This window comes from Cervus elaphus, chromosome 21 (assembly GCF_910594005.1).
Source record: "Cervus elaphus chromosome 21, mCerEla1.1, whole genome shotgun sequence".
In the NCBI taxonomy this organism is placed as follows: domain Eukaryota; kingdom Metazoa; phylum Chordata; class Mammalia; order Artiodactyla; family Cervidae; genus Cervus; species Cervus elaphus.
Window position 1 is genome coordinate 6,124,688 of NC_057835.1, and position 141,145 is coordinate 6,265,832.

Below are 141,145 nucleotides of genomic sequence, written 5' to 3' on the forward strand. Positions count from 1 at the left end.
CTTCGTTTCGGGTTGAATTGGCTGTCACTTGCTTGGCTTTTGAGATGGAATATGGGACCCCGGGTCTGCAGCATTTCCGCATCGCTAATGTATGCTTGTCTCCCTACTTTTCCTGCCGGGTCTTGAGGCTGTTTAGGTCTGGTTTTGTTTTGTAATATTTTTATTATCGTGGTGCCCAAAATAGGTTCTGTTTTCTACGGGGAGTGAAGCGGGTGGGAATGAGGGAGGGCATTATTACTTTGGAACTGTGTTTTTAATTTGCAGACGGGGGAGGTGACTCCTATGTTGCTTAATATTCCTGTAGTTAGGAATGGTATTCTTGATTGAGGTTCAGGGTCCCTAATGGACATGAAATCGCCGTCCTCCTTCATCTCTTAGGGTCTTTTTTTCCTGTTACCTTTTTTGCCTACAAGTTCACTCTGCCTGATTTTAACGGAGGCGTTTCCACATCTCAGTTCTATTACACCCTCTGCTTCGGGCTCTAGTTTCATGTGTTTTGTTTCTAACTGGGACGTGCAGTTAAGGTGTCTTGTAGTGGGACCTGCTGGTAAGTAGACAGGGAAACTCTTCTTGTGTTGAAGCATATTCATTTTACCTTCATTTTTGACGTATCATTTCCCTTCATTAGAGTAGAGGTCCTGGTGCACAGTGTCTTCACCCTACAGCATTTGGAAGTGATTGTCCCTGAGGGACAGAAGTTTCTCCTGGCTTTTTGTGGAAAGACCAGACATGGCTGAGGTGGTTGCTGCCCGAAGGTACTGCCTGGGTTTCCTCTGACTCACGTTCAGATTGTCCCTGACTAAGAATCGTGCTCCACAGTTCAGCTGTGGTCTGTCTCAGATTGATCTTCCTTGTGTGAGATTTCCTGTTGACCTGCCATACTGAACTTTTTGGGTTGTGGGCTGATGGCCCAAGTCGTCTTGGGAAATTGTCGTGTCTGGCATTATTTCTTCAGAGATTGGCGCTGTCTCTTTGTCCTCTCCTTCAAGGAATCTGGTTACATGGAGGCTAGGTGTGGGACTCTGACCCATGAGTCCCCCTTTGGCACTTCTGTTCATTCCTTTGTTTTTGTTTCTCTGAGTATCAGTTTGGATATTTTGTGTAAACCTTTCTTCACATTTCCTATTGCTCTGTTTTCTAGCATCTGGTTAGCTGTCGTCCCATTCCGTGAGTTTTCATTTTCAGATATTCTGTGTTTCTGTTCATTTCTTTCTCTTAGTGGAGGTTGTAATGCCTTCTAGGTTCATTTGCCTGCTGTAATCAAGTCGATGTCAGCCGTGATATTAACAGAAGGAAAACCAATTTCATTTTGTAGGTGTGGAGGCCCCACAGCGGTAGGACTTAAGAAGTGACCACGGGAGGCTGTTTATGTAGCCTTTTAGATAAAGAATTAATTATTTGAGAAGAATTTATAAGAGTAGGATTTCTCCTTGGTGTACCACATTAATGAAGAAGTAACAAAGTTTGTTTATGCCCCCGCTCAATCTCAATATCTTCCTGTCGTTGATGATAAGGATGCTCTCCATCCTCCTAAGGTAGGTGGCATACCTTCCCTGGGAGTTTTGCCTCTTGCTTTGAGGGGAACAAAGCAGGGTCAGAGCGTGTCCTCTTGTACTGGGTATTTCTTAAGTCATATTAAACCAAAGTAATCATTATGCAGAGTTTGTGTATTTTGTGAAGGCCTGCCTTGAGCCTTCTTAGTGTCCTCGTCACCTTGCCTGGAATGTTCACACAGTAAAGCTGAGGTGGTAGGTCTCCCCATTTTTCATTGAATTACACTCTTAGTCTTGAACAGAGGTCAGTTAAGTAATTGTAAGTAACTGTGTCTCATTTTAGGATGCAGTGATGCAGCTGACATCCCAAGTTAGCCCTTCATTGTGGGAGAAGCCGGGTGGGTACTTGATGAGGCATTGCCATGGAAACAAAAGGAAGTAATGGTGAATGATGGGAGCCAATAATAAACCAGTTTCTGAGTGTTGAGAGCAGCCAGTATAGCAGAGCTCTCATATTGGATTTGAAGCATTTACCTTGAGGGCAGGTGGTGGCAAATTGACAGATTTTCCTGGTTTGCAGTTTGATGGTCTTGAGTGCTGGTCCTGAGTGGCCCACATGGCAACAGGCACCATGACTGTCTATACATGAGCTGTGGTAATTTCTGAGAAGTGTAGACAGAGTTGTGCACCTGTATTGCATGGCATTCAAAACAGGGCAGCTTTAGTTCTTAATGACCACAAGTCAAGAGGGTGGGAGGGAAACAGGAAATGTTAGTTTGGAAGGATGTAGCCAAATTTTGAGGAATGGGACTAGAAGAATTCAGGGTTTAGTCCAGTTTACAGTTCAGAAACATAACATAAAAGGTAGACAGCAGCAGTAGAACCTGATATTCATTCAGCTGTATTACCAAAACATAATATTCTCTCTCCTCGGTCACCCCCATTTCTATTGGAGACAACCATAGTGAGACCGCGTTTGCCAGTTCGTCTAGTTGCAGTCAGCTTGGCTTGATCATTCCGATGACTGCAACAAGAATAGAGGTTGACCGTGTAGAATTCAAAACACTGTTTGCTGGAACTTTTCATGATGAGTGACTGATTGGACTTCTAAAGCTTGCTCGAGGCTGAGGAGCCAGATCAGATAATTGCCATCAGACATCGTGTGCTGTACCTAAGGTTTGGGTGAATTTGTCCTTTCTCGTGGGTCCCAGACCATCCTGAGGTTCCTGTGCTTGTCAGGAAGTGACCTTCCGTAGTGACCTGGGAAGACTGCCAGGAAGCCTGTAAGCAAGCTGGGTGCGTGCTCAGTGGACTGGCAAGTGTGACTCTTTGCAATCCCGTGGACTGTGGCCCACCAGGCTCCTCTGTTCATGGAATTTCCCAGGCAAGAATGCTGAAGTGGGTTGTCATTTCCTTCTCCGGGGGATCTTCCTGACTCAGGGCCCAAACACACGTCTCCTGCATTGGCAGGTGGATTCTTTTCCACTGAGCCACCAAGGAGGCCTCATGATCATCTCTAGTTCCATCCACCTCTATTGCTGAAGATGGCATTATTTAGTTCTTCTATTGGCTGAGTAATATTGCATCATCTTTTTCACCTCTTCCTTTGTCAGTGGACATTCAGGCTGCTTCCGTGTCTTAGCTGTTGTAAATAGTGCAGCAGTGAACATTAGGGTACATGTGTCTCTTTGACTTATGGGTTGTCCCAGATCTATGCCCAGAAGGGGGATTGCGGGATGATATGCAGGTGTGATTTTCATTTTTTAAGGAACCTCCATTCTGTTCTCCCGAGTGGCTGCATCAGTTTACATTCCCATCAACAGTGTAGGAGGCTTCCATTTTCTCCACACCCTCCCCAGCATGTATTCTTTGGAGGTTTTTGTATGATGGCCCTTCTGACGAGTGTCTCGTGATATTTCTTCAGTAGAGTTTTGGTTTCCATTTCTCTAATAATTAGTGATGTTGAACATCTTTCATGTGCCTTTTGGCCACCTTTATTTTATTTTATTTTTTTTGGTAAATACCTATGTGGGTCTTCAGCCCATTTTTCATTTTTTAATATCCATATTGTGATGTTGATTCTGTTTGTACATTTTGGAAATTAACCCCTTGTCTGTCTCATTGTTTGCGAATGTTTTCTCCCATTCTCTAGATTGTCTTTTCATTTTGTTTATGGCTTCAGTTGCCGCGCGAAAGCTTTTAAGTTTAATGGGGCCTGGTTTGTTTAATTTTGTTTTTATTTCCATTTCTGTAGTAGACAGATCCACAAGGTATCGCTGTGCTTGACGTCAAAAGTGTCCTGCCTATGTTTTCTTCTGGAAGTCTTATCAAGTCTGGTCTCATATCTAGGTCATGAATACATTTAGGTCATGAATATACTTATTTGTGTAGACAGTATGAGAGAATGTTCTAACTCCATTCTTTTACATGTAACTGTCCCGTTTGCCCAGCAGTGCTTAGGAAGAGACTGTCTTTTCTCCATTTTATATTCTTGCCTCTTTCACTGTACATTAATTTACCATAGGTGCATGGCTTTATTTCGGGATTTTTATCCTTTTCCACTGATCTGTATTTCTCTTTCTCTGTCAGTGCCTTACTCTTTCTGAGGACTGTAGTTTTGAAGTATGGCCACAGCTTGGGAGTGTGGGAAGTCTGGGAGTATGATTCCTCCAGCTCCACTATTCTTTCTGAAGATTGATTTGGCTGTTCCAGAACTTTTGTAGTTCCATGCAGATTTCAAACATTTTTTGTTCTAGTTCTCTGAGAAATACCATTAGTAATTTTCTAGGGAGTGTATTGGGTACGTAGATGGTCCTGGGTATGAGAGTCAATTTGACAATATTGATTCCTCCAAAGCAAGAACATGGTCATATCTTTCCCTCTGTTTGTGTCATCTTTGATTTCTTCCATCAGGGTCTTACAGTTTTCGAAGTAGAGGTCTTTTGTCTCCTTAGGTATGTTTATTCCTAGGATTTTCATTCTCATTTTTCTCACTGTTATGTTATTATTTATTTTTGACTGTACAGGGTCTTAGTTCCTGTGTGGACGTCTCTCTAGTTGGATCAAGGGGGGCTACTGTGGCATCTCTTCTTACAGAGCACGGGCTCTTGGTCTGGCGGAGTTCAGTAGTTGCCACTCCTGGTCTCTAGAACACAGGTTCAGTAATTGTGGCACACACAGACTTAGCTGTTCTGCGGCATGTGGGATCCTCCTGGACGTGGGATTCAACCGGTGTCTGCTGCATAGGCAGGTGGACCGTTTACTCCGTAAGCCACCAGGGAAGCCCTGGTGTGTCTTGTCTTTTTTTTTTTTTTCAATTTTGTTTTATTAAAGGATAATTGCTTTACAGAATTTTGTTGTTTTCTGTCAAACCTCAACATGAATCAGCCATCGGTATACATAGATTCCCTCCCTTTTGAACCTCCCTCCCATCTCCCTCCCCATCCCACCCCTCTACGTTGATACAGAGGCCCTGTTTGAGTTTCCTGAGCCATAGACCAAGTTCCTGGTGGCTGTCTTTTTTACGTATGGTGATGTAAGTTTCCATGTTCCCCTTTCCGTACATCTCACCCTCTTCTCTCCCGATGTCTATAAGCCTATTATTCTCTGTGTCTGTTTCTCCATTGCTGCCCTGTAAAAAGTCTTCAGTACCATTTCTCTAGATTCCATGTATGTGTGTTAGGACACGATATTTATCTTTCTCTTTCTGACTCACTTCACTCTGTATAATAGGTTCTAGGTTCATCCACTTCATAAGAACTGACTGCGATGTGTTCCTTTTAATGGCTGGATAATATTCCATTGTGTATATGTACCACAACTCCTTTATCCATTCATCTGTCGAGGGACATCTAGGTTGCTTCCATGTCTAGCTATTGTAAATAGTGCTGCAGTGAACAATGGGTCCATGTGTCTCTTTCAATTTTGGTTTCCTCAGGGTTCACGCCTAGGGGTGGGATTGCTGGGTCATATAGTGGCTTCATTCGTAGTTTTGTAAAGAATCTCCATGCCGTCTTTCATAGTGGCTGTATCAGTTTACATTCCCCCAACAGTGCAAGAGCGTTCCCTTTTCTCCACACCCTCTCCAGCATTTATTGTTTGTCGACTTTTTGATGATGGCCATTCTGAGTGGTGTGGGGTGATCTCTCAAGGTAGTTTTGATTTGCATTTCTCTAATAATGTGAGATGTTGAGCATCTTTTCATGTGTTTGTTCGCCATCTGTACGTCGTCTTTGGAGAAATGTCTGTTTAGGTCTTTTTCCTACTCTTTGCTTGGGTTGTTGTTTTTCTGGTATTGAGTTGTATGGGCTGCTTGTATATTTTGGAAATGAATCCTTTTCCAGTTGTTTCATTTGCTGTTATTTTCTTTCCATTCTGAGGGTTGTCTTTTCACCTTGCTTATAGTTTCCTTTGCTGTGCAAAAGGTTTTAAGTTTACTCAGGTTCCACTTGTTTACTTTTGTTTTTATATCTCTTACTCTAGAAGGTGGGTCATAGAGGATCTTGCTTTGGCTTATGTCATCGAGTGTTGTGCCTATGTTTTCCTCTAAGAGTTTTATAGTTTCTGGTCTTCCATTTAGGTCTTTAATCCATTTTGAGTTTATTTTTGTGTATGGTGTTAGGAAGTGTGCTAATTTCATTCTTTTACATGTAGCTGTCCAGTTTTCCCAGCACGATTTATTGAAGAGGCTGTTGGGGCCTCATTCTATTTTCTTGCCTCCTTTGTCAAAAAATAAGGTACCCATAGGTGCCTGGGTTTATTTTCTGGGCTTTCTAGCTTGTTCCATTGGTCTATATTTCTGTTTTTGTGCCAGTACCGTACTGTCTTGATGACTGTGGCTTTGTAGTATAATCTGAAGTCGGGAAGATTGATTCCTCCAGCTCCATTCTTCTTTCTCAAGACTGCTTTTGCAACTCGGGGTCTTTTGTGTTCCCATATGAATGGTGACATTTTTTGTTCTAGTTCTGTGAAAAAGTGCCATTGGTAATTTGGTAGGGATCACATTGAATGTGTAGTTTGTGTTTCGCAGTACAGTCATTTTCACAACATTGATTCTTCTCCCCCGGGAACATGGACTATCTCTCCATCTGTTTATGTCATCTTTGATTTCTGTCATCAGTGTCATAATTTTCAGTATAGAGTTTTTGGTCTCCTTAGGTAAGTTTATTCCGAGATACTTAATTCTTTTTGTTGCAGTGGTGAATGGATTGATTCCTTAATTTCTCTTTCTGAGTTTTTCATTGGTAGTATACAGAAATGGAAGTGATTTCTGTGTACTGATTTTGTATCCTGCAACTTTACGAAATTCACTGATTAGTTCTAGTAATTTTCTGATACTATCTTTAGGGTTTTCTATGTACAGTATTATGTCATATGCAGACAGTGAGAGCTTTACTTCTTTTTTGCCTATCTGGATTCCTTTTATTTTTTTTCCCCTTCTCTGATGAGCCCATGATCATTATGTAGTGTCCTTCCTTATCTCTTGTAATCTTCTTTATTTTAATGTCTATTTTGTCTGATATGAGGATTGCTACTCCAGCTTTTTTTGCTTCCCATTTGCATGGAATATAGTTTTCCATCCTCTCACTTTCAGTCTATATGTGTCTTTAGGTCTGAAGTGGGTTTGTTGTAGACCGCATATATGTGGGTTTTGTTTTTGTACCCATTCAGCCAGTCTGTATCTTTTAGTCCATTTACATTTAAAGTAATTATTGATATATGTGTTCCTATTGCCATTTCCTTAATTGTTTGGGGCTTTGTAGGTCTTCTTTCTTCTCTTGCATTTCTTGGCTATATAAGTCCCTTTAATGTGTGTTGTAAAGCTGGTTTGGTGGTACTGAATTCTCTTAAGAAATGAGATCCTTGCTGGGTTCAGTAATCTTGGTCGTAGATTTTTTTCCTTTCAGTACTTTAAGTAGATCCTGCCCTTCCCTTCTGGCCTGCAGAGTTTCTGCTGAAAGATCAGCTGTTAAGCATATGGGGTTTCCCTTGTATGTTACTTGTTGCCTCTCCCTTGCTGCATTTACTATTCTTTGTTTGTGTTTAGTCTTTGTTAGTTTGATTAGGATGTGTCTTGGCCTGTTTCTCCTTGGGTTTATCCTGTATGGGACTCTGTGCCTCTTGGACTTGATTGACTATTTCGTTTTCCTTGTCGGGAAAATTTTCAACTATAATCTCTTCCAAACTTTTGTCATACTCTTTCTTTTTCTCTTCTTCTTCTGGGACCCCTATAATTCGAATGTTGGTGAGTTGGATACTGTTTCAGAGGTCTCTGAGACTGTCTTCAGTTGTTTTCCTTCTTTTTACTTTATTCGGCTGTTCAGAAGTTATTTCCACCATTTTATCTTCCAGCTCACGGATTCATTCTCCTGCTTCAGATATTCTGCTCTTGATTCCTTCTAGAGTATTTTTAATTTCAGTAATTGTGTTGTTTGTCTGTATATGTCTATTCTTTAATTCTTCTAGGTCTTTGTTGATTGAATCTTGCATTTTCTCCATTGTGTCTTCAAGGTTTTTGATCATCTTTACTATCATTATTTGGTGTTCTTTTTCAGGTAGCTTGCCTGTTTCTTCTTCATTTATTTGGACTTCTGTGTTTCTAGTTTGTTCTTTCATTTGTGTAGTATTTCTCTGCCTTTTCATTAGGTTTTTTAGACTTACTTTGTTGGAGGTCTCCTTTTCCCAGGCTTCAAGGTTGAATTCTTTCTTCCTTTTGTCTTCTGCCCTCCTAAGGTTGGTCCAGTGTTTTGTGTAAGCCTTTATTAGCGTGAGATTTGTGCTGAGTTTTTGTTTGTTTGTTTTACCTCTGATGTGCAAGGCTGAGTGAGTTGGTAATCCTGTGTGCTGATGATTGAGTTTGTATTTTTCTTTTGTTTGTTGTTTAGATGAGACGTCCTGTTCAGGGTGCCACTGGTGGTTGGGTGATGCTGGGTCTTGTATTCAAGTGGTTTCCTTTGTGTGACTTCTCACTATCTGATACTCCCTAGGGTTAGTTCTCTGGTAGTCTAGGGTCTTGGAGTCAATGCTCCCACTCCAAAGGCTCAGGGCTTGATCTCTGATCAGGAAGAACGATTCCCAAGCGGTTTGTTATGGCACTCAGTGAGATTAAAACAAATATCCCAAAACAAGAAACCAAAGCTGAAGCCCAGACAAATGGGGTTTTGGGTTACAAAGTCAGGCAAATAAGGATTAAAATAATGGAATGTACACATATACATATACACCCTTGAGAAAAGTCAAAATAGTCCAACAAGAATAAAGTACAGTAGATTGAACCGGCAAACAAAGGAAATAAAAAATTATATTAACCAGTTAAGAACAAAACTAATGAAAGCACGAACTGAAAAACAACACCAAAGCAAGGTGCCAAGTGGGGAATAAAGCAATGGAAATAAAACTAACAAATATGTTGAGAGGAAAGGAAAGAAAGAAAGAATAGCTGTGCAAAGTTAAATAGAAGTGGATGAAGAAGATTTATATACATTAAAGATTAACTTCAAGGGGAACAGAATAGTAGGGAAGTCAATGGAAGGAATACATATAGAAAATTTATGGTAGATTTTAAAAAATTAAAATTTAAAATTATAAAAAGGAGAAAAGAAAAAAATCACAGAAGAAAGGAAAAAGGAAATCTCCACAGAACTGCAAAAGCCCAACATAGAGGCAGAGATTTATAACAAGAATAAAGATGTGACTGAGTATACACATATACCCGTAAATAAAATCAAAACAGTCCAACAAATATAAAGTACAATAGATTGACCTTGTGAACAAAGGAAACCAAAAATTATATCTACCAGAACAAAATTAACTAAAGCACAATCTGGAAAGCAAAACTAAAGCAAGGTGCCAATTTGGGAATAAAGCTATGAAAATAAAGCTAGCAAATATGTTGAGACGAAAGGAAAGAAAGAAAAAATAGATGTGTAAAGGTAAGCAGAGGTAGATGAAGAAGATTCAGATACATGAGAGATGAAGTGCAAGGGGAAAAAGAACAGTAGGAAAAGTGAAGGAATAAATGAAGAAAAAATAATAATAGGTTTAAAACATTAAAATTAAAAAAAAGAGGTAAAAAGTAGAAAAGTGGAAAACACAGAATTGCAAAAGCCCAATGTGGAAGCAGAGGTTTTTTTGAAAAAATCTCAACAGGTAAATTAGATATGGTGCCAACACAATCAACAACTATAATGGGGGGGGGGGGTCGGCGGGGAGGAAAAGAAAAAAAGAGGAAAAACCCAAAAGAACCTACAGAAGAAGTCAAATATAAGAATCATAAATGTTTTTCTTGAGTCACTGCTGTCAGAGTCCTTTCCCTCACTGGGAGTCACAGTCCACCTCACCTCCCTAGGATGCCCTCCAACACTTTGCTGGTCTCTGGACCTGCTGTGGGGGCATCTCATATTCTAACCTGGTCCTACTCCCGTGTGTTCTTCTCTTCAATGTCCATAGCTATCAGAACTAGTGCATTTTAACTTGTGGGAGCTCTCAGTGTCCTTTTATACATACCATAGACACAGAGTCTGCCTCGTTGGTCCTGTGGGTTTAATCTGCAGCTTGTAAGGCTGGTGGGAAGGTTTTGGGTCTTCTTCCTTTGCCACACTGCCCCTGGGTTTCAATTGTGGTTTTATTTCCACCTCTGCATGTTGGTTGTCCATTGGGGTTTGCTCCTGAGGCTGCCCTGGAGGACTTGGGTTTGCCCCTGTGAGGGCCAGGTGCGGAGGTGGTGCAACTGCTTGGGTCACAGGGCTTCTGGCAGCACCAGGTACTCAGGGGAGTTGTCGGCTAGGGCAGCAGAAAATATAGTGCCCTGGAAGGGTATGGCAAGCAGTATTAGTCCATATGCTCCAGTATTCTTGCCCAGAGAACCCTCTTCCCTGACGGAGAAGCCTGGCAGGCCACAGTCTACAGGATGGCAAAGAGTTGGACACTACCGCAGTGCTCCTGTGTGCGTAGACGCAAGACTTTTTGTGCCTGCGGCAGCTCTGCCCCAATGACAGTTAACCGTGAGGGTGGCACAGCTGCTTGGCTTGAGATGACCCTGGAAGCGCCAAGTGTGCAGGGACATGGACTGCCTCTGCTGCAGCAGTTATGGCCATATCAGAGTCTTTTTGTAGCTGGTGATCAGAAGGCCTCTTTGGCCAGTCTTTCTCTGTAGCTCTGCCCATTCAGGCACTTAGAGGGCTCCCTTGCCTGGGGTCCATCTCTGTTATTAGGTGCATCAGGCACATAGAAGGGCCCGCGTGGCAGGGGTCCTACTCTGTAGATCGGCAGATTAGGTACGTAGAGAGGCACCCTGGGTGGGGTCCTACTCTGTGGTTCAGTGCGTCAGGCATTTGATGGGCCAGTCTCTCTATTGTTCAGCTGCCCGTGCTGGTGCGTGGAGAGAGAGAGGCTATGGTGATGGCTTCATCCACTACACGTGACTCAGCAGTATTGCCTTGCTTCCATGGCTGCCTGGCTTTCTTCCACAGGCACTTCCCACCACAATCTCCCCCCTCACATCCCCTCGCTGTGCCTTGCACAGTCAACAGTAGCCCTCGCCCTGGGGTTGCTCCACAATCCCTAAGCTCCAGCTCCCAGCCGACGTGCCTTCCAGGGGACCTGTGTCTGTGTCAGGAGTATGTATGGCTGTGGAAAGGACTGTCTGGTTCTCATTTCATTTCGGCGGCCACAGATCAGCTGTTTCACTCTCAACCTTAAATGTTTCTGCTCTGACTCAGACATTGCCCCAGTGTTGGGATCAGACCCCTGCTTCAGTTTCCCCACTGGCTGAGGGCCGGTCCAGTCCTGCTCTTAGTCCTGTTTATCCCTCTAGTTCCTTTGTCCTACTGAGTTTTCCGTGGCTTTGTATATTCTGTTCCACTGGTCGGGCGCTCCTGTCCGCTCTCAGCTGGTGTTCTGGACGCATTTCTGTGTCTAAAGGTGTATTCCTGATGTATCCGTGGAGAGAGATGTACTCCATGGCCACCTACTCCTCCACCGTCTTGTTCTCTCCCTCGCTGGCCTGATGAGATGGTGGATAGGACAGTCTCCTCGGTTTCTCTATCTGAGGCTGCTCTTCGGGAGCACTTGGGGTGGTTCTGGGTCTGAGTTGCTCTTGAGACTGGCAGTGGGAGCACAGGTGGCCTGAGGGAAGGGACAGATGTAAGAAGAGCAGACAGCACCGGGTGGGAAGGGGTCTGGACATGGAGAGGGTGGTACCACGTGGGAGGCTGACTGGCTGGGCAGATCAGCAGCCCCTGCAGGACGCTGGCTCTGACCCCCTCCTCGGTCTTGGTCCCCTGCACCCGGTGCTTCGGCCCGAGTTCACCTCGAGTGGGAGGACCTTTGGCCATAAGCAGGTTGAGGCCCAGCCATCCCTGAGAGAGGACACGTGACGAGAGCCAGGGGCCGAGGGTCAGGACACTGATGGTCCCCACCCAAGGGGTGTGGCTGGCTGATGCACAGTCAGCCCCCATCCTGGGCCTCAGCTGGTCCCGAGGCAGGTACCTGTCAGGGGCTGCCCCCCACCCTGGGTCTCCTCAGGGTGACAGGCAGCAGCAGGCGAGGCATGTCCCTCAGACAGGAGCCCCTGAGCACAAAGGGCAAATGCCCCGGTTGAGAAGGGAGACGGGGCCCCTGGGGATGGGGAGGGAATTTCTGGAAGGACCCTAGACATTGGCAGCTTCAAGGGTGCTGATGAGTCCCCACAAGGAAATGTTTCAGATGTGGGCACTGCCTGGTGCTGGGGGGCTTTCCCTCCAGCAAGTGCTGGTGTGTGGGTCGGGTGACGAGCTGCAGGGCCTCCCCCTTAGTAATGTGGGGCCATGTGATGCCCAGTCCCCGGGAGACATGATGGCATGTGGTCCACGCTTCCTAGCACAGGCACTGGGCTCCTGGCTGCTTCTCCACTAGGTCCTGCACTCTTGTCACTGCCCTCTGCATTTTTCTCAGAGCTCATACAAGTCAGAATTACCGAATGGAGCATGTTCCAGCTCTTCACACAGGTCAGCCTTGAGGTCGGGACACCTCAGGGAGATCAGGGGGTCCATGCGGAGTGTGAGGGTCACCTGGAGACAGCCACAGACCATCTGAGCCTCGAGCTCTTGCCTGATGGAGAGCAGGAGCATGTCTTCATCTAGCATGAAGGCTTGAGCGGGGCGAAGCCACTGTGTGTGGGAAAGGGCTGCAAGCCCGTCATTGCCCAGAGCCGTGCTCAGCCGAGAGCCAGAGGTGCCGGAAGGTGGGAAGGGTGGCCAGGACTCGTGCTGTTCAGATGAGACACCAGACGTGGCTATAAGAGCCACACACTTGCTGACTTGTGCCCTGGCTTCCCTCACCTACAGGTTCAAGCCCCCACAGGGATGATGCTCCTCCTTGCCTTCCTCCTCTTCATGGGATGGCCACTGGGCTTCGTTGAGCCCTGTGAGTATCAGTGCTTCTGTTTCTTGACGAGGATGAGACCTGACTTAATTGGGGTCATTTTAAGGGTCTGAATGGAATTTTTGCCATCTTAGCCAGCTGAGATCTCCATCTTAGCAATTGTGCAGTTGGTGAGCACAGGGTGTCCGGGAGCAGGGGGAGGGTCAGGATGGAGGAAGGCTCCTCTAAGGACCAGTGGACTCAGGGGCCGCAGAGTGAGCCCGGGGGAGTCTCTGGCTGTGGCCCTTCCTCACTGGAACAGGCAGGCATGGTGGGTGCAGGGAACTCAGGGAGCCTGTGGCCCCTCATGACTACAGGCTCTGCATGAAAAGGTGGGTCCATCCACAAAGCAGAGGCTCACACCCCTGAGAGACTGGGACCTTTCCTGAGAGCCTGTCTCTGAGAAGAAGAAAGCTCCTGGGTGTTCCTGGCATCCTGGAGTCCAGGAAGCTCATGCTGCCCCGGCTCAGAGCCCACTGTGGACTGAGCTGTGCATCCTCAGGGAATCCTTGATGCTGAGGGAAGGGGCCGGCTGTGGGCAGATGCGGTGAGTGGCAACAAAGGAGGAGTCTGACTCTTCTCTGTTTATTCTAGGGAGCTATAACGTACAGTGCTATGAGTGTGTAGTGAAAAACACCTTTAATTGTCCAGAACTTAGAACGTGTCCTTATGAAATTAGGCGGTGTTATACTGTCTCCATGCGTAAGTACCAGATTACCTTCTTACTCCAATAAACAAGTCACCCCGCCTAGGCAGTTTCAGGGGACAGGGCCACTCTTTGCTCTCTCTGTTCTGATCCTGAGAAGATGTTTCCAGGACGAGGCAAGGGCAACCAGTAATAGCCTCTTGCAGAGACACATAGCCTGCCACATGGGCCCTTTTGTCCTCAGGTGTCCTGCTGTGTCTCCAGGGCTGGAAGAACTGCTGCCACTCAAGGCCTCCGCTCCTTGGCCGTCCCTGGTCAAGTAGGTAGATTCCCCAGTGCAGCTTAGGCAGTTCCTTGTTTCCCACAAGAGCATGGTCCTCTGGCAAGGTTTTCCAACAAAGCAGGCCTAAAACATGGATGCACCTTAGGTCCCTCAGGAAACTGCTTACCACAGAAAGAGCTGATGTAGAGGTCCATCAGCTGAAGGCCATACTATAGGGGCTTTCTGGTTGAGGGTCTGTGTGATCTTTGGGACATCAGCAAAAGCGTATTTCCTGGTCTCCATTCATTTCTGGGTCCCTAGATTCCTTACGACAAATAATGAACAGAGCGACTCCTTTACATAGCTTCCTGACAAGAGGCTGTAAAATTACTTAGGGCTGCCAGATGCCTACATAAGTTGGCAGTGTAGATGGAAAATCATCCCTAGGTGAAGGTGTTCATGGAGCAATGAGAATTCTAGTGGATTTGAATATTCTTGCTTACTCAAGAAGTTTAGGCAGTGGGGACTTCCCTGGTGTTCTGGTGTTGAGAATCTCCTTCAATGCAGGGGACATGGGTTCACTTCCTGGTTTGGTGAAAGCTTGTAGCTGAACCATGAAAAGAAGCTGAGATTCTTGGCCTCCGGATGAGAAGAATTCAATCCGGGGCCAGAGACGAGGCTTGATCGCTCAGAGCTTTTGTGTAATAAAGGCTTATTAAAGTATAAAGGAGACAGAGAAAGCTTCTGACATAGGCATCAGAAGGGGACAGAAAGAGTACCCCCTTGCTAGTGTTAGCAGTGGAGTTATATACTCTCCAATGAATCAAAAGAATGTCTGAGGTTGTAAAGACCTCACCAGACCTACTCCCATAATTTGCATTTTAAGAGAACAGGGTTAGCCAGAAGGTTTAATCCAGAGACTGTCCTCAGGCAGGATACAGTATTGTTTCATAATCCTTGTAAAGACCTCACCAGACCTACTCCCATAATTCACATTTTAAGATAACAGGATTAGCCAGAAGGTTTAATCCAGAGACTGTCCTGAAGCATGATACTTTATTGTTATATAATCCTAAGGAATGTAGAGGAACAACAGAAAAAAGTTTGTCCTTTCTTCCTCCTTGAGAATTCCAGACCCCTCTCTCCTTGGGGACCCCTAGACTTCTTATCTTATCAAACTGCCTAGGAAATGACTCTCTCATGGGGAACTGAGATCCCACAGGTGGCAGGGCAATTAAGGCCGTCTTCTACAACTACTGAGCCCTCATGCTCTGGAGCCCATGGACCACACTGAGAGAGAAGCCTGGGTGCTGCAAGGAAAGCTCCCACATGCTGCATCTAAGACCTGATGTGGCCAAAACTATGTTATTCGTAAACATTTTTCAAAAGGATTTAAGGCCTTGTGATAAATAAAGAGGAACAAGGGATCAAATTGCCAACATCTGTTGGATCATTAAAAAATAAAGAGTTCAGAAAAACATCTACTTCTGCTTTCTTGACTATGCCAAAGCCTTTGACTGTGTGGATCACAGCAAACTGTGTAAACTTCTTAAAGAGATGGGAATACCAGACTACCTGACCTGCCTCTTGAGAAATCTGTATGCAGGTCAAGAAGCAACAGTTAGAACTGGACATGGAATGACAGACTGGTTCCAAATCAGGAAAGGAGTATGTCAAGGCTGTGTATTATCACTCTGCTTATTTAACTTATATGCAGAGTACATCATGAGAAACGCTGGGCTGGAGGAAGCACAAGCTGGAAACAACACTGCCGGGAGAAATAGCAATAACCTCAGATACCCAGAAGACACAGCCTTACGGCAGAAGGTGAAGAAGAACTAAAGAGCCTCTTGATGAAAGTGAAAGAGGAGAGTGAAAAAGCTGGCTTAAAACTCAACATTCAGAAAACTAAGACCGTGGCATCCGGTCCCATCACTTCATGGCAAATAGACAGGGAAACAATGGAATCAGTGAGAGACTTTATTTTGGGGGGCTCCAACATCACTGCAGATGGTGACTGCAGCCATGAAATAAAAGACACTTGCTCCTTGGAAGAAAAGCTGTGACCAACGTAGACATCATATTAACAAGGAGAGACATTACTTTACCAACAAAGGTCCATCTAGTCAAAGCTATGGTTTTTCCAGTAGTCATGTATGGAGATGAGTCATGTATGGACTATAAAGAAAGTTGAGTGCAGAGGAATGGATACTTTTGAGTTTGGGTGTTGAGTTGGACTCTTAAAAGTCCCTTGGACTGCAAGGAGATCCAACCAGTCCATCCTAAAAGAAATCAGTCCTGAATATTCATTGGACGGACTGATGCTGAAGCTGAAACTCCAGTACTTTGGCCACCTGATGTGAAGAACTGACTCATTGGAAAAGACCCTGATACTGTGAAATATTGAAGATGGGAGGAGAAGGGTACGACAAAGAATGAGATGGTTGGATAGCATCACCGACTCAATGGACATGAGTTTGAGTAAACTCGGGGAGGTGGTGATGGACAGGGAAGCGTGGCATGCTGCAGTCCATGGGGTTGCAAAGAGTCGAACATGACTGAGCAACTGAACTGAACAAATAAAATTTTGTGCGCACCAGGACTCATGTGAAAGGAGCTGTGACCCCACAAGAGACCAAGGCAGACTTGCCTGTGAATGTTTGAGAGTCTCTGGCAGAGGCGTGGGTTGACAGTGGCCTGCTGCGGGGTCGGGGGCACAGGCCGCAGCAGTCCTGAGAGGTGTAGCCTGTTGGCATAAATCCTCTTGGAGGAGATCACCATTAGCCTGGCCATAGAGCCTGCAGCCTATCATAGACACTACAGACTCCAGGACTGGGCTGCCTTAGGCCAAACTACAGTGAGGGTGCACCACCCCACCCATCAGCAGAAAATCGGACTAAAGATTTACTGAGCAAGGCTCTGCCCACCAGAGCAAGACCAGGTTTTCCCCACAGCCAGTCCTTCTCATCAGGAAGCTTGCAGAAGCCTCTCATCCCCATGCATCAGAAGCCAGACAGAATGAAAAGCATAATCACAGAAAACTAATCAAAAAGATCACATGGATCACAGCCTTGTGTATCTCAATGAAACTATGAGCCATGCAGTGCAGGGCCACCCAAGGCGATGGGTCATGGTGGAGAGTTCTGACAAAACGTGGTCCACTGGAGAATGGAATGGCAGACCACTTGACCATTCTTGCCTTGAGAACCCCATGAACAGTATGGAAAGGCAAAGATATGATACTGAAAGATGAACTGCCTAGGTTAGTATCCAATCTCCTACTGGGAAGAGCAGAGAAATATCTCCAGAAAGAATGAAGAGGCTGAGCCAAAGCAGAAACAACCCTCAGTTGTAGATGTTTGGTGGTGACAGTCTGATGCTGTAAAGAACACTATTGCATAGGAACCTGGAAGGTTAGGTCCATGGATCAAGGTAAGTTGGATGTTGTCCAACAGGAGATGGCAAGAGTGAACACTGACATTTTAGGAATCAGTGAACTAAAATGGACGGGAAAGGGAGAATTTAATTCAGATGACCGTTATATCTACTCCTGTTGGCAAGAATCCCTTAGAAGAGATGGAGTAGCCCTAATAGTCAACAAAAGTTGAGTCCGAAATGCAGTACTTGGGGGCAGTCTGAAAAGTGACAGAATGAACTTGGTTTGTTTCCAAGACAAACCATTCAACATCACAGTAATCCAAGTCTATGTCCCAGCCACCAATGCCAAAGAAGCTGAAGTGGAACGGTTTTATGAAAACCTAGAAGACCTTCTGACATGTGTGCGTGCTAGTTGCTTCAGTTGTGTCTGACTCTCTGTAATTCTGTGGACTGTAGTCTGTCAGGCTCCTCTGTTCATGGGATTCTTGAGGCAAGAATACTGAAATGGGTTGCCGGACCTTCCTCTAGGGGATCTTCCTGACCCAGGGATCAAACTCACATCTCTTACATCGCCTGCATTGGCAGGCAGGTTCTTGACCACTAGTGCCATCTGGGAAGCCCCACAAGACCTTCTAGAACTAACACACAAAAAACGATGTCCTTTTCATCATGGGGAATGGAATGCAAAAGTAAGAAGTCAGGAGATATGTGGAGTAACAGACAACTTTGGCCTTGGAGTACAAAACGAAGCAGGGCAAAGGCTAACAGTGTTTTGTCAAGAGAATGCACTGGTCATAGCAAACACCCTCTTTCAACAACACAAGAGGTGAGTCCACACATGGACATCACCAGATGATCAATCCCAAAATCAGATTGATTATATTCTTTGCAGGCACACTTGGAGAATGTGAAGTCGCTCAGTCGTGTCCGACTCTTTGCGTCCCCATGGACTGTAGCTCACCAGGCTCCTCCATCCGTGGAATTTTCTAGGCAAGAGTACTGGAGTGGCCATTTCCTTCTCCATGGGATCTTCCTGACTCAGGGATTGAACCTGTGTCTCCCACATTGCAGGCATATGCTTTACTCTCTGAGCCACCAGGAAGGAAACTTGGAGAAGCTCTATACCATCAGTAAAAACAAGACCCAGAGCTGACTGTGGCTCAGATCATGAACTCCTTATTGGAAAATTCAGACTGAAATTGTAGAAACTAGGAGAAACCACCAGGCCATTCTGGTGTGAGCTAAATAAAATGCTTTGTACAGTGGAAGTGACAAATAGATTCAAGGGATTAGATCTGAAAGACCGAGTCCCTGAAGAACTGTGGACGGAGGTTCATAGCATTGTACAGGTGGTGGTGACCAAAACGATCCCCAAGAAAAACAAATGCAAGACGGCAAAATGGTTGTCTGAGGAGGCCTTACAAATAACAGAGAAGAGAAGTGAAAGACACAGGAGAAAGGGAAAGATGGATCCCTCTGAATGCAGAGTTCCAGAGAATAGCAAAGAGAGATAAGAAAGCCTTCTTAAGTGAACAATGCAAAGAAATAGAGGAAAACAATAGAATGGGAGAGACTAGGGATCTCCTCAAGAAAACTAGAGATGCCAAGGGAACATTGCAGGCAAAGATGGGCTCAATAAAGGACAGAAATGGCAAGGATCTAACAGAAGCAGAAGAGACAAAGAAGAGGCATCAAGAATACACAGAAGAATGATACAAAAAAGGTCTTAATTAGCCGGATAACCACAATGGCATGGTCACTTACTTAGAGACAGACATCCAAGAGTGTGATCACGTGGGCCTTTGCAACCATTACTACGAGCAAAGCTAGTGGAAGTGATGGAATTCCAGCTGAGCTATTTCAGATCCTGAAAGATGATGCTGTTGACATGCTACACTCAATATGCCAGCAAATTTAGAAAACTCAGCAGTGGCCACAGGACTAGAAAAGGTCAGTTTTCACTCCAGTCCCAAAGAAGGGCAACACCAAAGAATGTTCAAATTGCTGCACAATTTCACTCATTTCACATGCTAGCAGGTTGATGCTGAAAATCCTTCAAGCTAGGCTTCAACATTACAGGAGCCCAGAACTTCCAGATATACATGGTGTATTTAGAAAAGGCAGAGGAGCCAGAGATCAAATTGCCAACATCTGTTGGATCATCGAAAAAGCAAGAGAGTTTCAGAAAACCATCTACATCTGCTTTACTGACTACACCAAAGCGGTTGACTGTGTGGATCACAACAAACTGTGGAAAATTCTTAAAGAGATGGGAATACCAGACCACTTTACCTGCCTCCTGAGAAACCTGTATGCTGGTCAAGAAGCAGCAGTAGAACCAGACCTAATAGTGAACTGGTTCAAAACTGGGAAAGGAGTACATCATGGCTGTATATTGTCACCCTGCTTATTTAATTTCTTGAAAGATTATATCCTGTAAACTGCCAGGCTGGATGAATCACAAACTGGAATCAACGTTGCCAGGAGAAATATCAGCAGCCTCAGATATGCAGATGGGACCAGCTAATGGCAGGAAGTGAAGAGGAACTAAGGAGTCTTGATGAAGGTGAAAGAGAAGAGAGAAAAGGCTGGCTTAGAACTCAACGTTCATAAATGAAGTCATTATAGCCTGCAGTCCCATCACTTCATTGCAAATAGATGTGGGGGATATGGAACCAGTGACAGATTTTATTTTCTCGGGATCCAAAAATCGCTGAGAATGGTGACTATAGCCATGAAATTAAAAGATGCTTGCTCGTTGGGAAAAAAACACACGTAAAACAGCATGTTAAAAAAGCAGAGACATCACTTTGCTGACAAAAGTCCTTATAGTCAAGGCTATGGTTTTTCCAGTAGTTATGTATGGATGTGAGAGCTGGACCATAAAGAACACTGAGCACCAAAGAATTGATGCGTTTGGGGGATTTTTGCTTTTTTCCCCCACTATATATGTTCTCTTTATTTTATGTCAGTTGTATTACCTCAATAACTAGGTTTTTAAATTTTTTTTTAATTTTTTTTAAATTGATGCTTTTGAACTGTGGTATTGCAGACGATCTTGAGAGTCCCTTGGATGGCAAGGAGATCAAACCAGTCAGTCCTGAAGGAAATCAACCCCGAATAGTCACTGGTAGACTGACCCTGAAGCTGAAGCTCTAGTACTTTGGCCCCCTGATGCAAAGAACCGATTTCATTGGAAAAGATCCTGAAGCTTGGAAAGATTGAAGGCAGGAGGAGAAAGGGGATACAGAGGATGAGATGGTTGAATGGCATCATCAGTCAGTGGACTTGTGTTTGAGTGAACTTCAGGAGATAATGAAGGACAGGGAAGCCTGGCGTGCTGCCTTCATGGGGTCGAAAAGAGTCAGATATGACTGCATGACACAACAACAACAATATTTAGGGATGGAGCTAGTTAACATAGCTGTGCTCTGATTTTGGATGTTTAATGCATGAAATCTGTGATTTCATTTCTGTTTCTTTTTAGGTTTGAATTCTCGGGACATACTCGTCGTCAAGAACTGCACATTTAACTGCACATTTATGTATAGATCCGAAGAGCCTCCAGAAGCCCCCAGAAGAAAGACGACTCATAGATTTAACAGTTTTTATTGGGTTAATTGTTGTGGTGCGAACATGTGCAATTTCCAAGGACCTAGTAATCTGGAGAGGGACATCACAGCAGAATACACACTTGAAGAGGATATAGAAGATAATGCACAATTGGTGCAGTCAGCTTTGTTCCTGAGCATCGTCTCCATTCTAGTCAGGAACACGCTGACCTGAGAAGCCCCCTTTGGAGGGGCTGATCATCTCCCCATCTCTCACAAGTTAGCTCTCCTTTACTCTCCTGTCAGCCACACTCACAAGAACACACTCTCTTGTGTCCTTTACTATTACTCTCCCTGACCTCTAGAGCCCCCGGTTGATGAGTTCCCCATTTAGCACCTGTTGCAAGAGAGAAATAAACACCAGACTCGTTCAGGTACTGTGGACTCAGAGATTTCCTTGTGGTTTTAATGTTTGATCTTTCTTCCCCTCAGTAGGAGTCACTTCACACATAGTCAACAACCTCTTGCCACTTTAGGAAGCAGAGGCGGAGTATTTTAACAGCAAAAGTGTCACAGGGCCTAGTCTACATGCCCGCCTAAAGAGTGGCCCCAGGTTCGCTCAGACCACATGCCCCTGAGGCAGCCGAGCCTGCACGCTCCCAGTGTTCAGGTGGGGACGGCGGAAGTCCAGAGTGTGCTTGGCGATGCAGTGGAATGAGGACAGGCAGAGCTGCCATGGAGACTGTGCATCGCCCTGCGTGGTGCCGTCAGACACCTTCTGCAGGACTCGAGCCGTCTCCCACGGTGGCGCCTGGCTTCCTAAGAGTGACAGAACGTTTCTCCAGATGCTGCCTACTTAGGAGGGTGAGGGCCCTAAGGCCAGCTTCTGACTGCCTTCAAGTGGCAGGTACAGAAGTCCAGGCGACTACTGTCACGCTCTGTGCTCCCAAGTTCAGTATCAGAAAAAGGTGTTGATGCAACAGAAACTCAGACCATCTTTGCTCTCTTCCTCCTTCTACTCCTTTAAGTCAACCTGAATTGAAATGACTGAGATAAAACAGTGCATCAAATTCACATTTTAACAGCACTCGCTGCCACGTTTAAGAATCTTTCGCCAAATCCAGGATCATGAAGAAGTAGCTTCATGTATTCTTCTGAAGCTTTTACACTGTTAGCTGTTACGATTAAGTCTCTGGGCATTAGAGTTGGTTCTTGTCTGAGTGAGATAAAGGTCCAACTCTTTTTTTCCCCACGTGGCTAGAAAGTTGTCCCAGCAACATTCCTCGAAAACAGATGCTCCCTGTTGAATGGCCTTAGCCCCTCTGTAGAAACTCAAGTGACCACAGATGTATCATTTCATTTCTGGACTCTCAGTTCTGGTCCATTGGTCTGTCTGTGCTTGTGCCAGTACCATCCTGACTTGAACAGGTTTGCTCTGCAGTAAGCTTAGAAATCTGCACACGGGAATCCTCCTGCCTTGTCGTACTTTTTTAGGATTACACTGGCTATCTAGGTTCTTTGCATTCCATGTGAATCTCAGAATCAACTTGGCACTTTCTACACAGGAGAACATGGAATTTTCAGAGCATGCGTGCGTGCCCAGTCGTTTCAGTCGTGTCCGACTCTTTGCGACCGTATGAACTGTAGCCCATCAGGCTCCTCTGTCCATGGGATTCTCCAGGCAAGAATGCTGGGGTGGGTTGCCATGCCCTCCTCTAGGGGATCTTCCCAGACCAGGGAATTAACTTGCATCTCCTGCATTGCAGGTAGATTCTTTACCCCTGAGCTGCTAGGGAAGCCCGGAAATTTCACTGGGATTACATCAAATCTGGAGAGTGATGTGAGGAGAATTGTCCTGGTAGCAATATGCTATCTTCTGATCCATGGATGCAGGAGGCTTTACAACGGTAGCCATCTTTCATTTCTTCAGTGGTGCTTTGTGGTTTTCTCAGGAAAAATTTGAACATCTGTTGCTGAACTCATTCCTAGGTGTGTCCCTCTTTTTGACACTCTTGTAAATAGAATGGGTTTCCTTCATCATCACAAGTGAAGAGAAATGCAGTAGATTTTTATACCCTGCACTTGGATCTTGAAATATTGCTGCACAGCTTTATTAGAAATAATCCTTTGAAGTGATTTCCTTAGGATAGTCTGTAAACAAGATCATCTGATCCATCCCTAGAGACAGTTGTCCTTCCTCTTCAGCCTGGATGACTTCTAGTTGCCAAAGTGCTCTGGTAGAACCTCCAGGACTGGGCTGACTGGCAGTGGTGAGAGCAGACATCCTGTTCCTGGTCTGAGGAGGAAAATAGCCTGTTTTTCACAATGAAGTATGGGGCTAGCCCTGAGTTCTCCATAGATGCCCTTGTTCCACTCCTGGTTTGTGCCTTATCTCTTAGCACAACAATGGTATTGAATTTGGTTAAATGCTCCTCTGTGTCTACAGAGGTGGGGAGGATGTGGATTTTCTTTTCTACGCTACGAATGGGGTCATTGTCCTCTTATGATGAGCGGACCTTTGGATATTGATAAGCACGTGTTAAGTGATCAATGAAAGGGGATACTTAGTCATTTGAAACTGGCCTGCAATCCGACTGGTGTCCGGGGTTCTACAAGCACATAAGACCCCTCTTGCAAGGTAGGCAACTCCTCCCGCAAGAAAGCTGAGGAACATTTTGTGGAGACTTGACAGTTGTGGGATGTTCGGTCATCCCCCAGGACAGCCACAGACAGAAAGCTTCCAGACATCAACTGTCTGCTTAAATGAGTCACTGAGGGTCCTCGGGTTCGAGCAAGGTTCCTGAGCTAATACTCTGAAAATCCCCCGACTCCAGCAACTCTACACAATCCAGAACAGGTAGAAAGTGCATTTCTGTGCTTGTAAAAGGGCAGGATGTCTTCAGGACCCAGAAGCAACACAACCCAGGACCAGGAGCAGGGAGGAGGGAGCACAGAAGCCAGTACAGCGCCTCCAGGGGAGGCTTGGATCCAAGCCACTGAGCCTGATGGTCTGCTGGCCCCAGTTGGGGAAAGGCTTGAAGCACAGGACAAAAGTAAGATTAGACATTGCAACTGGAACCCCGCGGAGAGGCAGGCTTTTAAAAGAAGGCTGAACTTGAAATGCCTGTCAGCTGCATGTAGTTTTTAATGTGAAAAGAAAAAGAGAAGTCGCTCAGTCGTGTCCGACTCTTTGCAACCCCGTGGACTGTAGCCTACCAGGTCCTCTGTCCATGGGATTCTCCAGGCAAGAATACTGGAGTGGGTTACCATTTCCTTCTCCAGGGGATCTTCCTAACCCAGGGATCGAACCTGGGTCTCCCGCATTGGAGGCAGACGCTTTAACCTCTGAGTCACCAGGGAAGCCCAGTTTTTAATGTATTTATTTTTAATTGGAGGCTAATTGCTTTCCATTGTTGTGCTGGCTTCTGCCAGACCTCAGCATGAATCAGCCACAGATACACATGGTTCCCTCCCTCTTGACCCTCCTCCCACCCCACCCCCCTTTCCCTCCTCTCTAGGCTGTCACAGAGCCCCATGTGGAGGCGAGACCTTGAAAACACTACACTAACACTGCAAACTGCCCTCAGCACTGTCAGGCGGTGAGCAGTGAGCTGAGCTTTCCCAGGTGGAATGAGGACGAACCCCCGAATCCCCGTTCCCTCCCGAGAACTGAGACAAGGCCCTCAGTGTGGTCTAGGATTTACACTACTCACGCCCCAGAGGAGACCCGGGGCTGAGCAATGAACACAGAGTGGCTCTAGGAAAGCGACAGCCCCTGTGCAAGAGATGACACAGCCTCAAACCAGACCTCGGCGGCACAGGGAACATAGAGGGCGTTCCGGTTCTTGGCATCGGGCTTCTTAAAGGCACTACCACTGCTACAGTGAAAGACACGCAGAGGCGTGGGAATCATGAGGATCACACAGTAGGCTGCTGAGGCAGTAATAACCAGGCAGGTTGTCAGAAAGAGCCGGACGGAGCCTCACACTGGAAGACACGGGAAATTCAAAGCGGATAATGGAAAAGGGACCCCTCCATAGACTTGAAAGAAGAAATCTGGAGAAACAGGGAAACCCAGGAGAGGATCAGGAAAGCAGCCTTTTGTCATGCTCCGCACTTGCAGGGCCTGGCCTGCTGCCCTCCAGGCCTCCTCTTCTGTGTGGTCCCTGCAATCTCAGCGAAAGCCCTCCTTCTACAGGAAGCCTTCCTAGAGCAGGCACATGCCTGGCTCGCCCTCTCTCACCTTACGGCTGTGTCACATCCCCAGCTCAGGGAGTGTCTCTACCACGAACCTGCGCCTCTGCTCAGGGCCTGGGTGCCTGGCCCTCAAAAACGCCCACAGAGACGCTGGCAGAGGGAGGCTCAGTCTAGAGGCACGACGCTTCGGCTGCACTGCACACCCTGGACCCGGCCCGCTCCCTGGTCTGGCTTCCCTGCCTCCTGAGACGGGGGCCTGTGGCTGAGCCTGCTGCCGGGGTGTCTGCAGACTGGCAGGCGCCCTGGCTGCCACACACACCTCCCCTCTGGGCCCCCTCCGGGCCCCCTCCGGGCCTGGAGGCTTCTTCTGTGAGGAAGGAGGCCGAGCCCCTGGGAGCGGGCCCAGCTTGCTCTGACCGCTCCAGAGTGGGCAAGGCCTCTGCTATGCTGCCCGCCCGCTACCCTCCCCGCACAACGCCTGCCCCTCGTGGCAGAATCCAATCGTGCCTCTCCTGGTATTCCCCACACAGGGCCCAGTGCCCGTGGGGGGCTGCGGGAGGGGAGACGTGCACCCCGCCGGCAGGCCCCTCTGAGCCTCTGCAGGCGCCACCCTCCCTCTTCTGGCCGTGCAGGGAGGGTCCCCAGGTAAGGGTCCCCCCCAGGTAAGGGTCCCCTTACCCAGCCCCAGGGCACACAGGTTGCCCAGGCACGGGCCCGATCCGGAGCCGGTGGGCACCCTCTCCCCACCCACCCAGGTGGGCCCCGGGCAGGCTCGCTTTGAGGTCTTCCCCGTCCCACGTGCTCTCTGCACGCAGGCCGCCCAGCCCCTCCCTCCGCACCCCCACCGGCCCTCACAGCAAGAACACGCCACACTTGTGCCCGCGAGCCTGTCGGTAGGCCAGCCAGGGCTCCAGGAGCATCCGCTGGGGGTGACGGCTGTCCGCCTGCTGCAGCCTCTCCACGTCCTCGGGCAGCATCACGAACACCATGTGTCTCCCTCCCACGTCGTACCTGTGGGGCAGAGCTCCGCGACCTGCTGGGGGACCGTGTCCTGCCCTGGGCCCCGCTGCACAGAGCCAGGCGCTGGCTCAGAGCCGGCGGGCCCTCCCGCAGTCTCACTGAAGCCTCCCCTCCTCTGGAGTCTGCGTTCTGTGCTCCCAGCAGCGAACCGCCCAGGGCTCCTGCTCACCAGGGGCCCCCCGTCTGCGGCAGCTGAGGCACACACCTGCCCTAAGGAGCCCTCCCCTGCCCCTTCCCCACGTCCCGGGTGCCCCCGCCGGGATGTGGGTGGTGGGATGTGGCACAGCCCTGGCCCAGTGGGACTCAGCCACCAGGGGGGACAGAACGTGAGGGTGTTCTCACTGAGGTGAGTGGGCACAGCTTTACCTGAAAATGGGCCCCAGCTCCTGGAAGGTCTGATGCATGTCCAAGTGCATGTTCTCAGAGCCCTGCTCCTTCCAGATCTGCAGCATCCGCATCCACTTGTTGCCAGGACACCGGGGCATGGCTTCGAAGGGCAGCACCGCCTTGGTGGCTGCAGCGCCTCTGGTGCCCAGTAGGCGTGCCCCACGCAGGGACAGCCAGGGCCCTACCATCCACGCTCTGGCCTTTGTCCACAGCGCCATCCTGCTGCCCCCCGCCCCCTCAGCCCCTTCCTTTTATCTCACCGGGTCTGCTGGCCCTGGCGACCTGATCACGTCACAGGCCAGACTGGCTCTGGGCCAGACTAGGAAGCCCAGGGCAGCACTCAGGCTAAAGGCCTCCAGTGAGGGGACAGAGATGGATGGTGCCGAGTGCGGCAGTGACGCAGGCCTGCTGGCGGGTGGCTCTTGGGAGCAGGGCAGGGTTGGAACAGGGACCCAAAGGGGCAGCGGTAGGGGCAAGAGGCCCCCTCCCCCTCCAGTGCAGGACAGGCGAAAGATGGATGGGTGCCTTATCTTCACAAGGGATGAAAGGGGACCTTGGGCATGTTCGTCTCTCTTCTACAAGGACCAGAACAGGGAGTAGTGGAAAGGGCTGGGCTCTCATTTCCCGCAACCCTGGGTTTTGCCTGCTCTTGCCCGGGCCGGATGCTGGGTCCAGGGGTGGAGGCAGGAGCCAGCCAGGGTCCCTCCCAATGGGGGCTTGCAGTCCCACGGGGGGCCCTTAGGGGGATGCAAAGACCCCACTGGCTCACTGGCAGCCAGGGCAGTTTGTGGCCGAGGCCCTGTCTGTCTGGCCAGGCTGCTCCAGCTGAGGAGCAGAGAACCCAGGAGACGGGGTCACCGGCAGGGAGGGTGAAGGTGGTCTGCAAGCCCCTCCTCAGTCAGAAGGTGAGAGGACCCTGCCCCCACGGGGCATGTGCTCAGGGACCCATCCTTCTTTCTTCCTGGAACATGAGCTGCCCCAGTGGGGAGAAAGTCTATGACAGGGGCCTAGTCGTGGGCCCCCACCCTCCCAGGGACCCAGGAGGCACACAGCTGGAGCCCTCCCTCTGCTTGGGGGTCCATAGTTTCAGACCCCGTGTCGTCCACCCAGCCCTGGCAGCTCTCCCAGGAGGTCAGTGTTGCTGTCTCTGGCCCTGCTTTCAAGCAGGAGATGAACAGCAGGTCTTCGGTTCCCCTCCCCAGGTCCCCCTTGTGTCAGCGGGGCCCCAGGGCCCTCATGCTTGGGCCTCTGCAGAGGTGCCCAGGAACCCCAGGCCTGATTTGGGGATGGTGCCCTGAAGACACCGCCGTGCAGCCTCTGGAGGTAGGACAGGGAGCACGTGGGGCTTCTAGTTCAGGGTGGCTGAAGATCTGAGTGTTACTTGTCCTTCTACTTTCACTCATTCCCTCTCTTGACACTTCCTGGGGGATAGTCAGCTGTGGCCATGAGTCAGAACTGCCAAGGTCCCTCATCAAGCCGAGATGCACGGTGGGCCTCAGCCCCAGGTGGCGTAAGAGCTGTCCTCGGGCTGAGACGCAGCCTGGAGCCCCAGCCTGCCCTTGGGGTGCCGCTGCCTCGGCCCAGGACACCCTGGCCAGCCTCCTGAACCTGTTCCTGCCTGTGTGCCCTCCGCCTGCACTAGCACCAAAGGCTCCTGAACTTGTGCCGAGCTCTCGGTACCTCCTAGACCTCCCAAGCTTGAGAGCAGGGTGCAGGTCCCAGGGGAATCTTCACGCAATGACTCCTCACAGAGGAAGACCCGAGAGCGCTCTCAGGGCCCCTGATCCCCACGTCGCCGAAGGTGGGGCTCTGCCTCCCGCATGGGCCTGGCAGCCCCTCCCCGCAGGCCTCCTCTTGTGCTGAGGGCCAGCCAGCTGGGCTGTCTGCCCCGAGGCACAGCTGTGGGGGAGGACCCAGCCCAGCCCCAGAAGGGGCTGAGAGCCCCTGACAGGGGAGCCTCTGCCCTGATGGTCTCCCCCGGTGGAGCCAGGCCAGGGTCTTGCAGAGAAGAGCACCGCTCAGTGGGCGTCCCAGGGCCAGACCAGTGCCCAGGAGCCCTGATACTGTTCTGGGCTGTTGTTGAACAGCCCTGGTTCTGCTGTTTCCAAGCAGAACCCTTCTCCTCCCCCGCATGCTGGGGTCTGAATTCTCCATACTTCATCCCTGGTCCTTACTATCCCGACTCCAGTCTCAGAGCCTGTGCCCCAGTAAGTTCTCAGGCTCCTTCCCCTCTTTCCCTGGGCTGGGGGAGTCAAGGGGAACCCCAGCAGTGGCCCAGCCCCTGCCTCAACCTGCCCACGCAGGTAGAGCCCCGGGATCCTCTGGCCCAGATATCAGAACTCTTTGGTGTCCCCTGAGGGGGGTGGACTGCCAACTCCAATGTGAGCCCAGCCAGGATCGACCGGAACACCTCCTCGAGGAGGCGGGGGCCCCCTTCTTGATGCACTCGACCTCACAGACCTCAGCATCTGCAAGGTCCATGCTGTTCGAAACAGTCTGTGTGCAACAGAAAAAGACGAGGAGTGTGCCAGGATTGCCACTCCTGGGTACATATCTGAGAAAAGTAAACACACTAATTTGGGAAGATGCTAGAACCATAATTTACAGCTGCCAAGATATAGCAGCAGCATGAGTGTCCATCAACAGAGGATTGGATGAGGAAGATGTGGTCTAATTCCATATATATACATATATATATATATATATATATATATATATATATATATGCACACTTGTGGATATATATGAACATATAGAAATATATATGGATATATACATGTATAACATATACGCTATATATAATCTATATATGAATATATAGAAAGTGAAAGTGTTAGTCACTCAGTCACGTCCGACTCTTATCCACCCCATGGATTGAGGCCCACCAGGCGAATTCTCCAGGCAAGAATACTGGAGTTACCATGCCCTTCTCCAGGACATCTTCCGAACCTAGGGATCAAATCTAGGTCTCTTGCATTGCAGGACAGTGCATTTACCATCTGAGCCACCAGAACTATGTGGGAAATACTACTCAGCCATAGAGAAGAATGAAATTTTTCCATGTGCAATAATATGAATGCACTTGGAGGCCATTGTGCTAGAGAAGGAAGTCATACAGAATAAGACAAATACTGTTGTCACTCATATGCAGAATCTGAAAAATAAAACAAACTTGTGATTACAACAAGAAAGAAACCAACTCACAGATATAGAGAACAAACTAGTGGTTTCCAGTGGGGAGAGGGAAGGAGAGGGGCAGTATAGAGGTGGGGACTCTTCTGTATACAGTAAGCTACAGGGACATATATTGTACAGGACGGGAGATGGAGCCAATATTTTACAGTAACCACGAACGGACTATGCATTTAAAAATTTTCAGTCACTATAACGTACACCTGTAACTGAAGTGGTATCATACATCAACTCCAATTTTCAGAAAGTGGGACATTCACCCTATTGAATTTTATGAGTGACATAAACAAAGGTTTACCTTTCATTCACATACTTAGCTCAATAAGTATGAACAGAGAGAACATGGCCCTTTGCTTACAATCACACAACTGAATTTCTAACGATGATGGACAGAATTACTGCAGGACACACAGTAAGAAGGATGACCAAAAATAGAAGGACTAGCTAGCAAGACAATACTGAATGAATGAGAACACATATCAGAAGTTTGCAACATCGTAATACACTTTGTATCCGGACTGAACTAGACAATCATATGCACCAAAGAAAACTGTTTCAAATAGGATGAGAAGCTGAAAAGTGGAAAGATCCTGCGATGATTACTGTGAAGGAAAACTGGAAAGCAGGTCTGCTGAGGACGTGGAGGTTAATGCCTAGGTTTTAGGGCTCGGTGAAGGCCTGCATGTCCAGAAGGTCTGGGCAGGACACAGGGGCAGGCAAATTTCCAAGAGGTCTGGGCAAGACATGGGGTTGGAGGTGTGGGTAAGAAGTTCCAAAGTCTGGAAGGATATGGGACTACAGGAAGGATCCAGAGTTCTTGGCAGGAGGCATCTCAAGGAAGGCTCCAGAAGGTCTTCAAAGAACACAGACCCTGGAGAAGGTTCCAGAAAGCCAGGCAGGACATGGGGGAGCAGGGGTGGAAGGATGTGGTGGAAAAATGTCCCAGACGGTCTAAGCCGAAGCCAAGGCCACAGGGAAGGTCAGTAACCTGAGCAAACACAACTGGGAAGGTTCTAGAATATGGGGCAAGATCTGGCTGCCATGGGGAAACTTCCAGAAGATCTGGGCAGAAAAAGGAGACGAAATATTATAGATGCTCTGGACAAGAAGATGGAAGGGGTAGGGGGGAGTGGGTCAGGGGCTTGAGGAGGGGGGTCAGTCCCCGAAGTTCTGGGCAGAACACGGGGAGTGTCGAATGTTCTAGAAAGTTGGGCAGGTCAAGGGTGGTGGGGGGCTAGAGCCCCAGACTAGGCCTCAGATCAGTGTCGACAGATCCTGGCATTTGACCGTGCTCTCCAGAACAAGGTTGTAGAACCCTGCTGACACAACTCTGCCAGCTGAACGCCAAAGCACCCCCACTATGGGGTCCCTGGGCTTCCCCAGTCCATCTAGCAGCCCCACCCCTGGCTACAGGAACCTCCACCCAACACATAGCAATCCATCCCCATTCCATTCTCTGCTGTTTCTGTTTTAGACCCTTTGTTTTGGGTTGAATTTGCTGTCACTTTCCGGGTTTTTTGAGTTGAAAAATGAGATCCCTGGTCTGTAGCGTTTCTGCATGCTTCTCTACCTTCTTGTTCTTATCCTGCCAGGTCTGGTTTTGTTCTATAATACTTTTCTTATTACGTTTCCCAAATAGTTTCTATTTTCTGCTGGGAATGATGAGGGTGCGAAGTAGGGAGGGCATTGATATCTGGAATTGTGTTCTTAATTTGCAAACAGCAGAAATGACTCTTTTCTTGCTTAATACAGTTAGGAAAGGTACTCTGAGTTTCAAAATCCCTTCTGGATGCAAAATCTCCATCCTCCTTTCTCTCGCGCGCATGTTTTCACCTTGAAGTTCACACTAGCTGATACGAACGGAGCCCTTTGCACATCTCAATTCTATTACTTCTACTTCGGGCTGTAGTTGTCATGTGTTTCATTTCTAAATGGGGTGAGGAGTCAGTGTGTCTTCTAGTGGTGCTCTCAGGTGGCCTTGACCTGCAGCAGCTTGAAGCAGGGCTTCAGTTACCGACCAGAGACTGAAGACGGACTGTGCAGTGAGCACACGGAAGCTGAGCCACTAGACGAGTGGCAGACAGAGGCTCGATCTACAGTCTAGATCTAGAGCAAGCTTTGGCTACACTCCGCGCCCTGGGGACCACTGTACCTACTCCGCTTGGTTGCCACCTGCCCTCTGAGGAGCCAACAAGGATCTCTTCCAATGGGGGCTTGCAGTCCCACGGGGGGCACTTCAGAGACTCTACTGACACACTGGCAGCCAGGGCAGTAATGTGGCCGAGGCCCTGTCTGTCTGGTCTGGCTGATCCAGCTGAGGAGCAGAGAACCCAGAAGACAGGGTCACTGGCAGGGAGTGGGAGGGTGGCCTGCAAGCCCCTTCTCAGTCAGAAAAGTGAGAGATCCCAAGCACAGCCCCCACCCCTCATGGAGTGTGTTCTCAAGGCCCACATCCTTCTTTCCTCCAGGAACATGAGTCCAAGGGTGGCAAAGTCTAAGACAGGGGCGTGGTCGTGGGCTCCCCACTCTCCCAGGGACCCAGCAGGCACCCAGCTAGAGCCCTCCCTGGGCCTGGGGGATCCATAGTTTGGGGGTCACGAGTCATCTCACCGTCCCCTGCCAGCTTTCCCAGAAGGTGCATGTTGGTGTCACCATTCCCATTTTCAAGGAGCAGATGAATGCCCTGGGCTTTGGTCACCTCCCAGAGCTTCCCCCTCCCACCTGTACATCATGGATAAACACACACACACACAGAAACACACACACACCCCCTGCTGAGACTCAGAATGAAATTTCAATGAATTTGTAGGTTAATCCATACTCTATTGGGAATTAGCATTCATCTGCTTGGTTATCTTTCTAGTTTTCAAGTCTTCAACAGAAGACATGGTACCTAATCTTTCAAAAAGGAGTCTGATTATTTCAGCCTACACTCTCATTGTGAGTCAGCTTTGGTTCCCAGTGTTCTTCAGGTTTTAGTCCATTTCATCAGGAATGTGATATTTATCACAGGAAGCCTGCTCATCGCAGCCACTCATTTTCTTTATAAGGTTGATGATGGCTGATTTACACTTCCCTTTCTGTTTCTGATATTGGGAATGAGTATTTTTCTTTGTTGCCTCTTCTGTTTCGCCAATACTTTGAATGCCTCCAGATAACCAACTTTGGCTTTCTGGGTTTACCTCCTGTTCACTTTTCCTCTCCTCTTTGTATTTCCTTCGTCATGTCTTTGGGTAGGTAAGCTAGTCTGACCTAACTTCCTGAATGGAGGCTGAGAAAATTTTCACCCTGTTCTTCTGCTAGATGCCTGTAACGTAATATATTTTCACTAAGCACCTTTTCCACTCCTTTCCCTGCACTTCTAACTTGTGGTAACCTCACATTCCTTAGACCTTACTGTTACCCAGTTTCTGCTGGGGCCTCTCTTCTGTGTAACTGGTTTAGGACTAGTTACTAAGAATGTGGAGATTTGCTGGTTCTCTCTCGAGTAGTGATTCTCCCTCCGTTTCACTGTAACAGAGCAGGAACGCTAGTACTGTCAGTCATGGCAGACTTGTGATGCCGGGGTATGTCACGGCATGAACCTGCCCCGCCACGCCCCGCCACCCCCTGCTCCTGCCCAGACCTTCTGGAACCGTCTCCCCGCTGCGTGTTCCCTAACACTTTCGGGCGTCGCCCTCTGCCAGGCAGTCTGACTAGACTGCCCCTGAAGGCGCTCCCACCCGCGAGCGCGGCGAAACCTTCTGGAAGCCGCGCAAAGCCTGATGGGGAGGCCGCTGAGTGCTTCCGGGTGGAGTGTGGGCGCCGAGCCTGAGCGGCCTGTCCTCACACGCCGGCGGCAGTTGCACTACCTATAGCCTGTGGAACCCCTGGAGGTCGTGTCCAGAAAGGTGCCAGAAGGTTTGGACAAGACAAGGGTGGGGTCGGGAGGAAGTGGAAAGGAAATTCCACGGTCTGGCTGGGACACGGGGGCGGGGAAGTTCCACGGTTCTTGGCAGGACGCGAGGATCAGGGAAGATTCCAGAAGGTCTTCGCAGAACACGGGGACTGAAGGCTCCAGAGGTCTGCCGGTACATGGGATCCCCCCTGGGAGCGTTGGGGACGCCTGGGAAGGACATGGAGCGCGGAGACGTCTCTAGCAGCACACGACAGTTGTAGCACAGAACAAGACGACGGGTGGAGCGTGAAGTCAGGGGCTTGTGGAGGAGCTAGGTCTCCGAAGCTCTGGGCCGGACACGGGGAGTGTTGAAGGTTCTGGAAGGGTGGGCAACGAACGGGAGGTGGGGGCTGTGCCACAGGCCCGGAGTCGGCGTGAGATCAATGTCAGCAGATTCTGGGATTTGGCCCTGGCCCCTGGCCCCTAGAACAAGGTTGCGGGATCCTGCTGGTGCCACTCACACCACGGAACCCCAAAGCACCCGGCGCCCATGGGGTGCCCCAATCCATCTAGCAGCCTCGGCCCTGGGTAGAGGAGCCTCCTCCTGAGACGTAGCACTCCCTCCCTTTCCATTCTCGGCCCGTTTTGCTGTCAGGTCCTTCGTTTCGGGTTGAATTGGCTGTCACTTGCTTGGCTTTTGAGATGGAATATGGGACCCCGGGTCTGCAGCATTTCCGCATCGCTAATGTATGCTTGTCTCCCTACTTTTCCTGCCGGGTCTTGAGGCTGTTTAGGTCTGGTTTTGTTTTGTAATATTTTTATTATCGTGGTGCCCAAAATAGGTTCTGTTTTCTACGGGGAGTGAAGCGGGTGGGAATGAGGGAGGGCATTATTACTTTGGAGCTGTGTTTTTAATTTGCAGACGGGGGAGGTGACTCCTATGTTGCTTAATATTCCTGTAGTTAGGAATGGTATTCTTGATTGAGGTTCAGGGTCCCTAATGGACATGAAATCGCCGTCCTCCTTCATCTCTTAGGGTCTTTTTTTCCTGTTACCTTTTTTGCCTACAAGTTCACTCTGCCTGATTTTAACGGAGGCGTTTCCACATCTCAGTTCTATTACACCCTCTGCTTCGGGCTCTAGTTTCATGTGTTTTGTTTCTAACTGGGACGTGCAGTTAAGGTGTCTTGTAGTGGGACCTGCTGGTAAGTAGACAGGGAAACTCTTCTTGTATTGAAGCATATTCATTTTACCTTCATTTTTGACGTATCATTTCCCTTCATTAGAGTAGAGGTCCTGGTGCACAGTGTCTTCACCCTACAGCATTTGGAAGTGATTGTCCCTGAGGGACAGAAGTTTCTCCTGGCTTTTTGTGGAAAGACCAGACATGGCTGAGGTGGTTGCTGCCCGAAGGTACTGCCTGGGTTTCCTCTGACTCACGTTCAGATTGTCCCTGACTAAGAATCGTGCTCCACAGTTCAGCTGTGGTCTGTCTCAGATTGATCTTCCTTGTGTGAGATTTCCTGTTGACCTGCCATACTGAACTTTTTGGGTTGTGGGCTGATGGCCCAAGTCGTCTTGGGAAATTGTCGTGTCTGGCATTATTTCTTCAGAGATTGGCGCTGTCTCTTTGTCCTCTCCTTCAAGGAATCTGGTTACATAGGTGTGGGACTCTGACCCATGAGTCCCCCTTTGGCACTTCTGTTCATTCCTTTGTTTTTGTTTCTCTGAGTATCAGTCTGGATATTTTGTGTAAACCTTTCTTCACATTTCCTATTGCTCTGTTTTCTAGCATCTGGTTAGCTGTCGTCCCATTCCGTGAGTTTTCATTTTCAGATATTCTGTGTTTCTGTTCATTTCTTTCTCTTAGTGGAGGTTGTAATGCCTTCTAGGTTCATTTGCCTGCTGTAATCAAGTCGATGTCAGCTGTGATATTAACAGAAGGAAAATCAATTTCATTTTGTGGGTGTGGAGGCCCCACAGCGGTAGGACTTAAGAAGTGACCACGGGAGGCTGTTTATGTAGCCTTTTAGATAAAGAATTAATTCTTTGAGAAGAATTTATAAGAGTAGGATTTCTCCTTGGTGTACCACATTAATGAAGAAGTAACAAAGTTTGTTTATGCCCCCGCTCAGTCTCAATATCTTCCTGTCGTTGATGATAAGGATGCTCTCCATCCTCCTAAGGTAGGTGGCATACCTTCCCTGGGAGTTTTGCCTCTTGCTTTGAGGGGAACAAAGCAGGGTCAGAGCATGTCCTCTTGTACTGGGTATTTCTTAAGTCATATTAAACCAAAGTAATCATTATGCAGAGTTTGTGTATTTTGTGAAGGCCTGCCTTGAGCCTTCTTAGTGTCCTCGTCACCTTGCCTGGAATGTTCACACAGTAAAGCTGAGGTGGTAGGTCTCCCCATTTTTCATTGAATTACACTCTTAGTCTTGAACAGAGGTCAGTTAAGTAATTGTAAGTAATTGTGTCTCATTTTAGGATGCAGTGATGCAGCTGACATCCCAAGTTAGCCCTTCATTGTGGGAGAAGCCGGGTGGGTACTTGATGAGGCATTGCCATGGAAACAAAAGGAAGTAATGGTGAATGATGGGAGCCAATAATAAACCAGTTTCTGAGTGTTGAGAGCAGCCAGTATAGCAGAGCTCTCATATTGGATTTGAAGCATTTACCTTGAGGGCAGGTGGTGGCAAATTGACAGATTTTCCTGGTTTGCAGTTTGATGGTCTTGAGTGCTGGTCCTGAGTGGCCCACATGGCAACAGGCACCATGACTGTCTATACATGAGCTGTGGTAATTTCTGAGAAGTGTAGACAGAGTTGTGCACCTGTATTGCATGGCATTCAAAACAGGGCAGCTTTAGTTCTTAATGACCACAAGTCAAGAGGGTGGGAGGGAAACAGGAAATGTTAGTTTGGAAGGATGTAGCCAAATTTTGAGGAATGGGACTAGAAGAATTCAGGGTTTAGTCCAGTTTACAGTTCAGAAACATAACATAAAAGGTAGACAGCAGCAGTAGAACCTGATATTCATTCAGCTGTATTACCAAAACATAATATTCTCTCTCCTCGGTCACCCCCATTTCTATTGGAGACAACCATAGTGAGACCGCGTTTGCCAGTTCGTCTAGTTGCAGTCAGCTTGGCTTGATCATTCCGATGAGTGCAACAAGAATAGAGGTTGACCGTGTAGAATTCAAAACACTGTTTGCTGGAACTTTTCATGATGAGTGACTGATTGGACTTCTAAAGCTTGCTCGAGGCTGAGGAGCCAGATCAGATAATTGCCATCAGACATCGTGTGCCGTACCTAAGGTTTGGGTGAATTTGTCCTTTCTCGTGGGTCCCAGACCATCCTGAGGTTCCTGTGCTTGTCAGGAAGTGACCTTCCGTAGTGACCTGGGAAGACTGCCAGGAAGCCTGTAAGCAAGCTGGGTGCGTGCTCAGTGGACTGGCAAGTGTGACTCTTTGCAATCCCGTGGACTGTGGCCCACCAGGCTCCTCTGTTCATGGAATTTCCCAGGCAAGAATACTGAAGTGGGTTGTCATTTCCTTCTCCGGGGGATCTTCCTGACTCAGGGCCCAAACACACGTCTCCTGCATTGGCAGGTGGATTCTTTTCCACTGAGCCACCAAGGAGGCCTCATGATCATCTCTAGTTCCATCCACCTCTATTGCTGAAGATGGCATTATTTAGTTCTTCTATTGGCTGAGTAATATTGCATCATCTTTTTCACCTCTTCCTTTGTCAGTGGACATTCAGGCTGCTTCCGTGTCTTAGCTGTTGTAAATAGTGCAGCAGTGAACATTAGGGTACATGTGTCTCTTTGACTTATGGGTTGTCCCAGATCTATGCCCAGAAGGGGGATTGCGGGATGATATGCAGGTGTGATTTTCATTTTTTAAGGAACCTCCATTCTGTTCTCCCGAGTGGCTGCATCAGTTTACATTCCCATCAACAGTGTAGGAGGCTTCCATTTTCTCCACACCCTCCCCAGCATGTATTCTTTGGAGATTTTTGTATGATGGCCCTTCTGACGAGTGTCTCGTGATATTTCTTCAGTAGAGTTTTGGTTTCCATTTCTCTAATAATTAGTGATGTTGAACATCTTTCATGTGCCTTTTGGCCACCTTTATTTTATTTTATTTTTTTTGGTAAATACCTATGTGGGTCTTCAGCCCATTTTTCATTTTTTAATATCCATATTGTGATGTTGATTCTGTTTGTACATTTTGGAAATTAACCCCTTGTCTGTCTCATTGTTTGCGAATGTTTTCTCCCATTCTCTAGATTGTCTTTTCATTTTGTTTATGGCTTCAGTTGCCGCGCGAAAGCTTTTAAGTTTAATGGGGCCTGGTTTGTTTAATTTTGTTTTTATTTCCATTTCTGTAGTAGACAGATCCACAAGGTATCGCTGTGCTTGACGTCAAAAGTGTCCTGCCTATGTTTTCTTCTGGAAGTCTTATCAAGTCCGGTCTCATATCTAGGTCATGAATACATTTAGGTCATGAATATACTTATTTGTGTAGACAGTATGAGAGAATGTTCTAACTCCATTCTTTTACATGTAACTGTCCCGTTTGCCCAGCAGTGCTTAGGAAGAGACTGTCTTTTCTCCATTTTATATTCTTGCCTCTTTCACTGTACATTAATTTACCATAGGTGCATGGCTTTATTTCGGGATTTTTATCCTTTTCCACTGATCTGTATTTCTCTTTCTCTGTCAGTGCCTTACTCTTTGTGAGGACTGTAGTTTTGAAGTATGGCCACAGCTTGGGAGTGTGGGAAGTCTGGGAGTATGATTCCTCCAGCTCCACTATTCTTTCTGAAGATTGATTTGGCTGTTCCAGAACTTTTGTAGTTCCATGCAGATTTCAAACATTTTTTGTTCTAGTTCTCTGAGAAATACCATTAGTAATTTTCTAGGGAGTGTATTGGGTACGTAGATGGTCCTGGGTATGAGAGTCAATTTGACAATATTGATTCCTCCAAAGCAAGAACATGGTCATATCTTTCCCTCTGTTTGTGTCATCTTTGATTTCTTCCATCAGGGTCTTACAGTTTTCGAAGTAGAGGTCTTTTGTCTCCTTAGGTATGTTTATTCCTAGGATTTTCATTCTCATTTTTCTCACTGTTATGTTATTATTTATTTTTGACTGTACAGGGTCTTAGTTCCTGTGTGGACCTCTCTCTAGTTGGATCAAGGGGGGCTACTGTGGCATCTCTTCTTACAGAGCACGGGCTCTTGGTCTGGTGGAGTTCAGTAGATGCCGCTCCTGGTCTCTAGAGCACAGGTTCAGTAATTGTGGCACACACAGACTTAGCTGTTCTGCGGCATGTGGGATCCTCCTGGACGTGGGATTCATCCGGTGTCTGCTGCATAGGCAGGTGGACCGTTTACTCCGTAAGCCACCAGGGAAGCCCTGGTGTGTCTTGTCTTTTTTTTTTTTTTTCAATTTTGTTTTATTAAAGGATAATTGCTTTACAGAATTTTGTTGTTTTCTGTCAAACCTCAACATGAATCAGCCATCGGTATACATAGATTCCCTCCCTTTTGAACCTCCCTCCCATCTCCCTCCCCATCCCACCCCTCTACGTTGATACAGAGGCCCTGTTTGAGTTTCCTGAGCCATAGACCAAGTTCCTGGTGGCTGTCTTTTTTACGTATGGTGATGTAAGTTTCCATGTTCCCCTTTCCGTACATCTCACCCTCTTCTCTCCCGATGTCTATAAGCCTATTATTCTCTGTGTCTGTTTCTCCATTGCTGCCCTGTAAAAAGTCTTCAGTACCATTTCTCTAGATTCCATGTATGTGTGTTAGGACACGATATTTATCTTTCTCTTTCTGACTCACTTCACTCTGTATAATAGGTTCTAGGTTCATCCACTTCATAAGAACTGACTGCGATGTGTTCCTTTTAATGGCTGGATAATATTCCATTGTGTATATGTACCACAACTCCTTTATCCATTCATCTGTCGAGGGACATCTAGGTTGCTTCCATGTCTAGCTATTGTAAATAGTGCTGCAGTGAACAATGGGTCCATGTGTCTCTTTCAATTTTGGTTTCCTCAGGGTTCACGCCTAGGGGTGGGATTGCTGGGTCATATAGTGGCTTCATTCGTAGTTTTGTAAAGAATCTCCATGCCGTCTTTCATAGTGGCTGTATCAGTTTACATTCCCCCAACAGTGCAAGAGTGTTCCCTTTTCTCCACACCCTCTCCAGCATTTATTGTTTGTCGACTTTTTGATGATGGCCATTCTGAGTGGTGTGGGGTGATCTCTCAAGGTAGTTTTGATTTGCATTTCTCTAATAATGTGAGATGTTGAGCATCTTTTCATGTGTTTGTTCGCCATCTGTACGTCGTCTTTGGAGAAATGTCTGTTTAGGTCTTTTTCCTACTCTTTGCTTGGGTTGTTGTTTTTCTGGTATTGAGTTGTATGGGCTGCTTGTATATTTTGGAAATGAATCCTTTTCCAGTTGTTTCATTTGCTGTTATTTTCTTTCCATTCTGAGGGTTGTCTTTTCACCTTGCTTATAATATCCTTTGCTGTGCAAAAGGTTTTAAGTTTACTCAGGTTCCACTTGTTTACTTTTGTTTTTATATCTGTTACTCTAGAAGGTGGGTCATAGAGGATCTTGCTTTGGCTTATGTCATCGAGTGTTGTGCCTATGTTTTCCTCTAAGAGTTTTATAGTTTCTGGTCTTCCATTTAGGTCTTTAATCCATTTTGAGTTTATTTTTGTGTATGGTGTTAGGAAGTGTGCTAATTTCATTCTTTTACATGTAGCTGTCCAGTTTTCCCAGCACCATTTATTGAAGAGGCTGTTGGGGCCTCATTCTATTTTCTTGCCTCCTTTGTCAAAAAATAAGGTACCCATAGGTGCCTGGGTTTATTTTCTGGGCTTTCTAGCTTGTTCCATTGGTCTATATTTCTGTTTTTGTGCCAGTACCGTACTGTCTTGATGACTGTGGCTTTGTAGTATAATCTGAAGTCGGGAAGATTGATTCCTCCAGCTCCATTCTTCTTTCTCAAGACTGCTTTTGCAACTCGGGGTCTTTTGTGTTCCCATATGAATGGTGACATTTTTTGTTCTAGTTCTGTGAAAAAGTGCCATTGGTAATTTGGTAGGGATCACATTGAATGTGTAGTTTGTGTTTCGCAGTACAGTCATTTTCACAACATTGATTCTTCTCCCCCGGGAACATGGACTATCTCTCCATCTGTTTATGTCATCTTTGATTTCTGTCATCAGTGTCATAATTTTCAGTATAGAGTTTTTGGTCTCCTTAGGTAAGTTTATTCCGAGATACTTAATTCTTTTTGTTGCAGTGGTGAATGGATTGATTCCTTAATTTCTCTTTCTGAGTTTTTCATTGGTAGTATACAGAAATGCAAGTGATTTCTGTGTACTGATTTTGTATCCTGCAACTTTACAAAATTCACTGATTAGTTCTAGTAATTTTCTGATACTATCTTTAGGGTTTTCTATGTACAGTATTATGTCATATGCAGACAGTGAGAGCTTTACTTCTTTTTTCCCTATCTGGATTCCTTTTATTTTTTTTCCCCTTCTCTGATGAGCCCATGATCATTATGTAGTGTCCTTCCTTATCTCTTGTAATCTTCTTTATTTTAATGTCTATTTTGTCTGATATGAGGATTGCTACTCCAGCTTTTTTTGCTTCCCATTTGCATGGAATATAGTTTTCCATCCTCTCACTTTCAGTCTATATGTGTCTTTAGGTCTGAAGTGGGTTTGTTGTAGACCGCATATATGTGGGTTTTGTTTTTGTACCCATTCAGCCAGTCTGTATCTTTTAGTCCATTTACATTTAAAGTAATTATTGATATATGTGTTCCTATTGCCATTTCCTTAATTGTTTGGGGCTTTGTAGGTCTTCTTTCTTCTCTTGCATTTCTTGGCTATATAAGTCCCTTTAATGTGTGTTGTAAAGCTGGTTTGGTGGTACTGAATTCTCTTAAGAAATGAGATCCTTGCTGGGTTCAGTAATCTTGGTCGTAGATTTTTTTCCTTTCAGTACTTTAAGTAGATCCTGCCCTTCCCTTCTGGCCTGCAGAGTTTCTGCTGAAAGATCAGCTGTTAAGCATATGGGGTTTCCCTTGTATGTTACTTGTTGCCTCTCCCTTGCTGCGTTTACTATTCTTTGTTTGTGTTTAGTCTTTGTTAGTTTGATTAGGATATGTCTTGGCCTGTTTCTCCTTGGGTTTATCCTGTATGGGACTCTGTGCCTCTTGGACTTGATTGACTATTTCGTTTTCCTTGTCGGGAAAATTTTCAACTATAATCTCTTCCAAACTTTTGTCATACTCTTTCTTTTTCTCTTCTTCTTCTGGGACCCTTATAATTCGAATGTTGGTGAGTTGGATACTGTTTCAGAGGTCTCTGAGACTGTCTTCAGTTGTTTTCCTTCTTTTTACTTTATTCGGCTGTTCAGAAGTTATTTCCACCATTTTATCTTCCAGCTCACGGATTCATTCTCCTGCTTCAGATATTCTGCTCTTGATTCCTTCTAGAGTATTTTTAATTTCAGTAATTGTGTTGTTTGTCTGTATATGTCTATTCTTTAATTCTTCTAGGTCTTTGTTGATTGAATCTTGCATTTTCTCCATTGTGTCTTCAAGGTTTTTGATCATCTTTACTATCATTATTTGGTGTTCTTTTTCAGGTAGCTTGCCTGTTTCTTCTTCATTTATTTGGACTTCTGTGTTTCTAGTTTGTTCTTTCATTTGTGTAGTATTTCTCTGCCTTTTCATTAGGTTTTTTAGACTTATTTTGTTGGAGGTCTCCTTTTCCCAGGCTTCAAGGTTGAATTCTTTCTTCCTTTTGTCTTCTGCCCTCCTAAGGTTGGTCCAGTGTTTTGTGTAAGCTTTTATTAGCGTGAGATTTGTGCTGAGTTTTTGTTTGTTTGTTTTACCTCTGATGTGCAAGGCTGAGTGAGTTGGTAATCCTGTGTGCTGATGATTGAGTTTGTATTTTTCTTTTGTTTGTTGTTTAGATGAGACGTCCTGTTCAGGGTGCCACTGGTGGTTGGGTGATGCTGGGTCTTGTATTCAAGTGGTTTCCTTTGTGTGACTTCTCACTATCTGATACTCCCTAGGGTTAGTTCTCTGGTAGTCTAGGGTCTTGGAGTCAATGCTCCCACTCCAAAGGCTCAGGGCTTGATCTCTGATCAGGAAGAACGATTCCCAAGCGGTTTGTTATGGCACTCAGTGAGATTAAAACAAATATCCCAAAACAAGAAACCAAAGCTGAAGCCCAGACAAATGGGGTTTTGGGTTACAAAGTCAGGCAAATAAGGATTAAAATAATGGAATGTACACATATACATATACACCCTTGAGAAAAGTCAAAATAGTCCAACAAGAATAAAGTACAGTAGATTGAACCGGCAAACAAAGGAAATAAAAAATTATATTAACCAGTTAAGAACAAAACTAATGAAAGCACGAACTGAAAAACAACACCAAAGCAAGGTGCCAAGTGGGGAATAAAGCAATGGAAATAAAACTAACAAATATGTTGAGAGGAAAGGAAAGAAAGAAAGAATAGCTGTGCAAAGTTAAATAGAAGTGGATGAAGAAGATTTATATACATTAAAGATTAACTTCAAGGGGAACAGAATAGTAGGGAAGTCAATGGAAGGAATACATATAGAAAATTTATGGTAGATTTTAAAAAATTAAAATTTAAAATTATAAAAAGGAGAAAAGAAAAAAATCACAGAAGAAAGGAAAAAGGAAATCTCCACAGAACTGCAAAAGCCCAACATAGAGGCAGAGATTTATAACAAGAATAAAGATGTGACTGAGTATACACATATACCCGTAAATAAAATCAAAACAGTCCAACAAATATAAAGTACAATAGATTGACCTTGCGAACAAAGGAAACCAAAAATTATCTCTACCAGAACAAAATTAACTAAAGCACAACCTGGAAAGCAAAACTAAAGCAAGGTGCCAATTTGGGAATAAAGCTATGAAAATAAAGCTAGCAAATATGTTGAGACGAAAGGAAAGAAAGAAAAAATAGATGTGTAAAGGTAAGCAGAGGTAGATGAGGAAGATTCAGATACATGAGAGATGAAGTGCAAGGGGAAAAAGAACAGTAGGAAAAGTGAAGGAATAAATGAAGAAAAAATAATAATAGGTTTAAAACATTAAAATTAAAAAAAGAGGTAAAAAGTAGAAAAGTGGAAAACACAGAATTGCAAAAGCCCAATGTGGAAGCAGAGGTTTTTTTGAAAAAATCTCAACAGGTAAATTAGATATGGTGCCAACACAATCAACAACTATAATGAGCGGGGGGGGAAGGGTCGGCGGGGAGGAAAAAAAAAAAAGAGGAAAAACCCAAAAGAATCTACAGAAGAAGTCAAAATATAAGAATCATAAATGTTTTTCTTGAGTCACTGCTGTCAGAGTCCTTTCCCTCACTGGGAGTCACAGTCCACCTCACCTCCCTAGGATGCCCTCCAACACTTTGCTGGTCTCTGGACCTGCTGTGGGGGCATCTCATATTCTAACCTGGTCCTACTCCCGTGTGTTCTTCTCTTCAATGTCCATAGCTATCAGAACTAGTGCATTTTAACTTGTGGGAGCTCTCAGTGTCCTTTTATACATACCATAGACACAGAGTCTGCCTCGTTGGTCCTGTGGGTTTAATCTGCAGCTTGTAAGGCTGGTGGGAAGGTTTTGGGTCTTCTTCCTTTGCCACACTGCCCCTGGGTTTCAATTGTGGTTTTATTTCCACCTCTGCATGTTGGTTGTCCATTGGGGTTTGCTCCTGAGGCTGCCCTGGAGGACTTGGGTTTGCCCCTGTGAGGGCCAGGTGCGGAGGTGGTGCAACTGCTTGGGTCACAGGGCTTCTGGCAGCACCAGGTACTCAGGGGAGTTGTCGGCTAGGGCAGCAGAAAATATAGTGCCCTGGAAGGGTATGGCAAGCAGTATTAGTCCATATGCTCCAGTATTCTTGCCCAGAGAACCCTCTTCCCTGACGGAGAAGCCTGGCAGGCCACAGTCTACAGGATGGCAAAGAGTTGGACACTACCGCAGTGCTCCTGTGTGCGTAGACGCAAGACTTTTTGTGCCTGCGGCAGCTCTGCCCCAATGACAGTTAACCGTGAGGGTGGCACAGCTGCTTGGCTTGAGATGACCCTGGAAGCGCCAAGTGTGCAGGGACATGGACTGCCTCTGCTGCAGCAGTTATGGCCATATCAGAGTCTTTTTGTAGCTGGTGATCAGAAGGCCTCTTTGGCCAGTCTTTCTCTGTAGCTCTGCCCATTCAGGCACTTAGAGGGCTCCCTTGCCTGGGGTCCATCTCTGTTATTAGGTGCATCAGGCACATAGAAGGGCCCGCGTGGCAGGGGTCCTACTCTGTAGATCGGCAGATTAGGTACGTAGAGAGGCACCCTGGGTGGGGTCCTACTCTGTGGTTCAGTGCGTCAGGCATTTGATGGGCCAGTCTCTCTATTGTTCAGCTGCCCGTGCTGGTGCGTGGAGAGAGAGAGGCTATGGTGATGGCTTCATCCACTACACGTGACTCAGCAGTATTGCCTTGCTTCCATGGCTGCCTGGCTTTCTTCCACAGGCACTTCCCACCACAATCTCCCCCCTCACATCCCCTCGCTGTGCCTTGCACAGTCAACAGTAGCCCTCGCCCTGGGGTTGCTCCACAATCCCTAAGCTCCAGCTCCCAGCCGACGTGCCTTCCAGGGGACCTGTGTCTGTGTCAGGAGTATGTATGGCTGTGGAAAGGACTGTCTGGTTCTCATTTCATTTCGGCGGCCACAGATCAGCTGTTTCACTCTCAACCTTAAATGTTTCTGCTCTGACTCAGACATTGCCCCAGTGTTGGGATCAGACCCCTGCTTCAGTTTCCCCACTGGCTGAGGGCCGGTCCAGTCCTGCTCTTAGTCCTGTTTATCCCTCTAGTTCCTTTGTCCTACTGAGTTTTCCGTGGCTTTGTATATTCTGTTCCACTGGTCTGGCGCTCCTGTCCGCTCTCAGCTGGTGTTCTGGACGCATTTCTGTGTCTAAAGGTGTATTCCTGATGTATCCGTGGAGAGAGATGTACTCCATGGCCACCTACTCCTCCACCGTCTTGTTCTCTCCCTCGCTGGCCTGATGAGATGGTGGATAGGACAGTCTCCTCGGTTTCTCTATCTGAGGCTGCTCTTCGGGAGCACTTGGGGTGGTTCTGGGTCTGAGTTGCTCTTGAGACTGGCAGTGGGAGCACGGGTGGCCTGAGGGAAGGGACAGATGTAAGAAGAGCAGACAGCACCGGGTGGGAAGGGGTCTGGACATGGAGAGGGTGGTACCACGTGGGAGGCTGACTGGCTGGGCAGATCAGCAGCCCCTGCAGGACGCTGGCTCTGACCCCCTCCTCGGTCTTGGTCCCCTGCACCCGGTGCTTCGGCCCGAGTTCACCTCGAGTGGGAGGACCTTTGGCCATAAGCAGGTTGAGGCCCAGCCATCCCTGAGAGAGGACACGTGACGAGAGCCAGGGGCCGAGGGTCAGGACACTGATGGTCCCCACCCAAGGGGTGTGGCTGGCTGATGCACAGTCAGCCCCCATCCTGGGCCTCAGCTGGTCCCGAGGCAGGTACCTGTCAGGGGCTGCCCCCCACCCTGGGTCTCCTCAGGGTGACAGGCAGCAGCAGGCGAGGCATGTCCCTCAGACAGGAGCCCCTGAGCACAAAGGGCAAATGCCCCGGTTGAGAAGGGAGACGGGGCCCCTGGGGATGGGGAGGGAATTTCTGGAAGGACCCTAGACATTGGCAGCTTCAAGGGTGCTGATGAGTCCCCACAAGGAAATGTTTCAGATGTGGGCACTGCCTGGTGCTGGGGGGCTTTCCCTCCAGCAAGTGCTGGTGTGTGGGTCGGGTGACGAGCTGCAGGGCCTCCCCCTTAGTAATGTGGGGCCATGTGATGCCCAGTCCCCGGGAGACATGATGGCATGTGGTCCACGCTTCCTAGCACAGGCACTGGGCTCCTGGCTGCTTCTCCACTAGGTCCTGCACTCTTGTCACTGCCCTCTGCATTTTTCTCAGAGCTCATACAAGTCAGAATTACCGAATGGAGCATGTTCCAGCTCTTCACACAGGTCAGCCTTGAGGTCGGGACACCTCAGGGAGATCAGGGGGTCCATGCGGAGTGTGAGGGTCACCTGGAGACAGCCACAGACCATCTGAGCCTCGAGCTCTTGCCTGATGGAGAGCAGGAGCATGTCTTCATCTAGCATGAAGGCTTGAGCGGGGCGAAGCCACTGTGTGTGGGAAAGGGCTGCAAGCCCGTCATTGCCCAGAGCCGTGCTCAGCCGAGAGCCAGAGGTGCCGGAAGGTGGGAAGGGTGGCCAGGACTCGTGCTGTTCAGATGAGACACCAGACGTGGCTATAAGAGCCACACACTTGCTGACTTGTGCCCTGGCTTCCCTCACCTACAGGTTCAAGCCCCCACAGGGATGATGCTCCTCCTTGCCTTCCTCCTCTTCATGGGATGGCCACTGGGCTTCGTTGAGCCCTGTGAGTATCAGTGCTTCTGTTTCTTGACGAGGATGAGACCTGACTTAATTGGGGTCATTTTAAGGGTCTGAATGGAATTTTTGCCATCTTAGCCAGCTGAGATCTCCATCTTAGCAATTGTGCAGTTGGTGAGCACAGGGTGTCCGGGAGCAGGGGGAGGGTCAGGATGGAGGAAGGCTCCTCTAAGGACCAGTGGACTCAGGGGCCGCAGAGTGAGCCCGGGGGAGTCTCTGGCTGTGGCCCTTCCTCACTGGAACAGGCAGGCATGGTGGGTGCAGGGAACTCAGGGAGCCTGTGGCCCCTCATGACTACAGGCTCTGCATGAAAAGGTGGGTCCATCCACAAAGCAGAGGCTCACACCCCTGAGAGACTGGGACCTTTCCTGAGAGCCTGTCTCTGAGAAGAAGAAAGCTCCTGGGTGTTCCTGGCATCCTGGAGTCCAGGAAGCTCATGCTGCCCCGGCTCAGAGCCCACTGTGGACTGAGCTGTGCATCCTCAGGGAATCCTTGATGCTGAGGGAAGGGGCCGGCTGTGGGCAGATGCGGTGAGTGGCAACAAAGGAGGAGTCTGACTCTTCTCTGTTTATTCTAGGGAGCTATAACGTACAGTGCTATGAGTGTGTAGTGAAAAACACCTTTAATTGTCCAGAACTTAGAACGTGTCCTTATGAAATTAGGCGGTGTTATACTGTCTCCATGCGTAAGTACCAGATTACCTTCTTACTCCAATAAACAAGTCACCCCGCCTAGGCAGTTTCAGGGGACAGGGCCACTCTTTGCTCTCTCTGTTCTGATCCTGAGAAGATGTTTCCAGGACGAGGCAAGGGCAACCAGTAATAGCCTCTTGCAGAGACACATAGCCTGCCACATGGGCCCTTTTGTCCTCAGGTGTCCTGCTGTGTCTCCAGGGCTGGAAGAACTGCTGCCACTCAAGGCCTCCGCTCCTTGGCCGTCCCTGGTCAAGTAGGTAGATTCCCCAGTGCAGCTTAGGCAGTTCCTTGTTTCCCACAAGAGCATGGTCCTCTGGCAAGGTTTTCCAACAAAGCAGGCCTAAAACATGGATGCACCTTAGGTCCCTCAGGAAACTGCTTACCACAGAAAGAGCTGATGTAGAGGTCCATCAGCTGAAGGCCATACTATAGGGGCTTTCTGGTTGAGGGTCTGTGTGATCTTTGGGACATCAGCAAAAGCGTATTTCCTGGTCTCCATTCATTTCTGGGTCCCTAGATTCCTTACGACAAATAATGAACAGAGCGACTCCTTTACATAGCTTCCTGACAAGAGGCTGTAAAATTACTTAGGGCTGCCAGATGCCTACATAAGTTGGCAGTGTAGATGGAAAATCATCCCTAGGTGAAGGTGTTCATGGAGCAATGAGAATTCTAGTGGATTTGAATATTCTTGCTTACTCAAGAAGTTTAGGCAGTGGGGACTTCCCTGGTGTTCTGGTGTTGAGAATCTCCTTCAATGCAGGGGACATGGGTTCACTTCCTGGTTTGGTGAAAGCTTGTAGCTGAACCATGAAAAGAAGCTGAGATTCTTGGCCTCCGGATGAGAAGAATTCAATCCGGGGCCAGAGACGAGGCTTGATCGCTCAGAGCTTTTGTGTAATAAAGGCTTATTAAAGTATAAAGGAGACAGAGAAAGCTTCTGACATAGGCATCAGAAGGGGACAGAAAGAGTACCCCCTTGCTAGTGTTAGCAGTGGAGTTATATACTCTCCAATGAATCAAAAGAATGTCTGAGGTTGTAAAGACCTCACCAGACCTACTCCCATAATTTGCATTTTAAGAGAACAGGGTTAGCCAGAAGGTTTAATCCAGAGACTGTCCTCAGGCAGGATACAGTATTGTTTCATAATCCTTGTAAAGACCTCACCAGACCTACTCCCATAATTCACATTTTAAGATAACAGGATTAGCCAGAAGGTTTAATCCAGAGACTGTCCTGAAGCATGATACTTTATTGTTATATAATCCTAAGGAATGTAGAGGAACAACAGAAAAAAGTTTGTCCTTTCTTCCTCCTTGAGAATTCCAGACCCCTCTCTCCTTGGGGACCCCTAGACTTCTTATCTTATCAAACTGCCTAGGAAATGACTCTCTCATGGGGAACTGAGATCCCACAGGTGGCAGGGCAATTAAGGCCGTCTTCTACAACTACTGAGCCCTCATGCTCTGGAGCCCATGGACCACACTGAGAGAGAAGCCTGGGTGCTGCAAGGAAAGCTCCCACATGCTGCATCTAAGACCTGATGTGGCCAAAACTATGTTATTCGTAAACATTTTTCAAAAGGATTTAAGGCCTTGTGATAAATAAAGAGGAACAAGGGATCAAATTGCCAACATCTGTTGGATCATTAAAAAATAAAGAGTTCAGAAAAACATCTACTTCTGCTTTCTTGACTATGCCAAAGCCTTTGACTGTGTGGATCACAGCAAACTGTGTAAACTTCTTAAAGAGATGGGAATACCAGACTACCTGACCTGCCTCTTGAGAAATCTGTATGCAGGTCAAGAAGCAACAGTTAGAACTGGACATGGAATGACAGACTGGTTCCAAATCAGGAAAGGAGTATGTCAAGGCTGTGTATTATCACTCTGCTTATTTAACTTATATGCAGAGTACATCATGAGAAACGCTGGGCTGGAGGAAGCACAAGCTGGAAACAACACTGCCGGGAGAAATAGCAATAACCTCAGATACCCAGAAGACACAGCCTTACGGCAGAAGGTGAAGAAGAACTAAAGAGCCTCTTGATGAAAGTGAAAGAGGAGAGTGAAAAAGCTGGCTTAAAACTCAACATTCAGAAAACTAAGACCGTGGCATCCGGTCCCATCACTTCATGGCAAATAGACAGGGAAACAATGGAATCAGTGAGAGACTTTATTTTGGGGGGCTCCAACATCACTGCAGATGGTGACTGCAGCCATGAAATAAAAGACACTTGCTCCTTGGAAGAAAAGCTGTGACCAACGTAGACATCATATTAACAAGGAGAGACATTACTTTACCAACAAAGGTCCATCTAGTCAAAGCTATGGTTTTTCCAGTAGTCATGTATGGAGATGAGTCATGTATGGACTATAAAGAAAGTTGAGTGCAGAGGAATGGATACTTTTGAGTTTGGGTGTTGAGTTGGACTCTTAAAAGTCCCTTGGACTGCAAGGAGATCCAACCAGTCCATCCTAAAAGAAATCAGTCCTGAATATTCATTGGACGGACTGATGCTGAAGCTGAAACTCCAGTACTTTGGCCACCTGATGTGAAGAACTGACTCATTGGAAAAGACCCTGATACTGTGAAATATTGAAGATGGGAGGAGAAGGGTACGACAAAGAATGAGATGGTTGGATAGCATCACCGACTCAATGGACATGAGTTTGAGTAAACTCGGGGAGGTGGTGATGGACAGGGAAGCGTGGCATGCTGCAGTCCATGGGGTTGCAAAGAGTCGAACATGACTGAGCAACTGAACTGAACAAATAAAATTTTGTGCGCACCAGGACTCATGTGAAAGGAGCTGTGACCCCACAAGAGACCAAGGCAGACTTGCCTGTGAATGTTTGAGAGTCTCTGGCAGAGGCGTGGGTTGACAGTGGCCTGCTGCGGGGTCGGGGGCACAGGCCGCAGCAGTCCTGAGAGGTGTAGCCTGTTGGCATAAATCCTCTTGGAGGAGATCACCATTAGCCTGGCCATAGAGCCTGCAGCCTATCATAGACACTACAGACTCCAGGACTGGGCTGCCTTAGGCCAAACTACAGTGAGGGTGCACCACCCCACCCATCAGCAGAAAATCGGACTAAAGATTTACTGAGCAAGGCTCTGCCCACCAGAGCAAGACCAGGTTTTCCCCACAGCCAGTCCTTCTCATCAGGAAGCTTGCAGAAGCCTCTCATCCCCATGCATCAGAAGCCAGACAGAATGAAAAGCATAATCACAGAAAACTAATCAAAAAGATCACATGGATCACAGCCTTGTGTATCTCAATGAAACTATGAGCCATGCAGTGCAGGGCCACCCAAGGCGATGGGTCATGGTGGAGAGTTCTGACAAAACGTGGTCCACTGGAGAATGGAATGGCAGACCACTTGACCATTCTTGCCTTGAGAACCCCATGAACAGTATGGAAAGGCAAAGATATGATACTGAAAGATGAACTGCCTAGGTTAGTATCCAATCTCCTACTGGGAAGAGCAGAGAAATATCTCCAGAAAGAATGAAGAGGCTGAGCCAAAGCAGAAACAACCCTCAGTTGTAGATGTTTGGTGGTGACAGTCTGATGCTGTAAAGAACACTATTGCATAGGAACCTGGAAGGTTAGGTCCATGGATCAAGGTAAGTTGGATGTTGTCCAACAGGAGATGGCAAGAGTGAACACTGACATTTTAGGAATCAGTGAACTAAAATGGACGGGAAAGGGAGAATTTAATTCAGATGACCGTTATATCTACTCCTGTTGGCAAGAATCCCTTAGAAGAGATGGAGTAGCCCTAATAGTCAACAAAAGTTGAGTCCGAAATGCAGTACTTGGGGGCAGTCTGAAAAGTGACAGAATGAACTTGGTTTGTTTCCAAGACAAACCATTCAACATCACAGTAATCCAAGTCTATGTCCCAGCCACCAATGCCAAAGAAGCTGAAGTGGAACGGTTTTATGAAAACCTAGAAGACCTTCTGACATGTGTGCGTGCTAGTTGCTTCAGTTGTGTCTGACTCTCTGTAATTCTGTGGACTGTAGTCTGTCAGGCTCCTCTGTTCATGGGATTCTTGAGGCAAGAATACTGAAATGGGTTGCCGGACCTTCCTCTAGGGGATCTTCCTGACCCAGGGATCAAACTCACATCTCTTACATCGCCTGCATTGGCAGGCAGGTTCTTGACCACTAGTGCCATCTGGGAAGCCCCACAAGACCTTCTAGAACTAACACACAAAAAACGATGTCCTTTTCATCATGGGGAATGGAATGCAAAAGTAAGAAGTCAGGAGATATGTGGAGTAACAGACAACTTTGGCCTTGGAGTACAAAACGAAGCAGGGCAAAGGCTAACAGTGTTTTGTCAAGAGAATGCACTGGTCATAGCAAACACCCTCTTTCAACAACACAAGAGGTGAGTCCACACATGGACATCACCAGATGATCAATCCCAAAATCAGATTGATTATATTCTTTGCAGGCACACTTGGAGAATGTGAAGTCGCTCAGTCGTGTCCGACTCTTTGCGTCCCCATGGACTGTAGCTCACCAGGCTCCTCCATCCGTGGAATTTTCTAGGCAAGAGTACTGGAGTGGCCATTTCCTTCTCCATGGGATCTTCCTGACTCAGGGATTGAACCTGTGTCTCCCACATTGCAGGCATATGCTTTACTCTCTGAGCCACCAGGAAGGAAACTTGGAGAAGCTCTATACCATCAGTAAAAACAAGACCCAGAGCTGACTGTGGCTCAGATCATGAACTCCTTATTGGAAAATTCAGACTGAAATTGTAGAAACTAGGAGAAACCACCAGGCCATTCTGGTGTGAGCTAAATAAAATGCTTTGTACAGTGGAAGTGACAAATAGATTCAAGGGATTAGATCTGAAAGACCGAGTCCCTGAAGAACTGTGGACGGAGGTTCATAGCATTGTACAGGTGGTGGTGACCAAAACGATCCCCAAGAAAAACAAATGCAAGACGGCAAAATGGTTGTCTGAGGAGGCCTTACAAATAACAGAGAAGAGAAGTGAAAGACACAGGAGAAAGGGAAAGATGGATCCCTCTGAATGCAGAGTTCCAGAGAATAGCAAAGAGAGATAAGAAAGCCTTCTTAAGTGAACAATGCAAAGAAATAGAGGAAAACAATAGAATGGGAGAGACTAGGGATCTCCTCAAGAAAACTAGAGATGCCAAGGGAACATTGCAGGCAAAGATGGGCTCAATAAAGGACAGAAATGGCAAGGATCTAACAGAAGCAGAAGAGACAAAGAAGAGGCATCAAGAATACACAGAAGAATGATACAAAAAAGGTCTTAATTAGCCGGATAACCACAATGGCATGGTCACTTACTTAGAGACAGACATCCAAGAGTGTGATCACGTGGGCCTTTGCAACCATTACTACGAGCAAAGCTAGTGGAAGTGATGGAATTCCAGCTGAGCTATTTCAGATCCTGAAAGATGATGCTGTTGACATGCTACACTCAATATGCCAGCAAATTTAGAAAACTCAGCAGTGGCCACAGGACTAGAAAAGGTCAGTTTTCACTCCAGTCCCAAAGAAGGGCAACACCAAAGAATGTTCAAATTGCTGCACAATTTCACTCATTTCACATGCTAGCAGGTTGATGCTGAAAATCCTTCAAGCTAGGCTTCAACATTACAGGAGCCCAGAACTTCCAGATATACATGGTGTATTTAGAAAAGGCAGAGGAGCCAGAGATCAAATTGCCAACATCTGTTGGATCATCGAAAAAGCAAGAGAGTTTCAGAAAACCATCTACATCTGCTTTACTGACTACACCAAAGCGGTTGACTGTGTGGATCACAACAAACTGTGGAAAATTCTTAAAGAGATGGGAATACCAGACCACTTTACCTGCCTCCTGAGAAACCTGTATGCTGGTCAAGAAGCAGCAGTAGAACCAGACCTAATAGTGAACTGGTTCAAAACTGGGAAAGGAGTACATCATGGCTGTATATTGTCACCCTGCTTATTTAATTTCTTGAAAGATTATATCCTGTAAACTGCCAGGCTGGATGAATCACAAACTGGAATCAACGTTGCCAGGAGAAATATCAGCAGCCTCAGATATGCAGATGGGACCAGCTAATGGCAGGAAGTGAAGAGGAACTAAGGAGTCTTGATGAAGGTGAAAGAGAAGAGAGAAAAGGCTGGCTTAGAACTCAACGTTCATAAATGAAGTCATTATAGCCTGCAGTCCCATCACTTCATTGCAAATAGATGTGGGGGATATGGAACCAGTGACAGATTTTATTTTCTCGGGATCCAAAAATCGCTGAGAATGGTGACTATAGCCATGAAATTAAAAGATGCTTGCTCGTTGGGAAAAAAACACACGTAAAACAGCATGTTAAAAAAGCAGAGACATCACTTTGCTGACAAAAGTCCTTATAGTCAAGGCTATGGTTTTTCCAGTAGTTATGTATGGATGTGAGAGCTGGACCATAAAGAACACTGAGCACCAAAGAACTGATGCGTTTGGGGGATTTTTGCTTTTTTCCCCCACTATATATGTTCTCTTTATTTTATGTCAGTTGTATTACCTCAATAACTAGGTTTTTAAATTTTTTTTTTATTTTTTTTAAATTGATGCTTTTGAACTGTGGTATTGCAGACGATCTTGAGAGTCCCTTGGATGGCAAGGAGATCAAACCAGTCAGTCCTGAAGGAAATCAACCCCGAATAGTCACTGGTAGACTGACCCTGAAGCTGAAGCTCTAGTACTTTGGCCCCCTGATGCAAAGAACCGATTTCATTGGAAAAGATCCTGAAGCTTGGAAAGATTGAAGGCAGGAGGAGAAAGGGGATACAGAGGATGAGATGGTTGAATGGCATCATCAGTCAGTGGACTTGTGTTTGAGTGAACTTCAGGAGATAATGAAGGACAGGGAAGCCTGGCGTGCTGCCTTCATGGGGTCGAAAAGAGTCAGATATGACTGCATGACACAACAACAACAATATTTAGGGATGGAGCTAGTTAACATAGCTGTGCTCTGATTTTGGATGTTTAATGCATGAAATCTGTGATTTCATTTCTGTTTCTTTTTAGGTTTGAATTCTCGGGACATACTCGTCGTCAAGAACTGCACATTTAACTGCACATTTATGTATAGATCCGAAGAGCCTCCAGAAGCCCCCAGAAGAAAGACGACTCATAGATTTAACAGTTTTTATTGGGTTAATTGTTGTGGTGCGAACATGTGCAATTTCCAAGGACCTAGTAATCTGGAGAGGGACATCACAGCAGAATACACACTTGAAGAGGATATAGAAGATAATGCACAATTGGTGCAGTCAGCTTTGTTCCTGAGCATCGTCTCCATTCTAGTCAGGAACACGCTGACCTGAGAAGCCCCCTTTGGAGGGGCTGATCATCTCCCCATCTCTCACAAGTTAGCTCTCCTTTACTCTCCTGTCAGCCACACTCACAAGAACACACTCTCTTGTGTCCTTTACTATTACTCTCCCTGACCTCTAGAGCCCCCGGTTGATGAGTTCCCCATTTAGCACCTGTTGCAAGAGAGAAATAAACACCAGACTCGTTCAGGTACTGTGGACTCAGAGATTTCCTTGTGGTTTTAATGTTTGATCTTTCTTCCCCTCAGTAGGAGTCACTTCACACATAGTCAACAACCTCTTGCCACTTTAGGAAGCAGAGGCGGAGTATTTTAACAGCAAAAGTGTCACAGGGCCTAGTCTACATGCCCGCCTAAAGAGTGGCCCCAGGTTCGCTCAGACCACATGCCCCTGAGGCAGCCGAGCCTGCACGCTCCCAGTGTTCAGGTGGGGACGGCGGAAGTCCAGAGTGTGCTTGGCGATGCAGTGGAATGAGGACAGGCAGAGCTGCCATGGAGACTGTGCATCGCCCTGCGTGGTGCCGTCAGACACCTTCTGCAGGACTCGAGCCGTCTCCCACGGTGGCGCCTGGCTTCCTAAGAGTGACAGAACGTTTCTCCAGATGCTGCCTACTTAGGAGGGTGAGGGCCCTAAGGCCAGCTTCTGACTGCCTTCAAGTGGCAGGTACAGAAGTCCAGGCGACTACTGTCACGCTCTGTGCTCCCAAGTTCAGTATCAGAAAAAGGTGTTGATGCAACAGAAACTCAGACCATCTTTGCTCTCTTCCTCCTTCTACTCCTTTAAGTCAACCTGAATTGAAATGACTGAGATAAAACAGTGCATCAAATTCACATTTTAACAGCACTCGCTGCCACGTTTAAGAATCTTTCGCCAAATCCAGGATCATGAAGAAGTAGCTTCATGTATTCTTCTGAAGCTTTTACACTGTTAGCTGTTACGATTAAGTCTCTGGGCATTAGAGTTGGTTCTTGTCTGAGTGAGATAAAGGTCCAACTCTTTTTTTCCCCACGTGGCTAGAAAGTTGTCCCAGCAACATTCCTCGAAAACAGATGCTCCCTGTTGAATGGCCTTAGCCCCTCTGTAGAAACTCAAGTGACCACAGATGTATCATTTCATTTCTGGACTCTCAGTTCTGGTCCATTGGTCTGTCTGTGCTTGTGCCAGTACCATCCTGACTTGAACAGGTTTGCTCTGCAGTAAGCTTAGAAATCTGCACACGGGAATCCTCCTGCCTTGTCGTACTTTTTTAGGATTACACTGGCTATCTAGGTTCTTTGCATTCCATGTGAATCTCAGAATCAACTTGGCACTTTCTACACAGGAGAACATGGAATTTTCAGAGCATGCGTGTGTGCCCAGTCGTTTCAGTCGTGTCCGACTCTTTGAGACCGTATGAACTGTAGCCCATCAGGCTCCTCTGTCCATGGGATTCTCCAGGCAAGAACGCTGGGGTGGGTTGCCATGCCCTCCTCTAGGGGATCTTCCCAGACCAGGGAATTAACTTGCATCTCCTGCATTGCAGGTAGATTCTTTACCCCTGAGCTGCTAGGGAAGCCCGGAAATTTCACTGGGATTACATCAAATCTGGAGAGTGATGTGAGGAGAATTGTCCTGGTAGCAATATGCTATCTTCTGATCCATGGATGCAGGAGGCTTTACAACGGTAGCCATCTTTCATTTCTTCAGTGGTGCTTTGTGGTTTTCTCAGGAAAAATTTGAACATCTGTTGCTGAACTCATTCCTAGGTGTGTCCCTCTTTTTGACACTCTTGTAAATAGAATGGGTTTCCTTCATCATCACAAGTGAAGAGAAATGCAGTAGATTTTTATACCCTGCACTTGGATCTTGAAATATTGCTGCACAGCTTTATTAGAAATAATCCTTTGAAGTGATTTCCTTAGGATAGTCTGTAAACAAGATCATCTGATCCATCCCTAGAGACAGTTGTCCTTCCTCTTCAGCCTGGATGACTTCTAGTTGCCAAAGTGCTCTGGTAGAACCTCCAGGACTGGGCTGACTGGCAGTGGTGAGAGCAGACATCCTGTTCCTGGTCTGAGGAGGAAAATAGCCTGTTTTTCACAATGAAGTATGGGGCTAGCCCTGAGTTCTCCATAGATGCCCTTGTTCCACTCCTGGTTTGTGCCTTATCTCTTAGCACAACAATGGTATTGAATTTGGTTAAATGCTCCTCTGTGTCTACAGAGGTGGGGAGGATGTGGATTTTCTTTTCTACGCTACGAATGGGGTCATTGTCCTCTTATGATGAGCGGACCTTTGGATATTGATAAGCACGTGTTAAGTGATCAATGAAAGGGGATACTTAGTCATTTGAAACTGGCCTGCAATCCGACTGGTGTCCGGGGTTCTACAAGCACATAAGACCCCTCTTGCAAGGTAGGCAACTCCTCCCGCAAGAAAGCTGAGGAACATTTTGTGGAGACTTGACAGTTGTGGGATGTTCGGTCATCCCCCAGGACAGCCACAGACAGAAAGCTTCCAGACATCAACTGTCTGCTTAAATGAGTCACTGAGGGTCCTCGGGTTCGAGCAAGGTTCCTGAGCTAATACTCTGAAAATCCCCCGACTCCAGCAACTCTACACAATCCAGAACAGGTAGAAAGTGCATTTCTGTGCTTGTAAAAGGGCAGGATGTCTTCAGGACCCAGAAGCAACACAACCCAGGACCAGGAGCAGGGAGGAGGGAGCACAGAAGCCAGTACAGCGCCTCCAGGGGAGGCTTGGATCCAAGCCACTGAGCCTGATGGTCTGCTGGCCCCAGTTGGGGAAAGGCTTGAAGCACAGGACAAAAGTAAGATTAGACATTGCAACTGGAACCCCGCGGAGAGGCAGGCTTTTAAAAGAAGGCTGAACTTGAAATGCCTGTCAGCTGCATGTAGTTTTTAATGTGAAAAGAAAAAGAGAAGTCGCTCAGTCGTGTCCGACTCTTTGCAACCCCGTGGACTGTAGCCTACCAGGTCCTCTGTCCATGGGATTCTCCAGGCAAGAATACTGGAGTGGGTTACCATTTCCTTCTCCAGGGGATCTTCCTAACCCAGGGATCGAACCTGGGTCTCCCGCATTGGAGGCAGACGCTTTAACCTCTGAGTCACCAGGGAAGCCCAGTTTTTAATGTATTTATTTTTAATTGGAGGCTAATTGCTTTCCATTGTTGTGCTGGCTTCTGCCAGACCTCAGCATGAATCAGCCACAGATACACATGGTTCCCTCCCTCTTGACCCTCCTCCCACCCCACCCCCCTTTCCCTCCTCTCTAGGCTGTCACAGAGCCCCATGTGGAGGCGAGACCTTGAAAACACTACACTAACACTGCAAACTGCCCTCAGCACTGTCAGGCGGTGAGCAGTGAGCTGAGCTTTCCCAGGTGGAATGAGGACGAACCCCCGAATCCCCGTTCCCTCCCGAGAACTGAGACAAGGCCCTCAGTGTGGTCTAGGATTTACACTACTCACGCCCCAGAGGAGACCCGGGGCTGAGCAATGAACACAGAGTGGCTCTAGGAAAGCGACAGCCCCTGTGCAAGAGATGACACAGCCTCAAACCAGACCTCGGCGGCACAGGGAACATAGAGGGCGTTCCGGTTCTTGGCATCGGGCTTCTTAAAGGCACTACCACTGCTACAGTGAAAGACACGCAGAGGCGTGGGAATCATGAGGATCACACAGTAGGCTGCTGAGGCAGTAATAACCAGGCAGGTTGTCAGAAAGAGCCGGACGGAGCCTCACACTGGAAGACACGGGAAATTCAAAGCGGATAATGGAAAAGGGACCCCTCCATAGACTTGAAAGAAGAAATCTGGAGAAACAGGGAAACCCAGGAGAGGATCAGGAAAGCAGCCTTTTGTCATGCTCCGCACTTGCAGGGCCTGGCCTGCTGCCCTCCAGGCCTCCTCTTCTGTGTGGTCCCTGCAATCTCAGCGAAAGCCCTCCTTCTACAGGAAGCCTTCCTAGAGCAGGCACATGCCTGGCTCGCCCTCTCTCACCTTACGGCTGTGTCACATCCCCAGCTCAGGGAGTGTCTCTACCACGAACCTGCGCCTCTGCTCAGGGCCTGGGTGCCTGGCCCTCAAAAACGCCCACAGAGACGCTGGCAGAGGGAGGCTCAGTCTAGAGGCACGACGCTTCGGCTGCACTGCACACCCTGGACCCGGCCCGCTCCCTGGTCTGGCTTCCCTGCCTCCTGAGACGGGGGCCTGTGGCTGAGCCTGCTGCCGGGGTGTCTGCAGACTGGCAGGCGCCCTGGCTGCCACACACACCTCCCCTCTGGGCCCCCTCCGGGCCCCCTCCGGGCCTGGAGGCTTCTTCTGTGAGGAAGGAGGCCGAGCCCCTGGGAGCGGGCCCAGCTTGCTCTGACCGCTCCAGAGTGGGCAAGGCCTCTGCTATGCTGCCCGCCCGCTACCCTCCCCGCACAACGCCTGCCCCTCGTGGCAGAATCCAATCGTGCCTCTCCTGGTATTCCCCACACAGGGCCCAGTGCCCGTGGGGGGCTGCGGGAGGGGAGACGTGCACCCCGCCGGCAGGCCCCTCTGAGCCTCTGCAGGCGCCACCCTCCCTCTTCTGGCCGTGCAGGGAGGGTCCCCAGGTAAGGGTCCCCCCCAGGTAAGGGTCCCCTTACCCAGCCCCAGGGCACACAGGTTGCCCAGGCACGGGCCCGATCCGGAGCCGGTGGGCACCCTCTCCCCACCCACCCAGGTGGGCCCCGGGCAGGCTCGCTTTGAGGTCTTCCCCGTCCCACGTGCTCTCTGCACGCAGGCCGCCCAGCCCCTCCCTCCGCACCCCCACCGGCCCTCACAGCAAGAACACGCCACACTTGTGCCCGCGAGCCTGTCGGTAGGCCAGCCAGGGCTCCAGGAGCATCCGCTGGGGGTGACGGCTGTCCGCCTGCTGCAGCCTCTCCACGTCCTCGGGCAGCATCACGAACACCATGTGTCTCCCTCCCACGTCGTACCTGTGGGGCAGAGCTCCGCGACCTGCTGGGGGACCGTGTCCTGCCCTGGGCCCCGCTGCACAGAGCCAGGCGCTGGCTCAGAGCCGGCGGGCCCTCCCGCAGTCTCACTGAAGCCTCCCCTCCTCTGGAGTCTGCGTTCTGTGCTCCCAGCAGCAAACTGCCCAGGGCTCCTGCTCACCAGGGGCCCCTGTCCGCGGAGACCAAGGCGCACACCTGCCCCAAGGAGCCCTCCCCTGCCCCTCCCCCACGTCCCGGGTGCCCCCGCCGGGATGTGGGTGGTGGGATGTGGCACAGCCCTGGCCCAGTGGGACTCAGCCACCAGGGGGGACAGAACGTGAGGGTGTTCTCACTGAGGTGAGTGGGCACAGCTTTACCTGAAAATGGGCCCCAGCTCCTGGAAGGTCTGATGCATGTCCAAGTGCATGTTCTCAGAGCCCTGCTCCTTCCAGATCTGCAGCATCCGCATCCACTTGTTGCCAGGACACCGGGGCATGGCTTCGAAGGGCAGCACCGCCTTGGTGGCTGCAGCGCCTCTGGTGCCCAGTAGGCGTGCCCCACGCAGGGACAGCCAGGGCCCTACCATCCACGCTCTGGCCTTTGTCCACAGCGCCATCCTGCTGCCCCCCGCCCCCTCAGCCCCTTCCTTTTATCTCACCGGGTCTGCTGGCCCTGGCGACCTGATCACGTCACAGGCCAGACTGGCTCTGGGCCAGACTAGGAAGCCCAGGGCGGCACTCAGGCTAAAGGCCTCCAGTGAGGGGACAGAGATGGATGGTGCCGAGTGCGGCAGTGACGCAGGCCTGCTGGCGGGTGGCTCTTGGGAGCAGGGCAGGGTTGGAACAGGGACCCAAAGGGGCAGCGGTGGGGGCAAGAGGCCCCCTCCCCCTCCAGTGCAGGACAGGCGAAAGATGGATGGGTGCCTTATCTTCGCAAGGGATGAAAGGGGACCTTGGGCATGTTCGTCTCTCTTCTACAAGGACCAGAACAGGGAGTAGTGGAAAGGGCTGGGCTCTCATTTCCCGCAACCCTGGGTTTTGCCTGCTCTTGCCCGGGCCGGATGCTGGGTCCAGGGGTGGAGGCAGGAGCCAGCCAGGGTCCCTCCCAATGGGGGCTTGCAGTCCCACGGGGGGCCATTAGGGGGATGCAAAGACCCCACTGGCTCACTGGCAGCCAGGGCAGTTTGTGGCCGAGGCCCTGTCTGTCTGGCCAGGCTGCTCCAGCTGAGGAGCAGAGAACCCAGGAGACGGGGTCACCGGCAGGGAGGGTGAAGGTGGTCTGCAAGCCCCTCCTCAGTCAGAAGGTGAGAGGACCCTGCCCCCACGGGGCATGTGCTCAGGGACCCATCCTTCTTTCTTCCTGGAACATGAGCTGCCCCAGTGGGGAGAAAGTCTATGACAGGGGCCTAGTCGTGGGCCCCCACCCTCCCAGGGACCCAGGAGGCACACAGCTGGAGCCCTCCCTCTGCTTGGGGGTCCATAGTTTCAGACCCCGTGTCGTCCACCCAGCCCTGGCAGCTCTCCCAGGAGGTCAGTGTTGCTGTCTCTGGCCCTGCTTTCAAGCAGGAGATGAACAGCAGGTCTTCGGTTCCCCTCCCCAGGTCCCCCTTGTGTCAGCGGGGCCCCAGGGCCCTCATGCTTGGGCCTCTGCAGAGGTGCCCAGGAACCCCAGGCCTGATTTGGGGATGGTGCCCTGAAGACACCGCCGTGCAGCCTCTGGAGGTAGGACAGGGAGCACGTGGGGCTTCTAGTTCAGGGTGGCTGAAGATCTGAGTGTTACTTGTCCTTCTACTTTCACTCATTCCCTCTCTTGACACTTCCTGGGGGATAGTCAGCTGTGGCCATGAGTCAGAACTGCCAAGGTCCCTCATCAAGCCGAGATGCACGGTGGGCCTCAGCCCCAGGTGGCATAAGAGCTGTCCTCGGGCTGAGACGCAGCCTGGAGCCCCAGCCTGCCCTTGGGGTGCCGCTGCCTCGGCCCAGGACACCCTGGCCAGCCTCCTGAACCTGTTCCTGCCTGTGTGCCCTCCGCCTGCACTAGCACCAAAGGCTCCTGAACTTGTGCCGAGCTCTCGGTACCTCCTAGACCTCCCAAGCTTGAGAGCAGGGTGCAGGTCCCAGGGGAATCTTCACGCAATGACTCCTCACAGAGGAAGACCCGAGAGCGCTCTCAGGGCCCCTGATCCCCACGTCGCCGAAGGTGGGGCTCTGCCTCCCGCATGGGCCTGGCAGCCCCTCCCCGCAGGCCTCCTCTTGTGCTGAGGGCCAGCCAGCTGGGCTGTCTGCCCCGAGGCACAGCTGTGGGGGAGGACCCAGCCCAGCCCCAGAAGGGGCTGAGAGCCCCTGACAGGGGAGCCTCTGCCCTGATGGTCTCCCCCGGTGGAGCCAGGCCAGGGTCTTGCAGAGAAGAGCACCGCTCAGTGGGCGTCCCAGGGCCAGACCAGTGCCCAGGAGCCCTGATACTGTTCTGGGCTGTTGTTGAACAGCCCTGGTTCTGCTGTTTCCAAGCAGAACCCTTCTCCTCCCCCGCATGCTGGGGTCTGAATTCTCCATACTTCATCCCTGGTCCTTACTATCCCGACTCCAGTCTCAGAGCCTGTGCCCCAGTAAGTTCTCAGGCTCCTTCCCCTCTTTCCCTGGGCTGGGGGAGTCAAGGGGAACCCCAGCAGTGGCCCAGCCCCTGCCTCAACCTGCCCACACAGGTAGAGCCCCGGGATCCTCTGGCCCAGATATCAGAACTCTTTGGTGTCCCCTGAGGGGGGTGGACTGCCAACTCCAATGTGAGCCCAGCCAGGATCGACCGGAACACCTCCTCGAGGAGGCGGGGGCCCCCTTCTTGATGCACTCGACCTCACAGACCTCAGCATCTGCAAGGTCCATGCTGTTCGAAACAGTCTGTGTGCAACAGAAAAAGACGAGGAGTGTGCCAGGATTGCCACTCCTGGGTACATATCTGAGAAAAGTAAACACACTAATTTGGGAAGATGCTAGAACCATAATTTACAGCTGCCAAGATATAGCAGCAGCATGAGTGTCCATCAACAGAGGATTGGATGAGGAAGATGTGGTCTAATTCCATATATATACATATATATATATATATATATATATGCACACTTGTGGATATATATGAACATATAGAAATATATATGGATATATACATGTATAACATATACGCTATATATAATCTATATATGAATATATAGAAAGTGAAAGTGTTAGTCACTCAGTCACGTCCGACTCTTATCCACCCCATGGATTGAGGCCCACCAGGCGAATTCTCCAGGCAAGAATACTGGAGTTACCATGCCCTTCTCCAGGACATCTTCCGAACCTAGGGATCAAATCTAGGTCTCTTGCATTGCAGGACAGTGCATTTACCATCTGAGCCACCAGAACTATGTGGGAAATACTACTCAGCCATAGAGAAGAATGAAATTTTTCCATGTGCAATAATATGAATGCACTTGGAGGCCATTGTGCTAGAGAAGGAAGTCATACAGAATAAGACAAATACTGTTGTCACTCATATGCAGAATCTGAAAAATAAAACAAACTTGTGATTACAACAAAAAAGAAACCAACTCACAGATATAGAGAACAAACTAGTGGTTTCCAGTGGGGAGAGGGAAGGAGAGGGGCAGTATAGAGGTGGGGACTCTTCTGTATACAGTAAGGTACAGGGACATATATTGTACAGGACGGGAGATGGAGCCAATATTTTACAGTAACCACGAACGGACTATGCATTTAAAAATTTTCAGTCACTATAACGTACACCTGTAACTGAAGTGGTATCATACATCAACTCCAATTTTCAGAAAGTGGGACATTCACCCTATTGAATTTTATGAGTGACATAAACAAAGGTTTACCTTTCATTCACATACTTAGCTCAATAAGTATGAACAGAGAGAACATGGCCCTTTGCTTACAATCACACAACTGAATTTCTAACGATGATGGACAGAATTACTGCAGGACACACAGTAAGAAGGATGACCAAAAATAGAAGGACTAGCTAGCAAGACAATACTGAATGAATGAGAACACATATCAGAAGTTTGCAACATCGTAATACACTTTGTATCCGGACTGAACTAGACAATCATATGCACCAAAGAAAACTGTTTCAAATAGGATGAGAAGCTGAAAAGTGGAAAGATCCTGCGATGATTACTGTGAAGGAAAACTGGAAAGCAGGTCTGCTGAGGACGTGGAGGTTAATGCCTAGGTTTTAGGGCTCGGTGAAGGCCTGCATGTCCAGAAGGTCTGGGCAGGACACAGGGGCAGGCAAATTTCCAAGAGGTCTGGGCAAGACATGGGGTTGGAGGTGTGGGTAAGAAGTTCCAAAGTCTGGAAGGATATGGGACTACAGGAAGGATCCAGAGTTCTTGGCAGGAGGCATCTCAAGGAAGGCTCCAGAAGGTCTTCAAAGAACACAGACCCTGGAGAAGGTTCCAGAAAGCCAGGCAGGACATGGGGGAGCAGGGGTGGAAGGATGTGGTGGAAAAATGTCCCAGACGGTCTAAGCCGAAGCCAAGGCCACAGGGAAGGTCAGTAACCTGAGCAAACACAACTGGGAAGGTTCTAGAATATGGGGCAAGATCTGGCTGCCATGGGGAAACTTCCAGAAGATCTGGGCAGAAAAAGGAGACGAAATATTATAGATGCTCTGGACAAGAAGATGGAAGGGGTAGGGGGGAGTGGGTCAGGGGCTTGAGGAGGGGGGTCAGTCCCCGAAGTTCTGGGCAGAACACGGGGAGTGTCGAATGTTCTAGAAAGTTGGGCAGGTCAAGGGTGGTGGGGGGCTAGAGCCCCAGACTAGGCCTCAGATCAGTGTCGACAGATCCTGGCATTTGACCGTGCTCTCCAGAACAAGGTTGTAGAACCCTGCTGACACAACTCTGCCAGCTGAACGCCAAAGCACCCCCACTATGGGGTCCCTGGGCTTCCCCAGTCCATCTAGCAGCCCCACCCCTGGCTACAGGAACCTCCACCCAACACATAGCAATCCATCCCCATTCCATTCTCTGCTGTTTCTGTTTTAGACCCTTTGTTTTGGGTTGAATTTGCTGTCACTTTCCGGGTTTTTTGAGTTGAAAAATGAGATCCCTGGTCTGTAGCGTTTCTGCATGCTTCTCTACCTTCTTGTTCTTATCCTGCCAGGTCTGGTTTTGTTCTATAATACTTTTCTTATTACGTTTCCCAAATAGTTTCTATTTTCTGCTGGGAATGATGAGGGTGCGAAGTAGGGAGGGCATTGATATCTGGAATTGTGTTCTTAATTTGCAAACAGCAGAAATGACTCTTTTCTTGCTTAATACAGTTAGGAAAGGTACTCTGAGTTTCAAAATCCCTTCTGGATGCAAAATCTCCATCCTCCTTTCTCTCGCGCGCATGTTTTCACCTTGAAGTTCACACTAGCTGATACGAACGGAGCCCTTTGCACATCTCAATTCTATTACTTCTACTTCGGGCTGTAGTTGTCATGTGTTTCATTTCTAAATGGGGTGAGGAGTCAGTGTGTCTTCTAGTGGTGCTCTCAGGTGGCCTTGACCTGCAGCAGCTTGAAGCAGGGCTTCAGTTACCGACCAGAGACTGAAGACGGACTGTGCAGTGAGCACACGGAAGCTGAGCCACTAGACGAGTGGCAGACAGAGGCTCGATCTACAGTCTAGATCTAGAGCAAGCTTTGGCTACACTCCGCGCCCTGGGGACCACTGTACCTACTCCGCTTGGTTGCCACCTGCCCTCTGAGGAGCCAACAAGGATCTCTTCCAATGGGGGCTTGCAGTCCCACGGGGGGCACTTCAGAGACTCTACTGACACACTGGCAGCCAGGGCAGTAATGTGGCCGAGGCCCTGTCTGTCTGGTCTGGCTGATCCAGCTGAGGAGCAGAGAACCCAGAAGACAGGGTCACTGGCAGGGAGTGGGAGGGTGGCCTGCAAGCCCCTTCTCAGTCAGAAAAGTGAGAGATCCCAAGCACAGCCCCCACCCCTCATGGAGTGTGTTCTCAAGGCCCACATCCTTCTTTCCTCCAGGAACATGAGTCCAAGGGTGGCAAAGTCTAAGACAGGGGCGTGGTCGTGGGCTCCCCACTCTCCCAGGGACCCAGCAGGCACCCAACTAGAGCCCTCCCTGGGCCTGGGGGATCCATAGTTTGGGGGTCACGAGTCATCTCACCGTCCCCTGCCAGCTTTCCCAGAAGGTGCATGTTGGTGTCACCATTCCCATTTTCAAGGAGCAGATGAATGCCCTGGGCTTTGGTCACCTCCCAGAGCTTCCCCCTCCCACCTGTACATCATGGATAAACACACACACACACACACACACACACACACACACACACACAGAAACACACACACACACCCTGCTGAGACTCAGAATGAAATTTCAATGAATTTGTAGGTTAATCCATACTCTATTGGGAATTAGCATTCATCTGCTTGGTTATCTTTCTAGTTTTCAAGTCTTCAACAGAAGACATGGTACCTAATCTTTCAAAAAGGAGTCTGATTATTTCAGCCTACACTCTCATTGTGAGTCAGCTTTGGTTCCCAGTGTTCTTCAGGTTTTAGTCCATTTCATCAGGAATGTGATATTTATCACAGGAAGCCTACTCATCGCAGCCACTCATTTTCTTTATAAGGTTGATGATGGCTGATTTACACTTCCCTTTCTGTTTCTGATATTGGGAATGAGTATTTTTCTTTGTTGCCTCTTCTGTTTCGCCAATACTTTGAATGCCTCCAGATAACCAACTTTGGCTTTCTGGGTTTACCTCCTGTTCACTTTTCCTCTCCTCTTTGTATTTCCTTCGTCATGTCTTTGGGTAGGTAAGCTAGTCTGACCTAACTTCCTGAATGGAGGCTGAGAAAATTTTCACCCTGTTCTGCTAGATGCCTGTAACGTAATATATTTTCACTAAGCACCTTTTCCACTCCTTTCCCTGCACTTCTAACTTGTGGTAACCTCACATTCCTTAGACCTTACTGTTACCCAGTTTCTGCTGGGGCCTCTCTTCTGTGTAACTGGTTTAGGACTAGTTACTAAGAATGTGGAGATTTGCTGGTTCTCTCTCGAGTAGTGATTCTCCCTCCGTTTCACTGTAACAGAGCAGGAACGCTAGTACTGTCAGTCATGGAAGACTTGTGATGCTGGGGTATGTCACGGCATGAACCTGCCCTGCCACGCCCCGCCACCCCCTGTTCCTGCCCAGACCTTCTGGAACCGTCTCCCCGCTGCGTGTTCCCTAACACTTTCGGGCGTCGCCCTCTGCCAGGCAGTCTGACTAGACTGCCCCTGAAGGCGCTCCCACCCGCGAGCGCGGCGAAACCTTCTGGAAGCCGCGCAAAGCCTGATGGGGAGGCCGCTGAGTGCTTCCGGGTGGAGTGTGGGCGCCGAGCCTGAGCGGCCTGTCCTCACACGCCGGCGGCAGTTGCACTACCTATAGCCTGTGGAACCCCTGGAGGTCGTGTCCAGAAAGGTGCCAGAAGGTTTGGACAAGACAAGGGTGGGGTCGGGAGGAAGTGGAAAGGAAATTCCACGGTCTGGCTGGGACACGGGGGCGGGGAAGTTCCACGGTTCTTGGCAGGACGCGAGGATCAGGGAAGATTCCAGAAGGTCTTCGCAGAGCACGGGGACTGAAGGCTCCAGAGGTCTGCCGGTACATGGGATCCCCCCTGGGAGCGTTGGGGACGCCTGGGAAGGACATGGAGCGCGGAGACGTCTCTAGCAGCACACGACAGTTGTAGCACAGAACAAGACGACGGGTGGAGCGTGAAGTCAGGGGCTTGTGGAGGAGCTAGGTCTCCGAAGCTCTGGGCCGGACACGGGGAGTGTTGAAGGTTCTGGAAGGGTGGGCAACGAACGGGAGGTGGGGGCTGTGCCACAGGCCCGGAGTCGGCATGGGATCAATGTCGGCAGATTCTGGGATTTGGCCCTGGCCCCTGGCCCCTAGAACAAGGTTGCGGGATCCTGCTGGTGCCACTCACACCACGGAACCCCAAAGCACCCGGCGCCCATGGGGTGCCCCAATCCATCTAGCAGCCTCGGCCCTGGGTAGAGGAGCCTCCTCCTGAGACGTAGCACTCCCTCCCTTTCCATTCTCGGCCCGTTTTGCTGTCAGGTCCTTCGTTTCGGGTTGAATTGGCTGTCACTTGCTTGGCTTTTGAGATGGAATATGGGACCCCGGGTCTGCAGCATTTCCGCATCGCTAATGTATGCTTGTCTCCCTACTTTTCCTGCCGGGTCTTGAGGCTGTTTAGGTCTGGTTTTGTTTTGTAATATTTTTATTATCGTGGTGCCCAAACTAGGTTCTGTTTTCTACGGGGAGTGAAGCGGGTGGGAATGAGGGAGGGCATTATTACTTTGGAACTGTGTTTTTAATTTGCAGACGGGGGAGGTGACTCCTATGTTGCTTAATATTCCTGTAGTTAGGAATGGTATTCTTGATTGAGGTTCAGGGTCCCTAATGGACATGAAATCGCCGTCCTCCTTCATCTCTTAGGGTCTTTTTTTCCTGTTACCTTTTTTGCCTACAAGTTCACTCTGCCTGATTTTAACGGAGGCGTTTCCACATCTCAGTTCTATTACACCCTCTGCTTCGGGCTCTAGTTTCATGTGTTTTGTTTCTAACTGGGACGTGCAGTTAAGGTGTCTTGTAGTGGGACCTGCTGGTAAGTAGACAGGGAAACTCTTCTTGTGTTGAAGCATATTCATTTTACCTTCATTTTTGACGTATCATTTCCCTTCATTAGAGTAGAGGTCCTGGTGCACAGTGTCTTCACCCTACAGCATTTGGAAGTGATTGTCCCTGAGGGACAGAAGTTTCTCCTGGCTTTTTGTGGAAAGACCAGACATGGCTGAGGTGGTTGCTGCCCGAAGGTACTGCCTGGGTTTCCTCTGACTCACGTTCAGATTGTCCCTGACTAAGAATCGTGCTCCACAGTTCAGCTGTGGTCTGTCTCAGATTGATCTTCCTTGTGTGAGATTTCCTGTTGACCTGCCATACTGAACTTTTTGGGTTGTGGGCTGATGGCCCAAGTCGTCTTGGGAAATTGTCGTGTCTGGCATTATTTCTTCAGAGATTGGCGCTGTCTCTTTGTCCTCTCCTTCAAGGAATCTGGTTACATAGGTGTGGGACTCTGACCCATGAGTCCCCCTTTGGCACTTCTGTTCATTCCTTTGTTTTTGTTTCTCTGAGTATCAGTCTGGATATTTTGTGTAAACCTTTCTTCACATTTCCTATTGCTCTGTTTTCTAGCATCTGGTTAGCTGTCGTCCCATTCCGTGAGTTTTCATTTTCAGATATTCTGTGTTTCTGTTCATTTCTTTCTCTTAGTGGAGGTTGTAATGCCTTCTAGGTTCATTTGCCTGCTGTAATCAAGTCGATGTCAGCTGTGATATTAACAGAAGGAAAATCAATTTCATTTTGTAGGTGTGGAGGCCCCACAGCGGTAGGACTTAAGAAGTGACCACGGGAGGCTGTTTATGTAGCCTTTTAGATAAAGAATTAATTCTTTGAGAAGAATTTATAAGAGTAGGATTTCTCCTTGGTGTACCACATTAATGAAGAAGTAACAAAGTTTGTTTATGCCCCCGCTCAGTCTCAATATCTTCCTGTCGTTGATGATAAGGATGCTCTCCATCCTCCTAAGGTAGGTGGCATACCTTCCCTGGGAGTTTTGCCTCTTGCTTTGAGGGGAACAAAGCAGGGTCAGAGCGTGTCCTCTTGTACTGGGTATTTCTTAAGTCATATTAAACCAAAGTAATCATTATGCAGAGTTTGTGTATTTTGTGAAGGCCTGCCTTGAGCCTTCTTAGTGTCCTCGTCACCTTGCCTGGAATGTTCACACAGTAAAGCTGAGGTGGTAGGTCTCCCCATTTTTCATTGAATTACACTCTTAGTCTTGAACAGAGGTCAGTTAAGTAATTGTAAGTAACTGTGTCTCATTTTAGGATGCAGTGATGCAGCTGACATCCCAAGTTAGCCCTTCATTGTGGGAGAAGCCGGGTGGGTACTTGATGAGGCATTGCCATGGAAACAAAAGGAAGTAATGGTGAATGATGGGAGCCAATAATAAACCAGTTTCTGAGTGTTGAGAGCAGCCAGTATAGCAGAGCTCTCATATTGGATTTGAAGCATTTACCTTGAGGGCAGGTGGTGGCAAATTGACAGATTTTCCTGGTTTGCAGTTTGATGGTCTTGAGTGCTGGTCCTGAGTGGCCCACATGGCAACAGGCACCATGACTGTCTATACATGAGCTGTGGTAATTTCTGAGAAGTGTAGACAGAGTTGTGCACCTGTATTGCATGGCATTCAAAACAGGGCAGCTTTAGTTCTTAATGACCACAAGTCAAGAGGGTGGGAGGGAAACAGGAAATGTTAGTTTGGAAGGATGTAGCCAAATTTTGAGGAATGGGACTAGAAGAATTCAGGGTTTAGTCCAGTTTACAGTTCAGAAACATAACATAAAAGGTAGACAGCAGCAGTAGAACCTGATATTCATTCAGCTGTATTACCAAAACATAATATTCTCTCTCCTCGGTCACCCCCATTTCTATTGGAGACAACCATAGTGAGACCGCGTTTGCCAGTTCGTCTAGTTGCAGTCAGCTTGGCTTGATCATTCCGATGAGTGCAACAAGAATAGAGGTTGACCGTGTAGAATTCAAAACACTGTTTGCTGGAACTTTTCATGATGAGTGACTGATTGGACTTCTAAAGCTTGCTCGAGGCTGAGGAGCCAGATCAGATAATTGCCATCAGACATCGTGTGCCGTACCTAAGGTTTGGGTGAATTTGTCCTTTCTCGTGGGTCCCAGACCATCCTGAGGTTCCTGTGCTTGTCAGGAAGTGACCTTCCGTAGTGACCTGGGAAGACTGCCAGGAAGCCTGTAAGCAAGCTGGGTGCGTGCTCAGTGGACTGGCAAGTGTGACTCTTTGCAATCCCGTGGACTGTGGCCCACCAGGCTCCTCTGTTCATGGAATTTCCCAGGCAAGAATACTGAAGTGGGTTGTCATTTCCTTCTCCGGGGGATCTTCCTGACTCAGGGCCCAAACACACGTCTCCTGCATTGGCAGGTGGATTCTTTTCCGCTGAGCCACCCAGGAGGCCTCATGATCATCTCTAGTTCCATCCACCTCTATTGCTGAAGATGGCATTATTTAGTTCTTTTATTGGCTGAGTAATATTGCATCATCTTTTTCACCTCTTCCTTTGTCAGTGGACATTCAGGCTGCTTCCGTGTCTTAGCTGTTGTAAATAGTGCAGCGGTGAACATTAGGGTACATGTGTCTCTTTGACTTATGGGTTGTCCCAGATCTATGCCCAGAAGGGGGATTGCAGGATGATATGCAGGTGTGATTTTCATTTTTTAAGGAACCTCCATTCTGTTCTCCCGAGTGGCTGCATCAGTTTACATTCCCATCAACAGTGTAGGAGGCTTCCATTTTCTCCACACCCTCCCCAGCATGTATTCTTTGGAGATTTTTGTATGATGGCCCTTCTGACGAGTGTCTCGTGGTATTTCTTCAGTAGAGTTTTGGTTTCCATTTCTCTAATAATTAGTGATGTTGAACTTCTTTCATGTGCCTTTTGGCCACCTTTATTTTATTTTATTTTTTTTGGTAAATACCTATGTGGGTCTTCAGCCCATTTTTCATTTTTTAATATCCATATTGTGATGTTGATTCTGTTTGTACATTTTGGAAATTAACCCCTTGTCTGTCTCATTGTTTGCGAATGTTTTCTCCCATTCTCTAGATTGTCTTTTCATTTTGTTTATGGCTTCAGTTGCCGCGCAAAAGCTTTTAAGTTTAATGTGGCCTGGTTTGTTTAATTTTGTTTTTATTTCCATTTCTGTAGTAGACAGATCCACAAGGTATCGCTGTGCTTGACGTCAAAAGTGTCCTGCCTATGTTTTCTTCTGGAAGTCTTATCAAGTCCGGTCTCATATCTAGGTCATGAATACATTTAGGTCATGAATATACTTATTTGTGTAGACAGTATGAGAGAATGTTCTAACTCCATTCTTTTACATGTAACTGTCCCGTTTGCCCAGCAGTGCTTAGGAAGAGACTGTCTTTTCTCCATTTTATATTCTTGCCTCTTTCACTGTACATTAATTTACCATAGGTGCATGGCTTTATTTCGGGATTTTTATCCTTTTCCACTGATCTGTATTTCTCTTTTTCTGCCAGTGCCTTACTCTTTCTGAGGACTGTAGCTTTGAAGTATGGCCACAGTTTGGGAGTGTGGGAAGTCTGGGAGTGTGATTCCTCCAGCTCCACTATTCTTTCTGAAGATTTTTTTGGCTGTTCCAGAACTTTTGTAGTTCCATGCAGATTTCAAACATTTTTTGTTCTAGTTCTCTGAGAAATACCATTAGTAATTTTCTAGGGAGTGTATTGGGTACGTAGATGGTCCTGGGTATGAGAGTCAATTTGACAATATTGATTCCTCCAAAGCAAGAACATGGTCATATCTTTTCCTCTGTTTGTGTCATCTTTGATTTCTTCCATCAGGGTCTTACAGTTTTCGAAGTAGAGGTCTTTTGTCTCCTTAGGTACGTTTATTCCTAGGATTTTCATTCTCATTTTTCTCACTGTTATGTTTTTATTTATTTTTGACTGTACAGGGTCTTAGTTCCTGTGTGGACGTCTCTCTAGTTGGATCAAGGGGGGCTACTGTCTAGTTGTGGTGCATGAGCTTCCCATTACAGTGGCATCTCTTCTTACAGAGCACGGGCTCTTGGTCTGGCGGAGTTCAGTAGTTGCAGCTCCTGGTCTCTAGAGCACAGGTTCAGTAATTGTGGCACACACAGACTTAGCTGTTCTGCGGCATGTGGGATCCTCCTGGACGTGGGATTCATCCGGTGTCTGCTGCATAGGCAGGTGGACCGTTTACTCCGTATGCCACCAGGGAAGCCCTGGTGTGTCTTGTCTTTTTTTTTTTTTTTCAATTTTGTTTTATTAAAGGATAATTGCTTTACAGAATTTTGTTGTTTTCTGTCAAACCTCAACATGAATCAGCCATCGGTATACATAGATTCCCTCCCTTTTGAACCTCCCTCCCGTCTCCCTCCCCATTCCACCCCTCTAGGTTGATACAGAGGCCCTGTTTGAGTTTCCTGAGCCATAGACCAAGTTCCCGGTGGCTGTCTTTTTTACGTATGGTGATGTAAGTTTCCATGTTACCCTTTCCGTACATCTCACCCTCTTCTCTCCCGATGTCCATAAGCCTATTATTCTCTATGTCTGTTTCTCCATTGCTGCCCTGTAAAAAGTCTTCAGTACCATTTCTCTAGATTCCATGTATGTGTGTTAGGACACGATATTTATCTTTCTCTTTCTGACTCACTTCACTCTGTATAATAGGTTCTAGGTTCATCCACCTCATGAGAACTGACTGCGGTGTGTTCCTTTTAATGGCTGGATAATATTCCATTGTGTATATGTACCACAACTCCTTTATCCATTCATCTTTCGAGGGACATCCAGGTTGCTTCCATGTCTAGCTATTGTAAATAGTGCTGCAGTGAACAATGGGTCCATGTGTCTCTTTCAATTTTGGTTTCCTCAGGGTTCACGCCTAGGGGTGGGATTGCTGGGTCATATAGTGGCTTCATTCGTAGTTTTGTAAAGAATCTCCATGCCGTCTTTCATAGTGGCTGTATCAGTTTACATTCCCCCAACAGTGCAAGAGCGTTCCCTTTTCTCCACACCCTCTCCAGCATTTATTGTTTGTCGACTTTTTGATGATGGCCATTCTGAGTGGTGTGGGGTGATCTCTCAAGGTAGTTTTGATTTGCATTTCTCTAATAATGTGAGATGTTGAGCATCTTTTCATGTGTTTGTTCGCCATCTGTACGTCGTCTTTGGAGAAATGTCTGTTTAGGTCTTTTTCCTACTCTTTGCTTGGGTTGTTGTTTTTCTGGTATTGAGTTGTATGGGCTGCTTGTATATTTTGGAAATGAATCCTTTTCCAGTTGTTTCATTTGCTGTTATTTTCTTTCCATTCTGAGGGTTGTCTTTTCACCTTGCTTATAGTTTCCTTTGCTGTGCAAAAGGTTTTAAGTTTACTCAGGTTCCACTTGTTTACTTTTGTTTTTATATCTCTTACTCTAGAAGGTGGGTCATAGAGGATCTTGCTTTGGCTTATGTCATCGAGTGTTGTGCCTATGTTTTCCTCTAAGAGTTTTATAGTTTCTGGTCTTCCATTTAGGTCTTTAATCCATTTTGAGTTTATTTTTGTGTATGGTGTTAGGAAGTGTGCTAATTTCATTCTTTTACATGTAGCTGTCCAGTTTTCCCAGCACGATTTATTGAAGAGGCTGTTGGGGCCTCATTCTATTTTCTTGCCTCCTTTGTCAAAAAATAAGGTACCCATAGGTGCCTGGGTTTATTTTCTGGGCTTTCTAGCTTGTTCCATTGGTCTATATTTCTGTTTTTGTGCCAGTACCGTACTGTCTTGATGACTGTGGCTTTGTAGTATAATCTGAAGTCGGGAAGATTGATTCCTCCAGCTCCATTCTTCTTTCTCAAGACTGCTTTTGCAACTCGGGGTCTTTTGTGTTCCCATATGAATGGTGACATTTTTTGTTCTAGTTCTGTGAAAAAGTGCCATTGGTAATTTGGTAGGGATCACATTGAATGTGTAGTTTGTGTTTCGCAGTACAGTCATTTTCACAACATTGATTCTTCTCCCCCGGGAACATGGACTATCTCTCCATCTGTTTATGTCATCTTTGATTTCTGTCATCAGTGTCATAATTTTCAGTATAGAGTTTTTGGTCTCCTTAGGTAAGTTTATTCCGAGATACTTAATTCTTTTTGTTGCAGTGGTGAATGGATTGATTCCTTAATTTCTCTTTCTGAGTTTTTCATTGGTAGTATATAGAAATGGAAGTGATTTCTGTGTACTGATTTTGTATCCTGCAACTTTACGAAATTCACTGATTAGTTCTAGTAATTTTCTGATACTATCTTTAGGGTTTTCTATGTACAGTATTATGTCATATGCAGACAGTGAGAGCTTTACTTCTTTTTTCCCTATCTGGATTCCTTTTATTTTTTTTCCCCTTCTCTGATGAGCCCATGATCATTATGTAGTGTCCTTCCTTATCTCTTGTAATCTTCTTTATTTTAATGTCTATTTTGTCTGATATGAGGATTGCTACTCCAGCTTTTTTTGCTTCCCATTTGCATGGAATATAGTTTTCCATCCTCTCACTTTCAGTCTATATGTGTCTTTAGGTCTGAAGTGGGTTTGTTGTAGACCGCATATATGTGGGTTTTGTTTTTGTACCCATTCAGCCAGTCTGTATCTTTTAGTCCATTTACATTTAAAGTAATTATTGATATATGTGTTCCTATTGCCATTTCCTTAATTGTTTGGGGCTTTGTAGGTCTTCTTTCTTCTCTTGCATTTCTTGGCTATATAAGTCCCTTTAATGTGTGTTGTAAAGCTGGTTTGGTGGTACTGAATTCTCTTAAGAAATGAGATCCTTGCTGGGTTCAGTAATCTTGGTCGTAGATTTTTTTCCTTTCAGTACTTTAAGTAGATCCTGCCCTTCCCTTCTGGCCTGCAGAGTTTCTGCTGAAAGATCAGCTGTTAAGCATATGGGGTTTCCCTTGTATGTTACTTGTTGCCTCTCCCTTGCTGCATTTACTATTCTTTGTTTGTGTTTAGTCTTTGTTAGTTTGATTAGGATGTGTCTTGGCCTGTTTCTCCTTGGGTTTATCCTGTATGGGACTCTGTGCCTCTTGGACTTGATTGACTATTTCGTTTTCCTTGTCGGGAAAATTTTCAACTATAATCTCTTCCAAACTTTTGTCATACTCTTTCTTTTTCTCTTCTTCTTCTGGGACCCCTATAATTCGAATGTTGGTGAGTTGGATACTGTTTCAGAGGTCTCTGAGACTGTCTTCAGTTGTTTTCCTTCTTTTTACTTTATTCGGCTGTTCAGAAGTTATTTCCACCATTTTATCTTCCAGCTCACGGATTCATTCTCCTGCTTCAGATATTCTGCTCTTGATTCCTTCTAGAGTATTTTTAATTTCAGTAATTGTGTTGTTTGTCTGTATATGTCTATTCTTTAATTCTTCTAGGTCTTTGTTGATTGAATCTTGCATTTTCTCCATTGTGTCTTCAAGGTTTTTGATCATCTTTACTATCATTATTTGGTGTTCTTTTTCAGGTAGCTTGCCTGTTTCTTCTTCATTTATTTGGACTTCTGTGTTTCTAGTTTGTTCTTTCATTTGTGTAGTATTTCTCTGCGTTTTCATTAGGTTTTTTAGACTTATTTTGTTGGAGGTCTCCTTTTCCCAGGCTTCAAGGTTGAATTCTTTCTTCCTTTTGTCTTCTGCCCTCCTAAGGTTGGTCCAGTGTTTTGTGTAAGCCTTTATTAGCGTGAGATTTGTGCTGAGTTTTTGTTTGTTTGTTTTACCTCTGATGTGCAAGGCTGAGTGAGTTGGTAATCCTGTGTGCTGATGATTGAGTTTGTATTTTTCTTTTGTTTGTTGTTTAGATGAGACGTCCTGTTCAGGGTGCCACTGGTGGTTGGGTGATGCTGGGTCTTGTATTCAAGTGGTTTCCTTTGTGTGACTTCTCACTATCTGATACTCCCTAGGGTTAGTTCTCTGGTAGTCTAGGGTCTTGGAGTCAATGCTCCCACTCCAAAGGCTCAGGGCTTGATCTCTGATCAGGAAGAACGATTCCCAAGCGGTTTGTTATGGCACTCAGTGAGATTAAAACAAATATCCCAAAACAAGAAACCAAAGCTGAAGCCCAGACAAATGGGGTTTTGGGTTACAAAGTCAGGCAAATAAGGATTAAAATAATGGAATGTACACATATACATATACACCCTTGAGAAAAGTCAAAATAGTCCAACAAGAATAAAGTACAGTAGATTGAACCGGCAAACAAAGGAAATAAAAAATTATATTAACCAGTTAAGAACAAAACTAATGAAAGCACGAACTGAAAAACAACACCAAAGCAAGGTGCCAAGTGGGGAATAAAGCAATGGAAATAAAACTAACAAATATGTTGAGAGGAAAGGAAAGAAAGAAAGAATAGCTGTGCAAAGTTAAATAGAAGTGGATGAAGAAGATTTATATACATTAAAGATTAACTTCAAGGGGAACAGAATAGTAGGGAAGTCAATGGAAGGAATACATATAGAAAATTTATGGTAGATTTTAAAAAATTAAAATTTAAAATTATAAAAAGGAGAAAAGAAAAAAATCACAGAAGAAAGGAAAAAGGAAATCTCCACAGAACTGCAAAAGCCCAACATAGAGGCAGAGATTTATAACAAGAATAAAGATGTGACTGAGTATACACATATACCCGTAAATAAAATCAAAACAGTCCAACAAATATAAAGTACAATAGATTGACCTTGTGAACAAAGGAAACCAAAAATTATATCTACCAGAACAAAATTAACTAAAGCACAACTTGGAAAGCAAAACTAAAGCAAGGTGCCAATTTGGGAATAAAGCTATGAAAATAAAGCTAGCAAATATGTTGAGACGAAAGGAAAGAAAGAAAAAATAGATGTGTAAAGGTAAGCAGAGGTAGATGAAGAAGATTCAGATACATGAGAGATGAAGTGCAAGGGGAAAAAGAACAGTAGGAAAAGTGAAGGAATAAATGAAGAAAAAATAATAATAGGTTTAAAACATTAAAATTAAAAAAAAGAGGTAAAAAGTAGAAAAGTGGAAAACACAGAATTGCAAAAGCCCAATGTGGAAGCAGAGGTTTATTTGAAAAAATCTCAACAGGTAAATTAGATATGGTGCCAACACAATCAACAACTATAATGGGGGGGGGGGGGGAGGGGTCGGCGGGGAGGAAAAGAAAAAAAGAGGAAAAACCCAAAAGAATCTACAGAAGAAGTCAAAATATAAAAATAATAAATGTTTTTCTTGAGTCACTGCTGTCAGAGTCCTGTCCCTCATTGGGAGTCACAGTCCACCTCACCTCCCTAGGATGCCCTCCAACACTTTGCTGGTCTCTGGACCTGCTGTGGGGGCATCTCATATTCTAACCTGGTCCTACTCCCGTGTGTTCTTCTCTTCAATGTCCATAGCTATCAGAACTAGTGCATTTTAACTTGTGGGAGCTCTCAGTGTCCCTTTATACATACCATAGACACAGAGTCTGCCTCGTTGGTCCTGTGGGTTTAATCTGCAGCTTGTAAGGCTGGTGGGAAGGTTTTGGGTCTTCTTCCTTTGCCACACTGCCCCTGGGTTTCAATTGTGGTTTTATTTCCACCTCTGCATGTTGGTTGTCCATTGGGGTTTGCTCCTGAGGCTGCCCTGGAGGACTTGGGTTTGCCCCTGTGAGGGCCAGGTGCGGAGGTGGTGCAACTGCTTGGGTCACAGGGCTTCTGGCAGCACCAGGTACTCAGGGGAGTTGTCGGCTAGGGCAGCAGAAAATATAGTGCCCTGGAAGGGTATGGCAAGAAGTATTAGTCCATATGCTCCAGTATTCTTGCCCAGAGAACCCTCTTCCCTGACGGAGAAGCCTGGCAGGCCACAGTCTACAGGATGGCAAAGAGTTGGACACTACCGCAGTGCTCCTATGTGCGTAGACGCAAGACTTTTTGTGCCTGCGGCAGCTCTGCCCCAATGACAGTTAACCGTGAGGGTGGCACAGCTGCTTGGCTTGAGATGACCCTGGAAGCGCCAAGTGTGCAGGGACATGGACTGCCTCTGCTGCAGCAGTTATGGCCATATCAGAGTCTTTTTGTAGCTGGTGATCAGAAGGCCTCTTTGGCCAGTCTTTCTCTGTAGCTCTGCCCATTCAGGCACTTAGAGGGCTCCCTTGCCTGGGGTCCATCTCTGTTATTAGGTGCATCAGGCACATAGAAGGGCCCGCGTGGCAGGGGTCCTACTCTGTAGATCGGCAGATTAGGTACGTAGAGAGGCACCCTGGGTGGGGTCCTACTCTGTGGTTCAGTGCGTCAGGCATTTGATGGGCCAGTCTCTCTATTGTTCAGCTGCCCGTGCTGGTGCGTGGAGAGAGAGAGGCTATGGTGATGGCTTCATCCGCTACACGTGACTCAGCAGTATTGCCTTGCTTCCATGGCTGCCTGGCTTTCTTCCACAGGCACTTCCCACCACAATCTCCCCCCTCACATCCCCTCGCTGTGCCTTGCACAGTCAACAGTAGCCCTCGCCCTGGGGTTGCTCCACAATCCCTAAGCTCCAGCTCCCAGCCGACGTGCCTTCCAGGGGACCTGTGTCTGTGTCAGGAGTATGTATGGCTGTGGAAAGGACTGTCTGGTTCTCATTTCATTTCGGCGGCCACAGATCAGCTGTTTCACTCTCAACCTTAAATGTTTCTGCTCTGACTCAGACATTGCCCCAGTGTTGGGATCAGACCCCTGCTTCAGTTTCCCCACTGGCTGAGGGCCGGTCCAGTCCTGCTCTTAGTCCTGTTTATCCCTCTAGTTCCTTTGTCCTACTGAGTTTTCCGTGGCTTTGTATATTCTGTTCCACTGGTCTGGCGCTCCTGTCCGCTCTCAGCTGGTGTTCTGGACGCATTTCTGTGTCTAAAGGTGTATTCCTGATGTATCCGTGGAGAGAGATGTACTCCATGGCCACCTACTCCTCCACCGTCTTGTTCTCTCCCTCGCTGGCCTGATGAGATGGTGGATAGGACAGTCTCCTCGGTTTCTCTATCTGAGGCTGCTCTTCGGGAGCACTTGGGGTGGTTCTGGGTCTGAGTTGCTCTTGAGACTGGCAGTGGGAGCACGGGTGGCCTGAGGGAAGGGACAGATGTAAGAAGAGCAGACAGCACCGGGTGGGAAGGGGTCTGGACATGGAGAGGGTGGTACCACGTGGGAGGCTGACTGGCTGGGCAGATCAGCAGCCCCTGCAGGACGCTGGCTCTGACCCCCTCCTCGGTCTTGGTCCCCTGCACCCGGTGCTTCGGCCCGAGTTCACCTCGAGTGGGAGGACCTTTGGCCATAAGCAGGTTGAGGCCCAGCCATCCCTGAGAGAGGACACGTGACGAGAGCCAGGGGCCGAGGGTCAGGACACTGATGGTCCCCACCCAAGGGGTGTGGCTGGCTGATGCACAGTCAGCCCCCATCCTGGGCCTCAGCTGGTCCCGAGGCAGGTACCTGTCAGGGGCTGCCCCCCACCCTGGGTCTCCTCAGGGTGACAGGCAGCAGCAGGCGAGGCATGTCCCTCAGACAGGAGCCCCTGAGCACAAAGGGCAAATGCCCCGGTTGAGAAGGGAGACGGGGCCCCTGGGGATGGGGAGGGAATTTCTGGAAGGACCCTAGACATTGGCAGCTTCAAGGGTGCTGATGAGTCCCCACAAGGAAATGTTTCAGATGTGGGCACTGCCTGGTGCTGAGGGGCTTTCCCTCCAGCAAGTGCTGGTGTGTGGGTCGGGTGATGAGCCGCAGGGCCTCCCACTTAGTAATGTGGGGCCATGTGATGCCCAGTCCCCGGGAGACATGATGGCATGTGGTCCATGCTTCCTAGCACAGGCACTGGGCTCCTGGCTGCTTCTCCACTGGGTCCTGCACTCTTGTCACTGCCCTCTGCATTTTTCTCAGAGCTCATACAAGTCAGAATTACCGAATGGAGCATGTTCCAGCTCTTCACACAGGTCAGCCTTGAGGTCGGGACACCTCAGGGAGATCAGGGGGTCCATGCGGAGTGTGAGGGTCACCTGGAGACAGCCACAGACCATCTGAGCCTCGAGCTCTTGCCTGATGGAGAGCAGGAGCATGTCTTCATCTAGCATGAAGGCTTGAGCGGGGCGAAGCCACTGTATGTGGGAAAGGGCTGCAAGCCCGTCATTGCCCAGAGCCGTGCTCAGCCGAGAGCCAGAGGTGCCGGAAGGTGGGAAGGGTGGCCAGGACTCGTGCTGTTCAGATGAGACACCAGACGTGGCTATAAGAGCCACACACTTGCTGACTTGTGCCCTGGCTTCCCTCACCTACAGGTTCAAGCCCCCACAGGGATGATGCTTCTCTTTGCCTTCCTCCTCTTCATGGGATGGCCACTGGGCTTCGTTGAGCCCTGTGAGTATCAGTGCTTCTGTTTCTTGACGAGGATGAGACCTGACTTAATTGGGGTCATTTTAAGGGTCTGAATGGAATTTTTGCCATCTTAGCCAGCTGAGATCTCCATCATAGCAATTGTGCAGTTGGTGAGCACAGGGTGTCCGGGAGCAGGGGGAGGGTCAGGATGGAGGAAGGCTCCTCTAAGGACCAGTGGACTCAGGGGCCGCAGAGTGAGCCCGGGGGAGTCTCTGGCTGTGGCCCTTCCTCACTGGAACAGGCAGGCATGGTGGGTGCAGGGAACTCAGGGAGCCTGTGGCCCCTCATGACTACAGGCTCTGCATGAAAAGGTGGGTCCATCCACAAAGCAGAGGCTCACACCCCTGAGAGACTGGGACCTTTCCTGAGAGCCTGTCTCTGAGAAGAAGAAAGCTCCTGGGTGTTCCTGGCATCCTGGAGTCCAGGAAGCTCATGCTGCCCCGGCTCAGAGCCCACTGTGGACTGAGCTGTGCATCCTCAGGGAATCCTTGATGCTGAGGGAAGGGGCCGGCTGTGGGCAGATGCGGTGAGTGGCAACAAAGGAGGAGTCTGACTCTTCTCTGTTTATTCTAGGGAGCTATAATGTACAGTGCTATGAGTGTGTAGTGAAAAACACCTTTAATTGTCCAGAACTTAGAACGTGTCCTTATGAAATTAGGCGCTGTTATACTGTCTCCATGCGTAAGTACCAGATTACCTTCTTACTCCAATAAACAAGTCACCCCGCCTAGGCAGTTTCAGGGGACAGGGCCACTCTTTGCTCTCTCTGTTCCGATCCTGAGAAGATGTTTCCAGGACGAGGCAAGGGCAACCAGTAATAGCCTCTTGCAGAGACACATAGCCTGCCACGTGGGCCCTTTTGTCCTCAGGTGTCCTGCTGTGTCTCCAGGGCTGGAAGAACTGCTGCCACTCAAGGCCTCCGCTCCTTGGCCATCCCTGGTCAAGTAGGTAGATTCCCCAGTGCAGCTTAGGCAGTTCCTTGTTTCCCACAAGAGCATGGTCCTCTGGCAAGGTTTTCCAACAAAGCAGGCCTAAAACATGGATGCACCTTAGGTCCCTCAGGAAACTGCTTACCACAGAAAGAGCTGATGTAGAGGTCCATCAGCTGAAGGCCATACTATAGGGGCTTTCTGGTTGAGGGTCTGTGTGATCTTTGGGACATCAGCAAAAGTGTATTTCCTGGTCTCCATTCATTTCTGGGTCCCTAGATTCCTTACGACAAATAATGAACAGAGCGACTCCTTTACATAGCTTCCTGACAAGAGACTGTAAAATTACTTAGGGCTGCCAGATGCCTACATAAGTTGGCAGTGTAGATGGAGAATCATCCCTAGGTGAAGGTGTTCATGGAGTAATGAGAATTCTAGTGGATTTGAATATTCTTGCTTACTCAAGAAGTTTAGGCAGTGGAGACTTCCCTGGTGTTCTGGTGTTGAGAATCTCCTTCAATGCAGGAGACATGGGTTCACTTCCTGGTTTGGTGAAAGCTTGTAGCTGAACCATGAAAAGAAGCTGAGATTCTTGGCCTCCGGATGAGAAGAATTCAATCCGGGGCCAGACACGAGGCTTGATCGCTCAGAGCTTTTGTGTAATAAAGGCTTATTAAAGTATAAAGGAGACAGAGAAAGCTTCTGGCATAGGCATCAGAAGGGGACAGAAAGAGTACCCCCTTGCTAGTGTTAGCAGTGGAGTTATATACTCTCCAATGAATCAAAAGAATGTCTGGAGGTTGTAAAGACCTCACCCGACCTACTCCCATAATTTGCATTTTAAGAGAACAGGGTTAGCCAGAAGGTTTAATCCAGAGACTGTCCTCAGGCAGGATACATTATTGTTTCATAATCCTTGTAAAGACCTCACCAGACCTACTCCCATAATTCACATTTTAAGATAACAGGATTAGCCAGAAGGTTTAATCCAGAGACTGTCCTGAAGCATGATACTTTATTGTTATATAATCCTAAGGAATGCAGAGGAACAACAGAAAAAAGTTTGTCCTTTCTTTCTCCTTGAGAATTCCAGACCCCTCTCTCCTTGGGGACCCCTAGACTTCTTATCTTATCAAACTGCCTAGGAAATGACTCTCTCATGGGGAACTGAGATCCCACAGGTGGCAGGGCAATTAAGGCCGTCTTCTACAACTACTGAGCCCTCATGCTCTGGAGCCCATGGGCCACACTGAGAGAGAAGCCTGGGTGCTGCAAGGAAAGCTCCCACATGCTGCATCTAAGACCTGATGTGGCCAAAACTATGTTATTCGTAAACATTTTTCAAAAGGATTTAAGGCCTTGTGATAAATAAAGAGGAACAAGGGATCAAATTGCCAACATCTGTTGGATCATTAAAAAATAAAGAGTTCAGAAAAACATCTACTTCTGCTTTCTTGACTATGCCAAAGCCTTTGACTGTGTGGATCACAGCAAACTGTGTAAACTTCTTAAAGAGATGGGAATACCAGACTACCTGACCTGCCTCTTGAGAAATCTGTATGCAGGTCAAGAAGCAACAGTTAGAACTGGACATGGAACGACAGACTTATTCCAAATCAGGAAAGGAGTATGTCAAGGCTGTGTATTATCACTCTGCTTATTTAACTTATATGCAGAGTACATCATGAGAAACGCTGGGCTGGAGGAAGCACAAGCTGGAAACAACACTGCCGGGAGAAATAGCAATAACCTCAGATACCCAGAAGACACAGCCTTACGGCAGAAGGTGAAGAAAAACTAAAGAGCCTCTTGATGAAAGTGAAAGAGGAGAGTGAAAAAGCTGGCTTAAAACTCAACATTCAGAAGACTAAGACCGTGGCATCCGGTCCCATCACTTCATGGCAAATAGACAGGGAAACAATGGAATCAGTGAGAGACTTTATTTTGGGGGGCTCCAACATCACTGCAGATGGTGACTGCAGCCATGAAATAAAAGACACTTGCTCCTTGGAAGAAAAGCTGTGACCAACGTAGACATCATATTAACAAGGAGAGACATTACTTTACCAACAAAGGTCCATCTAGTCAAAGCTATGGTTTTTCCAGTAGTCATGTATGGAGATGAGTCATGTATGGACTATAAAGAAAGTTGAGTGCAGAGGAATGGATACTTTTGAGTTTGGGTGTTGGAGAAGACTCTTAAAAGTCCCTTGGACTGCAAGGAGATCCAACCAGTCCATCCTAAAAGAAATCAGTCCTGAATATTCATTGGACGGACTGATGCTGAAGCTGAAACTCCAGTACTTTGGCCACCTGATGTGAAGAACTGACTCATTGGAAAAGACCCTGATACTGTGAAATATTGAAGATGGGAGGAGAAGGGTAGGACAAAGAATGAGATGGTTGGATAGCATCACCAACTCAATGGACATGAGTTTGAGTAAACTCGGGGAGGTGGTGATGGACAGGGAAGCGTGGCATGCTGCAGTCCATGGGGTTGCAAAGAGTCGAACATGACTGAGCAACTGAACTGAACAAATAAAATTTTGTGTGCACCAGGACTCATGTGAAAGGAGCTGTGACCCCACAAGAGACCAAGGCAGACTTGCCTGTGAATGTTTGAGAGTCTCTGGCAGAGGCGTGGGTTGACAGTGGCCTGCTGCGGGGTCGGGGGCACAGGCCGCAGCAGTCCTGAGAGGTGTAGCCTGTTGGCATAAATCCTCTTGGAGGAGATCACCATTAGCCTGGCCATAGAGCCTGCAGCCTATCATAGACACTACAGACTCCAGGACTGGGCTGCCTTAGGCCAAACTACAGTGAGGGTGCACCACCCCACCCATCAGCAGAAAATCGGACTAAAGATTTACTGAGCAAGGCTCTGCCCACCAGAGCAAGACCAGGTTTTCCCCACAGCCAGTCCTTCTCATCAGGAAGCTTGCAGAAGCCTCTCATCCCCATGCATCAGAAGCCAGACAGAATGAAAAGCATAATCACAGAAAACTAATCAAAAAGATCACATGGATCACAGCCTTGTGTATCTCAATGAAACTATGAGCCATGCAGTGCAGGGCCACCCAAGGCGATGGGTCATGGTGGAGAGTTCTGACAAAACGTGGTCCACTGGAGAATGGAATGGCAGACCACTTGACCATTCTTGCCTTGAGAACCCCATGAACAGTATGGAAAGGCAAAGATATGATACTGAAAGATGAACTGCCTAGGTTAGTATCCAATCTCCTACTGGGAAGAGCAGAGAAATATCTCCAGAAAGAATGAAGAGGCTGAGCCAAAGCAGAAACAACCCTCAGTTGTAGATGTTTGGTGGTGACAGTCTGATGCTGTAAAGAACACTATTGCATAGGAACCTGGAAGGTTAGGTCCATGGATCAAGGTAAGTTGGATGTTGTCCAACAGGAGATGGCAAGAGTGAACACTGACATTTTAGGAATCAGTGAACTAAAATGGACGGGAAAGGGAGAATTTAATTCAGATGACCGTTATATCTACTCCTGTTGGCAAGAATCCCTTAGAAGAGATGGAGTAGCCCTAATAGTCAACAAAAGTTGAGTCCGAAATGCAGTACTTGGGGGCAGTCTGAAAAGTGACAGAATGAACTTGGTTTGTTTCCAAGACAAACCATTCAACATCACAGTAATCCAAGTCTATGTCCCAGCCACCAATGCCAAAGAAGCTGAAGTGGAACGGTTTTATGAAAACCTAGAAGACCTTCTGACATGTGTGCGTGCTAGTTGCTTCAGTTGTGTCTGACTCTCTGTAATTCTGTGGACTGTAGTCTGTCAGGCTCCTCTGTTCATGGGATTCTTGAGGCAAGAATACTGAAATGGGTTGCCGGACCTTCCTCTAGGGGATCTTCCTGACCCAGGGATCAAACTCACATCTCTTACATCGCCTGCATTGGCAGGCAGGTTCTTGACCACTAGTGCCATCTGGGAAGCCCCACAAGACCTTCTAGAACTAACACACAAAAAACGATGTCCTTTTCATCATGGGGAATGGAATGCAAAAGTAAGAAGTCAGGAGATATGTGGAGTAACAGACAACTTTGGCCTTGGAGTACAAAACGAAGCAGGGCAAAGGCTAACAGTGTTTTGTCAAGAGAATGCACTGGTCATAGCAAACACCCTCTTTCAACAACACAAGAGGTGAGTCCACACATGGACATCACCAGATGATCAATCCCAAAATCAGATTGATTATATTCTTTGCAGGCACACTTGGAGAATGTGAAGTCGCTCAGTCGTGTCCGACTCTTTGCGTCCCCATGGACTGTAGCTCACCAGGCTCCTCCATCCGTGGAATTTTCTAGGCAAGAGTACTGGAGTGGCCATTTCCTTCTCCATGGGATCTTCCTGACTCAGGGATTGAACCTGTGTCTCCCACATTGCAGGCGTATGCTTTACTCTCTGAGCCACCAGGAAGGAAACTTGGAGAAGCTCTATACCATCAGTAAAAACAAGACCCAGAGCTGACTGTGGCTCAGATCATGAACTCCTTATTGGAAAATTCAGACTGAAATTGTAGAAACTAGGAGAAACCACCAGGCCATTCTGGTGTGAGCTAAATAAAATGCTTTGTACAGTGGAAGTGACAAATAGATTCAAGGGATTAGATCTGAAAGACCGAGTCCCTGAAGAACTGTGGACAGAGGTTCATAGCATTGTACAGGTGGTGGTGACCAAAACGATCCCCAAGAAAAACAAATGCAAGACGGCAAAATGGTTGTCTGAGGAGGCCTTACAAATAACAGAGAAGAGAAGTGAAAGACACAGGAGAAAGGGAAAGATGGATCCCTCTGAATGCAGAGTTCCAGAGAATAGCAAAGAGAGATAAGAAAGCCTTCTTAAGTGAACAATGCAAAGAAATAGAGGAAAACAATAGAATGGGAGAGACTAGGGATCTCCTCAAGAAAACTAGAGATGCCAAGGGAACATTGCAGGCAAAGATGGGCTCAATAAAGGACAGAAATGGCAAGGATCTAACAGAAGCAGAAGAGACAAAGAAGAGGCATCAAGAATACACAGAAGAATGATACAAAAAAGGTCTTAATTAGCCGGATAACCACAATGGCATGGTCACTTACTTAGAGACAGACATCCAAGAGTGTGATCACGTGGGCCTTTGCAACCATTACTACGAGCAAAGCTAGTGGAAGTGATGGAATTCCAGCTGAGCTATTTCAGATCCTGAAAGATGATGCTGTTGACATGCTACACTCAATATGCCAGCAAATTTAGAAAACTCAGCAGTGGCCACAGGACTAGAAAAGGTCAGTTTTCACTCCAGTCCCAAAGAAGGGCAACACCAAAGAATGTTCAAATTGCTGCACAATTTCACTCATTTCACATGCTAGCAGGTTGATGCTGAAAATCCTTCAAGCTAGGCTTCAACATTACAGGAGCCCAGAACTTCCAGATATACATGGTGTATTTAGAAAAGGCAGAGGAACCAGAGATCAAATTGCCAACATCTGTTGGATCATCGAAAAAGCAAGAGAGTTTCAGAAAACCATCTACATCTGCTTTACTGACTACACCAAAGCGGTTGACTGTGTGGATCACAACAAACTGTGGAAAATTCTTAAAGAGATGGGAATACCAGACCACTTTACCTGCCTCCTGAGAAACCTGTATGCTGGTCAAGAAGCAGCAGTAGAACCAGACCTAATAGTGAACTGGTTCAAAACTGGGAAAGGAGTACATCATGGCTGTATATTGTCACCCTGCTTATTTAATTTCTTGAAAGATTACATCCTGTAAACTGCCAGGCTGGATGAATCACAAACTGGAATCAACGTTGCCAGGAGAAATATCAGCAGCCTCAGATATGCAGATGGGACCAGCTAATGGCAGGAAGTGAAGAGGAACTAAGGAGTCTTGATGAAGGTGAAAGAGAAGAGAGAAAAGGCTGGCTTAGAACTCAACGTTCATAAATGAAGTCATTATAGCCTGCAGTCCCATCACTTCATTGCAAATAGATGTGGGGGATATGGAACCAGTGACAGATTTTATTTTCTCGGGATCCAAAAATCGCTGAGAATGGTGACTATAGCCATGAAATTAAAAGATGCTTGCTCGTTGGGAAAAAAACACACGTAAAACAGCATGTTAAAAAAGCAGAGACATCACTTTGCTGACAAAAGTCCTTATAGTCAAGGCTATGGTTTTTCCAGTAGTTATGTATGGATGTGAGAGCTGGACCATAAAGAACACTGAGCACCAAAGAATTGATGCGTTTGGGGGATTTTTGCTTTTTTCCCCCACTATATATGTTCTCTTTATTTTATGTCAGTTGTATTACCTCAATAACTAGGTTTTTAAATTTTTTTTTATTTTTTTTAAATTGATGCTTTTGAACTGTGGTATTGCAGACGATCTTGAGAGTCCCTTGGATGGCAAGGAGATCAAACCAGTCAGTCCTGAAGGAAATCAACCCCGAATAGTCACTGGTAGACTGACCCTGAAGCTGAAGCTCTAGTACTTTGGCCCCCTGATGCAAAGAACCGATTTCATTGGAAAAGATCCTGAAGCTTGGAAAGATTGAAGGCAGGAGGAGAAAGGGGATACAGAGGATGAGATGGTTGAATGGCATCATCAGTCAGTGGACTTGTGTTTGAGTGAACTTCAGGAGATAATGAAGGACAGGGAAGCCTGGCGTGCTGCCTTCATGGGGTCGAAAAGAGTCAGATATGACTGCATGACACAACAACAACAATATTTAGGGATGGAGCTAGTTAACATAGCTGTGCTTTGATATTTGGATGTTTAACGCATGAAATCTGTGATTTCATTTCTGTTTCTTTTTAGGTTTGAATTCTCGGGACATACTCGTCGTCAAGAACTGCACATTTAACTGCACATTTATGTATAGATCCGAAGAGCCTCCAGAAGCCCCCAGAAGAAAGACGACTCATAGATTTAACAGTTTTTATTGGGTTAATTGTTGTGGTGCGAACATGTGCAATTTCCAAGGACCTAGTAATCTGGAGAGGGACATCACAGCAGAATACACACTTGAAGAGGATATAGAAGATAATGCACAATTGGTGCAGTCAGCTTTGTTCCTGAGCATCGTCTCCATTCTAGTCAGGAACACGCTGACCTGAGAAGCCCCCTTTGGAGGGGCTGATCATCTCCCCATCTCTCACAAGTTAGCTCTCCTTTACTCTCCTGTCAGCCACACTCACAAGAACACACTCTCTTGTGTCCTTTACTATTACTCTCCCTGACCTCTAGAGCCCCCGGTTGATGAGTTCCCCATTTAGCACCTGTTGCAAGAGAGAAATAAACACCAGACTCGTTCAGGTACTGTGGACTCAGAGATTTCCTTGTGGTTTTAATGTTTGATCTTTCTTCCCCTCAGTAGGTGTCACTTCACACATAGTCAACAACCTCTTGCCACTTTAGGAAGCAGAGGCGGAGTATTTTAACAGCAAAAGTGTCACAGGGCCTAGTCTACATGCCCGCCTAAAGAGTGGCCCCAGGTTCGCTCAGACCACATGCCCCTGAGGCAGCCGAGCCTGCACGCTCCCAGTGTTCAGGTGGGGACGGCGGAAGTCCAGAGTGTGCTTGGCGATGCAGTGGAATGAGGACAGGCAGAGCTGCCATGGAGACTGTGCATCGCCCTGCGTGGTGCCGTCAGACACCTTCTGCAGGACTCGAGCCGTCTCCCACGGTGACGCCTGGCTTCCTAAGAGTGACAGAACGTTTCTCCAGATGCTGCCTACTTAGGAGGGTGAGGGCCCTAAGGCCAGCTTCTGACTGCCTTCAAGTGGCAGGTACAGAAGTCCAGGCGACTACTGTCACGCTCTGTGCTCCCAAGTTCAGTATCAGAAAAAGGTGTTGATGCAACAGAAACTCAGACCATCTTTGCTCTCTTCCTCCTTCTACTCCTTTAAGTCAACCTGAATTGAAATGACTGAGATAAAACAGTGCATCAAATTCACATTTTAACAGCACTCGCTGCCACGTTTAAGAATCTTTCGCCAAATCCAGGATCATGAAGAAGTAGCTTCAGGTATTCTTCTGAAGCTTTTACACTGTTAGCTGTTACGATTAAGTCTCTGGGCATTTGAGTTGGTTCTTGTCTGAGTGAGATAAAGGTCCAACTCTTTTTTTCCCCACGTGGCTAGAAAGTTGTCCCAGCAACATTCCTCGAAAACAGATGCTCCCTGTTGAATGGCCTTAGCCCCTCTGTAGAAACTCAAGTGACCACAGATGTATCATTTCATTTCTGGACTCTCAGTTCTGGTCCATTGGTCTGTCTGTGCTTGTGCCAGTACCATCCTGACTTGAACAGGTTTGCTCTGCAGTAAGCTTAGAAATCTGCACACGGGAATCCTCCTGCCTTGTCGTACTTTTTTAGGATTACACTGGCTATCTAGGTTCTTTGCATTCCATGTGAATCTCAGAATCAACTTGGCACTTTCTACACAGGAGAACATGGAATTTTCAGAGCATGCGTGCGTGCCCAGTCGTTTCAGTCGTGTCCGACTCTTTGCGACCGTATGAACTGTAGCCCATCAGGCTCCTCTGTCCATGGGATTCTCCAGGCAAGAATGCTGGGGTGGGTTGCCATGCCCTCCTCTAGGGGATCTTCCCAGACCAGGGAATTAACTTGCATCTCCTGCATTGCAGGTAGATTCTTTACCCCTGAGCTGCTAGGGAAGCCCGGAAATTTCACTGGGATTACATCAAATCTGGAGAGTGATGTGAGGAGAATTGTCCTGGTAGCAATATGCTATCTTCTGATCCATGGATGCAGGAGGCTTTACAACGGTAGCCATCTTTCATTTCTTCAGTGGTGCTTTGTGGTTTTCTCAGGAAAAATTTGAACATCTGTTGCTGAACTCATTCCTAGGTGTGTCCCTCTTTTTGACACTCTTGTAAATAGAATGGGTTTCCTTCATCACCACAAGTGAAGAGAAATGCAGTAGATTTTTATACCCTGCACTTGGATCTTGAAATATTGCTGCACAGCTTTATTAGAAATAATCCTTTGAAGTGATTTCCTTAGGATAGTCTGTAAACAAGATCATCTGATCCATCCCTAGAGACAGTTGTCCTTCCTCTTCAGCCTGGATGACTTCTAGTTGCCAAAGTGCTCTGGTAGAACCTCCAGGACTGGGCTGACTGGCAGTGGTGAGAGCAGACATCCTGTTCCTGGTCTGAGGAGGAAAATAGCCTGTTTTTCACAATGAAGTATGGGGCTAGCCCTGAGTTCTCCATAGATGCCCTTGTTCCACTCCTGGTTTGTGCCTTATCTCTTAGCACAACAATGGTATTGAATTTGGTTAAATGCTCCTCTGTGTCTACAGAGGTGGGGAGGATGTGGATTTTCTTTTCTACGCTACGAATGGGGTCATTGTCCTCTTATGATGAGCGGACCTTTGGATATTGATAAGCACGTGTTAAGTGATCAATGAAAGGGGATACTTAGTCATTTGAAACTGGCCTGCAATCCGACTGGTGTCCGGGGTTCTACAAGCACATAAGACCCCTCTTGCAAGGTAGGCAACTCCTCCCGCAAGAAAGCTGAGGAACATTTTGTGGAGACTTGACAGTTGTGGGATGTTCGGTCATCCCCCAGGACAGCCACAGACAGAAAGCTTCCAGACATCAACTGTCTGCTTAAATGAGTCACTGAGGGTCCTCGGGTTCGAGCAAGGTTCCTGAGCTAATACTCTGAAAATCCCCCGACTCCAGCAACTCTACACAATCCAGAACAGGTAGAAAGTGCATTTCTGTGCTTGTAAAAGGGCAGGATGTCTTCAGGACCCAGAAGCAACACAACCCAGGACCAGGAGCAGGGAGGAGGGAGCACAGAAGCCAGTACAGCGCCTCCAGGGGAGGCTTGGACCCAAGCCACTGAGCCTGATGGTCTGCTGGCCCCAGTTGGGGAAAGGCTTGAAGCACAGGACAAAAGTAAGATTAGACATTGCAACTGGAACCCCGCGGAGAGGCAGGCTTTTAAAAGAAGGCTGAACTTGAAATGCCTGTCAGCTGCATGTAGTTTTTAATGTGAAAAGAAAAAGAGAAGTCGCTCAGTCGTGTCCGACTCTTTGCAACCCCGTGGACTGTAGCCTACCAGGTCCTCTGTCCATGGGATTCTCCAGGCAAGAATACTGGAGTGGGTTACCATTTCCTTCTCCAGGGGATCTTCCTAACCCAGGGATCGAACCTGGGTCTCCCGCATTGGAGGCAGACGCTTTAACCTCTGAGTCACCAGGGAAGCCCAGTTTTTAATGTATTTATTTTTAATTGGAGGCTAATTGCTTTCCATTGTTGTGCTGGCTTCTGCCAGACCTCAGCATGAATCAGCCACAGATACACATGGTTCCCTCCCTCTTGACCCTCCTCCCACCCCACCCCCCTTTCCCTCCTCTCTAGGCTGTCACAGAGCCCCATGTGGAGGCGAGACCTTGAAAACACTACACTAACACTGCAAACTGCCCTCAGCACTGTCAGGCGGTGAGCAGTGAGCTGAGCTTTCCCAGGTGGAATGAGGACGAACCCCCGAATCCCCGTTCCCTCCCGAGAACTGAGACAAGGCCCTCAGTGTGGTCTAGGATTTACACTACTCACGCCCCAGAGGAGACCCGGGGCTGAGCAATGAACACAGAGTGGCTCTAGGAAAGCGACAGCCCCTGTGCAAGAGATGACACAGCCTCAAACCAGACCTCGGCGGCACAGGGAACATAGAGGGCGTTCCGGTTCTTGGCATCGGGCTTCTTAAAGGCACTACCACTGCTACAGTGAAAGACACGCAGAGGCGTGGGAATCATGAGGATCACACAGTAGGCTGCTGAGGCAGTAATAACCAGGCAGGTTGTCAGAAAGAGCCGGACGGAGCCTCACACTGGAAGACACGGGAAATTCAAAGCGGATAATGGAAAAGGGACCCCTCCATAGACTTGAAAGAAGAAATCTGGAGAAACAGGGAAACCCAGGAGAGGATCAGGAAAGCAGCCTTTTGTCATGCTCCGCACTTGCAGGGCCTGGCCTGCTGCCCTCCAGGCCTCCTCTTCTGTGTGGTCCCTGCAATCTCAGCGAAAGCCCTCCTTCTACAGGAAGCCTTCCTAGAGCAGGCACATGCCTGGCTCGCCCTCTCTCACCTTACGGCTGTGTCACATCCCCAGCTCAGGGAGTGTCTCTACCACGAACCTGCGCCTCTGCTCAGGGCCTGGGTGCCTGGCCCTCAAAAACGCCCACAGAGACGCTGGCAGAGGGAGGCTCAGTCTAGAGGCACGACGCTTCGGCTGCACTGCACACCCTGGACCCGGCCCGCTCCCTGGTCTGGCTTCCCTGCCTCCTGAGACGGGGGCCTGTGGCTGAGCCTGCTGCCGGGGTGTCTGCAGACTGGCAGGCGCCCTGGCTGCCACACACACCTCCCCTCTGGGCCCCCTCCGGGCCCCCTCCGGGCCTGGAGGCTTCTTCTGTGAGGAAGGAGGCCGAGCCCCTGGGAGCGGGCCCAGCTTGCTCTCACCGCTCCAGAGTGGGCAAGGCCTCTGCTATGCTGCCCGCCCGCTACCCTCCCCGCACAACGCCTGCCCCTCGTGGCAGAATCCAATCGTGCCTCTCCTGGTATTCCCCACACAGGGCCCAGTGCCCGTGGGGGGCTGCGGGAGGGGAGACGTGCACCCCGCCGGCAGGCCCCTCTGAGCCTCTGCAGGTGCCACCCTCCCTCTTTTGTCCGTGCAGGGAGGGTCCCCAGGTAAGGGTCCCCCCCAGGTAAGGGTCCCCTTACCCAGCCCCAGGGCACACAGGTTGCCCAGGCACGGGCCCGATCCGGAGCCGGTGGGCACCCTCTCCCCACCCACCCAGGTGGGCCCCGGGCAGGCTCGCTTTGAGGTCTTCCCCGTCCCACGTGCTCTCTGCACGCAGGCCGCCCAGCCCCTCCCTCCGCACCCCCACCGGCCCTCACAGCAAGAACACGCCACACTTGTGCCCGCGAGCCTGTCGGTAGGCCAGCCAGGGCTCCAGGAGCATCCGCTGGGGGTGACGGCTGTCCGCCTGCTGCAGCCTCTCCACGTCCTCGGGCAGCATCACGAACACCATGTGTCTCCCTCCCATGTCGTACCTGTGGGGCAGAGCTCCGCAACCTGCTGGGGGACCGTGTCCTGCCCTGGGCCCCGCTGCACAGAGCCAGGCGCTGGCTCAGAGCCGGCGGGCCCTCCCGCGGTCTCACTGAAGCCTCCTCCTCTGGGGTCTGCGTTCTGTGCTCCCAGCAGCAAACTGCCCAGGGCTCCTGCTCACCAGGGGCCCCTGTCCGCGGAGACCAAGGCGCACACCTGCCCTAAGGAGCCCTCCCCTGCCCCTCCCCCACGTCCCGGGTGCCCCCGCCGGGATGTGGGTGGTGGGATGTGGCACAGCCCTGGCCCAGTGGGACTCAGCCACCAGGGGGGACAGAACGTGAGGGTGTTCTCACTGAGGTGAGTGGGCACAGCTTTACCTGAAAATGGGCCCCAGCTCCTGGAAGGTCTGATGCATGTCCAGGTGCCTGTTCTCAGAGCCCTGCTCCTTCCATATCTGCAGCATCCGCATCCACTTGTTGCCAGGACACCGGGGCATGGCTTCGAAGGGCAGCACCGCCTTGGGGGCTGCAGCGGCTCTGGTGCCCAGTAGGCGTGCCCCACGCAGGGACAGCCAGGGCCCTACCATCCACGCTCTGGCCTTTGTCCACAGCGCCATCCTGCTGCCCCCCGCCCCCTCAGCCCCTTCCTTTTATCTCACCGGGCCTGCTGGCCCTGGGTGATGTGATCACGTCACAGGCCAGACTGGCTCTGGGTCAAACCTGGAAGCCCAGGGCGGCACTCAGGCTGAAGGCCTCCAGTGGGAGGACGCAGATGGATGGTGCCGGGTGCAGCAGTGACACAGGCCTGCTGGCGGGCGGCTCTTGGGAGCAGGGCAGGGTTGGAACAGGGACCCAAAGGGGCAGCGGTGGGGGCAAGAGGCCCCCTCCCCCTCCAGTGCAGGACAGGCGAAAGATGGATGGGTGCCTTATCTTCACAAGGGATGAAAGGGGACCTTGGGCATGTTCGTCTCTCTTCTACAAGGACCAGAACAGGGAGTAGTGGAAAGGGCTGGGCTCTCATTTCCCGCAACCCTGGGTTTTGCCTGCTCTTGCCCGGGCCGGATGCTGGGTCCAGGGGTGGAGGCAGGAGCCAGCCAGGGTCCCTCCCAATGGGGGCTTGCAGTCCCACGGGGGGCCCTTAGGGGGATGCAAAGACCCCACTGGCTCACTGGCAGCCAGGGCAGTTTGTGGCCGAGGCCCTGTCTGTCTGGCCAGGCTGCTCCAGCTGAGGAGCAGAGAACCCAGGAGACGGGGTCACCGGCAGGGAGGGCGAAGGTGGCCTGCAAGCCCCTCCTCAGTCAGAAGGTGAGAGGACCCTGCCCCCACGGGGCATGTGCTCAGGGGCCCATCCTTCTTTCTTCCTGGAACATGAGCTGCCCCAGGGGGGAGACAGTCTATGACAGGGGCCTAGTCGTGGGCCCCCACCCTCCCAGGGACCCAGGAGGCACACAGCTGGAGCCCTCCCTCTGCTTGGGGGTCCATAGTTTCAGACCCCGTGTCGTCCACCCAGCCCTGGCAGCTCTCCCAGGAGGTCAGTGTTGCTGTCTCTGGCCCTGCTTTCAAGCAGGAGATGGACAGCAGGTCTTCGGTTCCCCTCCCCAGGTCCCCCTTGTGTCAGCGGGGCCCCAGGGCCCTCATGCTTGGGCCTCTGCAGAGGTGCCCAGGAACCCCAGGCCTGATTTGGGGATGGTGCCCTGAAGACACCGCCGTGCAGCCTCTGGAGGTAGGACAGGAAGCGCGTGGGGCTTCTAGTTCAGGGTGGCTGAAGATCTGAGTGTTATTTGTCCTTCTACTTTCACTCATTCCCTCTCTTGACACTTCCTGGGGGATAGTCAGCTGTGGCCATGAGTCAGAACTGCCAAGGTCCCTCATCAAGCCGAGATGCACGGTGGGCCTCAGCCCCAGGTGGCGTAAGAGCTGTCCTCGGGCTGAGACGCAGCCTGGAGCCCCAGCCTGCCCTTGGGGTGCCGCTGCCTCGGCCCAGGACACCCTGGCCAGCCTCCTGAACCTGTTCCTGCCTGTGTGCCCTCCGCCTGCACTAGCACCAAAGGCTCCTGAACTTGTGCCGAGCTCTCGGTACCTCCTAGACCTCCCAAGCTTGACAGCAGGGTGCAGGTCCCAGGGGAATCTTCACGCAATGACTCCTCACAGAGGAAGACCCGAGAGCGCTCTCAGGGCCCCTGATCCCCACGTCGCCGAAGGTGGGGCTCTGCCTCCCGCATGGGCCTGGCAGCCCCTCCCCGCAGGCCTCCTCTTGTGCTGAGGGCCAGCCAGCCGGGCTGTCTGCCCCGAGGCACAGCTGTGGGGGAGGACCCAGCCCAGCCCCAGAAGGGGCTGAGAGCCCCTGACAGGGGAGCCTCTGCCCTGATGGTCTCCCCTGGTGGAGCCAGGCCAGGGTCTTGCAGAGAAGAGCACCGCTCAGTGGGCGTCCCAGGGCCAGACCAGTGCCCAGGAGCCCTGATACTGTTCTGGGCTGTTGTTGAACAGCCCTGGTTCTGCTGTTTCCAAGCAGAACCCTTCTCCTCCCCCGCATGCTGGGGTCTGAATTCTCCATACTTCATCCCTGGTCCTTACTATCCCGACTCCAGTCTCAGAGCCTGTGCCCCAGTAAGTTCTCAGGCTCCTTCCCCTCTTTCCCTGGGCTGGGGGAGTCAAGGGGAACCCCAGCAGTGGCCCAGCCCCTGCCTCAACCTGCCCACGCAGGTAGAGCCCCGGGATCCTCTGGCCCAGATATCAGAACTCTTTGGTGTCCCCTGAGGGGGGTGGACTGCCAACTCCAATGTGAGCCCAGCCAGGATCGACCGGAACACCTCCTCGAGGAGGCGGGGGCCCCCTTCTTGATGCACTCGACCTCACAGACCTCAGCATCTGCAAGGTCCATGCTGTTCGAAACAGTCTGTGTGCAACAGAAAAAGACGAGGAGTGTGCCAGGATTGCCACTCCTGGGTACATATCTGAGAAAAGTAAACACACTAATTTGGGAAGATGCTAGAACCATAATTTACAGCTGCCAAGATATAGCAGCAGCATGAGTGTCCATCAACAGAGGATTGGATGAGGAAGATGTGGTCTAATTCCATATATATACATATATATATATATATATATATATATATATATATATATGCACACTTGTGGATATATATGAACATATAGAAATATATATGTATATATACATGTATAACATATACACTATATATAATCTATATATGAATATATAGAAAGTGAAAGTGTTAGTCACTCAGTCACGTCCGACTCTTATCCACCCCATGGATTGAGGCCCACCAGGCGAATTCTCCAGGCAAGAATACTGGAGTTACCATGCCCTTCTCCAGGACATCTTCTGAACCTAGGGATCAAATCTACGTCTCTTGCATTGCAGGAGAGTGCATTTACCATTGAGCCACCAGAACTATGTGGGAAATACTACTCAGCCATAGAGAAGAATGAAATTTTTCCATGTGCAATAATATGAATGCACTTGGAGGCCATTGTGCTAGAGAAGGAAGTCATACAGAATAAGACAAATACTGTTGTCACTCATATGCAGAATCTGAAAAATAAAACAAACTTGTGATTACAACAAAAAAGAAACCAACTCACAGATATAGAGAACAAACTAGTGGTTTCCAGTGGGGAGAGGGAAGGAGAGGGGCAGTATAGAGGTGGGGACTCTTCTGTATACAATAAGCTACAGGGACATATACTGTACAGGACGGGAGATGGAGCCAATATTTTACAGTAACCACGAACGGACTATGCATTTAAAAATTTTCAGTCACTATAACGTACACCTGTAACTGAAGTGGTATCATACATCAACTCCAATTTTCAGAAAGTGGGACATTCACCCTATTGAATTTTATGAGTGACATAAACAAAGGTTTACCTTTCATTCACATACTTAGCTCAATAAGTATGAACAGAGAGAACATGGCCCTTTGCTTACAATCACACAACTGAATTTCTAACGATGATGGACAGAATTACTGCAGGACCACACAGTAAGAAGGATGACCAAAAATAGAAGGACTAGCTAGCAAGACAATACTGAATGAATGAGAACACATATCAGAAGTTTGCAACATCGTAATACACTTTGTATCCGGACTGAACTAGACAATCATATGCACCAAAGAAAACTGTTTCAAATAGGATGAGAAGCTGAAGAGTGGAAAGATCCCCTGATGATTACTGTGAAGGGAAACTGGAAAGCAGGTCTGCTGAGGAGGTGGAGATTAATGCCTAGGTTTTAGGGCTCGGTGAAGGCCTGCATGTCCAGAAGGTCTGGGCAGGACACAGGGGCAGGCAAATTTCCAAGAGGTCTGGGCAAGACACAGGTTGGAGGTGGGGGTAGGAAGTTCCAAAGTCTGGGAAGGCTATGGGACTACAGGAAGGATCCAGAGTTCTTGGCAGGACAGGTCTCAAGGAAGGCCCCAGAAGGTCTTCAAAGAACACAGACCCTGGAAGCTTCCAGAAGGCCAGGCAGGACACGGGGGAGCAGGGGTGGAACAGTGTGGTGGAAAATGTCCAAGACGGTCTAAGCCGAAGCCAAGGCCACAGGGAAGGTCAGTAACCTGAGCAAACACAACTGGGAAGGTTCTAGAATATGGGGCAAGATCTGGCTGCCATGGGGAAACTTCCAGAAGATCTGGGCAGAAAAAGGAGACGAAATATTATAGATGCTCTGGACAAGAGGATGGAAGGGGTAGGGGGGAGTGGGTCAGGGGCTTGAGGAGGGGGTAGGTCCCCAAATTGCTGGGCAGAACACGGGGAGTGTCGAATGTTCTAGAAAGTTGGGCAGGTCAAGGGTGGTGGGGGGCTAGAGCCCCAGACTAGGCCTCAGATCAGTGTCGACAGATCCTGGCATTTGACCGTGCTCTCCAGAACAAGGTTGTAGAACCCTGCTGACACAACTCTGCCAGCTGAACGCCAAAGCACCCCCACTATGGGGTCCCTGGGCTTCCCCAGTCCATCTAGCAGCCCCACCCCTGGCTACAGGAACCTCCACCCAACACATAGCAATCCATCCCCATTCCATTCTCTGCTGTTTCTGTTTTAGACCCTTTGTTTTGGGTTGAATTTGCTGTCACTTTCCGGGTTTTTTGAGTTGAAAAATGAGATCCCTGGTCTGTAGCGTTTCTGCATGCTTCTCTACCTTCTTGTTCTTATCCTGCCAGGTCTGGTTTTGTTCTATAATACTTTTCTTATCACGTTTCCCAAATAGTTTCTATTTTCTGCTGGGAATGATGAGGGTGCGAAGTAGGGAGGGCATTGATATCTGGAATTGTGTTCTTAATTTGCAAACAGCAGAAATGACTCTTTTCTTGCTTAATACAGTTAGGAAAGGTACTCTGAGTTTCAAAATCCCTTCTGGATGCAAAATCTCCATCCTCCTTTCTCTCGCGCGCATGTTTTCACCTTGAAGTTCACACTAGCTGATACGAACGGAGCCCTTTGCACATCTCAATTCTATTACTTCTACTTCGGGCTGTAGTTGTCATGTGTTTCATTTCTAAATGGGGTGAGGAGTCAGTGTGTCTTCTAGTGGTGCTCTCAGGTGGCCTTGACCTGCAGCAGCTTGAAGCAGGGCTTCAGTTACCAGCCAGAGACTGAAGACGGACTGTGCAGTGAGCACACGGAAGCTGAGCCACTAGACCAGTGGCAGACAGAGGCTCGATCTACAGTCTAGATCTAGAGCAAGCTTTGGCTACACTCCGCGCCCTGGGGACCACTGTACCTACTCCGCTTGGTTGCCACCTGCCCTCTGAGGAGCCAACAAGGATCTCTTCCAATGGGGGCTTGCAGTCCCACGGGGGGCACTTCAGAGACTCTACTGACACACTGGCAGCCAGGGCAGTAATGTGGCCGAGGCCCTGTCTGTCTGGTCTGGCTGATCCAGCTGAGGAGCAGAGAACCCAGAAGACAGGGTCACTGGCAGGGAGTGGGAGGGTGGCCTGCAAGCCCCTTCTCAGTCAGAAAAGTGAGAGATCCCAAGCACAGCCCCCACCCCTCATGGAGTGTGTTCTCAAGGCCCACATCCTTCTTTCCTCCAGGAACATGAGTCCAAGGGTGGCAAAGTCTAAGACAGGGGCGTGGTCGTGGGCTCCCCACTCTCCCAGGGACCCAGCAGGCACCCAGCTAGAGCCCTCCCTGGGCCTGGGGGATCCATAGTTTGGGGGTCACGAGTCATCTCACCGTCCCCTGCCAGCTTTCCCAGAAGGTGCATGTTGGTGTCACCATTCCCATTTTCAAGGAGCAGATGAATGCCCTGGGCTTTGGTCACCTCCCAGAGCTTCCCCCTTCCCCCTGTTCATCAGAGGGGCCTTTCAAATTCACCTTTCTTCGCAAAGTGCAGAACACTATGTGGGCAGCTTAACGGATTTTCACCAAATGCACATAAGCCCCTATCAGAATCCATCTTAGGAAACAGAACTGGGTGGAGAGCCCCAAATTCCTCCCCACATCCCTCTATTCAGGCAGTAGAAGCAGACCGGGGCAACTGTAAGAAGAAAGGGGCTGGGTTCCTGAGCCTGTATATGAGCTGTCTGCTTTTGAACCACTAACAACGAAACCCTGCTTTGTGAGCTCTCGTTGCTGCCTTCTCTTCTCTACTGGCGTTTGTGCAATGAGTCCCCATCTTTGTGTATGGTTGCATGTCTGTTCTTTACTCTCACAGTTGTATGCTCTGATGAAGACAGTTTATTGTTGGCCATTATTGGTGGACATTAAGGCTGGTTCTGGTTGTAATCTACCCCCAAGTAGTGCTACAGTGAATATGCTTTTCCTTGTCTTGAGGTGGGGCCATGCGAGCATTTCAGGGGCTGAGTGCCTAGGAGTGGTAATTTTGGGGCTCTGACATGCTTAAGTACCGCTTTGGCAAAGGCTGTGGAAGACATTTCCACTGACTGTACCTATCTGTACTCCTCAGGAGCCCACACACTTCAAAATCTCACCAACACATGGTGTGGTCGTCTTTGAATATTTAATCATCCCTGTTGGGGTGTTTATATTGCAGTTTCAAGTTGCATTTGCACCTAGAGAAATTGTGTTCAGCCACTTCTCTTATATTTAGTACCCTCATAAATTTCTTATCTGGTAAACTGCCTTTATGCCTTTCTCTCAAATTTCTATTGGACGATCTGCTATTTTGGTTACCAGTTGGTAGGAAGAAGTTCATTCTATATTCTGAATACCAGTGTTAACAAGATAAGTGTTTACACGCTTTCTCCTGGGTTTGCACTGTCTTGTCATTAGAACAGCAGATGTTGTGAGTTTTTACATAATGTCATGTGTCACTTTTTCTTATGTGACCAGCAATATTTTTTTCAATTTTGTATATTCTTAATTTTCCAGCAGACACCAGGATAGCTTTGTACATTTTCCTTTTCCCTTTCTGAGGATTCATTGAGATCCACAAATGTCCTGAACTGCTTCTTTTGTGTGGTACCTGTGTATAATATCTCGTCTATCCACCACTCGTCAAAGCACACAAGAACGTTTCCCCATGCCAAGGCAGGGGTAGCCTCGTCAGAAAGCCTGTAACTGGATACTTGTGCTTTCTGCCTTTGCTTTCTCCTCTACTGGTCTGTTTTTCAACCCTGAGCCCACACCATACTCTCTCAATAAGTGAGAAGATAGAAATGATTTTGGCAGTTGGGAGTTCAAGTCCTCCAGCATTTTTCTTCTCCCAGTATATTGCCTTGGCTACTCCTGCTGCTAAGTCACTTCAGTTGTGTCTGACTCTGTGTGACCCCATAGACGTCAGCCCACCAGGCTCCCCCGTCTCTGGGATTCTCCAGGCAAGAACACTGGAGTGGCTACTCCTAGCCCTTTCCATTTCTGAAACATTTGAATATTTGGAATCAATTTCATGCACATGCACAAACAGACACACACACACACACACACACACACACACACAGCACCTGTTGAGACTCTGACCGAAATTTCATTGAATTTGTAGATTTATCTTTACTCTTCTGGGACTGGGTTATCTTTCTATTGTTAATCTTTCAAAAAGGAGTCTGATTATTTCAGCCTACACTCTCATTGTGAGTCAGCCTTGGTTCCCAGTGTTCTTCAGGTTTTAGTCCGTTTCATCAGGAATGTGACATTTATCACAGGAAGCCTACTCATCGCAGCCACTCATTTTCTTTATAAGGTCGGTGACGGCTGATTTATGCTTCCCTTTCCGTTTCTGATATTGCAAATGAGAATTTACTTTTCTTCTTTGTGATCTCATCTTCTATTTTGCCGATACTTTGAATGCCTCCAGATAACCAACTTTGGCTTTCTGGGTTTACCTCCTGTTCACTTCTCCTCTCCTCTTTGTATTTCCTTCATCATTTCTTTGGGTAGGTAAGCTATTCTCATCTAACTTCCTGAATGGAGGCTGAAAAAGTTTTCACCCTGTTCTGTTAGATGGCCTGTAACATGACATATTTTCACTAAGCACCTTTTCCGCTCCTTTCCCTGCACTTCTAACTTGTGGTAACCTCACATTCCTTAGACCTTACTGTTACCCAGTTTCTGCTGGGGCCTCTCTTCTGTGTAACTGGTTTAGGACTAGTTACTAAGAATGTGGAGATTTGCTGGTTCTCTCTCGAGTAGTGATTCTCCCTCCGTTTCACTGTAACAGAGCAGGAACGCTAGTACTGTCAGTCATGGCAGACTTGTGATGCCGGGGTATGTCACGGCATGAACCTGCCCCGCCACCCCTGCTCCTGCCCAGACCTTCTGGAACCATCTCCCCGCTGCGTGTTCCCTAACACTTTCGGGCGTCGCCCTCCGCTGGGCAGTCTGACGAGACTGCCCCTGGGGGCGCTCCCACCCGCGAGCGCGGCGAAACCTTCTGGAAGCCGCGCAAAGCCTGATGGGAGAGGCTCCGCTGAGTGCTTCCGGGTGGAGTGTGGGCGCCGAGCCTGAGCGGCTTGTCCTCACTCACCTGCAGCTTCTTGTGGGAGCCCCTCTGGAGTTCGTGTCCTGGAAGTTTCCAGAAGGTTTAGACAAGACAAGGTTGGGGGCGATGTGGTGGCGGGGCAGAGGAAGAGGAAATCCAAAGTCTGGCTGGGACACGGGTGCGGGGAAGTTTCCACAGTTCTTGGCAGGACGCGAGTATCCAGAAGATTCCAGAAGGTCTTCGCAGAATAGGGGGGCTGAAGAAGGCTCCAAAAGGTCCTCCAGGACATGGGGTCTCGGGTAAGGTTAGGGAGGCCTGGGACGGACATGGCGCATGGAGACGTTTCTAGAAGGTCTGGGCACGACCCTGAAGGGTTGGAGGGGAGAGAGACGTGGAAGTTTCCCGAAGGTCTTCGCAGAACACAGGGCTGGGGAAGGTTCCAAAAGCCTGGGCACAACATGGGGGCGTTTTAGAAAACCTGGGCAGGAGATGGCGGGCAGGGTACAGCTGGATAGGGGAACAGATGGGAGGTGGCTGGAAGATTCCAAAAGTTCTAGGGAGGATGTAGGGTGGTGGACCCAGCGCTTCAGGCTTGGAATAAGTCTCAGGTCAGTGTCTGCACGTTCTGTGGTTTGGCCCCTCCCTCGTAAAGCCGGGATGGCAGATTCAACTGCGACCATCCGTCAGTTCTGACCACAGGCATCCCTCCACTGGGGTCCCATTGCTTCCCCTACCTACCTGGCAGCCCTTCCTGTGGGTGTCCTTTCCACCACCACCTGGGCCATCCATCATCATCTTCTGGGGATGGGTGACTCGGGAACCCACACAGCATCTTCACCACTGAAAGCCACATCCCACCAGGACCCCACCCCGCATCTCCAACCTTGAGTCCCGAGGCTCCCCAACTCATATACCTGTCACCTGCAGATTCCACGTTGATTTAAATCACACTTCTAGGAGGATCAGGTATTTCTGCTAAAAGCAATTCACAGGTCTGACAATTCTGTTATCTTTCTGTTAGTCAACACCATCAGTGGACGACCAGCACAGAGATTTAACCAGGTCATCACTTTCTTCACCAAGCTAGTTGTACCAAAAGAGAAGGAAAATGAAGTTATGGAATGCCGCTGAGCTTTGCCTTTTACAGCCTTTTGTAATGTCTGGAGCTAAAGTGGGGGAAGGAGTGGTGTCACAATAATCCAGGATCCAGAGTAATCCCCAGATCTTTTATCCGGAGAGTCTTTTTTTTTTTTTAAGTTTTTTTAATTTTATTTTTTATTTTTATTAGTTGGAGGCTAATTACTTTACAGTATTGTAGTGGTGTTGCCATACATTGACATGAATCAGCCATGGATTTACATGTGTTCCCCATCCTGAACCCCCCTCCTGCCTCCCTCCACTTCCCATCCCTCTGGGTCATCCCAGTGCACCAGCCGTGAGCACTTGTCTCATGCAGCCAACCTGGACTGGCGATCTGTTTCACACTTGATAATATACATGTTTTGATGCTGTTTTCTCAGATCATTACACTCTTGCCTTCTCCCATAGAGTCCAAAAGTCTGTTCAATACATCTGTGTCTCTTTCTCTGTCTTGCATATAGGCTTATCATTACCATCTTTCTAAATTCCATATATATGCGTTAGTATACTGTATTGGTGTTTATCTTTCTGGCTTACTTCACTCTGTATAATGGGCTCCAGTTTCATCCATCTCATTACAACTGATTCAAATGTATTCTTTTTAATGGCTGAGTAATATTCCATTGTGTATATGTACCACAGCTTGCTTATCCATTTGTCTGCTGATGGGCATCTAGGTTGCTTCCACGTCCTGGCTATTATCAACAGTGCTGTGATGAACATTGGGGTACATGTGTCTCTTTCAGTTCTGGTTTCCTCAGTGTGTATACCCAGGAGTGGGATTGCTGGGTCATATGGCAGTTCTATTTCCAGTTTTTTAAGGAATCTCCAGAGACTCTTTCAGATGATTTCTTTCCAGTTGGCACCAAATAAGGTTCCTTATTACACTTTCCTTGGAGGGAACTCATCCACATGGTATTATCAGTGTAGCTACTCACTAAATCATATCATTATTCTTGAGATCCACCACACTCGATTTTTCACATATGCTGGAAAATTCAAACACCTCTGTGGGAGAACTCAATGTGTGATGAGTCCCATTTCCAAAGAATACAACTTTTGCCTGAATTTGGAGTAGGTGTTAGCCAAGTTGGCCTCATAGACCAAGTCTCCCATGAGCTGTTTTTCTTCTTGGACAGTCTTTGCCATATCAGGGACAAGTGAAGCAATGCAAAAGGCCACCTGTTTTAATTCCCATTCATTTAATGATGTTCTTATTCCTTTTTCTACCCCCATAGAAGTTACTGTAGCTTGTAAGACTGTGAATGTTAAAATATTCTAAATATCACTCCCAGCCCATTTAACCTATATGCTGCAGAAGCCTTAGATTTCTACACCCAGGGTTAGGCAGTTAAATTCTGGACCTTCAGTTTTTAACTGAGGAGGTGAATTAAGACTCTTGTTCAAATAGTTGCTGCACTAAGCCGTCATTCTCATAATGGGTTAAATCTGGGCTAAAAAAAATGTAGAACACATTTAAAATTAAAAAATTTTGGCCATGCCACCTGGCTGGCTGCATGTTAGTTACCTGATGAAGAATTGAATGTGGGCCCGTGGCAGTGAAAGCATGGAGTCCTAACGACTGTACCAACAGGGAATTCCCTGTAGAGCACATTTTTAACCCCTTGCATTTTATATAAATTATCTGAGGCAGTAATGTTGAAATAGTTTACAGTGAGTGCAAGGATGTGTGTGTGTGTATGTGTGTGCGCGTGCGCGCAGTTGTGTGCAACTCTGTTCAGTATAAGCAAGTGAAAGTGTTAATTGTTCAGTCATTGCTCTTTGTGACTCCATGGACTGCAGCCTGCCAGGCTCCTCTGTCCATGGAATTTTTTAGGCAAGAATACTGGAGTATGTTGTCATTTCCTCCTCCAGGGGATCTTCCCAAGCCAGGGTGGAACCTGCGTCTCTTGTGTTTCCTGCATTGGCAGGCAGTTCTTTACCACTGTGTCAGCCGGGAAGCCCACCACCTTGTCCACCTTAACATTTTACTAGTTTTCCCACATATCTATCCATCTGTCTAACAGTGCTTTAATTCACTTAAACTACAGACATCAGCATTCTTTCCCCTACAAACTGTAGCAGTTTTTGTCGTGTGATTCATGCTTTATACATCTTATCTAAAAATTCAACATCCAACATCTGTTGGATCATCAAAAGAGCAAGAGAGTTCCAGAAAAAATATCTACTTCTGCTTAACTGACTATGCCAAAACCTTTGACTGTGTGGACCACGACAAACTCTGGAAAATTCTTAAAGATGTAGGAATACCGGACCACCTGACCTGCCTCTTGAGAAATCTGTATGCAGGTCAAGAAGCAACAGTTAGAACCAGACATGGAACAACATACTGGCTCCAAATTGGGAAAGGATTACATCAAGGCTGTATATTGTCATCCTGCTTATTTAACTTATATGCACAGTACATCATATGAAATGCCGGGCTGGATGAAGCATAAGATGGAATCAAGATTTCTGGGAGAAATATCAATAACCTCAGATACCCAGATGACACCAGCCTTATGGCAGAAAGTGAGGAAGAACTAAAGAGCCTCTTGATGAAAGTGAAAGAGGAGAGTGAAAAAGTTAGCTTAAAACTCAACAGTCAGAAAACTATGATCATGGCATCTGGTCCCATCACTTCATGGTAAATAGATGGGAAAACAGTAGAAACAGTGACAGACTTTTTTTTTTGGCGGGGGGGGGGGGGGGGGGCCTCCAAAATCACTGCAGATGGTGACTGCAGCCATGAAATTAAAAGACACTTGCTCCTTGGAAGAAAAGTTATGACCAACCTGGACAGCATATTAAAAAGCAGAGACATTAATTTACCAACAAAAGTCTATCTAGTCAAAGCTACGGTTTTTCCAGTAGTCATGTAGGGATGTGAGAGTTGGACTATAAAGAAAACTGGATGCTGAAGAATCGATGCTTTTGAACTGTGGTGTTGGAGAAGACTCTTGAGAGTCCCTTGGACTGCAAGGTGATCCAGCCAGTCCATCCTAAAGGAAATCAGTCCTGAGTGTTCACTGGAAGGACTGATGCTGAAGCTCCAATACTCTGGCCACCTGATGCGAAGAACTGACTCATTTGAAAAGACCCTGATGCTGGGAAATATTGAAGATGGGAGGAGAAGGGGACAACAAAGGATGAGATGGTTGGATGGCATCACCGACTCAATGGACATGAATTTGAGTAAACTCCGGGAGGTGGTGATGGACAGGGAGGCCTGAGGTGCTGCAGTCCATGGAGTTGCAAAGAGTTGGACACAACCGAGGAATTGAACTGAACTGAAAAATTCTTAGACTAACCTAAGGTTGAAAACAGTGTTCCTGCTTTTCTCTAACAGTCATCTAGCTTTGTATTTAGATAAGTTTTATTACTTATATCTATAATCTGTTGAAATGGATTTTTGTGTATGATGAGGTAAAGGGAAAGTCAGGGCTTCCCTTGTGGCTCAGATGGTAAAGAATCTCCCTGGAATGCAGGAGACCCGGGTTCAATCCCTGAGTCAGGAAGACCCCTGGAGAAGGAAATGACTACCCACTATAGTATTCTTGCCTGGAGAATTTCATGGAGAAGCCTGGAAGGCTACAGTCCATGGGGATCAGAAAGAGTCGGACACAACTGAGTGACTAACACTTTCATTTTTCACTTTTCAAAGGGAAAGTCATGTTTATGTTTTTGTTCTTCTTTTTTGCATTTGGGGGCATCATTTTTGCATATGTTTGTTCAAAGGTCTCAGCATTATTTGTCACAGAAGAGGCCATTTCTTCATTGCATTTTTTTGCTTGTCACCTTTGTCTAAAATCAGTCAGTCACACTTGGGTAGGTCTACTTCTCGACTCTTTATTCCATTCTATTGAGTGTATGTCTAAGCTTGCTGCAGCATCACACTGTCTTTGGTTACCATAGCTTTCTAGTAAGTCTCAAAATCAAGTAGTATAAGTTCTTGGCTCTTCTATTTCCAAATTATTTTGGCTACTCTAGGTCTTTCACTCTTCTACCTAAATTTTAGAATCCCAGTTGATTATTTCTACATTGAAAATATATCTCCGGGAAATTTGCCTGAGATTGTGCTAAATCTACAGATCAATTTAGGGAGAACTGACATCTTAGCAATAGTAAGTCTTCTGATCTGGGAACACAGCATATCATTCCACTTTTTTAGGGCTTGCTACTCTTCAGATTTGTGTTTACCTGGTGACATTGCAAGCTCAGCTTTCTGGTTTTCTCTTTTTGCTGTCATTGTGTTTGTGGTTGTTAGAGTTAACACAGGTTCTCATTTGGCTTTCTACTTCCTAACGAGACAAACCAAAAAAGAATCAAGCAACAATAAATTCTGAAAGGTATGGTGAGGGCCTCCACCACCTTCAAGGGTGCGCTGTGGACCCAGTCACCAAAACTGTAGTTCTGGTGTGTGAACGGACAGACAAAGGAACTGAAAGAAGACAGCCCACAAAGAGAACCAGGTGCATCTGGAATCCAATACATGATGAAAGGGCTGCCACATTGACAGTAGACGGGGTGGACATTATGATTAATGATGTTGAGATAATTTAAGTCATCATCTGAAAAAACATAACACTGAAGGGTAAGTCCCAAATGGATCAAAGATTCAAATGTTAAAAGGCAAAGAAAAAAAAAGTCTGGTAAAGCTATCAGAAGAAAATATGAGAGAATTAATTTATAACCTTGTTTGAGGGAAGGTTTCTCCCACCCAAGTGCTGACCAGGCCTGACCCTGCTTAGTTTCTGAGATCAGATGTGTGGGGGAAGATTTCTCTAACTAGCAGAACTATGGCTCTGAATTTTGAAACTGTTCTGGTTTCAAAATCCAGAACCATAAAATAAAAGGTGGTGGTAAAGTTCCTCTCCTGACTAACTCCAGCCAGGCTCCTCTGGGCCCTTTATCCACTAGGCCTCAAACTTGGTCTGTAAAGACTAGAGCAGACACTAAGTGCCTTCTAACAACTGAAGGTCACATCCCTAGATGATCCAAGTCTCCCCCCTGCCCCAAACCCTGGCCTTAAACCCCTTCCTGAAGAACTGTGTTCTGTGAAGATGGGCCCCTTTCTCAGCCTCTATGGAGGGTGGGCGCTTAACTTTGGTACATGCCAGTTAGCAAACCCAGATAGGTTTCACAGGGACCAACCCTGCCTTCCTGCTTTTGTAACTTTCACTTCCCTGACTCCACTGAGCCCTGCTCACCACCTCCCTACTCCCTCACTCTTCCTTTAAAATGCCCAGTCACCCCTGTGCAAATTCAAGTGGAGTTCCCTTCATGAAGACTCTTTTTCCCACTGAAATAGAATGCTCCTGATTTAAAAATCCATCCTTATCACTTTAGGGTCTGGCTCTATTTAACCATGAAAAGCTTGGCATAACCACTTCTGCTTGGCATTAATACCAAGACCTATATCAAATAGGAAAACAGTTTTACTTTTTATGGCAGACAATGGACTAGGGTCACAGTGTATTTGGATAACAGACTTGAATAGAAAGCACAGAAAAAGGAATGCAGACATCTATCTGAATGCAAAAACTGAATGTCACTCATAATTAATTCTGATTGTTAATTATCAGGATACTATTTTTACCTACCAGATTGGTGAAAACCCAAAGGATGAATAGGAATGTACCCTTTTTTGATGATACTATGGGAACAGGCACTCGTGGAGAAAACTGATGAACTTTGGGCAAGTGCATCTACATTGCAAATACATCAAACTTTTGACTGTCAGTCTTATTTCTGGGAAACTCTCCAGTGGACCTGCACTTATAAGAAATAACACTACGGACAATTGCAGCTTTATTTCTAGTACAACACACTGTAAACAACACAAAGGCTCATCGAAAGAGGCTCTGAAAATGCACTGTCCTACATCCAGGCAATGGCATGTAAAAAACCAGAATTCCCGCAAAGGTGTTGACTGCGCCAACAGAGGCTTGTTGCCCCCCACCTGCCAGATAGCAGGGCGAAGGCGGGGTGTGGAACCTGGGGCAGGAGCAGGGATGGGGAGCCCAGAAGGCAGCGGCGTATGAGTGCGTAAGGGCATAAGGCTGGCAGGCCTTGTGAGGGAGAGGGCTAGCCTCAGCACCCATCTGGGCAGTAAGGCTGGGCTGGGCAGTGCAGGGGTAGCCAACCCTTCCTGTACCCTGGAGTCAGGCTGCACCAGTGAAGACCTGGCCATGGATGGGGAGGAAGATGAAGAGGGAGGAGGAAGGGCGGTGACACTGGGTGGGAGAGTACCCCATGGTGTCTCCTAAGAGAACAGGAGTTCAAATCAGGGGTGGGGGAAACCCGGTACTGCCTTGGGGGAGCTGCAGCAGGAACACTTGCTGAGCAAGTTTGCTGGGGCATGGGTGAATGAATGCAGAGTTCCAGGGAGTGGTGGGGTCCCTGGGCACAGAGGGGACTTGGTGGTGGTGGTGACAGCCCCACCCCCAGCATCAAGAGACCATACCCAGCCCCTGGCCCATGGATGAGGAGGAGAGGGTCTGCCCCAGTGACCAGAGGGGAGGGCTCTGAATGGTGCTAGACCAACAGGGGTCAAATCTAACTCTGGAGCCACAGGTCTGACCAAGTGGTCTTGCTTGTTCCTCATGTCCAGGCATCACTGGAAATGATAACCCTCCTTGCTTTTCTTCTGGTCTTGGGCCTGCCACGGGTGGAGAGCAATGTCACCACGCCGGCAAGTCAAGGTCAGTTCTGGCCCTGAGCCCCCTGGGCTGGGAGGAGGAGGAGGAGGTCTGGAATGCCTGTACAGACACAGGGTGGCCATCCATGTCTGGATGCTGCCCTGGCACCAGGTGGGTCCAGGCAGTTGTAGCCCAGAGGATTCAGTGGGCAAGACAGCATTAGGAGGATGGTCAGCTGATATGGATATGTAGTGGGGGAGCCTCTTGATGTGGGGTCCCCAAGGGCAGGCAGGGATGATTGGTTTTATTGCCCAGCACCCAGCTCTCCCTGCCATGGCCCTGCCTTCCTGGGGATGGTTGGTCTGGAGGCCAAGCCTGAACCAGCCATCTTCAAGCCTTCTGGGGACTACCTCTGAAAATGGAAAGCTGCTGGAGTGTAACAGCTTCTTCCCCAAGAACAAGTCCTGCCCTGACACAGACCCAATAGTGGGCTGCCTCGGCTCCTGGGTCAGGCAGGACACAGGGTCTCAGGCCAAGGAGCGTGGAGCCAGGCACTGGAGGCAGTGGGGTTGGCCAGGAAGGTAAATGGAAAGGGTGCACGGGCAGACTCCAAAGCCATGGAATTTCTTTTTCTAGAGCAGTCGAATGTGAGATGCCAGTGAGGTGTGGTGATGTGGGCATGTCCCTGAGTGGGGGTTGCGGGGAGGGGGGTCTCGGGTGTTTCCATATGACAGTGTGAGTATGTATGTCTCCGGGGTGAGGGTCTGTGCTCGTCTGTGTTCATGCTGTGGGTGTGGTGTGGGTCTGTGAGACACATCCAGTGGGCACACAAGGGAAACCCAGAAAGGAGAGGAGGAACTTGCAGGATGGGGCAGGCTGTGAGGTGCCAGAAAGATGGGAGGGACCCAGGGCTCTGTCCTCACTCAGAAGGAGAGGATGGCAGGTGTTGCTGTGATGGGATCTGAGAGCTGCCACATTCTGCCTTCTTTTCATTCCTCCTTTCAGGGTCTACCCTGAGGTGTCATGTTTGTGAGCGGGAGAACAATCTCGAATGCCAAGCTCCAGAGAACTGTGACACGGGCTCTACCTACTGTATTTCTGCTGCCGTGAGTAAGTGTCTTGGGTCCCAGCGGGGCACCACACACAGGCCAGTAGAATGCTTTCAGGACTTAGGGCCTGTTGAGTTTTCCTCAATAAAGAATAACTAACATAAAGATGATCCTTTTTTAAAATTTGAAGAGTGAAGTCCTGTGAAGCCAGGAGTGCCAGCAGGCCACTGAGGAGACCCAGCTTACATAAGTAACAGCAGAGCCGACGTAGGGCAGCACGCATCAACCGCCAGTGAGACTGAAATACTGAGGTGTAGGGAGAAAGTAAGGGAGAGTTCTTTTCATTCACTTCTAAGTGAGCAGTTGAGCCTTAATGACTTCAATGTCTGACCAAGAATAGCTTTTACAAAAGATATACATAATCATGGCTTAAAATATGTCCTGAAAAGAGGATGCATGCTTTAAAACATTTAGAGACCACTGCTCTGCCATCTGTAACTTCCCCAAGCACTTCTGGCCTCATGAGAACTCTCTCCCGAGGGTGACTTTGAAGGCCCTGGCATGACCCAACAGTGGCCTTGTCTGGCCTGGAGAATTCACTTTCCATTCATCAGCCACTTCTGGGGCTTCCATGTTCCAGGAAGCATGTGGGCCACTGCAGCCTCACGTGGACTTGATAACTTAGTGTGGAAAGATGATTGCACAGTGAAATATGGGAGGTGAAGTCAGAAGACGGGCCCTGCCCCCAGTGCTGAGCTGTGCCGGCAGCAGGGTCATAGTCAGAGCGGTTACACCCAGGCCCCAAGAGTGGCTCCTTGAGAGGCCAGCTCCAAGTCCTGGGCAGTGGCCAGGATGGCCAGGTGCCCCTTGCTCCCATATGTCTCGTCTGTGGTCACAAAGGCCTGAGCAACCGTGTTTGAGAAGTTGAGGCCCAGGGAACCTATGCATTCCCAAATGGAGACTGCCAGGCTCAAGTGCCCAGTATGTGCAGACAGGTCAGGGCTGGTGGCATCTGATGCCATGCAAAAGCACCCCCAAAAGCAGCTCTGAACACAAAGGCCTGACCCTCTTCCTTTGCAGTGATGGCTCCCAACTCCCTGTCAGGTGCCCTCTTTGAGTGGGGTTCTGGAAAGGGGCGATGGAAGGGTCAGGGTTGGGCAGACTTCAGACAGAAGTGGTGTTGGCGTTGCTGCTTTCAATTCATGAGAACCCCATCTCTCTGTCCCATTTCCCCCTAGGAATATTTCCACGGTACTTCCTTAATTCTAAGCAGTGTGCAGTGACCTGTGGGTTGTATGAGACACTTTCACGGATGGCCAGGTCGTTTGTGCTCATAAAGCCCACACCCTTTCTGTTCCTGGCGTGCTGTACATCCAACCTGTGCAACGTCCAGAAACCAGTCATCAAAGAAAACACAGAAGATGCTTACTTGAATCCCGGCACGGGGCAGGGCAGGGGCAGGGGCAGGGGCAGAAGCGCCGGGCTGATGCCTTTCCTGACACTGGCCTCTGCGCTCCTGGGCCTCAGGCTGCCGTGACAAAGCCAACTGGCTGCAGGTGGTTAGAACTTGTTGCATTAAATTTGTTTTCCATCGATTAGCTCAATGGTGGTCTGATTTCCCAGGGACCTTGACATGGGGTGGGGAGAATGAGTCCATTTGGCCCTACCTCACAGGTTGAATTAGAGCAAAGCCAAACCTTCCCCATAGCAATTTTGTCTACATGTTGTTTCTCTTTGAAATCAAACCTTGTAACTGTTTATTACTGACAATCACTCTTGACTCCTCTTCACCTTGGGGGGCCTTGGTATTGATGGAGGGCAGGGCCTGAGGCTCACCCATGAAGAGTAGTCCTTAGACACTTCTGACCTTTGGGGGGGCCCAGGGTCAGTAGGGGAGACAGAAGGATTGGGCATAAGGTATCTCTGGAGTGAAAGAAATACTGCTCAGTGTGGGGTGGTAGGACCCCCTCCCGATTACAGCCCTCTTCTGACAGGGGAGGCCCCCTTGGCTGCTCTCCTTCACTTCTTGCTTCCAGACTCCAAGAGACAGAAGACAAGAAATTCTGTTGAGTAAGCATGGATTTCACCCACCAACCGTCATAGGTGTGTGGACTCACAAATTCTTTCACGTGCATTTGTCCAGCATCTGAAACTTGGGCAGGTAGACAACAGCACTGCTGCTGACACTGCAGCCTTTTTCCAGTTTCCATTTAAGATGCAGCCATGTAAAGACAGCCAAAGAGTTCAGAGTTGCAGTTCTGCACAAAACAAATGCTCTCTCTCCTGTGGCCTTGACTGGGTGCTAGGGTGGGTGCAGCCCCATCTGCAGCTCTCCTGCCTCCCCTTCCCTCCCACACTCTGGCCCATCCCACCTGGTCTGACTCAGAGAGACTGCTGCTTGGGGCATCCTGGGAACCTTCCAGAAAGAGTCTCAATGGCCCCAGAAGGGGGGTACTGTGGGGCAGGCAGGGAGCAGGGCTGTCTCTCACATCTAGACCCTCTGAAGCAGAAGGGCCCCCGAGTGTTGGCCAGCAACTCCACAGCTGACAGCCTCCAGTTTCTGTTAGGCTCCTGCTGTGTGCATGTCCCTTCCCAAGCACAGGCGTTGCACTCACACTTTCCTGCTCATGCCCCGTCCAGGAACTGCATTCCCAGGACTCCCCACTCTCAGCCTAGGACAGGATTTTAAGTAGGATCCCTTTTGTTAGGGTAGGCAAGAGATGCAAGAGGTCAACTATTCAAAAGTTGCCATGGCAACCGGACACTGGCATCTCTTCACCAGGAGGATGGTTACACACAGTGTAAGACAACTGAGACGTCAAGACCCATGAACATGGAGAATCCCTAGGTTTGGATCTGGTGGGTCTTTGGTGATCTGATGAAGAGCACTTTCAGTGCTTAGATGATGAGAGATATCACATTATTGCAGGATGAGGAGTTCAAGTGAATTGGGGAAAATGCTGTCACCAGTGTGATAGATACACTTTCTAGAAGTCATTATGTAAGGAAGAAGTTTTAAGAGGATATTGTTTAGAAAAAACAGATCACGGGTCAACACTGATGCCACACCAAGAATGTAAAGACTTGGGACTCTTTATCTGTGAAGAGCAGGGAGCCAGTTGAGTGAAGGACAGGTGACGGGGGCCCAGCTGGTGCAGGCAGAATGGAACAGGATCCAAAGCAGAGGCTGCAACCCCGGCAGGAGAGCAAACACTTCTGTGAGCAAGTAGAGGGATGAGCAGGAATGCACAGAAAGCTTATATGTTGGAAGGAGCCAGGAAAATGAAAGAATTCATTCCCAAACAGTCACATTTTCTCTGTGAAGCTGAAGACAGGGGTGTGTGAGTGCTGCTGCAGCTCAGAGCACGTGCTTTAGGGAGGCAAAACTGGGGGGGCTGTAAAAGCATTTTTTTTCAAAGTGACAAGATACGCATGCATGCCCAAACTGTCACCTATATGTAGGCTTTAAAAACAAAGAAAATGAAGAATCTGAGGGTCCACTTTGATAGAAAACAGCTTTCTAGAAGGCGGCTTTCTAGCCTTTCAGAAGCTTTGTGAGCTGCCAGCCCTTTGGACTGCTGGACTTGATGGGCCCCAAGCAGACATGTGGAGGAGCTAGGGAGGACAGCCTTCAAACCTTGCCCCTCAAACACAGCCAAGGACCCATCTCCTGAGACACACGGAGCGACTCACAAGTTCCACTCCAAAGCCTCAGTGTCTCTGAACAAGCACACCACCTGTTGTCTGTCTCAAGCACGTGGAACACTCTTTCCAACTCACTCCTTTTATAGGCCAAGCACATAACTGATACTACAGCAAAACAAAAACAGTACAAGAAAGGAACATTAGAGGCCAACATACTTGTGAACAAAAACCAAAAACTGACTAATTGGCTGTATTAAAATAATAACAGGTTATGACCAAGTACAATTTGCTCCAAAAATGTAAGAATGATTCAGTCTTAGAAAAAGATGGCCAACAAGGGGTAAAGGATGATAATCACAGGATTATTAACATTCACTAATTGATTTTTTAAAAATGCTGTGACCCCTAGGAACAGAAAAAGTCAATAGTTTGATATAAGTTACCCAGCAGAAACCTAAAACAAACACTATACTTCATGGTGAAGCATTCAAAATGCTCTCACATAATCCAAGGATATGACAAGCCCATGCACTGTCAAAGCTAGTCAGACATAGTCAGCCTCTACAGTGGGCGCTCAGGTACATCACAAAGGAAGGACTACAAAAATGCTTTTTCTCAGCAACAACCCTGTCAGCTAAAATCCCTGCTATTACAAACCACTTAAAAATGTCGCATGAAAAAAATATTCTGAATACTTTTTAACTGTACACTAAGCTAATGTGAACATTTCAGAAGAGGAAGAAAGGAAAGAAGGCGGGGAGGAAAGGAAAGAAAATAATCTTGACAATATACAGTCAGCAAGGAGTGAAGCTGGCAGCTGCCTTCAGCATATTTGCTTTTTTTCTATCACCTAGAGCCTCAGGTTGGGTAGCAGACAAGGCACTGGGTTTCCATGAGAGAGGAAGTGAAAGTAAAAAACAAATGAGGAGCTTCAGAGAGAGCTTCTAAATTAAATACTAAACTAGGGGAAAAGATACTCTCTGCACAAGGACACTTGTCTATGTCAGTATTGGCTCCACATGGAGAAAAACGTATGAAGAGAAGTTTTTCCTGAAATTAGATACTCTGTCACTTGGGGCTTGTATTCCCACTACTGTTTTACTCCAATAAACCTAAGCCACAAGAAAAATGTTAAGTGGTAATGGATGAGTTTCACCCTGTGAAACCCACAAAAGCAAAGGAAAATCCTCTCTGAAGGAATATTCACTCAGCTCAGAAGTCATAGAATCCCAAAGGTATTATCTCAATAAACATCTGCTTAAAATCAAAATTGACAAAAGACATAAGAAAACAAGAAACAACGAGTAAGCAGAACTGGATCACCAAAAGTTTCAAACATTGGAAATCATAGGTCTGTAATACAAAATAAATTTGCTTTTAGAACTAGAAGAGCAAAAAAAAAAAAAAAAAAGAAAGAAATAGAAGAGCATAGAAAACATGAGGGAAAGAATGAAAGACCATCAAAAATATTAGGCAAAAAAATTAGGAAACTGCTAGAAGTGAGTGATGTAATCTTTGATTATAAAAACTCAACGGAGAAATTAAACAGCAGATCACACATAGATGAAGAGACAACAATACACTGGAATTTGAGCTGAACAAATGATTCCATTGCAACCAAGAGGTTAAAAGAGATGGGAAATACAGAGAATAAACTAGAAGATATGAAGAATAAGAGAGAAGCTAATACAGGAAACAAGCAGAATTCCAGAAAAGAACAGAGAGAACAGAGCGCAGGTAGTGTTCAGAGAAAGAGCAATGGGTGATTTTCCAACAGTGACGAATACTCAGGTCAAGTGATCACAACAGGCCTGCTGCTCTGAGACACACTCAGAGCAAAACGTCCAGACTGCAAACCAAGAGAAAATATACATCTCGAAGGGAACAGCAGTTATATCCTGCGCAGACCGCAGCTCAAACTGGGAGGCAGAGGACAAGGCAGTGGTAACTTCAAAGCACTGAAAGAAAATAACTAGAAAGTAACTTGGACTTGAATACTAAAAGGCTTTTTACAATAAGTGAAAAATAAAATGGTTTACAACTGACTAGTAATTACTCAAGGAACTCCCCCAAAAGCATTAAGAGGAGTGAAAACAGTCCCAGACAGCATGATGAAATGCAAGAAAGAATCAGTTTTTAAAAAACGTGTTAATATGTGGTGCTATGGACTGCACTGTATCCCCACAAATTCCTGTGTTGAAGTCCTAATTCCCGGTGTGACTGTATGCAGAGGAAGGAAGTAAATAAGGTTAAGTGAGGTCATAATGGTTGGCCCCTGATACAAAAGAATGAATATCCTTAGAAGATGAGACTCCAGAGAGCTCTCTCTACCACGTGACGACATGGCAAGAAGGCCACCATCTGCAAGCCAGGAAGCGGGCTCTTGCCAGAAAATGAATCATCCCGTACCTCGACCTTGAATGTGCAGCCTACACAACTATGAGAAACAAGTGTCTACTCTTTAATCCCCCTAGTCTATGATGTTTTCTTGTAGCAGCTGGAGCAGACTAAGACATGTGAAAGTCACTCAGTCCTGTCTGACTCTTTGCGACCCCATGGACTATACAGTCCATGGAATTCTCCAGGCCAGAATACTGGAGTGGGTAGCCGTTCCCTTCTCCAGAGGATCTTCCTAACCCAGGGATTGAACCCAGGTCTTACACATTGCAGGCAGATTCTTTACCAGCTGAGCCACCAGGGAAGCCCAATCGTGGATAAAGCCAAATAAACACTAACAAGATAGCCCAAAAATAATATTTTCTCATTTGGAAGGTTAAAGAAAATAAGACAATAGTGGACACAAACGGTGTGAAAAGGCTTGAGGGACGTGACTAACAATGCAATGTTCTCTGGTTTCCACGTGACTCACAGAGAGATGAGAGACAGCCACAGGCATAAAGGGGCAATGCCAAAGTGTCACAGAGATGGAGTTTGTTACCTTCTACCTAGCAATAGAAAAAAAGAAATCAATACTTGAGAGAAAATGGATAGAAGAAATTTAAAGGTACTAAATAACTGATGATAGAAATGCATCTGTATGCCTTAGCAATCACAATAAATAAAATCACCAGCTCAGAGACAGATTATCAGATTGAAGTTTTTGTTTTAATCCAGAAAAATACTCAAAACAAAATACCACAGAAAAATTCATCATAAAAGACAGAAGAAGATATAGTAGACTTAAACTATCAATGTTAAACAAATAGACTTTAAGGCAAAAATCACTAACAGATGTAAATGACAAAATGTTCAACTTACCAGAAAAAAATTTTTAAAAACTTAAAATTTATGTGTATTTAATATAAGTGCTCCAAAATACATAAAGTAAAAAGTGTTAGAACAGGAGAAATGGACAAAACCAGCAACAAAGTGGAATATTTAGACACACTTCTCCCATCAACTGACAGACCTGAGGGCAGAAGTTTAGTAAAAACACTGAACAATAAAACTAACATGCCTTGTACTCTGCACCCAACAACGACAGTATAGGCACTGCTCAAAACAAGACACCCGAATGAAAAATTTCAACTACTGTAAATTGGACAGTTAAAGTCTACACAAAAAACAAAACAATACACAATGAAACACTGGAATAAAGCTATAGCATCTTCCAGGGGAAAACTGACAAGGATTTTAAAAACTATTTTTATAATAGAAGAAAAGAACATCAGAAAATCAAGGAATTAGACATCCCATTTCGAAAGTTAAAAAACAGTAATGAGACAATAATGAAGTGGCAAAAATTAATGAAATAAAAATCTAGAGTATGATAGAAAGGACCAAGAGCGGAATTAGCAGCATGTGTAACAAAAGCAGACAGGGGGATTTTAGTAATGGAGACGAGCAGTGGGTAGAAAACATCAGACTGAAAACAGTACCACTTTTAAGAATGAAAAGAGCTTGATAACTGGGCCATGGTGAAGGGTCCAACATACTTGAATGCAGATGTAAATGTGGACCCCATTTCTTAGGCAACACTTTGCCATGTAACTTTGCAGCCCCTTCAACCAAAGGCTGGATTTATTTCCTTCAACTTGACTTGGGGCTCAAACTTCTAATTTGTTAGGGTCTACTTTCTTATTTATCCCTCTATCACCATCATGAGTGGGCCTTCCCAGGTGGCACTAGTGGTAAGGAACCCGCCTGCCAATGCAGAAGACACAAGAGATGCGGGTTCAATCCCTGGGTTGGGAAGATTTCCTGGAGGAGGACATGGCAACCCCACTCCAGTATTCCTGCCTGGAGAATCCCATGGACAGAGGAGCCTGGCCCGCTAGTCCATGGGGTCACAAAAAGTCAAACACGACTGAGCAACTTAGCATATATACACAAATGCACCATCATGAGGAGAAAATGCTCATTAGTGCCCTTGTAGTGGAAGTATGAGAAACACATATGGCTGAATCATCTCAGCTGAGCCCAGTTCTGAGTGAGAAGCAGAGTTACCCTCTGGGCCCAGCCTACTCTCAGATGCACAGATGAGACTGTCAGCGCTTTAACTCTGAGAACTTGGGCGCCTCTGGTGACAAAGCAGCAACTGAGACGATGCGGATACATTAAGTGGAAAAGAAAGAGAACGGGTCAGACACAACATTTCAAGATTCAGGAGCTAAAACTTTTCCAAAACTGATTACATATCACCCCATAGATTTAAGAAACTCTTTACGAAATTGAAGTAGTATCAATAAAAATCATATCTATGCACATCATAGTGAAACTAATGAACACCAAGAATAAAAAGAAAATCTGAAGAGCAGCCAGACAAAATAGCCACAAAACTAACAACAGTTCCAAAACAGAAAGTAAGCAATGAAAGGGGACAATGCAATGACATCGTCAAAACACTGGCAAAAAATAGCTACCAATCTAGAAGCAAAAATACTGTTCAAAATTCAAAGGTGAGAAATGAAATATTTCCTGCCATATCAGTAACCAATGACATCCTAGTCACCAGTGATTACAGCCACCATGCATGGTGAGCTGGTGAGCTCTGAGGAAGCTCAAGATGTGAAAACAGGATACTGGCCCCAGGTAGCTGAGATACATATGAAAGTAATGATTTCAGTGAGCCCAGACTCTTGCATATTCCCATACATAATAAAACACTAAATTCCTTAATTTGGGATATTTTAAAAATTATTTTAATTAATAATAATCTTTTGACGTTCAGACTAACTGCCCTTTGCTGCAAAACTTCTAATAACCTGACTCCTCCCCGCATCCCCTCCGAACGATCTCCCTTCCGAACGGTTTCTCAGGGTTACTTGAGATGCTGTCTCCTGGGCTTAAAGTCCTAAAAATTCCCACAGAATAAAACGTAACTCTCAACTTTTAGGCGGTCAATTTTTTTTTTTTTTTTTTTTGGTAATCCGCAAAGGTTAACAGCAAATTCAATGAAACAAAAATCTCAAAGAACTTACCCCAGCGGACCACACTAATATATATATATATATATATAAAAGCTAGAAAAACGATCTCAAACATAAGCCCAGAAATGCAGAGAAAAAAAGGAAAGAAAAGAAGCAAATGTAAGTCAATCTAAATGAATATTGAAGCAGTAATAATGAGGTCTTGGGGTGTCACTACATATAAAGAACTACATACATCGTTAACCGAATGATATCAATAGTGTAAAGAGTTGCCTACGACAGGAGCGGCACAGGGGTCAGCGAGAAACCAATACACGGGGCCAGTGCTCTGAGAGGCGGTAAACACGAAAACAGACAAGCCTTGCGGCATTCCAAAGACACCTTTACTTTTGGTCAATGGAATCTGCATTTCACAGATTTCCACAAAAGATGCCCCCCATCCCCCACCCCCACGCCCCCACCGTTTACGTGTAAGAAAGACATCCTAAGCTCCCAGGGGCTGTAACACCAAGCGGCAGGCCTGGCCTCAGGAAACCACCAACACGCAGAAGCGCCAAGGAACGGGCCAGCTCACGGAGCTGATGAGAGGCCCTCCACGGCGGCCTCGTTAAGCAACTGCGGACGGAAACGCTCAAACCTGCGAAAAGGGTTCAAGCCCCAAACTCGGCAGACACGCTCTCGGGCCGGAAGCGGCCAAACACAACAGGAAATACGGCGGAAGGAGTGTGTGCTCCCTCCACACCAGTCCCACCGCTCCCTCTGGCGCCCCTAGCGGCCCAGTCCTGCTTGGCGGCACCAGAAGCTCCAGTGGGATCTCCAGAGTTGGCGGTTGGGGGTAGGGGTGGAGGGTGAGCAGTGTCCCGGGCTGGTGCAGATGCTAGGTCACAAGCTAGTCACTGGCATAGGCTGCAAACAGTAAACAAAGGAAGGGTGGTAGAGCATCTAATGTCAGACAAAGGTGATCCCAACATGAGATGCATCACTATAATGGAGAGCTTTTCCTAATTACCAAAGGGTAAATCCGAGAGGCTGAAATGATTCTAAATGGGTATGCATCTATTAACATAGCTACAAAATTTAAAGCAAACATTAACAGAAGTAAAAGGCGAATTGGTAGATTTCAGTACATTTTTCTCTGTCTAAGATAGAACAATTTCAGTTCAGTTCAGTCATTCAGTCGTGCCCGACTCTTTGGGACCCCATGGACTGCAGCATGCCAGGCATCCCTGTCCTTCACTATCTCCCAGAGCTTGCTCAAACTCATGTCCATTGAGTCGGTGATGCCATCCAACCATCTCATCCTCTGTCATCCCCTTCTCCTCCTGCCATCAATCTTTCCCAGCATCAGGGTCTTTTCCAATGAGTCAGTTCTTCGAATCAGGAAGCCAAAGTATTGGAGCTTCAGTTTCAGCATCAGTCCTTCCAGTGAATATACAGGGTTGATTTCCTTTAGGGTTGACTGGTTTGCCCTCCTTGCTGTCCAAAGGACTCTCAAGAGTCTTCTCCAACACCACAGTTCAAAAGCATCAATAGAACAAGGCAGGACATTAATAGAGATATAGAATATTTGCACATCATGACTAACAGTCTTGACCTAGTAACTGTCAACTTCAAGAATATAACAGCCAGATAGTTTACTGGCAAAAGCAAGTTTACTCAGGAACAGCAACAGAAATTTCGACTTCAGACAAGCAATCTGGTGCCGACCTTAAGCAATCCCACAGGACAAGGACAGAGAACTTGCTTTTATATGAAAAAGGAGGAGATAGGCAAGGCCGTGATGATCACCGATGAATCCATCGGAGGTGCTGAGAGTACGATTGATGGAGGCTTCCCATTGGTTCCGCTGCTGCAGACGGGCTGAGTTGCATGCTACGGAGAGGTGTCTTTTCTGCTGGAGAGTAAGCAGAGGTTAGTTCCTGTGGAGGTGTAGGTCACTTGTCTGTTCCCCTTGAAGTAATTGATTATGCAAGTAGGGGGAGAGCTCCCCACTCCAGTCCTGTCTCAGCAACAACTTTAGCTGAGATTTCTTTAATTCCGCATAGCATATATGAATTATTACATCCAACAACTAAACAATGTTGTCAAGGGACAACCAAACATTTGTCCACATGCTTGGGTGTAAAGCAGTTCTCAACAATTTCAATGGATTGAAATCTGGAGTATGTATGTGTTTTACCATAGTGACATTAAATAAGAAACTAAGAACAAAAATTAAAATACTCCCAAATATTTGGAAATTGAGCAATACATTCTTAAATAGCCTAAGACTAAAAAAAAATTAGAAATTAGAAAATATTTATATTAAATTGCAATGTATCTGACACATTATTATCTGTGATATAGTGCTAAAGCCATGCTTATAAAGAGAAATTTGTGATCTGAAATCATATATTAATGGGGAAAATCTGAAAGTCAGAGATCTGAGTATATATTTCAAGAATTAGAAAAAGAATAACAAACTCAAAAGAAGTAGAAACAGACTAGTAAAATAGAAATGCACAAAAGAATAAAAATCAAAAGTTATTTCTTTGAAAAAATAATAAAACTGATAAACCCCCTAGAAAGAATGATTATGACTAAGAGAAGACACAAATTATCAATGTAGGAAATAAAATGGATGACATGTCTACGGGTCCTATAAACATTAAAAAGATATGGGAAAAGGTACCATCTAGGACTAGGCAAAGAGTTCTTAGAGTTGATACCAAAAGCACAGTCCATAAAAGGAATGATTGATAAGGTGGACTTCATTAAAACTAAAAACATGTTCTGCTAAAGTCTCTGTTAAGAAGATGAAAAGACAAACTACAGATGGAGAAAATATTTGCAAGCCATGTATCCAACAAAATATCATCCAAAATTCTAAGGAACTCTCAAAACTCAACAATTTAAAAAAAATGTCCATTTGAAAATGGGCTAGAACACATGAACAGACATTTCACCAATAAGCAGATGTAGGTGGGAAATAAGCACATGAAAAGATGTTCAACATCACTATCCTTTATGAAAATGCCAGCTAAAGTCACAATGCGATAGCACCATACACATTTCAAAGTGGCTAAAGTAAAAAAATAGTGACCACACCAAATGCTGATAAGGGTGCATAGAAACAGGATCATCCATACACTGCTGGTGGGAAGGTAACACGGTATTGCCACAATGGAAAACAGGGGGAAACAGTCTGACAGCTGGTTATAGAACTCAACATGCAACCACAAGATGACCTACAACTGCACTCTAGAGTGCTTATTCCAGAGAAATGAAGACTTAGGTTCACAAGAAAACCCTGTGGATAAATGTTTATAGCAGCTTCATTCAAAACAGCCCCAAACTGGAGACAACCCAAATGTCCTTCGATGGGCAAGTGGTTAAACCAATTGTGGTCCATCCATGTCATGGAATACTTCTCAGCAATAAAAAGAAACAGACCAGTGATATGGGCAACAACATGGATGAACGTGAAGGGAATGATACTGAGTGAAAAAAGCAACCCATCTCCCCCTCAGCCAGTCTCATTATGGAGTTTCGTCTGCATAATGATACAGACTTTCTCAAACCATCCAGAAGCCCAGGACTTCTTATGGGGAAATCTCACAGTAGAATCCCCTGATGATCAGAAGGCAGCTGAGTCTTTGCAGCTGGTGATCAATAAATGAGTGAGCTATATGTGGCGGACTCTTGTTCTGAGCTTGCCACTCACAGATCCATCAGTGAGAAGGGCACTCCCACCTTTTCTAGCCTACAGGTGAGAAAATGAAGGCTCAGTTGAACACATATTGCAAGCTTGCCACAAGGGTAAAGCCCCAGAGCAAGCCAAGTCAGAAACCTTATTCCTCTTCAGGACACTTTACAGGAAAAAGAAGTGGTTAGACCAGCACTGATCCATGGGCTCTGGTGGCTCCCTCTGGCCTCTTCTTACCTTGTCAGATCTTTGGAAAGCATACTCAGGGCTTCAAAAGGTGCGGCAGAAAGCCCAAGGGCTGAGCTGGAAAGTTCTATGGCAGGGCTGCCTCCTCACTCACTGCCAGGTCCTCCAGACAGCTCTTTGTTCCCTTATGGCAAATGGAGGAAGACGGGATCGTGGTCACCCCCACAGGATCACTGGGACAAGTGGAACTTAAGAGACAAGGTTGGTTTGCAAGCAGAAGAACTGTTGTGTGTGGTTGGGAGGTGGGGGCAGGAGGAGAGCTTGGGTGAGCAGGGCTGAGGGCTCTCCGACGGTCAGCACCGCCCTGCACCCGGGTCGCTTCCACGCCACCTGCCCACAGGTGCCTAGGTTGCTGCTGTGATGGAGGAACCGATTTTACGTTATTTAATTTGAATTAATTTGAGTTTAAATACCAAGGGATGTCAGGACGTGATCCTAATAGATCTTAAGTGTCTGTGTCTTGCTGTTCATTGCAGTTTTTAAACTGAACCAAGAAAATACATTTGTTGTATCCTAATAGTTTAAACAGCAAGTTAAGTGCATGGCTTTCCCTGCTCGTGGGTTCTCGGCAGCTCCGGAACTGTCTGAGGGATGTGCTTGGCTCAGCTCCCGCTAGGGGAGAGTCTGCAGACTCAGTAAGCCCAGGGCAGATCCAGCCACGGTTTCCTGGGTCCTCGGCTGCGGGCAGTCAGACAGACCTCTGGTCTGCTGTCCGGGTCCTTGCGGCCTCCCTGGTGGCCCCGTAATTCCTGGAATAATGATGAGCCTCAGGGCTGTGGCTACAGGCTGTCCGTCAGCTCTGGGTCAGGTACCGAAGGCCCCCCAGGAGCAGACTGGAGACGAGGGCTGGAGGGCAGATGGTTTCTTCTGGAGGGGATGGCACGTCTCCAGGGGAGACGGGCAGGGAGGGCACCGTCAGCTGTGCTGCGGCCCACACAGGCAGGCCACACACTCTTTCCTGGGCATCCGAGATCCTCAGAATCGTCCCACCTGGGCAAGGGGGTGGGGATGCAGGCTCCCCAACCCCAGGGGACGGTGTTGGGGCCTCAGGGACTGAGGAGGGGAGATGGGGTCCAGGCCAGGAAGTGCCGACCAGGCCTGGGAACCTCGGGCACAGCGGTGGGTGCTGCTGTAGATGCCTTCCAGGGCTGGTCACGTGGGGCTCCTCGGGGAGAACGAGAGCGAAGCAGGAAGCCTGCTTAAGGCCTCACTGCTGGGGGCCCGCAGCTGCAGTGAGGCCTCTGGGCTGCTTCCCCTGACTCAAGCAGACCCCTCTCCAGGTCGTCTCCGCTCCCTGGGACTGTGCGGAGTGTGTTCAGAGACGCATGAGCCAAGGCTGGGCACAGTGCCCAGCGTGTAGGAGGCACATAAACAGATATTTGTGGGAGGAGTGAATAAATGCATGACTACAGTGTGCAGGGGCCCTCACTGTCTCCAGCTTGCCTGTCCTCCCTGACCTGTCTCCCAGCTGCAGACTGAGAAAAGCTGCCAGGGTCCTGGTGGCTGAGGTGCCAGGGCCCTGCGTGCCCAGCATCTAGACCTCTGCAGCAGAACCAGCAAAGTGGTGCCGCCCTTGGGGCGTTCAGACTCGGGGAGCCAGCGGGCCTTTCCAGGCCCAGGTGCAGTCCTGCAGGAGCCGCCTGCCCCACAGTGGCATGGGCCGTCCAGGCAGCAGCCCCCAAGATGGGTACAGCAGGCACAGGAAGGCAGGGGGACCCAGTGGTGGCGTGAACTGCGTGGGGTGGGGCTAGGAGCGGGACCCTTACCAGCCTAGAGGGCAGCTGAACTGGGGAGGAAGAACCTCAGGGCAGCATTAAAGACACAAGGCTCTCCTCCTGGCATCCTTCAAGCTGGAGACAGACAGGTGGCAACCCTGTGCCCACTCAGCCATGTCAGTGCCCGTTCAAGACCCTCCCCAACCTGGAAAGGGGACATGAGCTGAAGGTCTGGACTTGGCAGAGACAGCCCACTCCCTGGACAAGCGTGGCCTCAGCTATCCCCTGCGTCCTCACGTGGGTGGGGAGTGTGGCCCTGGAGCCACCCTGCTCCTGCCCCTGGGTGGCCTCACCCTTTGGAGGCCTAGAAGCGTGACAAGAAGTATGCTCCAGGCCAGGCCCAAGACACCCTCAGAGGGGACTTCTGAGATTGGAGAGAGATCAAAGCCCCCAATTAAAGTAACAACCTTTTGCTTTCTCTTCCCTTATCTTGTTTTAAACAGCTGCTGCTCATCAATCATCACTTTCACTTCTGTGATCTTGCTTACTTGTTGCAGGGGAGGGATCTGAGTTTTTTGAGCGGGAACTTTCCGGTGCATAAAAGACACCCAAAATAAAGCCAGGACACTCAGCCTTTAGAGGTAACTCTGCCGAGCCGACACCGGTGCTGAATAAACTCTGCTGTTCTGCATCTTTGAGTGCTGCTTGTCTCTTTCCGATGCCACGGTTTCTATAACACTTCCAGTCCTGAACTGGAGCGTCAGTCCACTCCACTCCCCGAGGTTTGATGGAACCCTGAGGGGCGTGTGTTCTCTGCCAGGGGAAGGGATTGCTAACAATAAAGCAGCCATTATTTTATCAGGCAAATGGGTTTGTTCGGGAACAGCAGAGGATCGAAATTTGGGATTTGCAAAGAACGCAGCTCTGGTGAGCTATACGCACGTCTAGTAAAGCAAAGACGAAACTCTTTTGCAGAGAAGGGGAGTAGGGAGGGGCCGTTATGAACAGAATGTCCACTGGAGGAAACTGGGAGTTCGCACACTGCGGTGGCTTTTCATTGGCTGGGCTGCTGCCGGGCAGGGAGAAAATCTTCCTTCCTCCTGCTGGTCTGAGTCACTGCCTGTCAGAGAGGCGTGGTAGATGTCTTCCTGGACGGACCTGCACTGACCTCGAGGAGGACGTGCCCTGCACGAGCGCTCCTGCAGGAGCGGCCTGCCCCACCGCGACCCGGGCCCTCCATTTCAGTGACTTTCCCTTTGTTACTCTCCTGAGGTGGTGAACCAGGCTCAGCTCCACACCCCCACTGGTGCACAGCTTCTGGCCGCTACACTGCCCGCCACACTCCCACTTTGCCAGCAGGGGGTGCTGGAAGGAGCTGGACGCTGGAGTGCAGGAGCTTGCCTCTGACTTGGCGGTGCCTTGGCATTACATTTAACAGGATAACGGAGACTGAAATTCCCTGGCCAGGCTCTGCCCAGGGTGTGCCAAAGTTTCCATGACGTGCTGCTGAAACAGAACCCAAGGGCACCATCTCAGACAGGGAGCCTCTCTCACGCACCACTTCCCGGAGGCCTTGGCCCCTGCTCTGGTTGGTGAGCTTCCTGGCCCATCTCCAGGGCCCCCCATTCTGTGACTCAACCCCAACCTGCAGGGAGGGCGTGCCAGGCTGTCCCGGGTGTGCCCCACAGGATGCTGGCTGCTGGGACACCCTTGTTTATCCAGTTTACCACCCTCCCGCTCCTGGAAAATACCAGCTGCCCACGCTCAGGGGCCCAGGCTTCCTGGCACCCTGGCTCCTTGCTGCCCAGACCAGCCAGAACTGGAGCACCTGCCCACCCAGAGCAGGGGGACCCAGAGGGAATGATCCCATCCTGCAGCTCACTCTGTCCCTCCTCGGAAGGAGGCAGCTGGGACAGTCCTGTCCACGTGGACACTCAGAGAGCCCCACCTCAAGACAGGGGTCCTTCAGGATTGGTATGGAGAAGGTGAAACTGTCCTTGCTGCAGGAAAACAGAAGGCTGCAGTGCTGGGAGTAGGGGCCAGGCTCCGTGAGAAGTAAGGGGGGGAGGAGGCAAGACTGGTCAGGGCGGGTGCCAGAGCGGCTCAGGACACTCCAGGTCCCGCCAGCCTGAGCTCTCCACTGACTGCTTAAGTCCTTTGTGAGGCACCTGGTGCCCCTGAGCAAGCCAGCCTTCCTCTCCTTTCCCAGCACTCTGCTCATGGGCCCCAAGATGAGAAGAGTTTCCATTCTTTGTGGCCAGGACTAAGGCTCAGCATGTGACCAGGGTCAGGGATCAGTGTGGGACAAAGGTCAGGGGTCAGAGTGGGACCAGGGTCATGGGTAAGAGTGTGGCCGGGGTCAGGGGTCAGAATATGACCGGGGTCAGGGCTCGGAGTGTGACTGGGGTCAGGGATCAGGGCGGGACCAGGGTCAGGGCTCAGAGTGGGACCAGGGTCAGGGCTCAGAGTGGGACCAGGGTCATGGGTCAGAGTGTGATCGGGGTCAGGCGTCAGAGTGAGACCAGGGTCAGGGATCAGGGTGGGACCAGGGTCAGGGCTCAGAGTGGGACCAGGGTCATGGGTCAGAGTGTGATCGGGGTCAGGCGTCAGAGTGGGACCAGGGTCAGGGCTCAGAGTGGGACCTGGGTCAGGGCTCAGGAGACTCCTTGCTGGAACAGACATAGGAACACCCTCTTCCCAACCTCTGAACTGTGTGGGCTCTGAGTCACACCTGGGCCCTCACTGCCCTGTGCCCAGCACAGGGTGGCAGGTTGGGTAGGAAGCAGGGAGGGGGCAGGAGCCTCAGCCTCCTATTTATGGGGAGGTCCTGGACTTTGTCACTGGGCCAAGGTCTTTTCCCAGAGGTGGGATCAAGCTCCTCTGGGCAGTGTCCAGCCTCGGGCCTCACTGTCACCTTAGTCTCCTCACCTGCCCTGCAGGCCTGTGGGGTAGGATGCTCCATGCCTCCTCTCAGCCGCTCTGGGGAGAGGAGGGCCGTGCCAGCCCGAGGAGGCCTTATGTTAACTGGCCTGTGCTGAGAGTCTAAGCCTTAACGGGAGAGCACCCAGCTTGTAAAAGAGTGAGTTTTAGATACCTGCTGGGTGGACTCTCCCCCTACCCCAGCCCCTGGGTGAACAAGTACTTGGATGCACTTCTCTGCCCATACCTGGGCCAGGCAGCCTCTGCCCTCCTGCTCTCTTTGTGGGGAGGAGAGGACCCCCCTCCCTGGAAGAGGTCTCTACAGGTAGCTGGCTCTCTCAGACCCCCACCCCACAGGACTGCAGAGTCTTTGCTGCAGAAGGCCCTTTGAGAGTCTGTGCTTTTCCGTGCCGACCTACTAGGGGAAAGGAGCTCTCAAAGTCCCCAGGAATATCAACCTCAGTTTGAGGAGTGCTGTGCCTGCCGGCTGAGACCCCGCTGACTTTCCTGTCGGAGGGTTTTGGAAGTCCACCTCCCTTGCCTATTGCTCTGCCCTGGCTCCTCCTCCTCAAGGCACTCCCTCCCCACCCTACTTCAATCTGCTCCAGGCTGCGCACACGGCTGTCTGTGTGTGCCCTGACCTACTGATCTCTGTGTTCTCCCTGTCCCCCACACCCAGCCAGGACCCTGTACCCCAGGACCCAAGCCCGGCACTGAGCAGTAGTCAGCAACACCTGAACATGACTGTTCACCGCCTGCGGCAGTGGGGCTGGAGCCCCAGGTGCTCTCTCTGCCTCCCACAGCCTCTCTGCTGCGCACACAGACCCAAGCCTGCGTCTGGCCTCCGCCTTCTGGACCCCAAGCTGGGTCTTTGGCTGGCCCACTGCTCCAAATAGAACTCTCCAGTCTGGGCCCCATCTTGCCCTTCCCAACCACATGCTCCTCCAAGATGATCAAAGAACTTACTCAGGCTTGGGCTGAGTGCTCAGGCAGAATCTGGAAAGGCACCCAGGCCTCAGAGTCCAGTCCGTCTGTCAGGACAGCGCCAGGCAAGGCTGGGCTTCAGGTCAGGGGAGCCATGGGCTACTGGGCAAGGCCTGGTCACTGCCATGGCTCATGGCCACAGGAGGTCACCAAGCTAGGAGGGAAAATGGAGTGGGAGGAGTGGATGGAGTGGACGCCAGGATTGCTCAGCCAGTGTCTCCCATCTCAGTACACAGACGTGCACAGTCTTAGAGGAAGTGAGCAGAGCTCTGGTTCCTTACCCACCCTCATCTTTTGGGGCCTGAGACAAATGGGAGCCCATACACCATAGAGCCAAGAACGTGAATGTTTTAAACGAAGCTTTAGAAAAGCTAAAATATCATTGACAAATATACCATCAAAACAAACTGGACAGGGACTTCCCTGGTGGTCCAGTGGTTAAGACTCTGCGCTTCCAACACAGTGGGCACAGGTTCTATCCTTGGTCAGGGAACTAAGATCCCATGGGTCACGTGTGCAAAGAAAGAAAAAAAGTGACAGTCTAGTGTGAATTTAGGTTCCAGGCTCCTTGGCTGCACAGAGAGAGCTTGGCCCCAGCTGGAGACCTGACCCATTCTGCCCTGCAGGGGCCCAACATGCGTGCATGTGGCCGCCAGCCTAGACGTCTCCACCTCCCGCCCCCTCCGACAGCTGCCCTGTGCTCAGCAGCTCAGCCCATTCTCTGCAGGGGATGGAGACTGGAAAAGGCCACAGGCTCCAGGTGGGCACCTCAAGGGCACAGGCAGGGCAGCGGGGTCTGAGTGCACTCTAGACAACACACTTCTCCCAGGGAAGGGGAGCTGGGGAGACGGTCACAGGCACTGGTCAGGTCTGGTGAGGGAGGGCCAGGAGGTGAGTGGGGGTCCACCCTGGGGGCTGACACAGGGGCAGAGTTACTCAAAGCAGACGGCGCTGACTCCAGGCAGACAGACCCAGTCAGAGCTGCATCCAGAAGGCTGGCTGTGGTCACTGGGGAGGGGACCATAGCTGCCAGGAGAGAGAGGCTGGTGGCCCCTGGAGCGGGTGGAGTAGAGACATCAGGAGATGTGAGCATCCTCCACAAGGTACCAAATGCGGGCCGCCCACTGTGAGCAGGTTGCACCCCCCAGGGCACCCTGGTCATCCACTTTCCCACAAGCCTGGCCTGGAGGCGTGATGGGCAGTGTCGCAGCTCCCAACAGGATGTCGGGTGCCCCCTGGCTCTGCTCGCCTCTGGTTAGTGGGCCCCCAGACCAGCAGCACCAACTCCTCAAGGATCTTGCTAGGAATGCGGGCTCAGGTTAAGCCCGGGTCTCCTGATCACAGCAGCATTTAGCAGAGCTCCAGGTGACCCATGTGCACACTGGTCCAAAGCCAGCTTGAAGCCTGTGATGCCTCAGTTTCTCCATTAAAATGAGTCTGGGGCCTCCCTGCTTGCCCTGGCCCAGGGGAAAAGCATGGGAGAGATGGCTATGCCTACTTGGAAGAGCTCTGGGGGACTGTGTCCCCCAGACCCCAGGCAGGACCCTGTCCCTAAGACTCCCAGAGCAGGTTGTCAACATAGACACCATGCCTGCGCCTCCTCCTTTCTTCCCAGCTCAACCTGGGCCTTGTGATGACTGCAGAGACAGGGAAACGGATGGTTCAGAACAGAGAGAGGGGGACCGAGGCACAGGGGACCTTCTGAGAGCCCCTGGGGACCATGGGGGCAGGGCAAAGGGAAGCCCAGGCGGCGTGAGTCAGGCTGGCCTGGCTGGCCCAAGCTCATCTCTAGCTAAATTACTAGGTCTGCCCTGGCTGGGAAGCCAGCCATATAAAGGCACCTGCTGCTGGCTCTTCCCCAGTCCCAGCTGGTGGATACCCCACAATGAGGCCACTCCTGGTCCTTCTGCTTCTGGCCATGCTGTGCACTGACCTGGGTAAGGGACGCTGACCTGGGTGGGCCGCGCCGGGCAGGGCTGGCTCCAGTCTGAGGGTCTGTGGCGTCAGTCTGGATGGGAGGCTTTAGAGAGTGGTGGGAGAGGCCATCGAGGCTGCTCCCTGACCAGCCAGACATGAAAACCTTGGCACCCCTTGGGGCACAGTTTCTGGAACACCTGCTTTCTGTGGAGGTGAAAGGTTGCAGTGAGCGGCTGAGGCTGCAGAGCTCTGGGCCAAGCAGGGGGACCTGGGTTCCAGCCAGGGTGACCAAGTGTTCTGTTTCCCTGGAATTTCTGGGAGGTGGGACTCCAGTGCTAAACCAGGAAGAGAAACTGGTCACCCCTCTCCAGCCCCAGCTCTGCCCTTACATGATGACCTGGCTTTATGACCCTGAACATCAGCGCCTGCAGCTTTTGAGGTCACCGGAAATGGGGCCTGGGGAGGGGTGATAGAGCCTGTGATTATTAACTGAATAATTATCACCCAGGGGTAATTAGCCCCATCGCTTCCCCCACCCCCAGCTTGGCTTGGGGGCGGGTGTGGAGGTGGAGCTGTCTGGGGGATGCCAGGGTGTGAGCGGGTGTGGAGGGTGGCAGCAGTGGGGGGGGGCTGCAGTTGGAAGGGGGCTCCTTGGGGATCAGATCCCAACTGGGGGGCCTGGAAAGACAGATGGACATTTGTGCAAGGATGTGAGGCTGGTTCGGTGGCCCAGGCAGTGCACAAGGTCGCTTCTCAAAAGAGAGCCTGGTGCAGAGGTGAAAGCGGGAATAGAGAGCAGGTGCTGGGAGGCCCAGTTTGGCGGTGGGAATCAAGGAGGTGACCTCTGGTCTTGGCTTTCCTGGGAGCATTAACCCATTAAGGCTCAGCACAGCTCAAGCATATGGGGACTACCTGGACCCTGTGGGGGAAACTGAAGCACTTCAGAGTGTCTCCTGCCCATCAGCAACCAGGACTTAGTCACACACAGGGGACTAGGAATGGCTGGGGCTCACCCTCAGGCAGAGAGGCCTCTTCTTGGGGAGTTCCAGAACACTGACCTGGGAAGGATGGCCTCTGAGCCTGGGGCTCTGAGAGTCTGAGCTTGGCCTCCTTCCTGCTTGCCCACGATGCAGCCACCAGCACCCCAACTCTCCATGCAGAGGGGAGAGTTTTGACATCCGTCAATCCATGTGTACAAGGACACCCCCATAGGGCACCCCTCCCAGAAATCCCCCAGGGACCCCCACAGGTTCCCCTGCCCAAAACCCTGGCAGAGAGGTGCCCTCTCCTGCAGCACAGCCCCCACACTGCAGTAAGGGGCTTCTGGCGGTCCCACCTGCCCACTTGTCCCATCACAGCTCCTGGGCCCTCCCAGCCTGGTCCACACCGGCCTGGCCTCCGTCATGCTGCACCTTCTGGCCATGAGCTCTTTCCCCGGATGACAAATAAAAATCCATTCATCTGTCCGGGCCCAGCTCCAGGGCCACCCAGTCCAGAAAGCCTTCCCAGACAGACCCACCCTCTATGAAGACCACAGTCCCTCTCGGCCAGGTGCCCACAGAGTGTCCAGTCCACGCCCCACTCCAGCCCCCTCCGGGTTACATGCTGTCCTTTCGTCGGCGACATGTGCATGGCCTATGGGGTCTCCAGGCCGGGAGCCTTGCCCCCATCTCCGTGCCTGTGGGACTTGGAGCCAGGCGCTCAGCACTTGGGGGCTGGCCAGGACCGGACTTTCGCTGCAGACTCCCCTTCCTCCCGCCTGTTAGTCAGCCACCCGTAGCACCTGCTGTGTGCAGAATCTCAGAGTCTCGGTCCTCCGGTCCTGGGCAGCAGTCCTGGGCCAGGCAAGGACACTGTGGCCGAGAAGGAGGACTCCAACTGCCTCTGTCCTGGGGGCTGCCTGCAGACCCTGCCCACCACCTCTGCCAGCACTCCTGCTGCCAGATTGCACTTGCAGGGGCCTGCAGGGCACAACTCGTCTCAGGGGACCAGGAGCACCTCCAGGGCAGGAGGAGCGGAGGAGGTGCCCAGCTCAGCCCCAGGCCCAGGCCCCCAGGGTCCCCGCTCCCCATGGCTGCCCAAGCCCTGCCCCAGACTGACCGGGAGCACACCCAGAGCAGAAGGAGGGAGAGGAGGCGCCAGCCCAGCCCCAGGCCCCCAGGGACCCCCCCGCCCCATGGCTGCCTGAGCCCACAGCCCAGACTGACCGCGGGCCTGTGCTTCCTTTCCTCCCAGCCCAGGCCCTGCAGTGCGAGCCTCTGGTGGAGTGTGCCCCGCCCGACAAGTACTGTGTGATTACTCGGGCCGGTGAGTACCCACACCGGCCCCACCTCCTGCACGCGGGCCTCTCGGCCTAGCCCGGACCCCGGGGACACCACGTCCTCCCGCAGGAACCCAGCAGTGGGGCCCACCCGGGGCTGTAGGGGCAGGGACGACCCATCCTTCTTTGTAGGCTTCACGTGTTTTTGCAAGGGCTGATTAAGAGAAACTCAGCAACCCAGCAACATTGTCTCCCCGAGGTCCCAGTGCCGGCTTCCCGGTTTGAGTCAGTCCCTGCAAGGCGGTATATCGGGGTCTGATCCCTGGTTCAGGAAGATCCCCTGGAGAAGGAAATGGCAACCCACTCCAGTATGCTTGCCTGGAGAATCCCATGGACAGAGGAGCCTGGCGGGCTACAGTTCATGGGGTCACCAAGAGTCAGACACGACTGACTGACTAACAACAACAGCAATGTAAAGTATCTGGGAGGGAGGGAGGGAGCAGGTAGCCCGTGGACTCACCACGACAGGGACAGGCGGGGGGTGGGGGGGGGGGCGGGGCGGGGAATGCTGTCTGCAAAGCCTGGCCTTGGTTGGCAGCTCGGCCAGCGTGCCTTTCCCGGGCTGCCTGCCTCGCACCGTGGGCTGCAGGACCCATGACCCCTGACCTCGGCACCCTGCACTGTGCTCGGGCCCCGGCCTGCCTGCCCAGCCACACCGGGACCCTGCCTTCCCCAGGGCAGGCCCACGCCTTCCTTCCACCTCCTGGGATCCCTCCTCGGGTCTGAGCGGCCACGGGCCTGATGGTGCCAATGACAGGCAGGGTCAGGGTGCAGGTGGGGCCCAGGAGGTCACATGGCGGGGGTCTGCTCAGTGGGAAAGCTTGGCCTGGATGGGTGGCAGCGATTGGGTAAGGATCTGAAATGAAGGGGGCCCTTCAGAGAGAAGAGACGTGATGGTGAGGGGCAGACGTGGGCACTGCGTGAGGGCCCAGAGATGCGGGCTGGGCAGTTGGGTCCAGTTCTGGGAGGGAATGAGGCACCCTGTCCCCTTGCAAGTCTGTACTTAGTCACTCAGTCGTACGCGGCTCTGTGACCCAGTGGACTGCAGCCCACCAGGCTCGTCTGTCCATGGGATTCTCCCGGCAGGAAGACTGGAGTGGGCTGCCACTTCCTCCTTGCAGGCAGCTGCTGCCACTGGGGTCACATCTGCAGAGGCCCCGCAGAGTCCCCCAGGCTCCCCATGTGAAGCAGGGCAGCCAAGCAGCCTCACAGGGGTCACCCTCTGGGCCACTGCCCCTTGTCAGTCCCAATGACGCAGAGGCCCTTGCAGCCAGAACACATGACAGGCATCATAGGGTCTGGCCCAGAGCCCCACACGTGCACGGCAGGGCTGGGACCCATGCTGGGGTCTATCTCCCCCAGCCCAGCTGGCCATCGGCCATGTTCAGCCCAGAGACACCGTGCGGGAGCCAGGCACCCCTCTGATGCCTCTTGGAGCCTCCCCTTCTGTCAAGCAGAGAAAGACCTCACCTAGAGGCGTGAGAATGTCCCTGTCTCGGGGATAGGGGACGAGCCCTGCTCCCGGCAGAGCCCCAGCTGCCGGGGCCACAGCTGTGAGCTACTCCCCCTCCAAGTCACCTGGCAGGTGGCCCTGAGTACCCACTAGGTGCCCCTGGCTCTGGTCCTGGTGTGAGGCAGGGACCACAAGATTGCTGGCCTCAAGGCGCTTACTAGGGGGAGGTGGCCAGGACACAGTGAGCCTTGAAGTGAGAAGGAATGGGGGGGAGGTTGCTGCTTCTTCCCAGCAATTCCCAGCAGGCCCAGGATGCCCCCTGGGGCTCCCTTCACCCCAAGAGCCTCAGGTCTTTCACCCTGGACAGGACTAGACACCCTGAAGGCCCACAGCTCCATCCCGGGGTCGGGAGCTTCCCTTAGCAGCCCCAGGTCTGCTGTCTCTGCCTTCATCCCACTTCCCACCTGCCCCTCACCATCCATCTGTCTGTCCACCCTCCTGCCTGGCCAGGCAGCATTCCCTTGAGTATCCCTTCCAGTACCAGCAGTCAGACTCAGCCCAGCCCGAGCCAGGTTCTCCCCACACTGACAAGGAGGGAGGGAGCAGTGAGACCCCACCCGAGGGGGATGGTGCTGGGGGGCCTGGGGCAGCAAGTGGAAGGACAAGGGCCCTCTGGCCAGCTCAGGCCTGGGCGGTGGTGGGCTGGTCACTGCTCTGTGCTGCCTGCATCACCCAGAGTGCCTCCAGCAGGTCATGAGTCCTCCCCCAGCCTCAGTCTTCTCTTCTGACTGTGAGGACGGTAGCTGGGCAACCCTGGGAGCGGGGGTGGTCTCTGGGCCTCGACTTCTGTGGATCTGCTGAGGAGGGGCCTGAGACCGTGGCCCCACAGAGGTCCTTGCCCCAAAGAGCCAGCCCCCACCAGGCGCCAGGCCCAGGGTATGAGAGCATCTTCTCAGTCAGTCCGCTGACAGCCCGGGCCTAACACACCGTTCCTCAGGCCAGGAAGCTGGAGCTCAGAGCCTTCAGGGGAGGGCGTGGCCACACTGGGAGGTGTCTTCTCAGTTGTAACTCAGAAATGGGTTAGCCAATTACCAAACAGAACTCAAGTCTGCTCAACCAACGTGCAGCAAAGCCAGTCTGCTCACACCGGGTGGTGGTGAAGGGAAGTTAGCATTTATTGCAGGATCTAGCAAGGAGAATGGACAGCTCATGCTCAAAAGCCCCAAACTTCCCGAAGGCCAATAAAGGCAACGTTAAGGACGAGGGTGGAAGGTGCGTGATCATGGGTTGGTGGTGAAGTTTTTAACTGTGGGATTTTCTGGAATCTTGATAATCTGGTTCCAAGCCATCTGGAGTCCAGTGCTTGTGGTCAGCGTGTAGTCATCATGCTCCACTAGCTGGGGGGGGCTCTTAGTTTCCACAGAAGAGCTCACGACAAGCATCAGAGTGTCATCCATGCCCTTTCCAGAGGAGCCAGCCACCCTGGCTCTGTCGTCCTGATCATTAGCTGCTCGAATTTGCTCTTTGGAGCTCGAGGAGGGCCAAACAAGAAGCAAGGACACCAAGGGGCTTGTATCCAGGAGACCCCCAAGGTGCTACTGGTTTCACCAAGACTGCCCCTGTTATGTTCTGCCCACAGAAACACAGCTTCTTACCCAAATAACTCAGCAGAGCTGTGATTAATTGTTGCGTTAACTGAATCTACTGCTGGGGTAAAAGGTAAAGAAAGATGGGTGCACACACACCCATCCAGTGTGCAGCCCTGGGCTGTCCCCGCATCTAGGGGCTTCCTGGGGAGGGACAGCTGCCCACCTGGGCAAGCTGGTCTTTGCTCGAGGCCCCTCAGAGGGTCTCACTGGCTTATGACCCTCCTGGTCAGGGCACAGCTTCAACCCGCCAGGAGCAAGCGTTTCTGTCCTCCTTGGCCAAGGCCTTGGCCTTACAGAGTGAGAGCCTTCCTGGCACCAGTGGCTCTGACAGCAGCACCCTGAACATGGCTCCCAGCCACGCCTGCCGAAAGCCGATGCTCATTCGGCTTGCTCTCAGCGCTCCTCACAGATGAACCCATCTAACCCTGAACAATTGCACAGCTGGTTCTCTGATTATCCACATTCTCCAGAAAAGGAAATCGAGGTGCCCGGAGACAGACCCTGCATCCTCTCCGGCCTCTGGGCTGACTGTGAATGGGAGTCCCCTTCGGGTGGGCTCACAGTTTCCAGCATGTTCTGCATTGAGAGAAGTGACTCACAGTGACCCAGCAACACTGGGCTCTGACCTGCCAGCACCATCATCTCGGGGGCCTCTCTCAGTGGCCACCCCGCTCTGGGGCAGGTGTAGAAGCTGAGCCAGTGTCCACGGAGGAAGACATCTTGCCAAAATGTCCCGCTCGCTCCCCAGGGCCCTGGCTCACCCTGTCTCCCTGCATGAGGGATGTGAAGCTCTGAAGGCAAATGTGCAGGCTGCCCCATGTCCTCTAGCCCCCACCCACCTTTTCTAGGGCTTGCCAGACCCACAAAGGGACAGGTGAGCACAGGGCCTGGCCTTCCCTCTGGAACCTGAAACCCAGAGCAGAGAAGTGCCCCCACGTCCGTCAGAGGGGCTTGGAAGACAGGCAGGGCGTGGGAGCCGCTGTGTCAGTCCCTGGCCCCGGGCGTCAGGGAGGAGCCGGTGGGAGCGGGAGACAGGCGCCCACACGCTGGGGAGCCCGGAGCCCGGAGCCGGCTGCCCTGCAGCCCCTGGGCCTCGCGGCAGGCCCTCCCCGAGGGCCGGCCGGGAGGTGGGGCAGACACCCACAGGCCCTTGCCCCTTTCTCCACAGCCAGCCCCAGCGGCGTCCTGGTCATGAAGTCCTGCGCCCCGACCTGCCCCAACAGCACCGTGACCTCGAACGGCGTGGCCCTCTCCGTCTCCTGCTGCCAGGACAGCCAGTGCCACAGCAGTGCGGCCGCGGGGCTGCGGGGCGGCCCAGGCGCCCTGGGGGCCACCGCCGCGGCCAGCCTGCTGTGGGTGCTGCTCCGGGCAGCCTGCTGAGCCCACCCGCCAGGGCCGGTCCTGGAATCACCCGAGCCCTCGCAGCCTGTGTGGGGTCTGTCTGCAGCACTTGTCTCCCTGTCTCTCCTCCCTGCCTCCCCCAGGCCCCACCAGCCCCCTCCCAAGAGAAGCTCTCCCTGCCTCAGGGAACCATCAGCATGGAAACATCCTCACTCAGCCTTCTCCTGGGTTCCGGGGGTCCCCTAAACATCCAGCAGTGGGAAGGGCGCCTGGATTCTCCCCAGCCCCCTCCAGCCCACTTGAGGGGCTCCCCCTGGGGACCCCCTCTCCCTCAGGCCCTGCCTCTCAGGGCCCCCTGTGCTCCGCGGCGACCCCTACTCCGGCAGCTCCGGTGCAGGTGAAGGCAGACCTGAGAGCAGGGCTTCGCACGCACCCGGCCGGCCACCCCTGCCCCACGCGGACGCTCGCTCACCTGCCCGCCTGTCCGTTGCTCAGCTGGACCACCCACGCCTCACAGACCCAGGGGACGTCCTTGGGGCCAGTGGGCCTGCCTCCTCGGGCTCTCAGGCTGGGGCTCGGGGTGCTGAAGTCCAGGGGTGGGACAGGGTTTCTGGAAAGTCACCAGCACCCCTGCCAGCCCCTGCCAGGTTGGCTGACCACTGCGAGGATGGGCCTATCTCCCCAGGAGCTTTCCCCCAGGATGTCAAGAGAGAAAGAATAAAGCTGCAAGGCTGCTCTCAGCTCAGTCTGAGATGTTGAGTCTGGCGGGGGCAGGGTTCTCATCCTTGGTCTTGAGGACCCCCCATGCCTTGAAGGCGGGCGGGGAACACACTGTAAGTGTGGGGGAACTTCAGCGCACATGCTCAGGTGGAGAAGCAGCACTTCTGCTCCTTGAAGAGCAGGGTCTGTCCCCAAGCCCTCTGGCCAGGGTGGCAGAAACACGCTCTTAACAAACCCCGAGTTGGGGGCTGAGTTGGCAGCCCCCAGTTGGGGGCTGAGTTGGCAGCCCCCAGGGCGCCCCTCTGAGCTCAGCCTCCCCCAGCACAGGTGTTCAGCTCTGCATCCCTCTCCCCCGCCCACCCTACCTCCCTGATCGGCACACACCAGGCACCCAGGGCTCTGGGGCTCCTTCCAGGCCCCCAGGTCTCCAGTTCTCCTTATGGTCTGCTCTCCGGCCCCTCTGCTCAGGGCCTCTGGGAGCCCCCCTACCTGCCCCAAAGGGAGGAAGGCCCTTCTCTGGCCCCAGGGCCTGTGTGCCCAGCCACTGCAGGGCCACTGTGCCTGTCACAGGGTGGTGGTGGTCATTCCATCCCAGTGGTCCCAGGACATACGGGACAGCAGAGATTCAGGCCAGTGGTGGTGGGGGGCGGGGGGGGGGGGTGCTGCCCTCTCGTGGGGCTTCCTCTTGCTGTTGCACCTTGGGTCACGTGGAGGACAAGACAGGCTGCGGGCGCCCTGCCTTGAACCAAGGCGGTCAGTGTTCCCTTGGGGCCCGTCCCTGCCTCCGTCACAAGCTGCCTGCACAGCCCAGGCTGGAGACCCAGGAGGAGGTGGCCCTGCAGGGTGGCCATGCCCGCGGCAAAGTTGGAGCTCAGGGCTGGGCCACTCCGCCCAGCCTGAGAAGCTTGGGGTTTATCTTCTTAAGGAAAGTGGAAATTTCCTTTCTTGATTCTCCTGTCAGACCAACCTTCCCCCTGGGGCAGGCCCCACCCCTACAAGTCCCAACAGAAAACCATGTTGGACGCCACCCCACGACTCATGGCCGCCTCCTCTGTGTTCCGCAGAGGGAGTGGGGCGAGGAGACTGTTTCTGGATGAAGTCGTTCACGTGTCCTCAGATCTCAGAGCTTTCTGGACTGCCCCCCATCCCCCATCCCACCCCCCACCGGCTCCTGGGGGCTGAGTGGTGCACCAAAGCCTGAGTCCTCTCTGAGTTCTCCCCACCCCGTCCACAGCTGCCCACCCCCACCCCCCACCCTGTCTCAAGTCCACAGACCCCCGGAGAGCGCCTCCTGCATGGCAGGACCCCACGCGTGGCTCCCGGGACCGACAGGCCGAACTGGGCCTGCGGTTTC

The 141,145-nt window shown here is 49.2% G+C and overlaps 4 protein-coding genes across 26 annotated transcripts in view; all 4 read left to right on the forward strand.

The window, feature by feature from the left end:
• LOC122679183 (glycosyl-phosphatidylinositol-anchored molecule-like protein) overlaps positions 1–21,167 on the forward strand; it is a 21,936-nt gene extending 769 nt beyond the window's left edge. For 4 of the 9 annotated variants that reach the window (XM_043879500.1, XM_043879501.1, XM_043879504.1 and 1 more), the window contains exons 2-4: positions 12,818–12,896; positions 13,488–13,595; positions 20,667–21,167. In XM_043879500.1, the coding sequence (XP_043735435.1) occupies positions 12,836–12,896; positions 13,488–13,595; positions 20,667–20,965 (468 nt within the window). In that variant the 5' untranslated portion in view covers positions 12,818–12,835 and the 3' untranslated portion in view covers positions 20,966–21,167. Of the gene's footprint in view, positions 1–628; positions 756–1,515; positions 1,536–12,425; positions 12,479–12,817; positions 12,897–13,487; positions 13,596–20,666 lie in introns of those variants that run through there. The other 5 variants (XM_043879499.1, XM_043879498.1, XM_043879497.1 and 2 more) reach the window with 5 other exon arrangements.
• Positions 21,168–33,179: 12,012 nt separating this feature from the next.
• On the forward strand, positions 33,180–55,227 carry LOC122679182 (glycosyl-phosphatidylinositol-anchored molecule-like protein). Of its 9 annotated transcripts, none has more exons than XM_043879488.1 (6): positions 33,180–33,426; positions 34,690–34,816; positions 46,486–46,538; positions 46,878–46,956; positions 47,548–47,655; positions 54,727–55,227. In XM_043879488.1, exons 3-6 carry the CDS (start codon positions 46,518–46,520, stop codon positions 55,023–55,025), a joined length of 507 nt encoding a protein of 168 aa, XP_043735423.1. In that variant the 5' UTR covers positions 33,180–33,426; positions 34,690–34,816; positions 46,486–46,517; the 3' UTR covers positions 55,026–55,227. The 9 variants fall into 9 exon arrangements, with proteins under 9 accessions (XP_043735423.1, XP_043735424.1, XP_043735422.1 ...); XM_043879489.1 differs by having other exon boundaries at positions 34,695–34,816; XM_043879487.1 differs by lacking the exon at positions 34,690–34,816.
• A 12,040-nt stretch (positions 55,228–67,267) lies between these two features.
• On the forward strand, positions 67,268–89,331 carry LOC122679180 (glycosyl-phosphatidylinositol-anchored molecule-like protein). Of its 7 annotated transcripts, none has more exons than XM_043879479.1 (5): positions 67,268–67,494; positions 80,589–80,641; positions 80,981–81,059; positions 81,651–81,758; positions 88,831–89,331. In XM_043879479.1, exons 2-5 carry the CDS (start codon positions 80,621–80,623, stop codon positions 89,127–89,129), a joined length of 507 nt encoding a protein of 168 aa, XP_043735414.1. In that variant the 5' UTR covers positions 67,268–67,494; positions 80,589–80,620; the 3' UTR covers positions 89,130–89,331. The 7 variants fall into 7 exon arrangements, with proteins under 7 accessions (XP_043735414.1, XP_043735419.1, XP_043735417.1 ...); XM_043879484.1 differs by lacking the exon at positions 80,589–80,641 and adding an exon at positions 68,758–68,884 and having other exon boundaries at positions 67,270–67,494; XM_043879480.1 differs by lacking the exon at positions 67,268–67,494 and adding an exon at positions 68,758–68,884.
• A 42,925-nt stretch (positions 89,332–132,256) lies between these two features.
• On the forward strand, positions 132,257–139,811 carry LOC122679191 (lymphocyte antigen 6E-like). The gene is made up of 3 exons (XM_043879520.1): positions 132,257–132,328; positions 134,544–134,615; positions 138,899–139,811. The coding sequence occupies exons 1-3, from the start codon at positions 132,277–132,279 to the stop codon at positions 139,108–139,110; spliced, it is 336 nt and encodes a 111-aa protein (XP_043735455.1). The 5' UTR covers positions 132,257–132,276; the 3' UTR covers positions 139,111–139,811.
• Positions 139,812–141,145: the final 1,334 nt, after the last annotated feature.

Coding starts and splice junctions, on each gene's coding strand:
- LOC122679182 (XM_043879488.1), top strand. CDS start 46,518: ATGTTCCAGCTCTTCACACAG. Junction 46,539..46,877: donor TGTTCCAGCTCTTCACACAG/GTCAGCCTTGAG, acceptor CCTCACCTACAG/GTTCAAGCCCCCACAGGGAT. Junction 46,957..47,547: donor ACTGGGCTTCGTTGAGCCCT/GTGAGTATCAGT, acceptor TGTTTATTCTAG/GGAGCTATAACGTACAGTGC.
- LOC122679180 (XM_043879479.1), top strand. CDS start 80,621: ATGTTCCAGCTCTTCACACAG. Junction 81,060..81,650: donor ACTGGGCTTCGTTGAGCCCT/GTGAGTATCAGT, acceptor TGTTTATTCTAG/GGAGCTATAATGTACAGTGC. Junction 81,759..88,830: donor CTGTTATACTGTCTCCATGC/GTAAGTACCAGA, acceptor GTTTCTTTTTAG/GTTTGAATTCTCGGGACATA.
- LOC122679191 (XM_043879520.1), top strand. CDS start 132,277: ATGAGGCCACTCCTGGTCCTTCTGCTTCTGGCCATGCTGTGCACTGAC. Junction 132,329..134,543: donor CATGCTGTGCACTGACCTGG/GTAAGGGACGCT, acceptor CTTTCCTCCCAG/CCCAGGCCCTGCAGTGCGAG. Junction 134,616..138,898: donor CTGTGTGATTACTCGGGCCG/GTGAGTACCCAC, acceptor CTTTCTCCACAG/CCAGCCCCAGCGGCGTCCTG.